At 46.9% G+C, this 144,179-nt stretch overlaps 1 protein-coding gene across 1 annotated transcript; it reads right to left on the minus strand.

Annotated features, from left to right (window-relative positions):
* Nucleotides 1-1,035: 1,035 nt before the first annotated feature.
* On the minus strand, nt 1,036-113,191 carry LOC131271585 (tensin-1). Its single transcript, XM_058273069.1, has 23 exons — nt 113,060-113,191; nt 106,512-107,519; nt 41,147-41,194; nt 38,392-38,805; nt 37,906-38,033; nt 34,501-34,728; nt 34,005-34,408; nt 33,784-33,930; nt 27,716-27,730; nt 25,311-25,817; nt 25,067-25,126; nt 20,450-21,533; nt 8,844-8,933; nt 8,573-8,768; nt 7,870-8,256; nt 6,110-7,159; nt 5,560-5,735; nt 3,663-3,779; nt 2,853-3,345; nt 2,006-2,114; nt 1,800-1,932; nt 1,635-1,733; nt 1,036-1,560 (listed from the first exon to the last, which is right to left on the minus strand). Exons 1-23 carry the CDS (start codon nt 113,123-113,125, stop codon nt 1,386-1,388), a joined length of 7,134 nt encoding a protein of 2,377 aa, XP_058129052.1. The 5' UTR covers nt 113,126-113,191; the 3' UTR covers nt 1,036-1,385.
* Nucleotides 113,192-144,179: the final 30,988 nt, after the last annotated feature.

Here is a 144,179-nt window from a genome sequence, read left to right on the forward strand (position 1 = left end):
TGGAGTGTTTCGGATGTGCGGTTTGGAAATGATCCTGGTCGGAAAATGACTCCTCTTTTCACCCCGCTACCCTTCGAAAATTCGTTCAATGTTTTTTTTTGTTCTGGTGTAATTTTAAAGTCAATGTGTATTAAGGTGAAACTAGTTAAATAATGCACAATGTTTCGACTCCGGGATGCCACCATGCAGCAAGCGCGGGCGGGCAAGCGGACAGTGTATATAAACTATATAAACACAAAGTATAACGCAAGTACGACGCAAACAATACGACTAAGAGAGAAAAAAAAAGATACACTAATTATTTCCATGTTTTGTGCGTGCTTTTCTGTTTCCTCTTTTTTGTTCAAATTTTCGGATCTACTCCCGGGACAAATTTGTCGCAAAACGGACGTGGTCCATCGTCCAATCCTTCGCCCGGATTTAGCCGGCCGGACTCGAAAATGAAGCTGGGATGAAATGGAAATACCAGTTTCTATGTGTATTCGTGTGTGTGTGTGTGATTGTATGTTTTTTTTTTCTTTTCTTGAGTACAACAATCGCCGAAAGTGATCGTTAGCGACAGACTCCCCTTGACACGACGAAGGAAGTTGTCGGTTGACTAATGAATCAATTGCTACAACACATGCACAACAAATCCTACGGATGGGGTTATTACGTTGCTCTAGGTTATGCTAAATAATCGTAATAAAAATAATAATAGTACTCATAATTATAATATTTGTAATAATTACACGATTACACATTAAAATGGTAGTTTGGCGCGATGTGGCAGGCGACAATTCGGTGTGCGCGTATGCTTGTCCTCCCTATATGTGTCCTCCTTTTATGCTCCCTCTTCTACTAGCCGATTCTACGGATTAAGTATTCTGTGTGTTTTAGTATTCTTTTTCACACATGCACAACAATCTTTTTTTTTGTGTGTTAAAACATTTGCTGCCTTGTTTTGTTCGCTTTATATGCTGTGTATTTTATCATTTTTTTTTTGTAATGTTTAGTAAGTGTTATGCTTTAACGTCGTGAGAAGGTGTGCCTGGATTGCATGCCCCACCACTGAAAGGGGAGTGTTTAGTTTACTTTCTTTCATGTCGGTTCCGATTTTTGTTTTTTTTTTACATCCAAACTCGCACTCGACTGACTTTTGACTGGCGTTCGTTGGTCGTCTGGATAATGGCCACAACAGTCGGACGGGGGTTTATCCCGCAACTGTGAGGCCTATTCTGGTTAGTAGTTTTTTTGTGTGTTTTTTTTTCTCTTCTGAGTTCATTCCCAGCCGTCGGGAACCGTCCGAGCCAAGGTCGGGTTAATTGCGGTGACGCAAAACAAACGAAAATCAATATATTTTTTTCCTTCCCAGGGAGCGCAGCATTTGATGCCACGGTCGTCCCTTAGATGGCTCTGGTAACTGCGGGCTGCTGGCCGATACCGCCCGGGCCACCGAGGACCTTGTTCGCGAACTGAATGATCGCTGCGGCCGGCTGCGTCGGTTCGAGCTCGCAGAACACGTGGCACTGGTTGTCCGCCGACGAGGGTGATCGTTTCGCCACGAACGCAAACATCCGCCTGGGAAAGTGAAGGAAATGAGTGAGTTTGATTTCGTTTTGCGCTTGTTGGGGGTGGACACGCGAAAGTCTTACTTGGAAGCGGGTATATCTCCCGCGGTCAACTGGATGCTCCACCGACGATCGTCCGGATCGAGGGCACAGAACGACACGTTGTTCGACGGGTAGTGTCTCCTGTTGGGGTGGAAAAAGAACGTTTAAGACCATACTCATTACTCCACGTTGGGGGCCGTAACTTACCGGAAGAAAAGCTGCCGCGTGTTATCGGTCAGCGTGATTCCCTGCAGCGATGCCTTGAAGTGCACTTGTGTCGGTTTGGGAAGCGGTTTTTTCGCCATCAGTAAGCTAACGGCTTTCCTTATTGCTTGCGGGCCTGGCATAAAGAAAGCAAGGCATCGGTCAGTACGATCGGAGGATAGGGAAAGACGCGGCACCCTGTTGCTTACCCGTGAGTGACTCGGTGTCGCAGGTGAACAAGTACAGCACGTTACAGGCCGCTCCCTGCTGGAGCAGTTGCTGCTGTGCCGGTGTCTGGTGCTCCATTTGTTGCAGGTCCTGAATGGAGGGAGGAAAATTAAATTCACATTAGAAAAGAAGTCGAAAGAGAAACGTTTTGATCCATAAGGCTTGACGCATTTTTTAGGTAACCGATTTAGTAAACTTAGTATACTGACTACCCCGAGGAAATACTAGGATTAACTGCGTCCGACTTCGTAACGGACAAACACCTAAATGTACGATCTTAATAATGAACTCATTCTGTTCTTGCTTTTGATATGTCGCTATTTGGAATTCTTTTGATTAAGCCCTCAAAAGACAGTAAAATATTTTAAAACAAATACATTTCCCTTTTCTTTTGCGCAACATTCGCGAACTTAAACCGTTTTTAAAAATTAGCAAACCAACCAAACTGCTCAAACAAATCTAGAACAAATACTTTTCCCATCTTATGTGAAGGAAAAATGGTTTAACTCCTAGCGAGATATTTTATGCAAGTTATAATTGAAACAGCTTAAAGGATACTAAACTTATGAATTTAATAATCCGACTGCTTCAAAATATATAGAGTTAAGATTATTTATCTAACTTATGGAATTTGTAGGCTAATTTACTAAATTTTGAATTCATAAGGTTTACAAACTAAATGCTAATTGAAAGTGATGGCTTCAATGTTTTCTAGCCTATCTCAGATATTTCCATTACTTCTCGAACATGAATATTTGCGAACATTTTTACCGAGAGGGAAATTTGGGGGCGCAGGTTTTCCTAGTTGCCACCTGGGACGCTACTCACCATATCGGGGATTAGCAACCGGCAGGGTAGCGCCAACGGGGTGATCGAGTGCTGATAGACGAGCGCGGACAGCGACGTGAAGACGGGCTCGTTGACGCAGCCCTTCAGCCGCACGCCCCGGATCGTCGGCTCGACCAGGAAGTGGCGCACCAGCTCCTCGCCGTTCGGGCCGCTGTACTGGACGCCCGGGGGCGGCTGGTTCACCTTCACCACCAGCCCGTACGCGTTGGCGAACGTGGTCGAGTCGCGCACGATGAACGTGCCCGGGGCCGCATTGCGCAGCAGGGCGATCGCGTCCTCGCGGCTGATGTTCGGCTTGTACCAGTACTTGGAGGAGTCACGCGCAAACTTGACGAACTGCGGCGCCACCTCCTGGGGTTCGCTGTTCGCGTTCGAGGTGGTCGAGTTGCGGCGCGACGTGTAGCACGAGAGGGCCTCGTTCTGGTTGATGAGCTCCTGCGTTCGCTGCTGGTTGCCACTGAACAGGTCCTTGCTGTAAGCGGTGGATGTTGCACCGGATGGGAGAAGAACATTCGAATTAGTTCACTTTGGAAGACTAATGACGGTTTGGTGTGACTTTCTTTTCCGTCTTTGACCATGCCAACAACAACAACCTCTCTAAGGACCTTCCATTATGGACAAAACAAACACAAACACGAACACGTCGAGACAGTCAGTTCCAGGTTAGCCGTACGCGTGCGAACCACTCCGTGGGATGTTAGTAGTTCCAACGGTTAGTATTACATCAAACCTTCCGGGATCGGATCGGCAAACTCTGCGATCACAGCGAGACAAACTACGACTACTCACTCATAGGCAAACGTACAACCGTGCGCTCGCTTCTCGAGAACCGGCGCGACGCACTGAAACAGGGTCGCTTTGGCCAGGGCAAGCTTTTCGAGGTGTTTGAACAGGACGTGCTTCCTGCTGGGATATGTTACAAGAGGGTGGACACCCCGTGGCGGTGGACGTCGTCGAGAGGAATTGAAGAGGTTAGGAAAGCGTCGGTTATTATTCGTGCAGCCATCGATCGTTCGGATGCATGGCCAACTACGGGAAGGCGGGGTTTAAGGTAAGCGCGCGTATATCTGTTAGTGTTGAGTGGATGAGTTTTCACAAAGCAATCGTGGTTACATCGTGGCATCCTAGGATCCTCCTCAAATGTGCTTTTCATTGGACGGCTTAAATCCGGTTTCTTGGCAGTTATCCAACCGTGAAATCGATCACATTTGTTGGCAATAAAAACCTCCTGTACCACCCACTAATTTCCGATTGGTGATTAGTACGTGCATTTACTTTCGTCCGAAATAGCCCTGCGCAAGCAAACCTTTGAAAAAACTGTACAAAAGGGTGTGGTTTCGATCGAATCGATCAGCTGGCAGAAGTTCACTTGAAGCGATTCAGAATTAAAACATTAAGAACTCAGTATCCTTTTAAAGGATGTATCCTTGAGGATGAGAATTTATAGCAAATCATAGTAAGAATCATTGCGCGCGTTTTTAAAAGCCTACTTTATAACCATGATTACAACCAACAACATCGACCAAGCATTACAGCACACAATGATCCACAAAAGAATGGATAAGAACCCGTTTAGTAAATTGTACTTGAAAATTATCGTCAATTTATGACGATTTACATTTTTTTATATATATAACGGAATATATCAAGTGATAGAGGGAAAGATTCATCGACACAGGGGATGTTTACAGACGCATCGGGGAACCCTTGCAACCATACAGAGGAATGTTACAAATAGCAAGAGGAATCAAACTCACCGGGGAACTTTGCAATCGAATAGGGGAGCAAGCTATCAACTTCGCTAAGCTCATCGTTTTTGAAAGTCAATCATGTAGTTATCGTGTTATTATACGTTTGAAAAGCGTATTCAGCTTTGTTTCCAACAAAAATACAAAAACGTTCCCCTTTTCCACTTTTTTTTACTTCTATAAACAATATATAGCAATTAATTTACTTTTATTGCGTAAACGTACCGTGGCGGATCAAATTAAAGAAACAAATCACAACAAACGAGGACTTTTGTGAGGTTGATAACTTGCTCCGCTAACCAATTGCAAAGCTCTCCGTTTGGTATGCACATTTCCCTATATGATTGCAATGTTCTTCCTAGCGGTTGAAAATACCCTCTATGCTTTTGAAATGTTCCCTCTACCTATTGAAACATTCCATTTTATAGATTGAAACCCTGTAAGGATCGGTCTCCCAATACAATCTGAAGATCCCCCTTTTTAATGCACGAGGATGTTGGTACGCTTGAAAACCGAGTTGTACCTTCGAGTCTGTCGCGAAAAACTAGCCCTCGATTTCCCGTACCCACCAAACATCTTCTATCCCAAATCTTCGTGTTAAATCATTCCAGGATAGCTTCCCTCCCGGGGATGCACACAGCAACAACAACAACAACAACAACAACAACACTTCATTCAACGTGGGCCGAGTGGCCACTACTTGTTGCAATGTTCCAGAGCGGAGGTGAAAATAGATGGAAAACTAAAAATGCACTCTAACCTCACGTCGTAGGTCGAGACGCTCGATTTGTGACTTCGTAGCGACCAAGCGGAGTTATATTTGCTGGAGGAGAGTATGGAAAAAGATCGTATGTGTAATCGGGTCGGTGTGCGTTGTCTTGACTGTTGGGAAGGGGGTGTGTTTGAAAGGATATTAGACCCATCATCGGGCGACCTACCGTTGTGATGTCGGACTCTTGGGTGGAAGCGCCGGACTGGAGGTACCATTGCTCAGTCCGTACGGCGTGCGTGGCGTCACCGGGAAGGCGGGCGTTTCCGGTCGCGGCGAACCGCCGATCGGTGAGCTGTCCGGTTCCGTCTCCGAGCGGTACGACGAGAATGATTCTTCCCGTGCCTGGATCGTAGAGAGAATGGAAATGGAAAGAAAGGGAAACGAAAAGGAAAAATTAGCTTCACGTGCATGTTTCCTTTGAGATCCTTCGAAACCCTCGCCTTTCGCGAACGTCGGGCGGAAGAAATGTCCGTTTGACGGATCGTGCTCAGTCTGTTAATTCCATCTTGTAGTGCAGTATATAGAGTTAAACGTTACTTTAAGTTAGCGTTTGATGGGCAACATGGATACTCGAAGAAACAAAAATGAATAAATATGGGTGGTAATTGAACATTGAAAGCATGCTACAAGGCAAGCAAAGGGCCATCGGCCCATCGGACGGTGGACAGTGGATTGGTGTACGAGAGCATGGGGCTCGACGGTCGTTCAAACGTTACCTGGTCGCACCAAGAGATCGCATTGCTGCGTTCGGATAAGCTAGGCGAAATGGATGAGATGGTACTGTCGGTTTCGGACGCGATACGTCGCACATGATTGTTCATTAGTAGCGTGTGATGTGGATGTGGATGATGCTGATGAAGGTGGTTGGGCGGCTGCTGTGGCGGTGCCGTTTCGCCACTGTTCCGGCTGACACTGCGGGCCTGTCCGTACCCGTTGGCCAACTCGGCCGAGCAGGGGTTCGGATATGATCGCGAGCTTCCATTCGGTTCGACGGACCTCTGGTGTTGTTGCTGCTGCTGCTGATAGTGATACAGATTGCCGTTGGTCAGAGTTAACCGCTGGTGCTCGCTCAAATCGTACTCGGCCAGGTTGGCCAGCACGTCGGAGAGCTCCCGGGACGGATGGTGCTCCGGTTCCTCAACCGGGTACCCATTCGATCGTCCGGCGTCTATTTTTGCCAGATGTTCCTCGGTTACATCGTTCTCGAGCGCCAACGAAGCCAACAGCTTATCGAGGGCCAGCTGGCCCTGGCTGATGGCCTCCGACGTCGGTGCGAGCCCACCGCGCCCGTCTCCGTTCGAGGCTTTCTCATCGACACTCCCTTCCGGGGAGGAAAGCTCCATCGGCTCTTGCTGGTGGTGGCCATTCCGAGCCCGATGCTGACGTTGGCCATGATGATCGTGGGTGTGGTGGTGGTGTTGGTGGTGGTGGTGGTGGTTGTAGTGATCGGGTTGATGGTACGAATCGATTAGGGGATGAGTGTGATTAATGACGCCTGCGCTACGATGATTGCTAGTGGACATGGAAGAGGAGGACGACGAGGAGGAGGAGGTAGTGGAGGAGGTCGAGCTGGTAGTTACACTGGGGGCCGCGTTGGCACTGTTAGGGTTCATGCATGCCGACGGGGAACCGTTGGCCGGTTCCGGCGACGCCACCGCCGACGCCGCCACACTGGTGGTTATTGCATTTAGCAGGTTATTGAGCTTTTCGCAGTTATCGAGATTATTTAGACTGTTTATGTTACTGAAGATTATCTGTTCGGACTCCTGCAAAAAAAAGGGGGACAAAAAAAGAGAAAGAAGAAAAGAAAGAAAACACAAAAAACACGTGGTGGCGAAACGAACGAAAAATGAAAATCAATGAAACCAAACTGATTTTGGTTGGCGTAAAAGGCATTGGCAGGGGTGATCATGAGTGTGAAACGGGTTTCCGTTTTACTGTTAGTAACAAAATAAATCACGAGAGTTATAGCACTACAACAGTGGGTTAGGCAAAAGTTATACTCTACAATGTTAGATGAGAGAATAAGGATAAATAAAAGAAAGTACATTGGAAACAAGTGTATAAAACAAAACAAAAAAATATGAAATAATAAGAGGTACATATAGAGAAGATAGCCAGGAATACAACATTCAAAAAGTTCAAGCAAAAGCGTAATTTGTACACGAGAAGAATACGTTAAGTGTTAAAAAGAAATACATAAGATGAAAATTAGAATAAACAGATGAAAGACACGTCGGCCAAAGGGACGTAGAGGCAACATCGACGAAGGAAGCTAGCGGAGGTGAACACAACACCGGGAAACACCGAGACCAGCCGGACGACAGAGTAAGGATAAGGGACGTCCATATCGTTGTTAACAGCGGCGGAAGGAAGCAGAGAGAACTACCGGACACTAGCAGGTTGGCGTGTCTTGAGCTCGCACAAAAAAAGGTTTGCGCCGAGTGACCTCAGAGTACGCCAGATTTCCACCTACCAATCGAACCTGTCCGTGTTTCGGAGTCGAATGATCCTGGTCGGCAAGGGACAGCAGTCCGTTGCTGGTGTTGAGGGTGCTGTTGTTAAGATGTTGCTGCTGCTGATAGGGGCTTCCATTGGTGCCGTTGGTGCCATTGGTGTGTCGGTGCGGTTGTGGCGTCGAGGGAGCTGCTTGCCCGTTGACCGGACTGGCGCCTCCATTCACCACCACATGATGGTGATGATTGGTGGTGGTGGTGATGGTGGCAGTGGCCGACGGGGCCGGTGATGGCGACGAGACCGTCGTGTTGGCCGACGATGGCGACGACGGTGGGGGGTGGTTTTGTGCTCGTGCTTGTGCAATGTGACCGTGCGGTGAAGCATTCAAAATGGACAGCGGTGCGTTCTGGGTTGGATTCGATGTGCGTGTGCAAGTTGGTTACAAAATCAAATCGCAATGAGTTAATAGTCATTCAATCGTTCAAAATCATCAACACAATCTCGCTCGAAAGCCGGAATGTCCGAAAGTGGAAAAATGAAGTGTCAAAACATTACGTCGCAAGCTAACTTAGACGAAGGGGATGCAATGTCACGCAAGTGGCACAACAGTTCTACAATTGTTTGCATTCCATCCTAAAGTGTGTGCTCAACGCTTTTTTTTCCCGATTTTCATCAAATTTTGTTCCGGTTTTTCTCTCTTTCCCCCCCTCGTTCGTACTTACCCCGATTGTCTGAAGCTTGGCATTTTCGTGAGCCCGCTGGACGGCGACGAAGGGCCGCTCGGCCGAGTGTGTCCTGGTGGTGGTTATCGTGTGGTAGTTGCGCTCGTTGCGCACCGGCGACAGCGTTTGGCTGCGTCGGTGCGTCGTACTGTACACATTCTCACCGGTGGGGAATGCCGGACTGCCGTAATTGTAACTGCAAGGAAGGCGAAACAACCATTGGTTTCAACCATTTCACCACCGGGAAAGCCTTACACACACCGAGCCTTACCTAAAGCTATTCGAATGTTCTCGTCGTTGCTGTTCGCGGCGTGCACGCAACTTTTGCTGCTGCAGTTGCAACCAGGACTGGCCGGAAATTCTGCGTGTGGGCGAGAAACAACATTTGGACACATTGGTGTTAAAAGCAGTTCGAAACAAGCGGTAAATCGAGACGCTGGTGATGACGTTCTTGCATTTTGAAATAAACAATGGTAGTGGGGGACCATGTTGCAAACACATGGTAGTTGGAAAATGTGGCCACGACTGCGTCATTGCTGCCGAAATAAAACGTTAATCATTCGAACGCTCTCGACACGGAAGATAGGGCATTGTGTCACCTTGTTTTTGTATCAGTTAAAGATAGGATAGATTCTTATTTATAATTCTTTGTTAAACTGCCCAGTAACTATAAGTTTCAAGAATAATTTATTACGTTCAAATCATATATAGTCTAGCTCAAAAAAAAAAATTATTGAACCTAATGTTTCAACTGAGTTATAAAAGTCCGTGGATAAAATCTGAAACTGGATAAACTTTAACATGCTTTTACTGAACGTATGAGTCCACGAGGAACTCAATTTGTCACCATCACAATTACTCCTGTAACTTGTTATCATTGATAAGGCTATTCCTATACCACTTACTCTAAGCGGTTGTTTCATCCTTCAAGAAAAGAAAGAAACTGGGAGAAGTGACATAAAATATTTGGATCACTTCCAACAATAACTGTAAATCGAAACGAAGGATTTTCAGTGTAACAAGGATGCCTCTGAACGAACGCCTGCTGGCAAAGGTTCAAGTCCAACATCGACATTCATTAAACGCTTCCCAAATCCATGCTTGCATGCTGGAATGTAGCATTGCAAGAAGGACACATACATGCATCATAAATCCTCTTCGGTTTTGGCTGTGTTCCATTTCGAGACATCTCGATATTTTCCGGGATGGCTCTCTGGACGAACCAAATCTTCACCCTGTCCGCTTTGCAGACGGCCCCCCCAAGCTTTCCTTCGTCGGAAGTTATTTTTCCCGAATTATTTTATCCAACCGGCCGTGCCGATGTCGCAGCAGCATTCCGGGTCAGTGTCAGTTCGTATTTTTATTGCCTTTCCTTCTTCCGCTTCCATTCATTCTTTTGGTAATGAGAAAGTTGCGCACCGTCCCCGGGAGCAAAACAGTTACACACACACAAAATCTCGGCCCCGATCCGGCTGGATTCGGAACCGGACAATCCGCCCCGCGGCACGGTTCTTGACGTTCGGTGGGGGAGCCTGGAGAAAAATAAAATCGGAACAACCTCCCGCAAACCGTAAACGGCAATTGATGTCAACCGGGTGCCCGGGGTGTGCTTTAGCGGGGCAGGGGAGTGGAGTGGCGCACGGGGGTAATTTAACTTGCACCACCAAACACGGCCAATCGGACGCTATGGGGTATGGTGGACCAAACCGGACCCGGGGGGAGGTGGGGGGCTCGAGAAAATCAGCCGGAATCGGGAGGTCCGGCACTCCGGCAAGCTGACGTGAAGAAGCAAAAGTGAACCGAGCTGAACGATACGGATACGGCAAGTGGAATGTGGAAACTTGTTCACCTTCCCTCCACCCCAACCCTCCCACCTGGCGAGGGGTCGGTTTGGAGCGAGATTTTCTTGACCAAGATGAGGGTTCGAAGCTTCATCTCGATCACGATCACATCGAAGGTGCATGTGCTTCTCGATCGTTTACTTGTGATTAACAATGTTCAATTCAAGGAAAATGGCACAGTTTTCTACAAAACGATTTTCGTATTAAATTTGCCAAAATCTTTGGATTTTCAGCAAACCAAGAAAAATAAGGAAAAAGGCATCAGGTGGGAGTCGTGGGTGGAATAACAGAATCAACGCCCGATCGAACGATCTGTTTTGATGTACACACTGGCACTCCGAAGTGCAATGGGCCATTGGGGCAGATTCCGTGGGTGGCCACAGGGTTAACCGCCGTGGCGGAGTGATTCATTCATGGCACGGATGCGTACTAATTTTAGCGCACACTGCGAACGAGAGCAATCTCCCGCACCGCGACGACGACGACGGTAATTGTGGTCGGATTAGTCATCCTGAGTTTATTTACTTTTCATTTCGTCTGGCTTTGGGAAGGCGGGACCGAGGATCAAGAGATCTAGTCAGAGTCATACGGAAATCCCTCCCCCGTCACCCCCCGAAAGGAAGGCAATAAAGTCGTATAATTGTAATTTAATACATTGTAAATGGTGTCCATTCACGATCATCCTCCTATTCCCGCTTTCGCGAACGGATGCGGCCCACGGTCCACCGCTTACCTTCCGTCGCGTTTGATATTATTTTCGAAAGGAAAAGAAGACCAAACAACGGTTCAGCAAAGCAAGTACGAGACTCTGATTCGAAGTCGGAAGGCCGGCATGAATTTATCATTTTCGATTTGAAAATGGTGGCGAAACATAAGTTCCGCCCGCGCCTACGCCAAACATCGTACGGTAAACAAAGCGCGCGAAAGCCTTTGCCAAACCTACACACGCGCACTCAACAGCAGAAGCAACCTCCGGAGTCGGTGGCGGCGGCCGCACACTGTTTTGCCCCGGTCTAAGAATAACCCGGGAAAACGGCCGGTGGAAAAATCGCGCGTCGCTTGTCTTGGGGTGAGGAGGGTTTGTTTCTTTTTTCTGCTGAGAAGGAGAATTTTGATCGAAGGGAATAAAAACTTAGCCCTCCCAAGACCTTTCCCTCCCGTCGGTGCGTGCGTGGGTGAGTTTTGATGAAGGTAGGAAAATCACGGTGGAAAATTAATCAACCCCTAAAGGTGTGTGTGAGTGTGCGCGCGCGCTCGCTTTGCAGTCGCCGCGTTTTGTTTACATTGCTCGACGTTCGAAGGGTCGGAGGGGGGAACGCCGGAGATGTAGCTAAATATAGGTCCCATCTTCCATGTCAATTACAAGCACATTGCGCTGTGCTTGATCCCACAAAAAGGGAGCTGGGAAGAAACTCGAACGAAAAAGAAAATCCAACTCTGACGTAGGTTTCTTTTTCCTTCCTTCGGTAATCGACGTGCGTCCGGAACGAACGTCATGTGGTCACATCTGACTCCCAGGTCATACACCCCCCGACGAACAGGTATGGCGGACGAGGGGGATGATCCAACATTTCTTCTCGACCCATTTGAAAAGGCAACCGCGCTTTTACGCAAAAGAAGTCCTCCAACGCGTTTCGCAGTAACCGAGGTCGCTTATGGTTTTTGTGTTCGAAAATGTGTTTCAATCCGTCCGTTAAATATGCAACCCCTCGTATGGTGCTGGGTGGGTGGCCATTAAACTGCACGGAGCGGGGGTTGGCTCTAAAGGAGGTCCAATAGAATATCGATTGCAATTTTTTAGCTTGTGTTTTTCCTATGCCCACACCATTTGACCATAGCGGGAACAATGGCATGTCGGAGGCAAGCTTCACCATTTAAATACCACGACGAGCATCAAGCGGCTGATTTGATTAATAAACGATCGCTGGAAAGTAGGACAGTTGGACGTGATGCTACACAGTGGGATTCCGTTCCGGTAAAGGAAATTTAATGTTGACATTTTAAACTGTGCCCTCGAATGTGGACAGCGTTCCCTCTCTCGTGCGAAGATGCGAAACAAAAAGTTTCACCAGTTTATGATCCGAACGGTGAGGCTGGGCCAGATTTGGTTGTAATTTACGTTCCCTAAGAACTGATAAACCAATCATTTTACTCTCTTTCGGCCTCAATTTAAGCCAACCCAAAGCTTCTTTTCCCGGCGACCCGATCAGCAATTTTTCTCTTCCCTATAATTATGACATCGTTGCGTCGGAAAGCCAAACCGAAGCATCAAGAGGCGCGACTGGCGGCTTCTTCAAAAAACACACCAGCTTATCTGCGGAGTGGTACACACCGAAGCGCAGCCAACCGTGCGCATTATCTTGATTCAGTTTGAAGAACTTTTTTACCGCTCCGCCGATGACTCCATCTTTCCCATCTTTATCGCGCCGTTAACCGCCCAAATATCAAGGGCCGACAGGTTCGGAAGATCGGAGAACCAGCCCGATCCTTTTGTTGAAGTTTACGAGCTTAACGAATTTTTCGTTAACCATAGTCTTCTGAAGACGCACGTCTGAATCGATGTGTAAAGTGGACTTACGCATCGGCATCAGGTTGTGCATCACTTCCTGCTTCACTTCGGAAGGTGAACACCGCCGATGACTCTTGTCTTGTGTGTGTGTGTGTCGATCATTGTTTCAAGAGGTTTTTCCTAATTTGGCAACACGCGGTCTGGAGGTTAACCGGAATGATGCTGCGCGCGCGCAAACCAGTCCATCGAGTCACCTCACGTCGTGGCCGTCGTCGTAATCTAATCAAGGCAAGTGGCGCACTGTACGGCTCCAAGGATACGCCCGTCCAATGACCGGAAGCGGCAAGTGCGCAAAAAGGGTTTTTACCGGTGGAAGCTGAGATGAAGTGTCCGTCCTTTCCGTTTCGCACTACGTTTCGAGCGAAGGTCAAGGAAAAACAGAAACACCGAGCACTCAGAGCAAGAGATACACACGCACACACAAATCCACACAGTCCCTGACGTTTCGTGGGGGGCGCCAGCGAAGATGAGGTGATATTTTTCTATAATTAAGTAGACATAAACATTAAGCACCACATATTCACCTCGAATCGGATCGGGCCTGCCTTAAATAGTAGGCCATAATAGTGCCGCCCGGTGGTCCTTTTGACATGACACCGAAGACGGCGGGGCGGGTAAAGGGCCCCCGGGTGATCCTCGGTTCGGTGACCAGATGTTGCTCGACCGGTGTTCGGTAAACGATCGAGATATCTTGAGGAAAACGCAACTTTGCTAACGATGCAGAAAAGCGATTCGATGAAGCATGAGCGATTGCAATGATCTGCTTAATTTCCCACTCCCGATGAACGTTATTACTTTTTGCCATAAATGTATGTCAGCTGCATTTCATTTGCAACGCGAGCGCGCACGGTGGGAATAGGCGCAACAGTCGATCGGTCAGAAGGTTGGGATGTGGATGGATGCAGTTTGCAATTACAATAAAATAGAATTGACTTCTAGGTAATTTTGCAAGCTGGTTCCTTATGGATCCAATTGGATCATTTCCCACAAACCTATCGCAGATGACGTCTGCTCAAGTTACTCGGCAAGTGGTATTCCCGCTTCGATCAATGAATATTCAGAGCATCGTTTATGAGCTAATTTACTTGCGTCTCGATCTCGATACTGGATGTAACTCACTTTGTCCGCATGACCCGGTCGCTTACCCAACCACCTAGGTCCGATCCGTTTCGGTCCAAACTGTACCAATAAAACTATCCCACGCAAAAAACTGGGGGTAAACGATCCCTGCGAATGTCATCCTCGTCATCCCGGATCGCATACCCGTTCCTTCCGCGTGAAGACCTTCGGGCTCGGGCGTAAATACCAGTTTCGTTGGAACAGATTGGCTGCTGCCAGCGACAGCGGGAGGTTGAACAGCAGGTTAAAACCTCACGATTCTCAATGCCAAGCCCCACACCCGTGCGTGTCACCATTCAATCGCCGAATGTGACCAGTAACTCCGCTGTCCGAGATCGAGATCTAGGGGACGGAAATGAGGCTCATTTGGGGCAGTTCTGGATGGCGTTGGCCACCAGCGATGATACCGGGGCAGCATTTATCCCCGAACCCACCGATGGACTCACTCCAGCCGGGTCCAGGCCGTTCCGTTTGGGCCCTGGAGTACCGTTTGTAGACAGATGGTGGCACTCCGGCGATTGCGTGAACGAGTGTCTGTGTTTGTGTGTGCCGTCACCGAGCAACGAAGGTGGTGAGGAGGGTGTGCGACGCAGAAGGTAAACGAATCAAGTATGTCGCCACCGCCTCCGGTTCCTTCGCTCGGATCGACCACGCGAGCGCTCCCTTCCACGATCCGCACGTCGGTGGGGATGGATCGATCGAGTGAGTTGCCAAGAGACTCTCGAAGCGAAGCTCCATAAGGCGTGATATAATGCTACCAAGCTTCGACTCACGTGAGCGGCGGAACCACGTTTGCGGTTGTGCGGAACACAAATGATGCCGCTTCGCCGCAACTCCGCAAACTCCGGGGAAACCGATCCACGATCATCTTTATTCTAGCTGTTTGCCAACGCGAGCGATACGACGATGCCCATAAACAAAGGAGTTGGTACCCCGCCGACAGCCCCGTGTGTTCTTGACACGAGTTGGCGAAGTAAAACCGAACGCCAAACTGATGGCAGCTGCCCCTTTGCGCACCCTTTGGCGTTTGAGCCGAGATCGAATTAATATCCGAAAATCCATTTTTGGGCAAACCCAAGGGTACACGGTTTCTAGATCGTCGCTTCTAGGCCAATCGGCGCACGAACCGGCGACACCCGTGGCCTCCGGAAGCGCTCCATTTCTGGGAGACCGCCGTACAGACACACGCCAATTGGCGTCCGATGGCGACGAACACGATTCTAAGGTTCTTTCCTCGAGCGATCAAGGTGTCACGACGTGACAAAGTCCGTGATCCGTGAAATAGAAAACAATTCCATCCGAGCCGAGGGGATCAGTGGCGGTCCAGCGGGAGGGCCGTGAACTGATAATGAACTCACGGGCTCCCGTTTGCTCCCGTACATATTTGACGTTCTGCTTAGCATTGGAACTCCACGCCTCACGAGACCCTCTGGTTGAAAGATAAACAATTTCCTTCCCCAAGCCAAACGTCGATCGTGAAATTGTTGTTTATGCTGTGGAATCCTCTCGAGGCTGGGGGGTCAAGCTGAAGGGGACGCAGTGTTGCAGTTGGTCGTAAATATTTCGTCGGTTCACGGTTATTTTGCTGGTGCGCATGATGCAATCGATGGCTTCCAAGATTCGCGAACAAAAGCACTCGCTGTCTACAAAGTGCACCAAGTGTTGCATTTCATATCCTGCGTTTGGTTCCGTCGGTTTATTATTGTTGCCGATTGAACGAGGAGTGCGTGTTACGGAAATTATTGTAGCTATAAATTACCCTTGTGCAAGATGAGTATTGCCAGCAAACCCCTTCATGTAAATATCTTTACAAATTACCGTTCGCAACATTTACACGAGCGAAACAGCTTCAAAAGAGGCAAACAAAATTGTTTGGTTTCTAATTTTTCTGGGAAAAAAACTGGTCGTAACTAGAGTTGTGTAATTTCGATTCAGATTCATGAATCTGAATAATTCTTTGCATCGTTTTAGAGACTCATGAATCTTTTAGTAAAATATTCAGCAATGTTAAAAGAACAGAAAACTAAACACCAAAAATGGATGAAGCGACCCCTTTGTTTTTTAGTCGCTTGATCCATGCCAATAAAAGAATCATGAAGATTCGCGCAAGATTCATGAAACAGTTATTACGATTCTTTAAGTTTTCGTAAGATTCATCTACGTTTGAAACCCACAAGATTCATGAATCAAATTGAATGAATCTTAGGTGAATGATTCATATGAATGCATCTCGCCGAAAGATTCATGACGCACAACACTAGTCGTAACACATCAAACAAAAAGTGTAAATAAATGCACATGTGGATGACGTGCTAAGCCCAAGATTAAGATGCACAGGAAGACGGAAACCTTATGTATCTTCGCTAGATAAGGTTTGACCTTCACGCGGTATGGGTAAAAGAGTTAATGCAGAGCTTAGGGCTTTATTGATAACGCCAAAAATATTTCATACACAACGAAAATATTGATGTAATGGACCGAAATATATTTTTGGCAAAAAGGCAAAAGTAAATAAAAAGATGCTACCAAAGCCGAGAAAATAATAATAATAAAATAACCAACACCTAACACCGTGCGTTACTCGAGGGAAGTGTAATAAATATTCAAATTTCGACCCATAATTCTTTTCGGCTGGTGTTAATGATGATGGCGCCTTAAAAGCCGTAAACCAACCGTAACCGAGCCAAAAAGCCAACGTGTCTTCGTTCCCGAAACCCGACGGTGAACTGTTGGTTCTTCGTAAACCTTCTTCAAGACATCATGTTTTTCGCCAAAGTCCGAAAACCCCTCACGGTCGGTTCCTGCAAACTGTGTCCAGTGTCCATCTCCAGTGGGACGAACGGGCGCGTGGGGGCGTCTTGTGTGTCAACGCGAGAAGCGGCCCACTCATTGCGCGGCTCCGCACGACCTGTTAAACAACTTCCGATCCGATCGGACGGCGCGTTCCGGCCGACTAATGGTACGCCTTCCATTAAACGATGCCGGTTGGACGACGGAGATCGTTTTTCAATTTAGCTGATGATGTTTTATAGTTGTGTGCCCCCTAGCGATCGCTGGCGAGAGTGTACAGGATGCTCGGGAGCTGCTTGTCTCGTCTTGCAGCTGTTCTAACATACATATGTGTGTGCCTTCTAGCCGGCCCGCAAACGTCGCAGCTTCCGAAATCGCCAACAGCGCGTGGCGAGGCGTCGATGGTGCATATAAATTCGCCTTTTGGCTCGGGGGCGTTCGCTACGAACGAAGAATTATCGATGGACTTATTTAGAATTTTTATGAATGAATTCCACGGCCCAGAGTTTGCGCAGCGTGTCGTCGACGTGGCAATGCCAAGGTGAGGCTATGCGGACGGTTTGACGGAGTTGCGCGTTCCGCGTGGGATTTGCGGCGCAAGCTTTAGGGATCACGAAAGCTTATTCCGTTGACTCCATTTCCGGCAGCACTGAAGCGAGGACCAAAATCGACATTGTATTTGTATATTTATAGCGTTTTTTTTTCTTCGTTTGCACACCACTTGCCCATCTAATTAGGCTGAACAAGAAAAACCTGTTTCCCCCTGGGCACTGGGAGCGGGTGGAATGTACACAAAACTCGAACTTGCCTCCACCCCCCGGTGTCATAAATGCACTCAAAATGCATTGCTTTTTTTGGAGGATGCCGCCTTTGTTCGGCTCCCGGGGCTCCGAAAGGCAGAAGTTGGCGAAAATGCAAATACCCGTTGGCCGCGGGTTCCTCTTGCGGCGGAATCACGAAAGCAATCTCTTTCTTAGCTGCCGGGCGTGCAGTAAAAAAAGTAAGGAGGTACAAAATGAAATATAAAAACGCAGGACAAAACGAACTGCGCTTCAGGACGCGGCAAAGTGAGACAAGTTCGTTCAACTTCGGTGCCGCAGAATTGGTGGCTCAACGGTGGGCTCAATCCCAGCGTCCGGTCTTTTCTTGCGCTGATGAACCGATTTCGACAAAACCGTCCGTGGTTCTCTCGCGTGTCGCCTGCCTTCGCCGCCTGTTCGCAAGGCGACAAATATCTTTGCCGTCGTTGTTGTTGTTGTTGGCTGAATGCGCGAGTGGGCGCGCACCGAGAGGGGGTTGGCGAAAATGGCAAAAATCTGCTCAAACCGTATGATGTCATGGAGGGCGTCGCGGGTCCCTGGAGGGTCGTCAACAGCGCAGCGGTGTCTTAAATGCCGCCGGCGAGTGTTGGTTACTGCACGGAACGTACACCGGCCAGGGCGACTACTTAGCGCGATAACGCATGGTTACATTCACCTTTGACGACAGCACGCTGCCCACACACTCGGCAGCGTACCATTATCTCACGTAAGATAACGAAGTTAAGAAACCAAAGCCCGTAGTTTACCCAAATTTAGCCTTCTCTTTGTCACCCTTCATTCGTCATTCGGGAGGAAATTTGGTGATATTTTTGTTTCTTTAAATTACAGAACTGAATCAGTGGATAAACACATAAAATATAGTCAAGATCAAGCGCTACCATGGGAGGACCCGAAATTAATAAAAACCCCTTCAAAGGCAACGTAGTGAAAGCACCACGCCAGGGCACGTGTTTTGATAAATGGCCAATAACAAGAAGAGCAGAAAGAGTGAAACCACCCTTCCGTACCTTGGGGGTTGCAGCCGTTGGCCAACGTCCACCCACTTGCGCCGCTTCGGTTTGCCCTTTACTTAACTTAAGCGCGCAGCTCCCACACACAAGGTCCACCAACAACCAGAACGCTCCGTGGCCACATCCACCTCCACCTACCTACCAGAACCTTGTTTGTTCTTCACCAAGACACGCGAGGTGGAGGGCGGACCGTTTGGGGATGCTGCCAACGAGTGGGAGGGGTTTCTTACGTTAACCTTGAATTTTGTAGTGGAAAGTGGAAGATTGAAAGGGGTGAAACAAAAACACAAGGGTAATCACACACGATCAACAAACTGAAACTAAAAGGGAAAAGCGAAACTAGCGCAACTCATGCCGTTTCGGTTATTTATAAATTCAGTTTTCCACCCCACGATGCCGCAGGACCTGAGGGAGGAAGGTGGTGATTGGGGGAGTGCACGATAGGATCGTAAATAGTTCACCCAACCAGTAAGCGCTTGCGGGGCGGACGGATGCGAAATTACAAAAAAGAAAAGTTTTACATATTCCAAAGTATATTCTTGCTTATCCTCCCGACGGTCCGTTTTTGACGTAACTTTACGGTAACCTAGACCCCCGACGGGCATGCTCCTCTCCATTTGGTAGGGGGAATTGGACCGAGTGTGTGTTTATGTGTGTGAGGAGGAAGAGGAAGCTCGAAAGTGCGCCCTCCTGCTGATCTACCGACGCAAGTTGAAAGTGAAACTCTGGTCAATCTCTGGGTGGACAGCTAGCCAGGATCGTTCAGACATGGTCACTAACTTAAAAACAGAAACACACACACACACACACGCACACTTATCGGTCGTAAATATCTCAATGCCGGGCCCGGGTCCGGGGGGGTCACGGTCCACTAGTGTGGCGTCCGTTTGGAAGGAGGAAAGAAGATATTTTTGGACCGTACCAGAAGGCGATAGTTTTTCCGAAGGACTTCACTCCAACAGCGGGTTTGAGAAGCGGCACCGTCGTAGATCACCGTAGCCGAAGGGAAAGAGAAAAGAAACATGGGGAGTTCACCGTTCGGCCAAGGACGCCAAAAAGCGTGTCTTCACCCTCGGAACCCGATCCGGCACATTGGCATTTCCGCTCCACGCAAGTCGCACCTGTTCCAATGGAAACACACTCTCCATTACTCATCCATTTACCATCGTCGGACACTTCCAATTCCTTCTTTTTCGGAGGACGCAAAGGTGCGAATCATGTCCAAAGCCGTCCCGCGACGGATATTTACATTCCGGGGGATATTGACGGGGCGTTGTTTGCGAAACGGAACCGAACGGAAACGGCTCTGGCTGAGACGACATCATCACACACTCATTCGGCCCAGGCGTAATGACGACGGCACTGCCGTGCGTTGTTGGGAGGCCATGCACCAGTCCCGGTCCGCGTCCCGCTTGAGGTGAAGGTTGCCAACTTTTTGGGGCGTTCGTTTCACATAAATTAATGTACACACCACACACACCACGGGTGAAACAAATCCCACCAAAGTCACTGTTTACTGTCACACACTGCATCCTCACCCAGCACCCCCGATGGGGGAGGTGTAATGTAAACGGACACGCTCCCATGATAAGGGACGGCTGAGGAGTTCTTATCCGTCGTGAAGGTCTCGACCGATCACCTGATTTAATTTTAGGAGCCACCGGCTTCACTCGGTTCACTTTGGCGCCAGGATAATCCGCGGTCGGTTTTGGGATGGTGAGACTTACCCTTCACTGGAAAACTGGCGTCCGAAGCTGCCGTCCATGGTGTTGGAGCGCTTGAGCGGCTCGTGGTAGGCGGCGGATGCCCCGTTCGGTTGCCCCCCGTGGGACCCCGTCTGCACCGTGCGCTGATAGGTCGTCCAGTGGCCGCCGTCACCGTGCGCGTTGTTGTTGATGGTGTCGCTGGCCACGGTCGGGCCGGGCGACTGGTCGCCGATGGTGTACTTCTCGCTCAGCACCTTCTCGCGCCGCTCGCGCAACATCTCCTCGAAGTCGTTGCGCGGCAGGGTCTTGCGGGTGGCGGTCGGCGTACCGAGCGCCTTCCGCACCATCGACGGGCTCGACAGGCCCGACTGCATCTTGATCATCGTCCCGGCCGGCGGCTGCTGGGGCGTGCCGGTGGGCGGGATGTTGCCGTACGTGAAGGGGCGCGAGTCCTCGCGGGCGTGGTACGGTATCTGGCTGCTGCCGCCTCCGTTGCCTCCGCCTCCTCCTCCACCGCTTCCGAGCAGCAGTAGGTGGTCGTCGTCGTCGTCCGAGGTGAAGCGCTCCGATGCTCCGGTGGTGGACCGCGCTGGCCGAGGGTACGCTAGCGACTGCTGCTGATGGTGGCGCTGCATGTTCAGCAGCAGCTCGCGCTCGGCCGGCGTCAGGTTATTGTTATTTATATTTTGAAGCTCGCGGTCGCGCATCGTCCCGTAGGCGCTCAGCAGGGGCGTCTCGCGGCCGCTCTCGCTCGGCGGCGGCGTGAGCGTCGTCGTCGTGCTGGACGTCTCGTACAGCAGCAGCTCGCGCTCCTTGGCGGCCGCCGCCAGGTCGCTCACCGTTAGCGGGGTCCGCGAGCGGCCGTCGTCGAGCCGCGGCCCCAGCGGATGCTGCGCCGAGTGCGAGCGCTTGATCGTGTCGGTGTTCGTGTTGACGAAGTGGTCGTTCGGGTTCTGGTGGAGCTGCTGCGGCGGCTGCTGCGGCTGCGACGGTGGCGGCTGGCGCTGGTTTGTTTGGTCTGCCTTGTGGCCGCCGACGTCCGGTATGCCCTGCACGGTGAGCATCATATCGGACAGCAGATCATCCAGCTCTCGATGACGATCATCTGGAAAATTGACGTAACGAAAATAAACAGCATGAGTTGGTTTGCGAGACACGCCGGAACATGGTGGTTGGGGGGGGGGGGGGGGGGGGGGGACGTAAAATTCGCTTTCGCAACCCTCTCTTGGCTCCGGGGCCGGTGCGTGAGTGTTTTGCCTCAAACTTAAGGATCATCTTTTGGCACACGATAAATATCCCAATGTTATTGCAACCTCGACAGATGAAAGAAATAACATCAATCGAGTATTTTCCACTGAGTTCCCCTGCAGACTCTGCTACATAAATCGATGGGGACGTTTTCACGTTCGAAGAGCAAAAAACTCTACTATCAAATTCCAAGGCTTCTTCGCTTAGTTCCGTTGTTTTGAAGATCAAATGATAACTTCATCCATTTATGTAACAAACAGTATGTTTAGTGTTTGGAAAATTATTTAAATTATTTAAAAAAAGAGCTAATCTTAAAAAGCTGCCACGGTGGGAATGAAAGTCAATTGAAGGATCAAACTAATGAGTTACCACAAACTGTCGCGCAATTTTTGTATGCCATTCGAGATCAACTTTTTCAACGGGATCTGGACGCTCGGTATAAAGATTCGTTCACGAGCTATTTAAATTGAAGTTGACAGATTAATTGGAAGCAAGGGTACACTAGAGCGAAGCGGGTGAAAAACGGTTGCATTGCTCCGGGTCGTGTTGTTTTTTTTTCCGCGCCTGCCTCAACACATCGTGGGACACACCGTGGTGAGACATTTCTTACACCCCTCTTTTCCGAGCAGCGTGCGATCGAAATCATCGATACCTTTTTCCGCCACAAGTGTGACCACCGTGGTCCGCAAATCCTGCACGCGGTGACCGCACATGAATGTTACGAAACAAGTCCTCACCAAAATGCCCTTTGCAGCGAGGGCTTAAACCCATGGAATGAAAATGGCAAAATCATCGCCTCCCGCTTGTCAGCAACCATATTACGGTTGGGGGAGCGCCTTTCGCGCCACCGACCGGGAAAGTACGAAAAAGTGCGGTCACATTAGGACGCTGCCACGGGGGACTCTCCACAGGGAGACGGGCCCGTCGCCCCAAAACAGTCGAAACCCGTTGCGAACTCGGGGCTCGGTTCGAATCATCGGAGCCGTCGTCGACGGGCCAGCCGAAAATGGGCAAAAAATGGAAAAGTCTGGCCGGCGGCGCTGGTGGCTCCCATTTACACCTAAGTGGACACCCACCCTCTTCGGGATCGTCACTTGCGCCGATCGAGCCTTTGGCCACAACAACGCTGCACCGATACATGTAATTAAAAATCGTGAAATTATTCCAAATATGTGCAACTACGGTTGGCAGAAACGGGACGAAAAACATCGTCGACAACAGTTCACATAATCGATGAGCCCCGAAACGGTCGAGCCGGGGAAGCGCGCGGAGCACAGGAAAAGCCACCGTTTGGCAATAGAAAATCATGTTTTCCCATCCGTCCACCCGGATCTCGAACGGGTAACAGCAAAAAGGTGAGAAACTATGCGCGAGAAAACTCTATCGCGTGCGTCCGTCGATTCGCTCGTCAAAACTTCATTCCGGCAGCGTGCGCTACGGGATAAATTAATTCATGCTGCTCAACTTATGGGCATGGGCTCAGCGGACTTAAGGACGGCAAGGATGGGCGTTTAAATCGCAGCAAGTGAGGCGGTTTTGGGCAGTGAAGAAATGCACTCCCTTTCTAGCTATTTGGTTTTTCTTTTAAAATACATAAAATTAGCTCATTTCAAAACATAACTTACTCCAGGAATAATACAATCACTTGACCTAAACTGTATGTTTCGTGAATGTATTGCATCAACTTATGTGCATTTAATATTTCACTCAAACGTGCTTTCATGCTAACATGCCGTCTAAAAAAAAAACAAAAAACAACCAATCGTAGCAAAAACCTAACAAGAATCATACAAAAAGCGGATAAAATCGTACTCCAGCTACGAAAAGGGCCGCACGTTGGGAGAAAGGGCATATTTTTTCCCACCGCGGGCTAATCGTGCCTAAGCCGTGCAAAATGAGGAGAGAAAAAACCGTCAATGCCTTTCGAGAAAACGATTGTAAACAGGCGACGGTGGAAGGAAAAACAAACAAACCGCTACCGGCTCGGAAAACGTGTCATTTAATAATTCATGATCGATACATTGATTGACGTTTAAGCTGTATCTCGGTACACTTTATCTTAACTCCCCGGTGCTATTTTCGGTGTTGTGGCACATGAATAAATATATTTGACGAATATTTTGCCGATTTAGATTTACAAAAAAAAAAAAAAAATGGAAACCCAAAAGCGAGCAAAACGAGCTTGCTATCAATCAACACGAAGGTGGTGCAACTTCCAGGAGCACTGGAAGGAAAATGGCGCAGAAAAAATGAAAGCTCCGCAACCGCGGTACCCGCACTGAGCTCTTGCGACTGCACATTGCATTCCATTCCATCCCGGCGAAAATACCAGCTCGACACGTCGCTTCCAAGAATCGATGAAAATCAATGCGGAAATAGGTGACATCTTTTTCCAAACCGATACCTTCACCGAGCGTTAGGCTAAGTTAGGGGGAGGGAGTGAGGGCCGATAGTGAAATGGTCCACGGAGAGAAAGTGACAAAAGACGGTACACAAAATAAGGACAAGCGCGAGCTGCTTACGGGTCTGTCCCCGTGAAGGACAGGCAGCATCGGCCGAAGCGGCGCAATGCACAACCTAACTGTGCTCGTATGTGTCGAAACTGTATCGGCACAGTTAATCTCGAAAAGGGTCTAACTTCTTTCCCCGACGTCTCGATGCATCGGGTGCCAGTATTGAGATTGATTTCTCTTATCGATCGTTTGCCTTCACGCCTAGGAAAGGGCGAGGAGGAGAAGGCAGTCGAGAGGGGAATGGTTGCATAAATGGCAACGTGCAAGATCATCGATCGCGGGATGGAAGGGGGGGTGAATGATCATCATCACACTGCACCGGTGAGAATACGAGTGTCCCCGCCTGAGGACAACCTGCCAACAACGTCAGTAGTTGGGGTGCCCTAAACGGGACTTCTGTTCAGCTGAAAACTGCTATATCCAGAGTACAGGTGAACATTTACACACACAGCCACACACACACATAGACACATAGGTACATCCTGGTCAGGTTGGAGCTGGTGCCTGAAAGTCTTTCACCGCGAACTCATAGTGTTCCCTTTGTGCCGTGGACCACTCTCTTTCGTCCGGGGAAGTGGCCGAATGCCGGAAAATGGAAGCTTGGACCGGACGGCCACACTCTCTGAAGGCAACCGGGGAGGGGGCCGGGCCTCGGGCATGATGATAACCACATTCAGACGCCCTTTTATGGCGACTCGTCGGCAAAACGCGAAACCCTCTTCGGGAAGGCACACTCCAACTGAAAGCCCTCCAAACGGGTAAACAACGTGTGTACAGGTATGCTGTGTGTGTATGTGTGCTTGTCTGTGGTGTGGCGGGAAAGTGGGAAAGTTTTGGCAAGCAGCCGGGAAGGAATGTGTTTTGTTCATCGACCTACCTTGCGGACTAGCTTGACTCGGAAAACTTGACGGTGAAACGCTGGATCCCTGCGCGCGACCTGAGTGTCCGCGAATAAGTGTCCGAAAACAGAACGAGAGCACAGTGGGAGAAAGAGAGAAGGAAAGAAGAAGAAGAAGAAAACTGTATCAGTATCCCGTGGGGCCGGATTTCGATGCTTGCGGTGATTGAGAGGCGGACGATGTTCGCGATCGTCCAGACAGTTCCGTCGAGGGACAACTTACGGTTAACTGGGCCACTGCTCGAGATACCCGAGTCCATGGACACGGTCAGCGGACTGCGGACGGATTCGCGCCCATCGGCCGATTTTCTGCCCGCACCGGCTGCCGGAGTCCCAGAACCTCCTCCTCCTACAGGCTCCCCAGTAGAACCGCTCTGGTTTGCGCTCTGGTATGCGGTGCTGTAGCTACTGGTGCTACTGACACTGGTCACCTTGACGCAATCGCTCAGAACCGACCCGTTCCCGGGGCTCGGCGATGGCTGGCCGGGGTGGACGCTGAACGGCACGGGCGTCGTGCGCGGCGTACCGTTGTGGCTCAGGTAGATCGAGTTCGGCGTCTTCGACCGCTCCGGAACTGGCGGCGGTGGTGCTCCGTTCGGGATCGGCTTCCCGTTACTGAACTCGGCCGGCGGCGAGATGAGGTGCGGCGGGGCCGTCGGCGACTTGGGACTCTTCAGAATCGTCGCGTAAAGCGATCCATCCAGCGGCCCCTGCGTGTGGTTGGACTCATCTGAGGAACGGGGTGAAACGAATGGCAAACAGAGGGTTCACTAGGCGCACTAAGGGCTGGTACATTGGCAGCAACAGGCAAAAGCGAAGCACACACCACTAAGCTACTACATATGCAAATCGAACTACACGGACTCGCGGAATCGATGGAACCTGCGCGGCGAACCAATCAGCGGACACTAACTCACGCTTCGCTGGCTACAGGCGACAACATCCTCCCGACGAAGGCCTTCGCGGACCTCACGAAAAATTGTCTATAAGCGAAGATCCAAAGTGGGAAAGAGAGCGGGCCAAGAGAGAGAGAGCTCGCGAACTTGCCGAGAGCCTCGGAGCCTCAAGCAACATAACAAGGCATCATTATTGTTACACCCGGCGACCTTCTGGCTCAGTTTGGGTTTCTTTCCACAGCCCCCCCATTTGTCTGACCTCCCCCGTGGATTCGGAATGAACTTACTTCCAAATTTGGACTACATCGGTCTTGATTGCCTTCCTCGCAAAACGGTACCAGCGCGTGGCTGGCGTTGTAGTTGTTGCACCTTCGGCGAGCTCACCTTAGTCCCAGCGTAAGGCATTTCCCGTGGAACTACAAATTCGGGGAAGAGCTTAACCGTCTCGATCAGGTTGATGGTATCGCTAAGCGCGACGGATTATGATCGGCGCCAGCTCGTATTATATTCAAATTAGGGTTCCGCATCATGGAAGATGCGATCGATTCTCATCCGAGCCAATGATTGAAGTTAAAAGTGCAGATCATGCATTTCGATGGATGCAGTCCTTGGGGCAGGGGGCGGCAAATACAAAGCGGGCTGTTATCTTCCCGTAAACACCACTCTGGAGTTTAAGGTCGCAAGGGAAAGAGAAAACCTGGACTCCCTTATTCAATGGTATTGTATGGGTCAGTAAAGAAAATGTAACTGTGTCAGATCGGTTTCATCGTCGAGACGATATGTGTTCGATTAAAGTGGTCATAATTGAAATGGTTTACTTGATCATCGATTACTATTTGAAGTGATCAAAGCAGACACACACTTTCAATCTAATGTACGATCATGATTGTCCTCACAAAGCAGTGCTCTCGTGACAAATGGAAGGGTCAATGTTTGTCTTTTGACATGATCCTCATGTATTGATTTAAGTGAAGTGTTCTTCAAGGAGATTAATAAATATGAAAATCCGTTTCAAGATAGCATACGATGCCACATTTAATTCGGACGTGCACATTCAGGGTGGTATTTTTGAAGAGATAGGAAACACTGTGTTGGTTAGTAAAAAAATGAAACACCACACACAAAACAAAAATCTACAATTATCCACACACAAAACACACAAGAAAGAAGTATTGAATCAGTTGATGATTCCGTGTTCATTTCATTCCCTCCAAGGAATCCATTTTTGTTAATAACGAAAAACGCAACTCTACAATTGAATGATTGCCGTGAACATAATAATAATTACACCTTTTTGGCGGAAAATGATTGATTTATTGCCTTGGTTTAACGAAGCAAACATGAGACAGATAAATGAAAATTGATAAGCGAAACAGACAGAAAAAGCAAAACTCTTCGTTCAAGATAACAACTCGCTCGCAAAACCGCACGCCCTCCAATCAGAAGGAAAGTCAATCTCAAACCCAACGAAGCATAATTAAATATGCACAAGAAACACCGATCGGTCTGCCTTAATGAACCACAAAAGTGTATCGCTATCGTCCGGCTAACGAACACACACCAGGCATTGACAGACAAATCGCAACGGCAAACACACCAGTCCAGTCAAAACACTCCGATGCATTTTAGGGTGCACTGTAAAAGACGAACATCGGCGGCCTGCGGGCTCTGCAGTCGAGCGCAGTGTAATTAAGCATCGAAGCGGCCAATATAAATATATTAATCAGTTTACCTTTTTTGGGCCAACCTTTGACGTGATGGTGATGAAATGCGAAGTGGTAGGTGAGCACGGAGGGGGGGTTTGTTGGAGTGGTGAAGTCCGGCCCCAAAGGAGACACGTTTAATTCGAAGCCCACCAACGATGTTTTGGGGCGCATCCGTGATTATGGCCGCAGGGCGAGATGGTGTTCGCGTCGACGCACACACACACAGGAACCACGGTCACGGTTCGAGTTCGAGGCGAGCCCGGAAAGCGAGAGGCGGGAAATTTAATTTAGGAAATGTTGATCGAAAATTTGTGCATTCTTGTGGAACAGTCTCGCAGGGACGTTTGGGGCGAATGTGTATTAATTTTTTCTTCAAGAAACCAGAGAGCGAAGATGCGGCAACAAGGGAAAAGGACTTCACTGATATTTTGAAATTGCTGTGACATTTCTAAAACATTTCAACACCGAAGTAACGCCACAACGCAGCAGCACTTGCCCACGGGCTAACGTGAACTGTTGTCGCTAATCTCTTCGGTGGTACATTTTAGCACCCCGTTTTAGGAATTCTTTCTCGCTCCAAAAACGAAGGTGTCAGCCTACCATCGCCTGCACCGAAATGGCGAAGGCTTGTCGAGCTGCTCGTTGAAGCAAAACCTGTACGCCAATCGCAGTCTCCCGAAGCGGACATTCCACGTGGGCTAGCCGTGTGGAAAATCGCAGCCCGCGATGTCGAGGGACTGAAGGCGGCAGGTCAATTCTGCGCCACTGCCAGACGTTCGCAGGCGAAACTGATACCAGAAAACGGAGCAAACCGGGTCGAACCCGCCACTCGAGTGCAAACTGCACCTTGGATCATATCTTGAACAAATATCGGCGACACAGCGACACCCCTCATGAACAACGCGCGAGCGACAGCGCGTTTGCGCGTGAACCGCCATTTTGGCGTGGGTGTAACTGGACTTGCAATGGTTGCTGTCGCAGCTAGTCCGCTCTTTGGTCCTAGACACCCTTTCCAGTGCTCTGTTCGGACATTTACACAGCCACCAGTGGGACCATGCCCCTCAGAGGCCGCTTTGCTAGACGATTCCCGAAATAGAATCCCTTACCCAGCATCCATGGAGGCAACGGTCCCTTTCTTGCGTGTATAGCAATCATAGGGAGCAACAAACCAAATCTGATCTTGTGTAAAAAATGCACACTGGTCTATAAAGAGAAACCGCGAGTAAAGTGGTCAATAAACTAAACACCAAGGTCTCGTAGACAACCTTTTTTCTAAAATCAACAATATGATCCCTTAACACGGTTAAAAAATTTGAATCTCTTTTGATACAACTTGATCAAGTCGTAGGAAACATGATTTGACAAGAAAAATATGTCTTTCAAATATGTTATTTAAAACAGTGCAATGTTATAAAACATCTGAAGGATGTCGACTTTCTCCATTCGGACTTCCATTGAAAACTTCATTCGGAATAATAGTTTCGTGTACAGTCAAGTTGGTGGTGAACAACACCGATCTCCCATTTCTTGCCACTCTGATTTATGATCAGCAAACATTTCCCCCCGAGCGAGCTGAAATTGTATACTCTCGATCGCGATCATGGTGCGAAAGCATGTGCACAGGAAAGGGTATGGAATTTTGTCGGCAATAATTAAAAACCACCGCGCCACCGACCAACAATAACAAATCGCAGCTCGGGCAATAACAACGAACGTTTGTTCATAATTTTATTAATAGAATATCGATCGTACATCGAACTCAACCGGCTCCGGATGGACGAGTGTGCCGCAGATGGAATAATTCACCGGATTTCCTATGAAGTCATCGACAGTAATGGTTAGATTTAGGTGTTGCCAAATTACATTTCAACTTTGTGTGAAAATGAGTACAAAATTACATTTCATTTTACTGCAAACGCTAATCGGAATAACAATTTACGTGACAACAAAATAGGTGTTATCAGCATCCCGAACCGAAAGATGGAGGGGTTTCAGCATAATTACGATCTCGAACTCAAACAAGTGGTTTGACGTCACGTCGGCAGTAAAAGTGAGACGGATACTAGTTGTCCCATCATAAGCAACATAACTATTTCTCTCAACCCGACTCAAAATAGCACACGCATAGACATAGGTCCCCCACCGTGTCCTATATAGTCGTAAAATGTTGAATGTGGCAAGTCGTGTTTCTTCACTTCCTTCCATTTTTCTTCCCAGACAAGCCAGTGACTGACCTTTGAGGTGGTCGCGTCAAAAAGTGAGTTGACAATTTCTGGCCCACCGATCGATAAGGCATTCGGGTTCAGTTATCAGGCGTGTACAAGGGGGTGGGTTGAACAACGTAGAAATCATATCTTTCAGAGTGGAATGAGAAAAACGAACAGAATAGTCGAAGAATACCACACTTACAGCGGAGCATTTTTATCTTTCCCGGCCGGGCACAGCCACAACAAACAAACACAATCCGTCACTTGTTCTGGGGCGAGTCAAAACGAAGGTGCGCTGATAAACCACGGCTTATCGCCCGGAATGATTCACTCGTCCAACCCCGTGTGTGCCGAGTATCGATTTACGCTGTCGGAATCGGCGTTTCTCTAACGCACATTTTACTGAATGCCGCTGAAACCGGTTCGAAGGTGTGCAGTTTTGCATCGGAAATGGCACTCGCGGTACGGCAACTTAGCAAGCGCGACACGCAGACTGGGCACGTCGCTTTTTATCACGATCGGTAACGATTCCGTCCACTCGCTATCATCGTTGTCGTCACCACAAGCCACATTGTGCCTCCCTCAGATGGGACACTTTAGAACGACACGCACTCGAACACGATCGAAAACCGCACCGCACCAGAACACGACCCGGGAACGACTCCCGAAACATGCCGGCAGACGAGTAGACCGCATCCGCGAAGTCTTCGAGCAAGTTGCGGTACACGCCAGCGCAGAATCGGGCAGACGTACCCACACCAGACAGGGGTGGATTTTTCACGCGCACGATTCGTCTGGATTGCGTACAACAAACGCATCGCGTCGTGGTTAGTCGCCAGACTGGGAGAGTTCGGGTACCAGTTTTCCCGACATTTCCACACGCTTGAGTGTGGTATCCTACGCGATGCTGCGAGCGGGTTTGGCTGTGTTGGCGTGTAGTAACTATAGGGGAAAACTGGCCAACGAAATGGCCAACATTTATTAAGAAAAGGTGTAGAAGATAATCATAAGACAAACACAATCGTTTGTCACAGGTTTCAAACATTTTGAGATTGAAGATGAAAATCCACTAACGAAGACGATGGCACTTTTGAATTATTGGATATAAATATAACCAATAAAGTCACAATTTTACCACAGTGAAAGGCAGTCGAACCGCCGCTGTGAACCGCAATAAACGGGAGGAAATATGATCCAATTGGCTAGGGTTACGACAACAACGTCAACGAACACGACGCACCTTAAGAGAACACATGTTGCCGCCGCCGATTTACCCGTAAATCCCCGCTATGGTTCTACTAGTCAGATGAAATGTATAATGTTTTGAGAAGAACAATATATTTTAACCGTACCGACCGGTATCATTGTGTTAATTACAGTTACAAATGGATAACAATTCAACTACGGAAGCTTAAACAACACAAGGAAAGGAAAAACATAACCCATGTAAACAGAGGCGAAGGATGAAAAGAACCTAGCGGCATTCAAACAAATATAAATAACCTTATTCTCTAAAAATACCATTTATCTCATAGAACAAACAATTTTCTAACTTTAATCAAAAACTTCCGGTCTGGTTTGCTAAATTTCGGAAATGTTTTTCGAGAGGGAAATAAAAATTTATTTTAAAAGAAAAAATGGTAATTTCATAACCAAAGACCATCAATAGGATTTAAAAAGTTACGTTAAGATAATGGCCGTCACTAAATTATACAAATCAATGGACGACTACCAACATCATTACGCATGCAAGAATATTAATTGCGTCTTAGAATCAGTTACAACTGATTTGTACTGTATCTACTACCTGAATCAGCGGAGTAAGATGACCATGAGGTCGATCGATTGGTTACGGAAATAACTAGAGCATAACGATTGTTTTTTTCCGCTTCAATTCCACTGTTCAAATTCAATAGATTACCATAAATTTCTTGATGGAGGCTATATGCCTTTTTTCCAATGAACCCAATCATTTTAATGAAAAACATAATCGTAATACTTAGAAAAAATTCAATTAATCATTTACCATACACATTTGCTTTATTTTTTAGTTATTTGCGCTGGTAAGAACGTTAAGGTTTCAAGTACGGTAAACATTTATCAGGGATAATTTGATACCTCCCATAGCAATCAATACGACAATTGTTTCTATCGATCCGCTCTTCGCTTAGCTGATGACATAGATAAACGTCAACAAGAAGCATAAGCTCGTCGCATAAACTCGTGCCGCTGAAGGTTACACCACGACCAAGGCCACACGGTGAATACTGGCACTGTGCATCCGTGGAAAGCACACAATCATTTTCGCCATCGCCGTCAACGCGGCCACCGCCACACCTACTCCGGGCGATCATAAAACAATCAATCAATAAATTAACCTTTCCCACACGAGCATTACCGGTAACCTTTGCCTGTTTAACGCTCCAATAAATCGATCGTAATCTATGGCACGCTCTTTACGGTTGTTCTAAATGGGGCGAACGGATGCGAGAGGGATGCGGAAAGCGTGTCAAACGTGTGCGGTAACCATTGGGAAGGATGGTGAGAGATGATACCGCTTGTTAAGGGCTTCTGACACAGGTCTTTATCCGTTTAAAATCCCTCCCCCTCTGACGTAATGCGACACGCAGAAACTGATGGCGCCAAAGGGGAAACGAAATGATGTCAAGTTGAGCGAAATAATGCCGAAGTCTATCAAGAAGCTACTTTCCTGTTCTGCTAGACACAACAGTTTTCCTTAACCAACCGTACGATGAGGAAATCTGTGAAAATTTATGACGTCCTTTTGTAGGAAAAGGATCGGAAATTATTCTGTTGACTCTGTGATACGACTTTATGAGTCCTGTTTATTAGACTTGTGGAACCATTTACGCAAATCAATAGTTTAAAATTGATTTACTACTCAAACTTTAAAGAAACGAAAAACAGTTTTCATTGTTTGCCGTATCAGGCGGCTGTTCTGCTACAAATGAATTGATGAATCAGCTTCCGCACTACGCCCAACTGTAGCAACAAGTAGAAGGTTCGGAAGAGGAAGGAAGCACCGAAATAGCTCCCTACGTTGGCCCTAAGCGGAGAAACATTGCGGGTGCGGGTTTAAAAATAACCCATTAACTTAAAACGTTAATAAATCAAACGTTGGTAAAAAGCGATCCTATGTGGGCAGTTTTCTTCTTTTCGAACAACGTACTTTCTATTTTACTTGGTAAAAACTTATCGGACTTGAACTTACCACAACGTATAAACTACGTTTGATGAATCATTAGGTTCTCTAAAGACAAACACTATGTGCTTTGTGATAGCTATAAATGTACTCTTTGTTTATAACTTCCCGACATTGTTCAATCTTGATGTCAGCTGATGTGGTCAGTTAGTCAATAGCAATGGCAAGAAAAAACAAGTTACCTGTTTACTTTACAAAGAAAGATAACAAGATGGAACAAATCCATGGCATGTTTCCAACGTGTCGATATTTCTTACTATACACCTCTAAAGGTAGTTATACCTTTGAGTGCAAAAGGCTTTAATGAAATATGTAAAATTCGTATTCGGTTTTCCATTTTCATAAATAGAACATGGAAAAGTAAATCAAATTCACGCGGATTCTACATAATTTTTTTTTAAGTAATAAGTGTCAAAAAGGTGTTAAATTAAATGCATGCACATGTTAACTGTCTACCAACTGACTTTAAAGCATATTCCAAGACTCAATTCAAATTCTACATCTTAAAGCTATGTGTGTTGCCTATCTGTAGGCGCATTGCATGGAAGATCAGAGAGAGCAGGTCGATTGATCGTCAATATTTAAAATATCCTTCGTTAGCGGTCTCTAAAATATTGACGATGTGCAGTGGCCAAAAAAGCAAATATATCAAACATAAACTTACCTTCATTAATCGTTTCCAGATGATCGCCGTTTTCCGCCAGTGACTCTATCCTTACGAGTGGGTCTTGAAAAACCAGGATCATTGGTCGCTCGGTCGGCACGGTATCGAAACAGAACGTCATTTTATGTTCCGCCGCAAAGCGCTCATCTGTGGGGAAGGACAGAGTAACCCGGACGGATTAAGCCTCAGTTCCTAGGATTATCTGAAAAAGTCATCCTTACCATCGCACGCCAAGTCTAGATCTCCCTTTTTGAATTGTACTTCCTTTTCCGTTATGGCACATGTGTGAAATTGCACGGAGGCGATCAGTTCCTTCTCGTAGTTCGCTTTGTTGTTATTTGGTATGATCTGGTAGCAGCGCACCAGTATGTCGCCGCGCAACCGTAGCGGGTATTTAATCTCATATATAAAGTGCCGCGTGGTCAGCGGAATGACATAAATATCGGACGTGAAGAGGCACCGGACGCCCTCGAAGATTTTGATGAAACTGCGCCACTCACTGTTGACGGTTATGGCACGGTAGTGCAAGCATGGCGGAGATTCGACCCGTATCGCCTTCAGGAACAGTGAGGCTGAATTCATCTTGATCATCCCCGACAGCAACCCGGAAAAGTACTGAATGTACCTGGGAAAGAGAGACGATAAGACGGGGAGGAAAAACGCATGATTAGCACATTGTTTAATCGGATAACGATCTACCAACCAGCTGCCTCTTACCTCTTATGCGAAGGAATGCGCAGTGGACCGGCAACGGTTTCCAGAAATTTTTGCGTCGAGTAGATGTCCAGATCCAGCCAGGTGGGTGTTTTCCGGCCATTATCCGAGCCACCGGGCGAGAGGGAATTCTTCTGCTGGCCGCCACCACCCTGCGGAATGTTTGAGCCGCAGATTTTTTGATACTGCAGGTAGGCTGCAATCGCTGCACCGAGCCGATGTTTGTCCTCTCTGGAATGGAAGACATCAAGCAAGAGGGAACCGTAAGTGGAAGTCTTAAGAATACCGTACAATGAGTAAGGAATTTTTGTTCTGTGGTTTTCTATTAAAAACTGCAACTCATTATGACGCGCGCCAAGTACTCTTTACAGTTGATTGGAGTTTTTGCCATCATTTGGACACGTCGATTTGAGGAGGTTGTTTTTTAGCATAGCCTGCATTTTGTACAACATAATGCTTGCTCAACGATGAAATATTACCTGACAGAGAGCTCGTCATTAGGATAATTATTATTTATTGAAAATACATCAGCAAACTGGCTCACAAAATTTCACAAAGTGCACCGTTCAAGACGTCGATTAAGTGTGAACGGAAATCTGCAAAGCCGTCGGGAAGATAACGACCATCGGTTCCAGATGAGGCAACCGTCTCGATGGGCAATAAGTGCCGATTTCAGTTGCCTTGCCGCATACAAGCCCATGCCGCTGACAAGTACAGCCAAACTTGGTAATCGTTTGCCAATGTGTTATTAAGCGCGGCCGTGTCATGTGATGCGGTATTGCCGGGGAGGTACTGGTTTTCCAACGAGTGCAAATTAAAGTGTTGGGTGAAAATGGCGCAAAAATTACAGATCACTTTCATCTGGCCAGTTAGGCGTAATGTGCTATTTCCTGTGTCCCCATTTCGATCGTTACGACTGTATGATTTTTTTCCTTTTATCGTGGTTTTTTATATTTTGGTTTTGTTTCTGCATGTTTCTTCATAAGTAATTTAATTAATATTTGCCCGATGTTTTTTTTTCCTCGCTTAAAAGATATTTCGGACACAACAACTTATGAAGGAAAGGTGGAACTTGATTGTCTGCCAAGATGTTTTTTTAACAACACTACTGCTTCCATCAAACGCATCAGAATAAAAGGTATAATTAACCATTTTGAAATTACAGCCTTATGCAACGTCTACCAGCTTCTAATAATCATAATTCACGCGTTTGTTGTGTGTTTGCTTTTATTTAGCATCTCTTCGTCTTTTCGCTCATATTCATCGCTCGATCGTTGCTATGCTACGAAAGCTATGCTCTTCGGTAAAGGATTTCAACCACACCCGGAGCCGTGCGTGAAAATATTCAGCATGTCCATCGGCCAGAAGGATGGGCAAGCGAATGTTTTGGTCGGGCTGATCTTCCCCAAATAATCGCTGATAAAAAAAATCCCCATCAACGTTTGCCAAGATGTATGTTTTACGCTTTCGCTCTGCGGCCGACACTCGTTACACTCTCCACAACATTTACCACCATTGCATTGTGCTGGGGGTTTTGCAAACGAAAACTTTCTTATCTCCCTTTCAATAGCGCTTTTGGCAAAGCGCAAAATTGATTGGTACCGTAAAAATTGCCGCCGGATTGCTCAAAATCTCTGCTTATGAATTATTTATTAAGTCGGCGCCGAGACGAAGGAAGGCACTGGACAAGCCGGAGTGCGAGAAGGCGGTGTCATGCCCTCGGGAAAGTTTTTTTTTTTTTCTTCTCGACAACAGTTGTTTTGTGAGCGTTTGTTTTTGTACTGCCATGTCCCGCGTCGACGGACAGCAAGTACCGGGTGCCGCGCATCGTTTGCATGTTGCATATGTTAAGCCATCTTCGGCGGGACGTCAGAAAGGTAGCAACAAATTGCTGCCGATTCTGTCCACCGGCACCGGACGTGTGCTTGTCGACGATCAGCAACCGACGAGGAATGGGAGGAGAGGAAAATTCGCAACGGACATCCACCGGACTGCCGCTTCGGTGTAATTCCGCGCGCCGGTTGATTGACCAATGTCGAACGATCCCGGTGACGAAGACGACGACCACGGTGACGGCGATGGGCCAGGGAACTCATGCGACCACTCGGTCCTCCCGACTGCAGGCACGTTTTCCCGATTCGGACGTTTGATTATTACACCGCAGCAAAACCGGAACACGGGTACGGTACGTATGAGGCGCCAGCAGTTCGTGAGCCGGAATATGCCGCAGCACTTTTCTGGTCGGCATGTTTGACGGAGGGTTTTGTTAAACGTTTACCTCGTTTTCTTTTTTCTGGCTGGCCCGGGGCGCAGTGCACCGGTATTGAACGCGCCGACCGGGATCGGGTGCATCTGCATACAAACACGCATAAAAATACACGGCAGTACATGACCATGCCTTCATGGTGCGGCGCGATGAATCGGTTGTAAATATTCAAACATGACACTCCGGGACATTTCATGCAAATGGCGGGTTCTTACTAGGTGCCCGACCGGACTTCATCAGATACTGATGGAAAGTGGGCCGTTTGCAAGTTCAACTGTTGAACACTGAAGAGTTTGCAAACGAAACGGGGAAGAGTTTGATTTTCTTTTAAAGTCAACCTAATTTTGTCCAATTTTGGATCTTTGGAGATTAATAAAAATAAAACTTGTTTTTAAAGCACTATCGAATTCTCTTTAAGACGAATCTATAATTATCTAAATAAGAAGATTTTCTTTGTAAATGTACATGCGAATTACTTTCACACATCTCCTCATATTTTACCGTAACTCGAAAGACATCCACAATCGATATTTAAAGCTACCTGGAATTGGAATTAAATACTTCCAGTGGACTTTACACCGGCTACTGCGTTTAAGGGCGTGTTTTAAGCGGTTTGCTGAGGGATGAATTCCAGTGGCTGGACCTACGGAGTCGATCGTTTGTTCAACATTGGAAATATTATTAAGCGTTGTTATGCTTAACCTTTTTCGGACCGGAGATTAACCGTACAAAACAGATGACAGGAAGAGAGAGATAGACAAAGGGGACAACATTCCCAGCAGGTCCACCGCAGAGGGTCAGAATATTTGTGAAGAAAACATTGTATGCGATGCGCCGTTCTGAGCGTACCCCTCCTGCTACCGCATCCACACAGGTGTACCTTTCCCTATCGCAAGATCTTTCTCACCGCGGTCTCGGTGGTGGTCTTTCTCAAGTGGACCACCGCTGCCGAAAGTGGAAAGAAAAAACCCTTTCACATCACGTCACGCAACCGCTTTTCCCATCCCCATACACACACACACACGCAACCTCCGGGTGTGTTGGAGGCTCGTGAAGGTAGGATTACTTGCGCCGACGAATCAGTCATCTCTGGCTGCCCAGTGCTTTTCGAAAGGTACGATCCTCCCCGGCGTTCCACCCACCTGTCCTGTAGAACGACGATCTTTTCCTTTCCACTGCCCAGCCAGGAGTCGATGTATTTGCACAGCTCGCACAGCTTCTCCAGGGTGATGTTGGCGAGGCACGACTCCAGATCAAATATCCGGTAGTTCTGGGGAAGAGAACAAACAGCATCGAAATCGGATTAGGTGTGTGTGTCTTAGTGCACAACGACGATTGATTGAGTGATTATTAAGCTCGCGCGGTCCGGCGGGGTGGTATAATTATGGAAATTAACGTTTCTCGCTTCCGACTCAGGACTCTCGGGAGCCTCGGTAGCACGGTGGCCCGCGGTGAGCCCTGTCTAAACGTTGCGCAACTCGCTAAGAAGCTTACGTTCCAGCTTGTCAAGTGTCTTTCAAACAGAACCACATCCGCTCATCCGCAAGTTCACATCTAATTGAATTATGCTTCAAACGGGCCGGTTAGAAGATCGAGCCCGCGGCCCGGAGCGGAGCAAGCGATCCTACCTGCTTATGTTTCTGCTCCAGCATATTGATGAGTTCGCGCTCGTGCTCGTCGGCCGGGCCCGCTCCGCTGCCGGTAGCGGCGAACGGCGACGAGGAACCATTCTGAAGCCGCCGGGCCGGTAATGTTGACGCCAGAATACGCTCCGTCACGTAGTTTAGCCGCAGGGATGGCGGCTCGACCGATCGGGGCGCGGGATAGGAGTGATGATGCTGAAGCTGCTGCTGTTGATGCTGACCTTGTTGTAGCTGTTGCTGCTGCTGCTGCTGTTGCTGTTGAGGCCGGTAGTGCGTTTGGAGCGAATAATTATGATAATGGTTGTTATTTACATGGTTCAAGTTGGTGGTCGGCCGGGACTGTTGCAAATGTGGCTGCTGCTGGTGCGGCTGCTGGGCGCTGATCGCGTGCAGCGGAAGCTGGAGGTACCGAGAAGAAAAGAAAGAGAACCATAAATGCCAAAAATTCATCGACCGGCTCCGGCAATCTCTACATCTACAGGAAAAGTTCGTTGTTCGTAGGCGAGTGCCCGAGTTTTACGACCGACGACGAGTGTGGCGCCCAAAAATGCGGAATTCGATACTGTTTAGATACGTATCTTCCCTTTATCGAGGCGGCCACTTTTCAAACATTTTTAACCTCTCACGTTCCGTCCTTTGTGCCGGCCCTTTCGGGTTTACTGTCCAGCTATTCTTCGTCAGTGCGGGTCGTAAACCATGACGGGATGGTTTCTTGCTTATAAATTTATGGTTCGGGTTATCATCTCACGAGTCTGGCCAATCGGGAGATCTCATATATTCCATCATAAACTGTCACGTAACCATGCGACCGGAAAGAGGAGCTCCGATGGTGCTGCGTATCGAAGTCTTGCCCATAGATCGATACCACCCGATCGCTAATAGAAGACAGTTGATGGAAAGCAAAGCGATATGTTTTCGCTTGAGCCCTTCGAAAAAGAAACAAGCAAACACAAGAACACTTAAAGAGAATATGTGTTGCCTTTAAAGTCAACCGACCGTAATATGCCGCAGTGAATGTCGGCCATTCGTCTCATCACTTAAACCGATCACCAAGATTTGCTGGACGTCGAAGTACGGGACCATGGTTGGGGTCACAGACGTACCTCCAAAACCTACGAAACACGATTTCCACTGGAGATTGAGTCAATTATAGATTCGTAGCGAGCAGAGACGTGCCCGGGAAGTTCGGGTTTCAAAAGGGCTTCACCGGATGGTGGTTGGCGGTAATGATCGATTGCGCGAGCCTTTCGGGAGTACCAGAATGTAGACGATCTGAACCGATCGATGGTGCGTCGGGTGGGTCAAAACAATCGAAAGGTTGGTCGTTGCAGGGTAAAAGGAAGAAAAAAAAACAGTCCACCCTAAGGCGATTAAGATAACCGAGCTCAGCAAATGGAAGTCGGAACGGAATTGGAACGTAATTTCGAAAACAAAACGAAATTGAAGCGAATTTATTTGATCAAACAAAATTGCCCACATCCTGGCAGTGTATTACCACTTCTAGCATTGAAGGCTCGGGGCAAAAGCATATCTGCAGAACGGGGTATAATAGAGTAATGGTGGAACGGTATAGCGAACTGGAGAAGGGTTTGTCGGTTGTAAGTGGACTTTAGTAATGATGGGATATGCTCTAATTTGACGCTTATGCAATTCATGATTCTTGATATTTTTCTTTTCGTGCGTCCCTAAGAACAAATATAAAAAGGGCTTTCTTGCTGTTAACCACAGTTCATACAACATTGTTTCAGTTAATGCTAAAAGAAAAAAGCACATACAGCATTTTTTTTTTAAATTTTCACAATATATTCGCTATTAGTGAAATTTATCACTTGATATGTGCATATTTCTGCTCGATTTCGAACTTTACTTTTGTCGTAGGACATAAACTAGCTCATGGTCAAATGCACTTTCTACGGCTTTGGTGCCGGCTAAAAAAAACCTGAAAGTGAAATCTGACACTGGACGTGATTCGCATCTCCGTAATACTGCTTTCGAATGCATCTCCAATGGCTCGAGTGCATTCGTTGTGTCATGCAGTGGTAAATGTAAATGACATGATGGAGCTACGTGATCACAGGCGTATCCGCTTCACATCTTTGCGCATTCGGAGAGTCCGATGAACGTTGTCTCTTTTCCCATGCACATGTGACAAAGTTACTGGGAAGTAGGAAAAGTATTCAAATTGTATGGTCAAACCCAGCGAAATAAGTTCAAACATTAATCTTCATTCTTAAAAAAAATAGCAAAGCTTCCATTCCACAAGAATAGATCAAATTAAAGAATCACCGCTTTTTTGCTGTTCAAAATATAACGGTTTACAGCGCCAGCTCTTCTAAGGGAATAAGAAGACAGAGAACCATAAAAGAACTTCTAATGATCACATCTCACCATGTACATATTATTGTCTGTTCAGAAACGATTTCTTCCACCTTACGGTTTGAATTCATGTAATTTGACAAGGTAGATTATAGAGCTAATGGTTGACCAGAAAGGAATTTCAGCTCTTTAGACAGATCGCACCTCGATTAAGCTGAACTGCTGCACATTAGCACCGGCTAATGATGATGTTGTCTGGTACAGGCTCATAACACTAACAATTTTTTGTTCACTTGGAAATTGAAATCGAACATCTTGGAAATTATGATGAGCATTTAATTATTACTTATGTTTGTTTTAGTTTTGTTTTAGAAGATCCTTCACACTTTTAAAGATTTGCCTACCGATGAAAAGCACAACTTACCGAATTGTACTTGTTGATTGCTTGCTGTTCATCTTCCCCACTGGTTTTCTGTAATGAGACAATAGGAAAGATGCAAGATTTATTATCGAGGCTTCGGATCATACCTGGATATTAATATGTATTTAATACGGCACTCGATCGTACGGTACTAATTGATTAGAGGTTATGTCAGTCCACTCATTCCCTATCTTATGCGCTTTATTTACATAGCTTCTGCAACACCTAGGCTACGCTCCTACTGCCGGGTGGATCATAATGCCTCCATTACGTCCCACACCGCCATCGCAATCGCAAAAGAGAGATCACACTAATGAAGCTAAAGCGGTACGATCAGCAGCAGCCGGAGAGGCCCGCAATTACATTAGGAACGAATCGTAATACTGGTTGAACTGCGTCACATTCCATCCCCCAATGGGGGAGGGGGGCGGGGTTCGATGCTTTGGGAAAAGGAAAATCCAATTGCGCAAAGCTTACAGTGTAAGCAAAAATATACTACGCGGAAAAAGGGGAATAAGTAAACTTAATTGAAAGCAGTGAAACGGAAACGAACGACAGCGACCAGGCACATATTAAAAGCTTGTTGGAACATATTTGCGTGACAAATTGTAATTTTAAATCGTCCATTACAAATTCCCCAAGGGGAAAAGAAACAAGGAACTTCACTAAAATGAGCAAGTTCAAGCTGTACTCCCCTAGGGGGATGTACCCAACAAATCATTCAAATGATATAATATTACAAATGCTCGAAATATCTATTATCGTTCAGACGCGTCATAATCAAAATTATATTTAAAAAATATCTCCGATCATGAATGAGGAAAAAGGATGTAAAAAAGAAAACATAAAAAGGAGAAAATCATCACAGTACCTAGCATTTACTGTCCTTATGCCGTAGCCACACAAATCAATGGCAAAACGTTGCGGACGATAATTTTAATAATTTTTCAGCGCCTCAAACTGGACCGGTGTAGAAAAGAAAAAGTCGTACGCGCAAAATTATCACTCTGCCTTCGACTCGGATCCAGCCGAAGGGCAATTCTCATCGAATCAAATCCAATAAAACCGTACTCCCGAAACCGGTTTTTAACATTTCCTCTCAATCCATCGACTCCATTAAAAACTCGTCGTTCTAGGGATTTCGTACAGCGAGGTGCGCTCGTAGCATCTTTGCGAATTGGAAACTTTCCTTCCATTTTGTGTGTGTCCATTTTTCATCCACCGGAACGTCTGCCCGTGCGGAGCTTTCGTTTCACGCCGTGCTCGTGATTCACGCATGTGATTAACGGTAATGAATGTCTTACTTAGTTGTTCTGGTTTTTCATCCCGATTCTCGTTGCGTCCTATCTTTCTTCACTGCATTCCGTGCGATGTATCGCATTCGCAGAAAAAAGCATTCCAAAGGTTTCATCCACCGTCAGCATCATTTCATGCCGATCTTCTTTTTTTTAAGTGAAAAAGTATTTATTTCTTTTGTATGCATTCTGCCCCAGCATGAGGCATGTTTTGTTTTATTTTATAACTTTTCGGGCACTACGAACATCTTAAATACAGACTTTTGATTGCGTTAAAACAAACGCGAGGTTTTCGAATCCAGTGAGTGAAACCTTTGCTTCGAGAATGAACTGAACTGAACCGAAGAAGTCTGTTATTTGCGACTATAAGATATTGGCCCAATCAATTAGTTCTGCACGAAAGTTCTGTCCTTGAATATGCAATACTAAATTGAAACATTCAAATTAAGTTGCAAAAATTGTCTTTCCTACATTACTCTTCAGAATTGTTCTTAAGCGAGCCAAAGATAGCAGCCCGAGCAAAACTCGTCCCGGAAGATCGTCCGCCTACGCGCGTGTGGACGATTGCGTGGAATGCAGCATCTTCGAGAAATCTTCCATGTGTTTTCACTCAAAAAAAAGCCTCCGGGGTATTCGGGGTTCGTGAGGCTCAATAAAAAGCAATCTCGGACACGGTCTTCGGGTTTCCATCCTCCCCGCCAGCTGGCCCAGGAGCAGCCGCATCGGTTCGCAACACGATGTCACACCGTCGCTTGTAAAACATCGCGCAAGCATAAATCTTTACCGCCATTGCGGTGGTAAAGTTATAAATTTTCTTCGCCACAGGCAATTTCTACACCACCATTTTCGGGGGGAATGCAGATTTCATTGCGCACGAGAATTGGATACCATGTTTCCAATGCGGTGGAGAAACGCAGTTAAAGGACCGGAAGGTTGATTTTCGGTGAGAAAGGAACGTGGATTCGCACTCTTCCTTATTTCAACCAAAAAACTTGCAATTCTCGTAAATATTGAGTTATTCCAAAATTGACTCAACGGAAGTGATGTCTGGTGAGGCTCCAACATTGTTTGTCCATGGTTTTGAAATAGTTTGTATACAGCAACGATAGGAGCTAACATTTGCAACCGCTTAGATCATCTTTCTCGTTCGAGCACCAAGAAATAGAACCTGGCGTGTCCGATTTCCCGATTCTAGGGAGAGGCAGAGTCAATTAGCTGGAAACGATCTACAACGGTCACAATATTTCTCCCTCCCGAGCTCGTTGTTGATCGTTTCATTGGCACCACCGATGGCGGTACCGTTGAAGACTCGAGGTGTTTCTTAGGAAGATCATCGTACATTTTCCAGGAAAAAAGATGCATGCAACACCGTGAACGCAATCCGATGGAGGAACGTCGCGACGGAACAGCGGGGAACCGTTGGGTCTTTCGCCTCGTCGTAGTGATCATCGTACATTCCCCTCGCCCGGATCGTGCCAATGTTGTCGTTTCTTCCACCGAACAGCGGAACGGCGCCACACGGATTGGTGTAGAATGGCAGGGATTTGCTCGAAAATCTCCCGAACGATGATGTCCGCTCCCCTGGACAAACGTCGAAGATTCGTGGATGGTCAATGTTGTTCTTTGGTGTCTGGTCGCGCGGCTACCCTTCCGTCCCTTCGGCCGATCGACATTCGACGCTAGAGCTGTTGCTGGCGGTTTTCGCTTGCCCAAGCTGAAGTTGATATGTTTCCAAAGTCGCGCGGCAGTGTTTGAGGTAAAGGCGTAAAATGGTGTCCGAAGGAGGAGGGGGGATGTGGAGGAAAGCGAGGGCGATTGCTTTCGTTGCACTTTTCCTGCATTCAACCCGTTCCAGCAGCTTGGCCTATGCTTGTGGGGTGTGTTGTGTCGAAGAAGTGTTATTGCTTGCCTAACTGCTACCCATAAATTATCAGTCTTTTCACTCGGTGTCACTGGACGGTACGTGCCGGATCATCAATCCGTTTGCGCCTTTGCGAAAGGGGAGAACGTTGGCAACTTTGACCGGGGTTTTATCGCGCACTGGCTTGTAAAAATGCACGTCACATTTCAATCACGCCGGACATAAGGCCATACTGCTCAGCGGCAACACTAAGCACACAGAACACGACACGACATACAACATAACATAAAAATGCACACACCCAAAACGAACGACAATATGAATTTACAGCTTATTACACACATCAATAACTTGTCCGTTGCGCAATACTTGAACAGGTCAGGGGGGAGGATCGGGTGTTAGTTTTCTCAATTTGGCTCCATGGAAGTGCCAATATTCGCACCTTTCGAGAAAGGTTATGCAAATTATGCGCCCGATTTGATTGGTCGGTTAACGGTTTTTCCACATTTTATTTTCAATGTTTTCTAAGAGACAGCGACTCCCACGAGCTTCAGCACAGAGCATCATGTTTTATTTTTAAACTGCAATTATTGGTAGGCAGAAATTTTACGTATGCATTGATCGTTTTATCAGTTCGTACATATTCAATCGAAATAAAAATTTTACGGCCAAAAGAAACCATTTTGAAAAACATCCGCTTTTTTCGCACGCCATCGATAAATCTATTCGCGTATTTTTGCGGCATTTCGCTGGTTCACGGTCAAAAAATATTCCCACAGTTTTTAAACGTTGGTATTCTTCCGATGCGCCTCTAACAACACGGTCGTAAAGTTTAGAAACATAAAAAACACCAACCACTTCATGCGACGGGAGGTACGTGTACGCGTAATGTGTGTATGATTTTGTTTTTTTGCGTATTGACATCGGCTTGCCAAATCAGTTTCCCGAAGCAAGCCGTTTTGTGTCATTTTTTGTCCGTTTGCCGTTTTGCAAAATGTCACCAGCGCACGTCGCCGACAAGACAAGTGTTCTTGGTTTTTGGTTTTTGTTTTTGTTTTCTGGCGTCATCTTAGGGACGCATGAGATCATCGGCGCGCCAAATTTAGGAAAAAAATGTACGAAGAAAAAATGCAACACGGAGGAAACCACCAATCAGCTGACCATGTGGCCCGGATCATTTAAAATCTCTCATCTTGAAACCGGGACACCCTATCTGAGGGGGAGCAGGGAGTATCAGACGTGATGAACCCACATGCTATTTACAATTCACTGCGCGATCGAGGCCGAGGCGAGGGAACGCGTCCGATTTGCTTAGCCCTGACGCCTCTCCAACGAGGCACCAGGTTTGAAAAAACCGGTCTAAATGGTCTGGTGTTGGGATTTTACGGGAACCGGGGCTTTTATTCCGATTAACCATCAAAAGGGCCGCCTTAGAGAGGGTTGGCGCAAAAAACGCAGTTGCACATCGGCGTTATCGATCGTAATCGTATCGGGCCATTAATCACTTGTTAGGTTTGACCCACTATCGGGTCGGCGGGTTGGATGTTATTTTGAGTTTATTTTTCCTCCCTCCCTCCCCGCGCCATTCATTAGAGGGTTTAATTACTTTTTATTAACACTTCCACTATTTACACCACCGGAGGGGCGCACTTGGCACCGTTGCCCAGTGTTGTGCTTATTTGGTTTCAAAACAGACGCGGGTGCGGGTGCGTGCGATTGGAACGGCGATTAGTGCGCAAACATCTCGATCTTGAAACATGCCATTTGCCAGCAGTTAGCGGAGCTAGATGGTGTCCGGTGTTTGAACGCCACTTAGTTGGAACACACCCAACTCCGACCCACAAAACGGAAACAAGTCTCCGCCAATGGGCGAGACACAACGATGAAGCATCTGCACACATTGCCGCAACAATGGCGGTTATGGTTGGTGAAGCGCCGATCGCACAATTAACACAGACACACACACACATACACACGTACAGGTAGAAGCATATGAACTACAATTAGCACTTCGTTGAAGTGCGTTGCGCTATTTATCTAAGAGCCCGCGTCCGGAGTACCGTGTGGTCATAGGGAACGTTGCGACAGATGCAACAGCAATGCAGTTCTCTGCAGCAGTGCGTTAGGTACGCTCCCATGCTGGGGGGAGGGCGTCCAAAGGGGAAAACTCGCTTGGGGGACGTGGGGGACGCAAGGACGAAACGCTAACTGTTGGCGTCCTTCCAAACGACGCGACCGGACTCACTGCGCACTTCCTTGCACGCGAGGAAGAACTGTCTGGCGATTCCGTCAGGACTTGCGAGGGGGTAACGGACGCGGTTTCTCACGCCGTCGGAAATCGAAAGTCAATCGGTTTACAAAACGCAGGAAATTGGAAGTGGTGAAAAACACTTTGCCTGCTCGCCATCAGCAAAATGCGGCGAACTTTCCGAAACGGAACGGACGCGAAATAACAGCAACGGCTTTGAAATAAAACACACACACACGCACCGAGCGGGTCGGGAAACCTCCCGCGTCCTGTGTACGCTAGGACATCTACAACTGCACTGCGCTAGGTCAAAAGGAGATTCGTTGGCTTTCCCGACCGCCGCGGAGTGCGTTACGCTTCCGTCGAGCGAACGTTGGGTGTGTGAGCGGGACAACTCTGTTGGCCGCATTGGCCCGCACAGTGGATGATGGGAGTTCATTGGCTTCCCTATCCCTATTTGTTCGACTGCATCCAATTTTCCGAGCGTGCACCAAACACTTGCATCTAAGGGTGATTTACGACGCGTTCAAAAATCGCACCCAATTTTGATGCTTTTCCGCCAGCTATGAATTTAATAATTAATACCGTACGAGGCCAGGCAAAATGGCATCTTGCTAGACGATTTTTCACTCATTCGTCGAGGTTCGATTTGTCAACGTCTTTAGCATCCCGTACCGACCGAACACAAACACCCTGTGCCGTGCTGTCAAAACACGCAGTCTGCATCTGGCATGTCGAAACGCCGGCGTCCGGTTTGTTTTGGTGCCATGTCGAAGCATGCGCTCATCGTAGATGTTTTTCGCAATCGTGTCATCTCTTTTAGGGAAACCGTTCTTCCCCAACGTCGGGAGGAAAACCCACCGCACGAGCGCGGGGAAAACATGAAAACAGCTGCCTGGTAGTGCACCGTGTGCTGTGACATTTCAAACGACCTCGGGAAAAAGTGCGCTCTACGGTCGAGAAGCCACCGAACGGAAGGGAAAGGTCGATCAAGGGATGAACGAAGGTTTCATGCGATTGAAAGTCAAGGATTTTCGCGATAGAAACACGACCGCCGATTTACACGGACACAACGGAACATAACGAAGAGCAAGTGTGAGCGAAATGAGAAATGCTTTCTTGCGTCGCTCAAAACTTTCTCTTGTGCCGTGAAAGGGATGTTTATTTACAAGCTTTGCGACATAAAAGCGCGCCAAAACATATTCGCCTGATAAGGGACGATGAACAACTTGTTGCTTTGAACGATACGAAATGTGTGGGGGGAAAGACGCGCACAACATTTTTGTTTGATTATTTCCAATCGTTTTCGTCTTGCGATTAGATCAGTAAAGTTAAAATTTAATTTCATTCAATATTATGATCCGCCTTTTGTACATTTAAAAAAACCAGTGAAGAGTTCCGAGACGTAGAACTGAAGGTAAAAAATTTTCAATTTTAGGAATAAAAATACGAACCATTTGCTGCGATAATTACAAACGAGTCTAATTTAAACGTAATTTATTATAGTGGTTAAAGTTTGCATGATTTTTAATGTAATGCGAATTAAAATCTCTATTTTAAAACTGTGGTTAAAAGATCGTAAAAAAGAAGTATAAGCTTTCAGAACAAAATATATAAATAAAAGTATTATGGTAGAGAAGCTATTCAACGAACTGCCAGAAGTAATTAAATACAATCTTGTCAATAATGAAATCCTCCATTTAAGGTCAGCCAGAACATTGTTTCATCAACTAAATATGTGTTCCTCGATAATAAACTCTCTTCCAACTCCATCGAGCCCTCATTTGCGTGAGTGTAATTAAAATGCAATCAACAAATTTGTTTTACTTGCCCACTTGGCGGTAGATATCAAAGGAAAGGTACCCGATTGCGTATCGCAGCCCGGCGCTCTGAACTGGCTTACACTACCGCCCCGTCATCTGCTCCCCTATTCAGCCACATCTAACACCGCGTGGGTCATGTTGTTTGCAATCCGGCAAACCCTTACGTGTTATTAGCATAGCTGCACGCAACGGCTTCGAGAACCGGCGTCGCAGCAAAACACACTCGCCTTGTCTAATGTACAGATTGGTGAGCTGTTTTCTCAGAAAAACCCCTGATGTGGCGGTGTGCAGGGATCTCGTATCAAAGCGATCTCACTCGATCATACCGCCACCGATCGACGTAATGCGCGAAATATGTTCGTCCACGGTTGCGCGCGGATTTTGGAATGTTTTGCTGGTCGGCTGCGAATGCGCCGGGAATTTGACAGAATCGCACCTATAAAATCGCTAATTCATTATTGATGTTTACTCTCCCGGTTGTCGGCACGTAACGTACGCCACTTTGCGAGTCATCGGCTCGGTTGAGTCAGTGGACAGGTCGATCGCACCGACTTGTCGATGGTCGAAAAAAGGGGAAAGAAAGAAACACACACACACAATAAGCACACCAAACTGAGAACTGTTTGCACCAATTAGTCGGCTAATTGATCACTCAACCGCGCGACTCGATAAGCCTTGCCGAGGAACTGGCGCTTCTACTTCATCGACGCTTAGAGGCTCGACCCGTGGAGCTCGAGTTTGGGCTAAGATTTAAATCCAACGCAACCTTTACCATATCGGGACCACCTTTCAGCGTGGTCAGCTGTGGCGCAGTAGAGCTGCCCCCTACCTCGGTAGTCCTCTCTCCGCTCGCTGTAGGCGACTGCTGTCGGGTTATCTTAATTGATCTGATTGGGAAGTTGAACACCGTACCACGGAGAGGACGGCTTACATGGAGCTGGAAGGTGGCGGAGGTGCGCTTATCACCCTCGTTTACGAGGAGAAAGGTATCCCATGTGCCTCGGGCTGGTGGATTAACATATTTCAAGCGGCCAAATATGCATATGTTATGGAAATTGATAAATGAGCTAGTTATGATTGGAAGAGGTAGAGATGGAATTTATGACCGGCCGTATAAGTAGTCAAACAACTTGCTTTAAAGGTTATGGTTGCTAAAAAAAAGGTAGCTTTGTTTTCTCAGAAAGGTGGAGAGGTTTTTTTTGTGTTGGCTAAAACAGAACAAATTAAGATGAATTAATCAACTTCTTGTTGAAAGAACGATTTGAGAAATGTATAAATTATTTAAATTTTCCAGTCTCCTCGAAATCGTTGGGCTTTTTCGTAATCCAAATGCACCTTCCTCCACAACACAGAGGGAGGTACAACACTCAAGCAAATTGGCACCGGATGACGGACATACGTTCTGGCCCGGTGCGAATGTGACAAATATAGCCAAAATGGCGCAGCATATTTAGCTTGCGTCGTTTCTTCCACCATTTGCCCCCACTCTGCCGACCAACGAAACCCTTTGCCACGTCTTGCGCCCCGGCAAGGGCAAACCGTTTGCAAGCCCCGTCAGAACCGGTTCGCGAGACACCATTTTTGCACCGGCCAGAATTCCGAGAAGCGCGGAGAGCAAACCTTCCATCGGAATGCTACCGACGGTTAGTTTGGCGTGCATTCATGCGCCGGAAAGTAAATTTATTAGCGAAACAAACATGCACAGACACAAACACGCAGGCACGGCGATGGAAAGTGAGATGACGATCTCGTGACATTCTTGAGACGGTGTCGACGTTTCGGTGGCGCGATCTTGCAAGATGCTGCACTTTAGCGACCTTCAAAAGGGAGGAGAGACACGATGGTTTGTTTTTGCCACCCGGCGCATCACCTGGCACGTTTCAAAGTCAAGGCCATCACCGACGTAGGTAGGTTTTGTGATCAAGGCGCAGCGAGGGAAACACCACGTTCTCGAACGGATCAAAAACACATTTTCGTCGTGGTGGATTTCTTAAGACGAGAAGACGAAAGACGTTTGCAGTTTGCGCCGGAAGACTTTGATTAATACGCCATTTTCCTCATTACATGTCAACCTGACCCAGACTCTGGTTGTGTTTGGGGTGCAGCGAGGACGCGGCAAACCGAGAGATTTGCATTTCTTAGTACCAGAGGGCGCAAGGACCGATAACCTTTTCCGTCGTAGCAACCATGTTACGAGGCGACGAAATAACTCGGGCGTGTTTCGTTCACAAAGAGACAGGGTATTTAATAAAAAAACACACACAAAAAAATACCCGCGAACACGCAAACACACACACACGGCGTGAGATAATGCGAATCTCATCTTCGCCGCTAAGTACCTTCCAAGTCTGATTGCAAAAACAGTTCGACCGATAAAACGAGGGGGGCAAGGCCGGGGACCAGAAAGGGGAGAAACGAGAAACGTTTCGTATGTTTGATCAACATCTCAAGTGCACATGTGCCACTGGACGAGTACGCGGGAGCTGAAAAATTGACTTAGATAGTCGAGTGTGCAGCTGATTAGCGAGAGTCCGCGAGTCGGGACCAGTCGGGGGTCTGAAGATTCCTACTCCAAACTCGCCAGTCAGCCGATGCGGTTCCACCACCCATTGACTCACCACTAAAAATAGATTCCTGATCGCGAACCAATCGCGCACTAAGCGCGCACACACACACACCGGACACATAAAACGCACGCGAAGCGAACCACCTTCTTCTTTGGTTTGCTTCAGGCTTCAGCTTCAACTCCGGACGGCGGTGATCCTTTTGCTGAATTTATTTATTTAATTTTTACTACCCGGGCCACCCCTGGACCGTATCGGATCGTGCCGGAGGTGCCTCTGCAAGGAAGGATTAGGCACGGTTAGGTAATCGATTTGGTTTATACGCTTTTTTTAAATGGCGGAAGAACCTTCCACGTCCATTGTGTCCGCCAGAACACGCACCGAAGGACGCACGTCCCAAAGGGAACCGGTTCCTCCCGGGGGTGGGCAGTTTCTGCTATGTTGTCATAATTTTTCCCCCCGGCCGGAGATCGTTAAAACAGATTTCGCATAAATGAGCGAGCCCGAGCGCTTCGTTGCGGCGCGAAATCGAGCCGCGGGACTGTTTCCGCGAATCGAGCCGAAGAATGGAAGCCTTCGCCGGGACGTTGTCCGGAGTTGGGCCGGCTGCAGGTGACACCATCGCCATCATTATCGTCGTCAGCACACCGCCACAATCGTCACCAACACCCGTCGCCCCGCGCCGGCGGGACCGAAACTTGCCAAACCGCTTGGACCTTGGAAGGTGGAAACGCTTCCAATGTCCTGGGGACCCTGAGTGGCTTGATGTTTAATGCAAATTTATTTCTTACTCCCTGACGCATGCACCTCCGCAGGAAAGGGACCCTCTCTGCATCGAGCAGCACTCTCCATCACCGCAGCACCTCGCGTTGGCTTGCGCCGAAGTCCCAAAGATATGCGGCGAGGAAGAAGAAGAAGAATCTTAAGACTTTTATATGGGATGGATTTTTTTCCTCCAAAAGCCCACCAAAGCACCGACATCGACCATCATGAATGGGGTCTTAAATGAGGCGATTTTTCAGCGCGCCTTTTCTTGTGATTCTCGCGTTCGCCGTTCTCAGGAAGATCATGCACTGCAGCCGGAACTGGTCGCTGCATCAGGTCTGGCTGTGCATCGCTTCGTTATCCGGTTACACACCGCAGTTCGTACAAGTCAATCGGGACGATCATGACGTGACAAATGGAACGGCCCGCGGACGACGACAGCGCAGACAACCATTCGATTCTACCAAGCTCTGTGCCTGTTGTTGTTGTTGTGAATCCGATGCGATCTGGTTTTTAATCTGAAGTACGAACAATATTTATGTCCATTCGCTCGGCTAATCGGGACTTTTAAAAGACCTGTACCTGTTCGCGACAGTTTATACCACTCGCTAAGAGCTTATGACATCACCGGTCTTTGCTCACTGGCTTTTTCGAGATAGTGTCCGCCGAGGGTGAGCTTTTGCTTCCCCTGCCCTTGAGGATGGCCAGTCGAGTGGTTTTCATTCATTGCGATACTCAATCAATCTCATCAGCTCGGTATCGTCTCCACGGGCACTATTTTCCTTGTCCACTATCGGCCAAAGGACCGGATGATGGATGGGATTGTAATCGTTTCCAACCAGAGCTCATTCGGTGTAGTGTAATATGATGTACAGCATGTTTAGCTGTTATCGGGATCTTTAAAATCCGATTACACTTGAAGCCCTTCAGAACCTAGGTGAGCATGTTTTCCAAGAATTCGTTTCATTAAAATGTAAATAAACATGCAGTAATGGGCAACAAGTACCGGTTCTGAAAGCAGTCGTACAGCACCCTGCAGCGACGTAATTAGCGAGGACATTTATCAACCGCTCACGATTTGACACACCACCAACCCCCCGCGTGGCTCGAGGTATCACCAACAGAAGGTGTGTCGGATTCATTAATCGTTTTCAATTTATAAGTAAGGCGATAATACACTGATATCTCACCGGAGGGTCGCCGCAAGCCAATTGGATTACAGACATCAGGCGGACGGTTCAATAACGAGTCCTATCTACCACTTCACCACCAATAGCGTTGACCAATGACATTGCGAAAGGAGAGGGAGTTCGCAATCGATTCCATCGTCACAAGTTCGCCAGTCTATCGATCGGATCCAACAGAGGGTGCTCGAGATACCGGACTTTATACGAGAGAAGCACCACTCTTCGCCGGTGGTAGCCATGATTATGAGCCCGTCTGGCGGCACAGAACCTACCAAGGTGTGCCGGCTTAATCGCGAGCAAATAAACATCCCCCGTCGTCATCCCTACCCTTCGTCCAGCCGTCGAACGAGGTGGAGACAACCATTTCCATTCCGTTTCGTCACGGTGCGCAATCGACAATTAAAAGCAATTATAATCGTAAATTAAGTCTTTTTTTTTGTGCCACTCGGTTCCACTGCCGGCACTACAAACGGCAGCTTCTGGCGGCGGCCATTGAGACGCTGAGCGTATCCTGAGGTATCGGTGTGGTTTATTTTTTAATTTATGCCGCCACAGAAGGCCACGTGCTGGTCAGCCGTCGAAGGGGTGGTCTCCTGTAGCTCGGAAAGTGAACCGATCGTTCATACTTCCGACCACGCAGCTCACGTGGTGGTATCGCAGGGTGATGAAGGAGTACCAGTTGGCGTTGCCTGGCGCAACCAACTCCTCGGAAGTGCATTACATTCAGCGCGCCGGCGAACAATGTTCTCCGTACGGTTGATAAATGCATGTCGCGCTAGAAGACTCCCTTCAACCCCCACCCCCCGAGAGATGCTAATGAATGGTCATCAAGATAATGGATGGCATCACAGCGGGCACGTGAATTTATTGATGTCACTGCCTTGAACGCACCCCACGGAGCACATCCCTTCACTCTCATGCGTGCAAAATCCTCCACGGTGACAACCCTCTATCAAACAACGCGGCCACCGATGAAGCTTCTTTACATAGAGCTAGTGATTTCTGTCCGTCCGCTCGACACCCACACTCGTCGTCTAGGGGAGCTTTATTTCACGATGAAAATAAAACCCAAACCGATCCCTACGCTGCATCTCTCCCTCACCACTAACAGCAACGTTTTATCGTGGAATTTGCAACGCACATAGATCATCAGCATCTCGAGAGGCACTCGTGGTCTCGGCGCCCTGGCGCACTTAATTACAGCACGTCGAAAAGGCCACCATGTTTGATGAAGGCTGCACACTAGCCGGGTGCTTAGTAGAGAATGCAACCCGCGCCAAGCTGGAGAACTACAAATTAACGGCTACAATCATAACGAGCGCGATCGTGCGCGATAACCAAACAAAAACCGGGCGTTGATTCGCTACGAGATCCGCCCGGGTTGGCCATCCTGGGCGGCCGCATGCAAATACAACCTGCTATTGGAACATCCGTCGAGGATGAAGTCATTTTTCACAAATAACTTCCAGCATCAATCAATGACGCTGCTGCGCACAGTAGCCGGGATCGATAGCTAAATGGTGTTTTCTAACCTCCTGCTTCATTTGCCCTTCTTAGTCTTACTCTTCTGCTAAAAAAAAACAAAAAAAAATACATGTCTCACCAGCAAACATTACCAAATGACAGCAGCTGTCATGAACTTTTGACACCCGTGGCACGCTATCAAGCATGGCGTCGGCATGTGTGGCAGAGTTCATTTTTCATTTGTCGATCACAAACCGAGCAGCATGTGGACGTCGTGGCACTACTTCTAAGACAAATGATGCCGCACCATGGGACTCAGAAGGTTGCTAATTGGCACGTCCAGCATTTTCCCCCTGAGCAGCCGGTTGTAACCGGATCGTGCACTAGATGCAAGGGCAAAGCAACAAAAACAAAGCAGTTTTCAAACACGTACACGAACACCCTGGCTGACGGTCGATCGTGGACCGTGTCCCGCATAAATTATTGGCGAATCTTAAATCTCCCCGGAACGGATCCAGGACGAGGTATCGTTCGATCGATAAATTTATATATTTTCGCCAGCGGCATCGCTCCGGCCAGAGTATCGTGTTTAACTTTTACGAAACTGTCAATCTGCGCACCATTGTGCTTCAGAATAATGTTCTTTCGCTTGCCGCCTCCCAGGAGGACGCGCCACACAACAACAAGTTGGACCGTTTGTTCTCTTCTCGACACACGGCAAGCAAATGGCTTGGCACAGGGCAGTTAGTCAGTGTCATTAACCTGCGAAAGAAAATCCAATTTCAACTTCATCATCCCGGATCAATAATTCAAAGGGAACCGGTTCGCCGATGAGAAGGGTTCCCGCTATCAATCATTGATGACCGCCATCACCCTCACGACCCCGTTTTTTGGGGGGGGGGAACAGGAGAACCACACCCCGGTGCGGTAGGTTCGAAGCGACCTCGCACACCAGTTTGCGCCACCGTGACGCGATTTTTACCACCGATCCTCCGATGCCCTCGGTCAGCCCATTCAATCAGCTCGGATGACCTTGTGGAATGCACCATTTTTCACCAACCGCACCCAAATCACCCATCCCCAAGGGTGCTTTTCGGCCGGCAGAAGAGAGGAGTCGAGCTCGCTGTCATCGGATCTGACGGCGATAGAAATTGGATGGGCTGAAGGAGTGATTGCGGCCTCCGATTGCGATGCGATTTGAAGACCATCACGGCGGGATGGTGACGTTTAGCGTGACGACGGTAATCAAGCGGGAGCGGGAAGAACCCGGGAAGCCTTTTTAAAATCAAAACAACCATCAAACGTTCAGAGAGCTCCGTTCTTTGGTTCCACGCCACCTTCCCGCCGTCCCCAGAAGGTAGCGGTAATAAAAGCGCTAAGGTGTGGCCATTAAAACTCATCAGGGCTAATGATTGGGTCGCGTGTCCCGATCCAGAATGGGCTGCCCTCTCAAACCAGTCGTACCTTTTATCGCCCGAATAAGCGAATAACCGAACTCGTCCCTAAAGTAATTGTGGCACTCAGAGCCACATCGCCAAGGAGGGCAGAATGAGGAGCAGAAGTTTCCGAAACGGTATCCACGCGGGAAACGGTAATTTGACACCTTTCTGGCGGTAAAATCCGTAAAAGGAGCGCTTTTGGGTCGTGCGGTGGTGACGGCTTGTTCCGCGCTCGAGTTCCGCGCCTGGGAATGGATGCAAATTTGCACCAAATGTACGACGTCTTATGATGCTGAATCCAGCCATCCAGCAGACTGCTGGGGGGAATGGGGGAACCATTGCCTGGCCGTAATTATTTACCGACGATTCTCGGTGACACGACCTCGAGAACGAACCGATGTCGCCCGCCAAGCTGACTCATCGTGTGGTTTTCGGCGTGGCGTACCGCCGCCTCACCAAATAAGTCTCTTTTGACTTAATTTATGCTCAAGAAGGCAATAATGTCTCGTCGAGCCATTATTGGGTTTAACACCGCACTCCGATTCGCATTACTTGAAACCGTGCCGACGAGTGCCTTGAGATTATTCTTTGCTCCATCACTTTGGGTTATTGGTTTTCCTCAAGGCACGATTATTAGGTGGTGAACTATGAACCTTTTTTAAACCATCATATTGGTGTGACAATTCCCGAGCTTTGAGCTGGTTCAGTGACTAACCTTCCTATGTTTTTCACCAAAAAACATATAAGTGACTCAACCACTGAAGGCTCGGGCTACAAGTAAATATGATTCACCAATAATTACCTACTTATCGAAAACCAAATACGATGCTTATCATAAACATCACGAAAAAGATAGTTCCTAATTACACTAACACGTTACTCACTCGCTCCTGAGTATTGCAAACGCCGTCGATCATCGTCCTAAATTTTCTGCCTGCTAGCGAATATGGATAGCAAAAATTGAACCACGAAAAACCAAGCTAATAAATCACCCGAACCTAACCCTCCACAAAAGTCCCACGACGAACTTCAGTATCGAGCCTCCGAAGTGTGTGTGTGTGTGTGGGTCAAATCAAATCAAATGACTATCATTAGCCTGCAAGGTGAGGCCTGCAAACGCCGGCAAGTCGTGGATGCCCCAAGGTACTTTCGTGGTGGGAAAGTCCACCAAAGATATTATAACATGAGCCGCAATTTCGTTCTACTAACGTTACCGACGTTAGCCGGAGGCATAAGTTGAATATCATTGGTGTCATTAGGATTCGCAACACTTCAACTAAACGGTTTGGTATTTTTGTGCAAGCAAGCTGTTGTGTCTTACGTGCAACGTGACAACGGTTGCTTATACTTCGCCAAAGAAAACATTCGAAACCATTCAAAAACTACTTCCCGGCTTCGGTTGGCTCAGCTGTTCTTCCATCGCGATGGCGCAAATTTCGAATAGATCGTCCACATCCGGTCGCGGCTGGGTGGGTGTCAGAGATTATTTTTGTAACAATGCTCATCCGATCCGATGATCGGGCCGCAGTGATGATGCGAGCAGTTATTTCCAAACGCTTTCCAATTCGTTTAATATCATCCTCCACCAGCAAACGATAAACAACAAAAACATCGAAACCTACCTCAAAACAAGTTCCATGACTTAAGACGCTCTTGAGTTACGAAACGATGCTTTAGTGCGTGTAGCTTCGTGTAATCCACCCAGAACACAGAGCGAAATCCATGTGCACAGTCTCGCAACTTACAGCGTCTTACATCATTGCTCGAGGTAGCGGCGATGACCGCAAAATGTTTGGCTGTTATGTTCTGGCTCCGGCTCCGGCTCAGATTCTTCACCTAATGAAATTTGCATTCTCGATCGTCTTGAGCTAACATTAACCATATCACCTTTGAGAAGCGAATACCCTTCCTTTTAACGCTGGGGAGAGGTTGGCTGAAGCTGCCGACAACCGAACCACGAACTAAGTAAGCCCGCTTTGTCGGCATATTTTCCGACCCGTTGAGATGTAGCCAAACGAAATATTAAAACTATTATTTGCCCGTCGAGAGGCAGAACACTTTGGCCGAATCCGGGTCTGCAGTCCATCCCGGTGCTCTAAATACGCCATCGCCATAGAAACAGGTACACGGGCACGGACTGTGCGATTTGTAACGGCTAAAAATAAGTCCAAGTCATGTTAACGCTATGTGCGCAAACCTACAAGCGCTGGCCTGCAAGATTCTTCGACTCTGGATGGACTTTTTTTTCTAATTAACTGGCCACTTTCCAGATGCTCCAGTTCGTCGGAGGGGTTCTTTTACAAAGCGATCGTTTTATTTCGCTTACCCTCCAGGTAGTATGATCAGGTAAACAGAGAACTCATATATAGGTTTGTAGAAAATCATTATTCTTGATTGTTCAGAAAAGTGCCGTTATTCGCAGGGATACAATTTATTAGCTTTAAAAAATCTTATAAAAGAAAGATCTGATTCGAATGTTCTGTCAAACATTTTAAAGACAAATTTTTCAAGGAAACAGATTCGTCGCGCACCGTTTAAAACCACGAGACATTGAAAGAAGCATTAATTAAAACATACATCATTCATTCGCCCTCCCATAACATTTATAACTCAACTCTCCCCTCGTGAATGACGTAAGTGCGTATCCTCGCCTATGTTACGGTTTTCGCGAAGCGGATACCACACACCCTTCAGGAATTTTCAACCGGAAACAGATTCTCATCCAACGCACTTCCCTCTTCTGGCACAGTAAGCATGCATCACTCCAAAGCGAACGCAAACGTACCGTGTTTCTCAAATAACAGGGGCTCTTCTTTGCTTTGAAAAGCGGAAATTGAATTGGCATCATTAGCAAATGGAGGTTCGTTGTTGTCGCCGTTGTGTTGTCCCCTGCTCGCTGGGTAAACGCGCCCAGCAAAGCGTCCGGAAACATTATCATAATCATCATGTGCACACCTGGACCTGCCTGGCTGGAGCTGAAAGAAACCGTTTGTGCTGCCCGTGGCGTGGCTTCTTGTCACCTGGAGTGTTACGGTAATGCGGTGGGCTCTTCCGCTCGCCCGATCGATCCATCAAAACCATCGACGAGGGTGATGTACGCTGTCGACGAGTACACAGGACACGTGGCTCCTTATCCCGCGAACATGCCACCACAAACGTGCTTCCTAGATTCACGCGACGGTGAACAAGCACAACTGCCAAACCGCGACCATTCGCGCATTGATTGATGTGCTGGTGGTTACAAGATTCAGCCAGTTGCCGTCTGGCACGCGCCTTCCATGGTGAAGTACGACAGTTTTTGGTCTTTTTCCTACAAGGCTAAATTCCTAAACATTCTCCGACAAGCGTCGGATAACGGTGGCGCCTCCCGAGGATGTCGGAGAGGAAAATGAAAGGGCGTTCTCAAATTCTCGGGAGTCGGTGACAAATAAATGCTGTTTCGCTTATCTCCATCATTGTGTCTCGCATTTTCAAGGTCAGGTGTGCCAGCAAAACACAATTTCTTCCAGAACCTCACACAACCTTCCTAGGTTCTTGCGCAAAGAGAACATGTAACCTAGGATCTATACGGCCTATATGGATTTCTTCTTCACATGCCTTCGTGTAGTCTAAAATACCCAAGATCTCTGGCAGGTAGCTGGAATCAGTTTCGGAAGATTCGGTTTTCTCGGAACTATCCAAGTCGTAAGCACATGAGGAGAAGTGCTAGGCACAGAAATAAATATCAAAAAAATGGTCAAAATTTACGATCACCCCATCCCTAGCTTCGTTAGCGTGACTCCGAAAGCCGTACCATAAAATCATAAATCCATTTCCGTTCGGTAAGGCTTCCGTAGTGGCCGTTTTGCTGGGACTGGACTTGGCAACAGGACCTAAAACCTAAGCGGCCACTCTAGCGGACGGGCGGTGGATTATTATTTTTTTTGCATAAAACAGCAAAGAAAAACCCCGATCAAAGCAAAACACGAGTGCTTTTTGATGTCGGGGCTCACAGCGGGCGCGATCATCGGTCGGCCTAAAAACGTGTTTGCCAACCAAAAGGGCACAAAACGCTACACGGACGCCTTCCGGCCTGGTCTGGAAATTTTTGTAAGTCGTAGCATGGTAACAGTTTGTAAGGTAAACTGTAGGAAGTATTTGATATTTAACGGTTGTTGCCATGAATTTTGGTTTTCACAGTGCGAGCAACGATCGAATTTTTTCTTTGCATTCCGAAAAGAACAATAAACAATGGAAACTTTTTTTCACTTTAATTGTTTATCACACGAACCGGAATGTTCGCAAACATATCCTTAAAACTGAACAAACAAAGTCTTGCGCGGATTTCAAGCTCAGTGTAAAAATAATACTCAACACCCAGTAAGACAATGTAGTATCGGTTTCCTTCACCTAACTGTTCTGATGCAAACAAAGAATATCACAAACCAACGAAAAAAAAACCCAGAAAACACGGCCCAGCGGCAAACGTCGAATATTAAAGTGGCCCCTTAGAAAAACATAAATGTGGTCAACCGAGCAAACTTCTTGCGAGATGGTCCCCGTAAGACAACGGTGAGGTAACGTCACCCAAAAACTCCACCTAACAGAAGAAACACACAACCGAGGTAAAAGGAACGAGAGGAAGAGAATAAAAAAAACATATCCAAATTTCCGTTCACAACGACACAACAAACCGGTCGGTCGGTTGCGTAGAACGTGATTTGCATGGTTTATTTGTATTTAACCTTTTTTTTGTCGCTGTTGTTCTTTCCGAGGGACATGCGCTGGACTTTGGGACATTTTAGAGTTCTTAAGGCGGGATCCGTTGAGGAATGTTTCGGTACGTCCGAATATCGCATTCGGTTCGATTGCGCAAAGCAAACGCTTTGGTGTTGAGGGATTTCCATAAATCCGTCCCGCACGATCGCAAGTGACGACAGGCGTTAGGGAGGAACGCGGCGCGGTGTCGGCCGGTCGGGATCATATTATGCTGCTTCCACCCTCCCCGTTCAAGATGTGAGCATAATTTGGTGCTTCTTGGAAATTCATCGTTTTCCGCTTTCTGTTTCGTACCAAATTTGACAGGTGTGATTAATTGCCTGGCCGCCCCGTACCTACACCTCGGCCTACCTACTCCCCGAGGGTGTGTGTGTTTACGAAAATAAGGAATTCTTGACAAGCTACTCGTCCTGCTACTCTCACGGAAATCGACGGAAACGGTAGCTCCCGTAATTCTCGGAGACTGCAGATGGACCATTTAAAAGGAATTTTAAAAAAATCAACTATCTCACGCACACACACTCTGATTGAGAAGGAATGTTCCGATGAAAACAAACTGTTACACTGGAAGGGCAAAACAGAAAAGAGATTAAAACAATTTAAAAGCCAACCAACTTATCCGCGAAACTCGCTCATCTGTGGCGTCTCGCGGTTAGCTGACGTTAATTAATTAAATCACTTCCCATGGGGCGTCCCCCGAAAGGACCCCGAAACACTTGCCTCGGGGCGACACAACGGATCGCGCCATCATCCGTCAGTGGCCACAATTGACAGAGTGTGCATCTCGAAGTGAAAATAAAATGAACAAAAAAAAGCCTGCATGTTCACAATGTGGCAGCGATAAGCAACGGAGAGAAAACAGTAAATTCCATTTTATTAAGCCAACACTGAAAACATGGAAATAAAAAAAAGGGTCAAGAAGAATTTTCATGTTTTTGCGCCACTCATCTGGAGTTTCCTGCCTTTCCTGAAAGGCTCAACGTGAGTGTAATCGGTGTCATCTTCACCAGCCAATTCGCATGTGCGATGCATCTGTACAACACATGCCAGTGGCGCACAGAGCTTGGGCGTTGTTTTATGCACAAAATATCCGTCAGATCGACACCGTGCCAGAATAAAACGGCTTCACGGTCGTCGAGCGTGTGTGCAGTGTGCCTTGTGGTTTACGACCGTTACGAAGACGACGACGACGACGACGATGATGATGACTTTTGACCGTGTGTGGCGTTCCAGAGACGATCGCCGGGTCGGTCGTTCGCTACGATCGGTCGGTGTGATTAGTAGGTCAGTTGTCTTGTCTCCGGGTTCGATCCGGGGTATGGTGGACGTTTAACACTGCCCGGCTGTGTTGCGAAAGTGCAGCACGTTCGGTGAGTCGCAACAGCGAGGTGTTGAGATGTGGTAGGTTTCTACAAGCTAGGTTCGAAAGAAAACTGCACGATCGTGTCCGCGCGGCGTCTCTGCGTGTGAGAACAAACCATTTGATCGCTTTCTTTCACTGTAGGAACATTTGAGAAATGTAGTGTTCTGCTAGGGATTAAATTCGTTGGCCTCTTTCTGAGGATTTTCCACTCAGTTAACGACTGGAAAAAGACCTTCGATCGGCCTTCAATGGTAATGTTTATATAGCAACTATTTAATTGATTTTTCATAACAAAAATAACACAATCCTCCACATTCGTTCGACACCAAGAAACTGGCACGCATTCGGGTCTGCTTCTAGAAAACATTCCATAATGAAATTCCCTCTGCATTGTAAATAAACATTGCATTTAGGTTTAGAAACACCACCGACTCTGGGGTGGCCATTGCGATGCATTTTAGACCTGCCTCGATAAAAGCTGCCCCCGAGTAAACACCCAATCGTCGCCGACTTCTGACGTGACGTGCGTTTTTCGACGAAGGGTTTCTGCTTTGGATTGCAGCTGAGGAACTCTACTCGGCTCCGGTTTGCTCAATTTTCAACCAGCAGCGCATTTGGTTGGTGGAAAAGTTGGCCGGTCGTTGGTCGAAAAATTAACACCCCACGAGGAGTTCATGTCGCAGATGCGGGCGATCGTGATCAGTTGCTCCGACTATCTGTTAACGGGACGTAATCAAGAAACACAAGGATACCCTCGCTCAATCGTACCTTTTTCAGCGTGCTGGACAGACTGAACGACTGCGAATTGACTCTTATCATGATGACGGCTCTGTGTTTCGACCTTCGCCCGTATGTTTTGTTTTTGGAAGGAGGTTGGTCGATTTACCCGGCACAGCTTCCGCACAGGAAGTTCCGATCTCGAAGCCGGCGTCGGTTTTTTTTCTCTCTCGGGTCGATGACGAACGCCGCACGGAATGTCTGCAGCGGTCTCCGGGGATGGTTGGAACTGATTGGTTGGTTGGTTTAACTGATTCACCACCGGTCCACTCCGTATCTCGGGCCCGGGGTCACGGTGCGGGCTGATAAGGTGCTCGGGTTTTGGGGCCGCTGGGACGCTGAAAACTCTCTCCGAGGCCTGTTTTCCGCGATGTGGGACGCGTCGGGAATCAATCAATGAAGCCCCAACAGCCAGCAAGAGTAACGTTGGGAATTGATTATTTGTTTCAACATCCGCTGCAAAAACCGTACACTCCACACAAACACAAACACACACTGATAAGAACGCGCTCGATATTCCTTGCGACAAGGGCAAGGGTGTCGATTGTGTTCGATAAAGGGTCGCTTATCGCGTGACTTTTTCAACCGCGCATCGATTGCCACATAACCGCGTGCAATTTCGTTTTCCCCGCGGGAAAAAGCGGAGGGGAGGGTACTATTGATACTCTATTTGTTAGTGAACAACAAATTAGCACCCGGATGGATGGGGCGAGAGGACAAACACAAATACCGCACAAAACGCGCACTTTAGGTACACTTTTTTACGCAAACATCGAACATTTGACTGGAGAGAGGCTGAAGCTCGTAGCTCGTGGACGAACTTTAGTGGACGCAGGAATTTTCACGTTAACTTTCCACTTTACCACGTAAAGGATCCGGGGAAAGCCCACACAAAACACAAATACACACACCCACACGGAAAATAGATAGAGTAAAAGATCGGGGAACGGTTGTCTGACCACCTCGCAGGTTACATGTTTGCAAGACGTAAGCAAACGATGCCTGACACTTTCGGCGTGTGATGTGGCAGCTCGGGACGAAACCGAACCCCGGCAAGGGGAGGGGGGTGCACACACACTAGCGATAACGATGCATCAGCCTAAGCCTTCCACGACAGGTTGGGACACGGACACTGCTGACTCAACAACGCGAAACGCGATCCTCTGCCTTTTATTTCGACCTGCAAGCGGCGCTGCGGCGGAAAGCGTGCGCTTACTCCGAAAGTTACACCGCGACTGAGGCGAACGGCCCGGCCCGTGATGAGCACCGGCTTCCCGAGTGAGTGAGCTCGTGAGAAAAATGGGTAAGGGATGTGCGGCAAGAAGCAAGAGCGCGAGAGCCTCGCGGATCGGATGGTGAGACAAATGTCTCAAGCGTCCCGTCCCGTTCCAGCGCGTGCTACCCTTCATCCCCTTCGACAGCCCTGTTTAACCCTCCGCGAAACTTCCCATCGGCAACCCCCATTAGAACGATGGATCGATGTGTAAAATTCACATGTGTTTCTCAGCCCGGCGGAAGACGCGCAGTTTGCAGCAAACGGAGGAGATGAGCCTTCTTCGCAATTTGCGTGTTCCATCTTTGGCCTTTTCCTTTTGGTGCCTCTGCGGCCTTTTCTTCTGCCAACGTCGTGTGTGTTGGATCGTATACCTCCACTGCATCGGTCGTTATCTCACTCGATCGTCTTGGGGCTTCTTTTTTCCTTCTCCCCGCGTTTCCAACCTTCCCATGCGGGGTGTGTTTTTGAATGGGTTAAGGATCGGATCATTTCATTTAATGGACGAAAGTTGGACAACGGGATGACGGGCGGGTGGGCGCACGGACATCGTGAAGGCAACACCGCGAACCGGGACTCGGGCGAAAATACAACCCCTTCTCAATGCCGCGCCATCGGAGATGCAGGGCGAGAAGGATAAAAAGAGCCCATCCGAGGAAGGGGTGAGTGTCTACCGGCGGGGGGGAAAGCGAACGACCACAACAATAACACATACAACGAGGAGAAAAAAAACAGCGAACTTAGAGTTACGGTTCTTGCTTGCGTTAGCCGTTCCGCGGGGATCATGTTCGCGAATTCGTGCGCCACCGACGGTTCAGGTCGAGTCCCTCACCGTCAAACGTAGGCGTAGCTGGTGCTAGTGGATCGCGTTATTCGCGAGGGAGAGACCAGCTCAATCTCGCGCTCAAAACTCGCGGTTCTTAATGCTCCCGCCAAGCTCACGCGCGGCTCGCGGTTTTATGTGTTGCGTGGGACATGATCGTGCGGAGATGAAACATGGATCAGCTGAGCTCACACAAAAAGCTCTCCCGGCGGGGGGAAGAGAAAAAGCAGCGAACGAAACGTCTCACCTTGGCGTGAGGGCGAATGTAAATAGTTCACCGAGGTTCCGAAACTCCTGAGGATGGTTAATGTTTCGTGTCCGCTTCGTTGTTTTCTTTTTCTACCACGCATTAGAATGTAGATGGTTGAAATCGTTCCGTTTTTGTTGCTTTACATCTATTTCCCTCCACGATCGATAGCCCACCGTAGCCTCGTCAAGTGGTCTCCCCCCGGTGGGGTATCGTCGAAGCTGTCGAAGAGATCGAGTGGCAACTAGACGCTCAAGGATGCTGGGGAATTCCGGGACTTTGGCATGCCAGCAAGCATAAACATTAACACACCACGAGCATATTTTTGCATTAGCTTACGCAAACATGTCGAAGGTGGATTCTTCGTGCTATTTTTCTTATTTGAATACGTAAAAAATATATAAATATGTTGAATATACAGTGTGATATACACCCCAAGATGATTCATGGTGGAAATAATGTAAATAACCATTTAAACGGGATTTTCATCCTTCAAAAGAGTGAATTAACAAAGTCCAAAGATTTTGTATCAACCTTGATTATTCTATTTTATCTTTCTTGTAACAGCTGATAAATGTTTTACTTTTTGCTAATTGCGCTGTAAATTACGCCGTTTTGAAGGGATTGCCAACTATTGCCACGAATTTGTTGCAACTCGGATGCTTCCGGACGCGCGCAAACAAAGGATACAAGTTTATGGTTGGCACGCAAATGCAAAATAAATCTACCGACCCATAAATAGAACGGTAAACAGAGTATCCTTTATTTTTAAACGGATCTCGTCACTCTCGGTTTCGCCATGCCGACAACCTCGCGGGAACGAGTACGAGTGTGCAAGCTGAAAACAGCTGTTCGCATATTAATAACAGCGATCGTCACAACCTAGGATCCTGTGAGGCCCTTCACATACCTTTGGCAGCCGGTGAATCATGCCTTCGTTGCCAAGTAGCGAAAAGAAGATGACAACCATTTTTCCACGGCTCGTTGGTTATCGATTTTCCGAGCCGATGATTGGAACGAGATCGGCGGGTAACACTCACGCGCGCAAGGACCACGTTTGGGAGGCAAGCGAATCGTTCATGGGAGTGTGAACAACTTCAGCAAACCGGGCCCTCTTTAGCGAAGGTGTTTCCAACCCGCCGGGCAACTCCTGGAGACCAGGTATTGGGCACACGGCGTGATTTATGCCAAGGACGCAACAAATGCTGGGAAGGTGGTGAAATTCTGCAACGTTCCCAATGCATGACCACAGACTGGCCCTCTGGGCGACACGTTAATGCATTGTGACGGATGCCGGCTCCACCGTTGCGGCCGAACGTTCTGTCCGTTGCCAAGGGGAACGAACGACTGGATGGAATTCCAGTTCAAGTTGGCCCCATCTGGAACGCATTCGGATTTAGGTGCCACCGATTCGTTCGGAGGATTTAACGCTACCCCCAATGCCGACGGGGGCTGCTTCATGAGGTCATGTTTGCGCGCGCGGCCAATTTTATAGTTTGCAGTAGAAGTTGATCATACAAGCAAACAAATGGCAGCCAACGGAGTTCGATCGCTCGAGCCCTACAATGTTGCACTTTCTAGCGATTTGCTGTGACGCCCACACGGACCGATTAGACGAGGAGAGGGAGATAGAGAATGAGAGTAAGGAAAACAAATTTTCCCAGTTACGGGCGTCCCACTTTTCCGTGGTGAGTACTTCACCCGAAAGCAAATTACAGATTCACGATTCCCACACCTAATCAATCACACGCCGGCCGAGCGGTATGAAGACAAATTTTCCTTCGCCAGTGAGGAAGGATTACCAATGGCGGACACACAAATACGGTGGTTGTGGGGGTAAAAGGAGTGTAGACAAAATGAAATTTAATTATTTCATTATATTCCTCTTACGCTGTTGAGGGTAGGGCATGCGGAGGAGTACGGATAGCTTCGCCATTAGCCGGAAGGTTTCCCACGCAGATTTCTAGGTCTTCGGAAAGGGTAGTATCATCATTCAATGCCCATTTCGCGGGCCAAATTCGATTAGAAAATGTCGAACAAATTGCGCACCTTACGAGCCAGGCACGGTTGTGTTTAGGTCGGTTGAAGAGCATCCATCATAAAAAGGTCTTCCTTAAGAGGCCCCGGCGCACGTATGGAGACACTCGGAGATGCCATTAGGATTGACTTTAAACGAAAACATGCTGTGGACGGCGATGGAGACAAGGTTTGAAAGCCAAAAACTAATATCACTATCACGAATGTTAGTTTAAAATATGCGAAGAAATGCTATTTCCAGCTGATCGAGCATGGATCTATCGATCGATCAAACGGCGCTGTTGAATCGACACTAATTATAAAACATCTCCCGACATACCGAACATGGATTTGTTATCGGTTTCCCTTAAAATCGTCATGCCGATTCCGTCTTCCGGCGTAAAAAAAGTGTAAGCTAATTTTGTTGAAAATTCGAAACGCCTTTCACCGTCAGCGAGCACGCGCCAACGTAGTACTCGTAACAAATCGTAGCTTAATACACAAACATAAGCATTTTGCAGGAGTAGCAAGAAGAAAAGTAACCGACCGTTGCAAATCATGTCGTCACCGCGCATTCTTTACCGACCATTAATTTAGCGGAAAATGTACGCTGTCGAAAATAGCACGCCACGTCAAACAGCGGGTCGGATTGCCGCCGGACTGGACTCCCGGATGAAGCTGTCCCGACCGTGCACCGTGTTTTGCCATCCATTAAAACTTCGACCTCGACGCCATCCTGCGGGACAACCCGGCCAACGCAGCCGTGAACCCGCACAAAGAGCCAACGGGAGTTTTCCGCAAGCAAACGGGATTTACCGGGGTAGGGCAAAATAGAATAAAAACTTGTCAGCCGGCATGATGATTCAAAATGATTCAATCAAAATAGATTACAAGGGTTGGGTGTACGTGCTTTCCGCGAAGCCAGGGATAAGATGGGGGGGGGGGGGGGAATGCTAGCTTCGAGCGGTGGTGGCCCAACCGGTAGATGATCGACGGTTTGCCACCAGTTCGTTAAATAAGTGCCGCCGCAGTTCAGGAAAGTTCACGGGGCAATAAAAAAGGAGAATTAATACCGTCCGAAGGTGCAAAACAGGGCCCGTTCGGGAGGCTAAGGCTTGCCAGTACCCTTGCCCCGCCTGTTACCCCATTTTTCCATCCCAAACGGCGAGCGTGAAGTGCTGCAAGAGATAAATAATTACCGGAGTCGACCAGGACTGGAGGGTTTTTCGCGTGGCGTGATGATCCAAGCCAGCTTCCAGCCTACCTTTACCATCCATTTTGGTGGGAAGTGGAAGCTTCTAGTAGAGGTTCAAGGATGATAGTGTTTATATGTTGCCCCCGTCGGTGTGGTACTTGAGATGAGATTGTGAAGAAACACACCTCGAATCGCAGAGACCTTCTTCCACCGAACGGCCAGAGGTTGTGTTAGATTGGTTGCCAAAAGGGAAGGTTGATCGGTTAATAGTTCTCAGCATCAGTCTGGCCTTGAATTAGAAACAGATCTTTGAGCTAATGGTAGACTACACTTTTCCTAGGATTGCCTCATATGGCTTCATCGAGTGGAAAACCGTTATAAGAAAACCTTCTCCTTGCCAACATTTCTATAGTTTCCTTGAGAAATTTTCCACACTGGCATTCTATAGTTTCCTTGATAAATTTGCTTCTTATTAAAATAACGCAAATGTTTTCTCGGAAGCGCGCAAATGTAACGGCACTGAAAACACCATCGGAATGCAAAGGTTAATGAATGGAGGCCTCAGATTTATGACCATCATAAGTATTTTAAATCATTCCTAACTCGCTAGCCAAGTGAAGTGAATGCGAAACTGGTGCCTCCCAGACGTAGACCTAGCGCCACAGCCTGGTAGCTTCTGCCCGGCCGTCCGACGTTCTGCTAGACGACCGTTCGTACCGCATGTTTCCGCCACTTGCCACTGCACAGGCAGGCAGGCAGATTAATGTTTGCTTAGGAAGAATTTTATAGATCCGCCAGTAACGAGCTACAGATCTGACCCGCAATACATCGAAAATCCCTCCCCCCTTAGAGTGAGGAAAACGAATGTAGGAAAATAGAGAAACATGGATGGATGGACGTGTGCGCGTGAACTTAAAAGTCTGCCTTCCGAAGACTAATCATGGCAGACACGCGAAAAAGGAAACACAACCATCGATCGTGATCGGGATCGGTTTGGCTGATGGTGAAAGGTAGTATCAAGACGCGTGCAGACGCCACGCGGGCAGAGGTGGCGGGCGGAATTGCACGGTGCGAAGACATTTCGTTTCTTGCCACCACCGTCCATTCCGAGCAATTGTTCAATAAATTATCTTCCGTCAGTTTATTAGTTTTCGCACATTTACAGCTGTACGTGCTTCGCGCCAAGTGGTCAGATTTCGCCAAGAGGTTCCCCAACGGCCACGTCAGGAGACGTCGGACGGTGGGTGAGGGTCGGTGTGGGATTCCGTGAAAATTAACTAAAGTGTCAGATTCACCGTGGCAGGGGTGAGCGGGTGCAAGATCAACGATTTGTTTATCACCTCGGTGGGGCCCATCGTGTGCCACGCACAATTTTGAGCCAGGGCGAGCGAACGCCATCGTGGGTCACGACGTTGAGTGCAAAATGTGGTCCTGTGGAAAGTGCGTTCGTGTTTTTGTTTTTTTGGATCGTGCACATTGGATCAAGTTAAGCATTGCGAAAGGTCGGAAGTTAAATGTGATCCGAGACACGATCCACGAGGGAGGAATTTGGCTGTTTAAAATCGTTGCGTCGTTGGGAAGATGATGACAGATTTGTGTATTCTGGAAAATTGGTACTGAAAGGTTCCTATAAGATTTACAACATGAATCCATTATACATTATGAAATATGGAGTAAAACTTATAAAATGTAAACACTATCTTTTTGTGTTTACTGATACATACATACTGATTTGATTTGTTTAATTAATCGTCTTTCAATAGATTACATGAATAATAAATAATTATAACTCATGAATAATCAACCTGGTGGAGTGAATTGGTGTATTTTTATACCGTTTGATAGAATAACCAATACTAAATTCAATATAACTACTACTCCGCAATTAAAACAATATTTTAATCTTCAGACAATGCGGCTAAACGGAGTAAATTGTTTTGCTAGAATAACCAAAACTAAATTCGGTTTTAGAACATCAAATTTCAATTTGTTTCCATTTTTTCCCGATGAAGTAAATTTTGCAATAAAGCTACTACTCAGCAATTAAAACGATATTTTAATCTTCAGACAATGCGGCCAAACGATTAACAGCAAAATTGTCAGCTTCCTTGATTGGATCTGGCGCATGAAGGTGAAAATGTATCACGCTAGCGAGCGAATCATGCTGTTGAACACTTCACCACCAGTCAATGGAAGCCTCTACATAGAGCTGCGAGAGCAGTTTTCCCGATGGCAATCGGTGGCACCGTGGAGCTGCTGGACGAAGGGATATGTGGCGCCCATTCCCGTTGCCTTTGGCCGCTAAGCGAGAAGGAGCCTTTGATTAATAGGCCACTATCGGAGCTGACGGTGCAGTTATTCGATCGAGTGCGAACTTGTTAATGTGACAGACGTGCAATAATAGCGCCCGCGATGGCTTTTACGAGACGTATGCTAATCTGTTACGGCGTACTGGAGCGGGTACTTGTTAGGTTTTTTTTTTCGCCTAACGCCAGCCACTTTGTGCCGAGCGTTACATGTTATTACATATCCATCCGGTTGCGATGAGGTTCGCGGATCAAGGGACCGCTGGTAATTGTTGCACAAATAATGATCCACATATTTCATGTAGGTGGCCGCGTTTACAAGCCCAACCCGAGCGTTATTTGTTTAAGAAAATGTAAAATTATTCTAATTCGAAGGACTTACATTCTGGTTTGATCGTAAATGCAAGTGAACGCGCCTTACCTGAAAGGAGAGGGAAAAGAAGTTAATAATAAATGTCTTCACGCTTTTCTTAGACCTACTAAATACAACACCAAAAAAAAAAATGGGTAAGCCGAGAAACATCTTGATTGCACATTGTCATGCTAATACCAAAACACTGCTGCAAACCGTTTAAGAGAATTGATTTCTCGAGCAAATTCCTGGTTGTGCAACTAAAAAGGGCCAACTATCTTCGCTTCTCACGCCACCTGATTAGGGTCCATTTATTATATCGCAAGGTTGCCCCCGAACCAACCATTTTCTCCACGGGCACGAGCGGGGAGGATCAGCGCTAAAACGGTTCGAAGAGGAAGGGCGCAAAAACCCGGAGTGAAAACTTTTAATCACCAATACACTTATCATGTCCCACTAAAAACGTTTGCCATTGTTTACACAATCATCAACGGAAATCGTAGAAGGGCGGAGGAAAACTACGCCAGCTATATCTGCGTGGGTCTACACACACACACACAGTGTCCACAGGGCAGCGGTTGTCCAAGATCTTCGGGTGGACGTGGACCAGTTCAACCAGACGGAGTACAAAAAACCGAACCCTTTGCCCCAATGCGGGTGGTTTTCGGTGCGCAGGAATGTGCACGCGATCGCGTTGGATGTTAAATGTCGGTCGCCCGGCATATAACGCCCGGTAGGTACGCTACCCGGAGCCGTGATCAGCACCGCACATGGTTCGCGCGCGAGAGAGAGATTTCCCTTCAACCTTCTGCATATTTGTTTGTTTAAGCCGCACTAATGTCCAAGCAAGCATGCCAGCCATGGCGATCCGAGACGGAAGGGATCCAAGTGCACTTTTTCTTTCGCCAGTCGAACTGGGAATGCGAGGGGGTAGGGGAGCGATAAGGTGCAATGGTATGTGGGGAAGTGAAAATGAGAGATACGTTTGCGCACGAGTTTTGCAGCCCGAACCCGAACGTTCAAATACGGATTGCACGTTTCAACCGTGGATCTGGTGAAAACTAAATAGGAGCCGAGTTTTCTCCAACCCCACCCAACCCCTTCTATTGCGCTCGGAGATGGGGCGGGGATCGGGTTGGGCAATCTTGGCAAACCGTGGCCCCGGGGTGTGAATCTTGTCGTTTTTCACCATTACAGCGAACGGCGCAACGGCGAGGTAAACAGTTAACGCACTTTAATCAACCAGTCAATCAACGTTGTGACCGCGCGCCAAGTTTATTGCTTCATGCGAGCCGCTTCCCCCCTCCAATGGGCATTCCAAACTCAAAGGAAGTTTTTCTTTGCTCGCCTCACCTCCGAAAGGAGCGAAAAGTACGGGCAGACGGGTTTTCCCGTGCGATGTTTCATTTCCTTTCTGACCTCGAGCGACGCACGTAAACATAGGCCGTCGTTTCGGCCCGCAAGCTATCTATACCTCCCCGAGGTCATTGCTTACTGTTCGGAGGGGTGGGTCGGTTGTTGCTGGTGGGGGCCCCGACCGAGAGAGAACGAGATTGTGCAACTGTACGAGAGGCAGATGGAAGAAAGCCCTGATTTCCCATTTTTACCGGACATTCAGTCCGAGGGGAAATGTGTTTCCTATCGTCGGAGGGAATCCATCCGGCGAAGGGGGGAGTGGCGAATGGGGAGCTCGTTACGCCACTAAACGTTTGGTTGATCTTGAAACATTTGCCCACAGCAGCACGCGTTGACCGCAGACGGAAAAATCCCGCCCGCTGGACGATCGATTACCATTGAGACGACGGTAAGACAACCGGTAGCCAGGCTGTTTTTTTTTCCCGGACCAAACCAGGTAAACAGAATAGGAACCGGTGCACTCCATTCGTCTTGGAGCACCTCCCGACTGAGGTCAATCGGCAATGACACCCATTACTCAGGGCGTCTTAAATCTCCCAACACGAGAGAGGCTCGCACGCGCACGTCTTAAAAAAGCATTGCCACCGTTTTCGCCCGAAGGGACAGATCGGTTAATCGTCTATTATAAATCACCATCGCTTAATTTTATTTCGTTTCGAACCATAAACGGACGATCGCCCGCCGGGGGCTACGCGTTCGGTAGAGAAATTGACCTTCGGATTAATTGTGACTTACTGTGCGTTTGGGGGGGGCGCTCATATATGCGCCACCCAACGTGCCCGCCAATGGGCCGAACATAGGGAACGAGAGTGGGGAGAAAAAGTGTTTGTGTCTCTGGAACAGATTGAGGATTTCGCCCTGGAGTGGCTCGACAAAGCCACCGGGTCTGAATTGCCGACGCGGGAAGGCGATCGACTCGGCCTTTTGCATACGTGCCAAACGATTTATGTAGGAAAATGCGGGGAATGTGAACCTTGCGAACAAGTATCGAACGCCAGCTTCAAACGGGTCTGGAGAGAGCCGATTTGAGTTGGGCTGATTTAGTTTCGTACTACCGACGGACCGCCAGCAAAGCAGCGTTCCTGACCGAAAGCTATAACCGTGAAGGAAATAAACCGGACCACGGTAAATCTTTGCAAACTTTTTTTTCCCCACCAACATAACGCTTTATTTTTATGATGTAGTAGTCCTAGTCTAGTTGCAAGTCGTTTCGGATGAAGTTATCATTTTTCTTGCCTAACGGTCTCAATAAAAAAAATACTACAGTACCAATCAAAGGACCTACGGGTAAAAGTTAAACCAGAAGAAACCAATGCGTGACACGATCGTAACCCTCGCGTAGGAAAACATTCTTTTAGCCACTATTAAACGGTGATCAATTTAACGATCGACCAGCAAGATTTGATAGCAGCATGAAGTGACATTAATGGGGTAGTTTCCCGGTTGAGCATTTTAAATATAGCGACTTGTAAAGGGGGCGCCTGCAACGCCCATGAAACGCATATGTGTGCCCGACCACCACTTGGCGTATCCCTGCCTCTGAAGAACTCATTCCACCGCGGTATGCTGAGTTGCGATGAGCTTGGGCTTAAAACAATTTTAAGAAACCTGTTCCATCTTCTATGCGCCATGAGCGGGCCGAAGAATCGTGAGCTAACGAACGGCTCCAGGTTCGGGAAACTATCGATCATTTCTTGCGGTCATAAAGTGGAGCCGGTGGAAACTTCTAACGCTCCCATCCACCGGGGGAGGTTTGACTGATTTAGAGTGCTCCTTCGAACAGGGTTTAACAGGCCAAAATAAAAGGGGGCAGGTCCGCTCCAAATACAGTCGTCAAACGGTTTTACGGTCTATCATTAATCTGCGTCATTTCGCACGGCGACTCTACGAAAGAGGCTGTGGATCGCTAAGGAGCAAAATGGGAAAAAGAAGAAAGCATTTAATTCTTGAGCTAGAAAATTGGCTTCTTTCAAAGCGAAACCATCAAGAGCCCACCCGAACATCGGATCCGCTCGGATGTATTAGAAACTCTCCAGCAGCATACGACCTACCGGTCCGCGCAGAAGCATTGAAAAGCTCGGTCGACCATCGGTCCGGGGAAGGAGAGGCCACGGGAGCAGTGAAAACTTTTCACTTCCTTATTTGACTCAATTATTCCTCCCGGCCATCGGGTAAGCTGGGCTGCATTTATGCTGCCCATATTTGGAAGAATATGGTCCGCGCGCCACCGCGTCGCTCTTCAGGCGTCTGGGAGTCGTGTCTGCGATGTGATTCCGAGACGCCGAAACGGGCCGCGCCGGGTCCGGATCGGGTCGAGTGGTTTTGGGGTGAACGAAACGGACAGGATTAGCTGAAATGTGTGTGCGGCCCCATCGGAAAAGGGGGCCCACCGACCGCGACGATTTCGCAGGGCGGCATGCGGCAAGGTCTCTCGGACTCGGAGGTCGTCAAAGGTCTTCGATCGACGAACGATGCCATACCTCCTACCATCGGTGAAATTGTTCGAGATTCCAGTGAGTTTTCTCCGAGCCGTTGAGGAAAGTCGGTGAGCCAGAGTGAAGAAGAGAAGGTAAACACCAAATCAATCCACCTATTAAACTTCCACACAAACCATAACTTTTTGCATAGTGAGAAGAAGGATAGGCTTAATTTAGGAATAAACAAACGTACACATAAAAGAGAACCATTATGCTTTAAAAGCATAAGTTTAGTGAATCACCTAAAACAAAATTCAAAACGAAGGAACAAAACGGACAATTCAAATGTGATTTGAAAAGTCAACAACGTTAATGAACATGCTAATCAAGTCGAAGGTCGCTTCTCTTGGACACCACCGTAGACAAACACGTGTGAAAAGTATGATGATCTCATGATGATGCAATAACTGTTTCTAAAATAAAAAAGGTGTAAGAAAAAACAGCACATAAATCGTAGGTGGTAGTGAACATGTTTAGAATTTACTCAGTGCCAACAAACAACGAATGTGTTTAAAATCTCGATCGTAGAAAATCGTATCAGTAGCAAGATCATTATTAGACTTGTGTAATTCCGATTCAGATTGACTAATCTGAATGATTCTATGCTGTATTTTAGAGATTCTTGAATTTTTTAATGAAAAATTCATGCATTCCAAAGATTCATTAATGTTAGAAGAACTGAAAACTGAAGACCAAAAATTGGGTAAATACTTCTTTTTTTTTCTTTTTGTCGCATGATCCACGCCACGCCAAAGAACCATGAAGATTAGTGGAAGATCCAGGAATGATTCATTAAAATTCATTCAGGTTTCGAAAGATTCATCAAAGTTTAGAGATTCCAATCCCCAAAAGATTCCTGAATAAATCTGAATGAATTTTGGTGGTGAAAGAGATTCATAAGGCACAACACTAATCATTGTAAATTAATCGCAAGATCTTAAGCCCCTTCTTAACCACCGGTAACGACCGTAAAAGAGGGCGCTTTTCATTTTCCCTACTACTATTTAGACACTCGTCCCGTATTTTATCTGTGGCTTTTCATGTGTTCGATCACCGCGTCCGAGTATCAATGCCGCCGTTGTAAATGCCGACGTAACGGGTTTTCCCTCTTGAGTCCCCCCCCCCCCCCCCTCCGATCTTACCTCCGGGAGCACGGAAAGGACGCTTGCGTACGGTCGGCTGCCAACATTCCAGCCACAAACACGACCGAAGTTCGACGTTTCAAGTCCAAATGTGTCAATCAGTTGCGTCGGAGGAGAAAATCGTTGCGTCCGTCGAGCCTAACGCTGTACCAGAACCTACCGCTCACGAGGCGCACGCAAAGATCGCAAATCGTGCAGCTCCGAACGCTCCGAGTGCCGGTACGCTCCAAAGGGTACGCTATGGACCACGGGTGGGTTCCGGCGGTCGGGATCATCCGTCATGTCAAGCAGGGGGAGGGATTGACGGTATACCATTTCCACCTTTCTTTGCGCTCCGCTTGCGGTCAAGTTTATCATGTAGCACACTTTTGTTCGCGTCATGTTTGCATTGTCCAGCGCGGTCCGCGATCGACGGGTTCGAGATGATCCACTCCCAGATAGCTCAACAGCTCTCGGGACGGATCAACGCCGTGATGGGAAAGTGTCCGGTTTTGATTTATATGATCATAATTTTACGCTTAACGATCGCTATGTGCGCCTGCGATGGGCATTTGACGTTGTGAAAAGGGGTAATTTTCCGTGTTGCAAAAGAACTTTGCAGCAGAAGATCGCCTCAGGGGATCGACAAATCCGAACCATATCGGGAGTAGTGCAGTATGTTCCGGTTCTTTTGCTGCATGTACCAGATTTGTTCCTTTTTTCTTCCGAAAGGTCACGATACAAATCGGCAACATGCGACACACATTCCACCCGCCCAACCGATGGTCGTCCATGTTCAACAATCACTTCGGACCGCTTTTGCGCACGATGAATCGTTCAAAAACATCATAAATCTGTTGCGATTGTTTGCGGACGTACCGTATCGTTAGGGACAGCCATTTCTTTTACCTTTGCCGTCGGAGAGGACGATGCACTAAATGATTCAGATGCAGTGAAGAGTACCGTATGAGAAACCCTCTAGCGCTGGGCAGAGTTTGACGGACTTGCCTCGTCATTGCTCGTAGCAGGGCGTACGTAGAGGATGTGTACTGAGACTGATGGCAGGGTGTTAAGCCTCGAAACAACAACAGGACCTAGTTTGATGTCACGCAAGAGTGGGAGGCTGAAGAGAATTATCTTGTGACACACTTTTGTGGATCAACAATGTTTATTTCAGCTACACAGTTTCCTTATGTTCCTTAACGGTCTTCTGATCTTCCTTTAGATGTAGCTTTCTCTAGAATGATCTACCTTTTATTTTCCACTAACGTATGTGTTGAAATGGTTGCTATATACTCCCTAAAGAAGATACTGGCAGGTTGGCGAAACAATATTCCGGTGCATGTTTGTTGCCGTTTCTCCAATCTTATCTCGCCAACGAAACGCCTCCGCAGGACGTGATGAACCGAGGAGCAAAAAGTAACCCCAAGGCAATGGCATACCGAACGGTTGCGGTTCCCCCCGGGAGGAATATCATTTTGCCTACTCGGAATCGGTCAACCCCCGATGGGTCGGGCTACTGCTGGAAACCTTATCCCGCTGGGAGTTGCTCGGCTTCTGCTTCTCCAACTACAGCGTGCTGTGCCCGTGGCGGAATTCACCAAGAGACTGTGCCCGGGAGCTCGATGATCCGCGGATGTGTCATGAAGATATTATTTACGAGTCTATTAACGAAATAATCGTCTTAATCGACAATACACCACAAATGCCACGGTGGCGGTACGTTTCTTTTGCGTTTTCATTCGGCAGCCGCCGGGGAGTGTAGGACTTTCAGATTCACTCACAGGTCGGCAGCACACCAGGAGCCTTCGATGCTCTGGCGCAATCTAGTCATCGGAGCATCGACCACATTGGTCGAAATGGAGAAATCGCGGTGTAGATGCACGGCAAGATTAAGCGACTTCTTCACCGTACGATTTCTCGTAGCCGATATCTTCAAGCAGAATAGGGAAGCGAAATATGCTGGAGAAGGAATTATCCTCGAATGTTCTTCATCGTTTTGTTATAGGATTAAAGGTTATATTTGATAAATGAGGATCAATTGGCTGAGGACAGCTAAAGCTATTTTATCTTAAATTGAAAAGGTGTCTTTTTGCCTTTAAAATCAAATAAGTGTGGAATAAACTCTCCGATAATGAACTCAAATTAAAATTGTTGCCAAACTGGTCTGACAGAATAAATCTCGATCGACACTAAATATGCAGTGAACTTTTGGCCTCAGATATCGCACGTTTATGCCGAAAATCCCAATATATAGCCACACACGAGGCATCAGCATACCCAAAACGTAATCAATTCATTTGAATAATAGATTCAAATTGTGTCCGGGTGGCAGTTTGACGAGTTTCTCCGTTCAAACGCCATCGAAAACTCGTTTCTTTTGGCAAGCTAGTGTTGCAGTCGGTTCCTGTTGAAAGGCGTATGATAGGTGTGAATTTTAAATGAACTTGTGGTTTTTTATCAGGGTTGTTTGTTCTGTGAAAAAATGTTGGTGAATGACACCTGACTACGATTACGAATAATCTTGCCATTGTTCAAGTTCAATATCTCCGTATCTTATTACGACATTAAATCGTTGGGTCCATTTAAAAGAATGATGTAATCGATAAAGTTCACCACATGAAGGAGGAAATTCGGCCGAGAAGAGCTGTTCTCTGCTGTTCACTTCCCTTGCGTCACACCATACGCAGATCGCTCCATCATTGGCACATGCCCATACCTTCAGTAATGGAAATCAGCATCAACAAATCCATCCTGCCAGAAAACTGACCATCGAACATCGCCGACCTCGATTGATTCCTCATATTTAAGAATCCGAAATAAAAATACATATCTCCCTCTAAACGCACTCCGCTCTGCCGAAACAGCTCGGCCAGAGCTGGCGTTGTTGGGGTTGTTTACTTAGCTTTCCTGCTTCATCGCGATCTAACTCTTCCATTGATGCTGGATGGATAAAGACGCAAAGATTAAAACATAAAAACACACAACTTCCCCAAAACGCTGTTGTCGGCTGATCGATTTGTTCCGGCCGGTACCGAGCAAACATAAGCTCGGACTAATGCCTTTTCCCTGCCGGCACACCATCCATAGACGTTCTTTCTGGCATGGAAAAACAAACACGACGCGTCGGACGCATCGCGATTCCCACATCTGTTCCGCCGGGCCAGGGTTGGTATGTTGGTTTTATTTTTGTGTGCGTTACATTTGCTCTTTAACACTTTGACGGCCGCACAATTCACGGTGTCACAACGCTTTCCGACCGGCGCGTTTGCACTAGTTCATCCGTATCTGGCCGCCTTGTTTGATAATTATTTTTCAATCTTTATTGAAATTTACGAATGAACAGCAACGCGCCCTGTGGAATTTGTTTACTTTCCATTTGATATTTGTTTACATTCAGTAGTCTGTGGTGCGTGTCTGGTGCCAGCGTTGACAGCACACCAAAATGATGTGATCGGATGCAAACTGAAACGGATCCATTACATCTATAGATGTAGCCGGCCGTCAGAGTGTTAATGTTGCGGACGGGTGTTGGCGGGCCGCGAGTAGGCTTTTCTCCCTTTGAGCCGCCCTTTTTCCGTTCGACGTCAGAAGATTCCTATCACATTTCCATCAACGGTGCATTCGATTTCCGCGCGCAATATCGCTGCATCCAAGGCGCGGGAGAAAAGGCATCGCTGTTCAAGCTGCTTTGAAACTCCTTCCCTACGGACAGGGATCGCTATCGGTTCCCACAGTGCGCGCCTTGCCCAACGCCACAGTGGGGCAGTCGGTCAGCGAATGGTCCAGCCCAAGGCCAGAAGGGAATTTCCGTAACGCTGGCGAAAATCGTGCTGTGTGAACGCAGTAATGCCGCCACAAACGGTACCGCATGGTTGCAGTGATTAATTTACGATAAGCCACCAGCCATAAGAGAGAGGAACAAATTCCAATATACAGTACCGGAGGCTATCACTTAACACACGAGACGTTCCATTGAAGACAATTTAATTTTCGCAAAAGCGCAAAACGAACGCGGAAATCTTCGAAGGCCAGACAAAAAACCGAAGATTATTCCGCTAATGTGCGCACAGTGTATGGCCGCTATCGTGGGCCGGCATCGTGGGCCGACATGATGCACATGAAATCAATCGATCCTAGAGGCACTGGTTGAGGGTATGCGAAAATAAGAAAGCTACTTTACGTGCGGCAAGGAAATTAAATGATGGAATAAACGAAGGAAAGATGGTAGTTTCGCTAGAGGCAGCAATCACGAAGAAAATATACTCCTTTCAATACATTTCATGTAAAACTATGCAGTATAACGCACGTTCAAAGTTGGTTTTGAATTTTATAACATGGTAACGCACATAACGTCTAGCACAGACACGTGCAAGGCGTTACGGTTCAAAGTGTGCGATGTCTGCGCTCACCAGATGACGCTAGTGAGGCCACCAGATGGCGCCAGGACTATTTACGGCATAACCGGTTCGCTGGACCAGACCCCGGTGATTTACGATTTATGACCTTATTTTGACCTTCAAGAACCGTTTCGGAGAACCGGTTATGAACCGGTTATTTCGACCGGTTCGGGCCGACGAATCACAGGCCTCCGTTTAATGTGGTCGTTGGACAGTTCTAAAATGCTTGCGGAATTAAAATTTGTAAATGTTTAATCAAATCAAGACGAATTTCGAGCATAGCCTTTACCACAGGATATTGGTAGATACAAGTTTACGACATCGGCATGCATTACATGTTTTCTGACCGGCAATAGAAGAGAAAATAAAAGTGTATTTCGTTGATTTACAAGTTGGATATACTTTGAGAAGATAATTTCAGTGTCGAAATGTACAATATCAATTTCATAAATTATATGTATTTAGAGTAGACGATAAAAACGTGTGTTCCAAAACATTTTATTCCTAACGCAACGTGTTGTTAATGAAAGGACTTATTGCTACTAAAAATTAAAACATTTTACCAGCTTTCAGTGAAAAAGAGCTTTCATCATCATGAAAAAAGCGTAAGGGTTAATTCATAAAATACATTTGATATTTTTTTCCAATAAGTAAGCATATCAATCTTACACCATACACCAACATACATGACGAATAATAACGTTTGTTGGGTGTCGGGTTACACAATTTGTTTTTCCATTTTATGATGCCAATTGACGAGTTTCTTATCGGATCCCGCTACAAACGGCGACAAGCCTTCTTAAATAAACATCTTAATGCACACGGGAACAGTGCCCGTTTTTATTCAATCATTTATTGCTTTATGGCGTGAAGAGGGAAGCAAGCCCTTCGGTGAAACACTTTAGCACTTCGTTTTAGACCACACAATGAATGTCCCACCGAAAAGGGCCGGAATGGATCAATCTTCCATTAATCGAGCTCTGGACCGACGCAGCTAATAAATTGTCCGAAAGCTGTCCATCAAAGAGTTCTATTCAAATGGACGGACAGAGCACGTGTCACTCGATATGCCGCCCAATTCCCGGCCCATCGAAGGTCGCCGTTGTCCAAACGAACCAAAGACGCTCCATTAGAATCGATTCGGTTCGGACCGTTACGCCCCAATCAACGGCAGTAAATGGCTTATCAATCGCGTGACCGTTGACCGCACCCTGCTGTTGGGGCTCAGCAATGTCGGGAAAGAAGTTCTGTCCCAAGCTCTGGCGTACGTGATACGGGGCAGATTGAAAGGTAAACTTTCGATATCTGTCCGCCTCCGGTTCGTCGACATTCCCCAGTTTTACGACCCTCTCTCCGCGAGGTAAACAATCTCCGTAACATGATACCACCAACCGGACGCTCCTGCTACGGTCCGAACCTACCTTTCGTAGTTCAACCCGAGCGTATTCGGCCTCCTCTAGGTCGCTGGCGACACTGCTGGCGGTGTCGGTGAAGTCACTTGTGTCACTAAACTCCGAGCCCACCAGGTAACACGGCTCGTATGGATACTGCTTCCGCCGGATCTGAACACCAGGTACCGCCATTCGTGGTACACTGGGCGGTGTTAGGTCCTGCCGCCCGACGGACACATCTTCTCGCAGCTCACTGCCAGGACCAACACTGGGCGTCAAGGTACTGACGGACTCCACATCGGAATCGACGGCCCGGGTGGGTTCGTTCTGGGTTTTGCACTTCAGATCGTTGTTATTCGCCTCCGGCAGACTCACACGGCACGGTTCGACCTCGGAGTTCGGCCGATGGTGGAAGTCAACCGCCACCTGGATGTTCTTCTGCACACTGTCCGGCTCGTCGCTGCTGATCACACTGAGGGTGCGTCGTTCCGAGGCGGTGACGTCCACGGTAGGCGCATCCCTTCGCCCCGATATATCACAGACTTGCACCTTCGTCTCATCCTGTACCGCGTCCGCTTCTTTGGTTTCCTCGGACTCCTCCCTCGGCAGCTCCTCGACCGCCTTCAGCTCGAGGCTGCGCCGGTTACGCCGCTTCTCCGCGATCTTACTCTGCCGCCGCGGGATCCCACTGCCCGCCGACTTGCGCGTGTCCTTCGCCTTGTAGCCATTCGGTTTCTTGTGCTTGCCCAGCACCACATCCTCGGGACTTTCGATTACGAGGGCTTCGTTCGCCTCTCCCGGCTTCGGCGACGATGGCGCACTGGTGGTGGCCGCTAGCCGCTTCGGTGACTGCAGCAGGCCCACGACCTGCGGAAATGCGTACAGCACGCCACCCTTGTGCAGCTGCTGGAAGATCAGGTACGAGGTGTCCGTGTACCGCGCCTTGCGCTGTGAAGAAAACCAAAAAAAGATGACACAAACGTGACAGACGTTTCACACGTGCTATCCATTGGCCCAGAGGGGATTTGATGATGTTGAAAACTCATAAATGCTCCGTACTTCCACGCCCCTACCACTCGAGACAGACAAATCTCTTGGGTCGCCTCAACTGACTCTCATATGACAAATCGGCTTGAGATAAGCCTCCATCCGAGGAGGATTACGACACACAAATCCCAACATCCCGGCTCTCGCCTACTGATAAGCGCACTGATACCAGTGCGCCAGGGCTCGCGCATCGTTGTCCAGCGAGCACTTTATCAAACCCTCCGGAGGCTCATCTTGTCCCAAGTGGTCATAAATTCTGCAGATGTCGGCCGTGGTGAGATTTGCGAGTGAATGTCCACAAACACACAAAGCCGCTGGAAATGTATGCCATGCGAAGCAAGGGGCGGATGGCACAAACTATCAAGTGTTTTGCGGTATCACACTACGATTGCACACGCACTCTGGAGGAGCTGGAAAGGACAATTCTGCGGCGGTCAGTCGTGCAACCTATCCGAACGTGGCGTGTGACCTCAATTAATGAATAAAGATGGCGATTCTTTCACCCGATGGTCGGGTAGAAGAGACTGCGTTGGAAGCCGACGAGCTTCAAGTCCGATGCATTGTAATTAATTGCATATTTGATGAAAGATTGTGCCAGCCCATGACGATGGTCATGACAAACTAATTCCACACGGGACGCCCACAAGCAAGTCGTGAAGCGGCCTGATGTTTGCGAACAAAACAAACAGCAAATGACAAACGGCAGACGCTTGTGTCGAGTGCCGTTCGCACGAGCACCCCCGGTTGGATTGACCGAGGCAATCGAAAGCTTGTCGGATGTAAGTAATGTTTTTATCTTGTAATTTGAATCGTGAAGTGCATCCGTGCATTCCTTCCGCGTCGAATGGAAAGGCTCCGGGGCGGTCCAGTGACCACACGCACTCGGGAAACCTCTTTGCCAGGCAGGAGGTTAAAGTGGCCAGCGACATGTTTCATTTTGTGACCCCACGCAAACGGAGGGTCGTGGTGTGCCTTTAAGATGCGCGCGGCAAAGGGTTCAAAGAATTCGGGAAAAGTCCACCACAGACACCCCGCGCGAAACCAGAGGAGGGAGAGAAACACTTTAAGTGCACGCTCGCCCGTTTCTGGCTGTGGGGGAAAAACCGAAGATGATGCTTTCTTTAATGGTTTAAGAGTTTACTTTCGAAACAAGACAACACTTTTCTCTCCCTTTTCGTGGTGCATGCTTGCATGCTCATGGGCCCGACGACGGCGGCGGTGGCGAAGGGGTATGCCTTCGTTTTTATCGTGTTTCCATCCGGTGCGTTTGGAAACCCTCTCGCACCTTTCACCGGAACACACGACGGTATCGGTCCCCATGAAGGTTGATAGTGCGGCACCGTAAAGAACGTCCAATGCCGGGAATGCTGCACTCGACAGCGTTGTTTCCCACGGGACACTCGTCTTGGGAGGCTTTCCAGTGTCTTGAAGCGCCACGAGCCACCCGTTGAAACATCTATTATCGATTTTCGGAACTGAAAAAAAGGGCGCCCAACGATCCCCAAACGCGGGAAGCCTTTGAAGGGGGGCCGTTAGGAAGGCTATAATTTTCTATCCCGACGTGCATCTGCAAGCATTGCAGCATCGTATGACGTTACGAGTTTGCCTGCAAATCGCCTGAAATGGCCTTTTGGAACGTTTTGTAACCTGCGTTTAATGATTGCTAATTGGTCGTTCATATTCCGAAGCACGTTGAACAATTTGTTTCTAGATTTGGAAAGCCACAAGGGCATATTCTATAACTATTGTTATCGTTTTTGAAAAGCTCATGATTGGTTGCTACAACCTCAAATATTTTTTTAAAAATTTGGTGAACATACAAGAAGTGTTTAGAATTATTGCCTAAATGATTTATTTAACTTTGAAAATGTTTTTTAACCATTTTCTCACAACATCATTTAAAAAATAACATGTTGCTGATTGTAAAACACCGAACCACTCTGTGGCAAATGACTACAAGAATAGACGATTTTCCCGCTGACTGCAATCAAATCAAGAGCCGGAAGAAAAATCAACGGAAGCAAATAAACGTAAGCACCACTAGGGAAAGAAAAGAACATACCTCCTTTCCGGGCGTTCGTATTTTTCGTCAGACGCTCCCGCTCGGAATCGGAATTATTTTTAGAACCTACCTAAAACGATTTTCTACGATTAGTGTGCGGCCCCGGGGGGGGGAGGAAGAAGGTGATTCCGGCTGCCGTGGACTCCAAGCCAACCTCACGAGAATCCGAAAGGGAGATCGTAAAGAACCCAACATCATCGTTACCATCATCGCCATCGATGATGATCGTCTCCTCTCTCGACTCGGCCCGGAAGAGGATGCTGCCGGATGGCGGGTGGTGAAGCCATACTAAATTCCTCACCCCTCATAGCCCCCCCCAACCCTCGCCCAAGTGAGCGAGGAGAGTGAATGAAAAATATTTATCTTCCCAAAAACCGAATGTAAACATATTACCGACATTATTATTATCTGTGTTTTCCCTGTGTGCATCTTCCCTTTGCCACCTTTGGATGCACTTTATCCACCAAACTTCGCTCCACACTAAGATGCCGAATTCTACAGAACTACAAACGTACATACGGGTTCGGGATTTATGCACTTTGCCGATGTACACGCGCCGGTAATGTACGCCCGGTCGGTGTTGGCCCCCTGCCTCCTTCGTGCTCGCTTTTGTGTGGAAAAACATCAAAAAGCCCAAAAACATCACTCACCACGCATTACGATGCTGCTTTTAGCTTTCTTTCTTGTGCCGGGCCTTACTGCAGTTCCCGTTGCACATGGGAAAAAAACGAAGAAGCGTGGCCGAAGAAGACACCGACTTGTTGAAACAAAGTGTGAAGTTAATAAATTTGTAGGTTTCCTATTACACGAAGCGGGTTTGGCCGGAGGCACGCACCGGGGATCCTCTCATTTTTTCTTTTCACTAACTGAGACATGATTTTTGCTCGAAAGAACAAAACATTTTCGTGTCAACAAAAAAAGGGATATCGTGGTTGAGAGCTTGAAAAATAGCTCGCTGCAGGGTTTGGTTTGTTGGACCAATTTTCTTCAGTTCAACATAGGGGCGTTGAATGAGACGTTGGTGGTTAAAATGAAGATAAAAAAAATCATAATGCTTGTGCCACCCGATAACGGGTGGACAAATTTATCACGTTAACTCCCGCGCCGGCAAACGATTGGTTATGAGTGGATCCATATTTTTATTGTATTTCATGCACACACACACACGCACCCAGTGAAAGCGTATGGTTTTCCCCCTATCAAAAAATGTATCCATCTTCCAAGACGCGTAAAGGGGCGCCGTAAAAAAGCGTCATATTTTTGAGCGAAGTTATAAAAAAAATCCCAGTCACAAACCGTATGCCGAAGGACGTGTGATAAGCCATGTATCAAACATGATTGATGAGTCGGCACGGAACCAAAGGGGAACTTTAATGTTTGGCCACCAGATGCGGTTTCGATGGAAGATATCAATCCCGTTGTGACACAAACCAATCGGTTCAATCGAAGGCCAACGTCGCTCTAACGATTAAGTTTTGAAAGTACGTTTCATGTTTCGAGATTTGAGAGCGCTTGTGTCCAGTACGGAGCATTTATGATTTCCATTTTCAACATTTTACAGCCCATACTTACCGAAACATCCATGCTTTTTTAGTATGTAAAAACACAACGGCAACTGCACTGGTTGTCTTTAAGAGGCCACATTTTCTTTCGCGACACTTTGACGGCCACTGCTGCTGCTTGCGCCGGGGAAAACTTTCGTACGTGTCACGAGCCGCGCACATACACCCACATAAACACACCACGAAGTATTTTACCACGTTGTTCAAGTACACTCTTGGCGGGTTTTTTAATTGGAATCACAGCTGCAAAATGCTGGGGAAGAAATTGCACTCACATGTTACAAAGCATAAAAACCCACATCCAGCTGAACCTGCAAGCACAAACACATACACACACACAAACAACGTTTGGCTTTGACACATCTTGGGCTCGAAGGAACACTGCTACTTTGTTTCCGAACAATAAACGCGATCCACTTTGTTCCCCCAAGACGATCGATCGACGCAATGTAACGCTGTTCGCTAACGAGCGTGAATCACCGAAATCACGTCCCGATAGCTTCTCACCGCACACCACACCACCAAGAGGGCTCCCCCCGCCCCTGGACCGGAAACTGGAACCGAGCGGTGCTTCCGTGTTCTGCGGTTTGTAGGAGGATTTTGGCGAGAAAGTTTCCGCCAACACACGGTGGCGACGATGGCTGCCTTCGTCTAACCCTGATAGAAACGTCGCTGACCCCCGCCTCGCCGGAGGAAAATTAAATCCTACGCGCGTTCGTTCGATTTGTGCCACCGACGACGACGACGACGACGCGGTGATTTCGTTTAAATTCGCCATTTTCGCCCCGCTTGATTTTCCTCATTTCAAAGCCCTGTCCTCTTCCTCCAAAGGCGGCGGGATTGATTAGCATCGGTAATGGCATCTTGTCTACTTGTAAATTCATCAAACGGTTGTTCAAATTCAACCAGAGACGAAATGACCAAAAACAGTGGCGAGAGAAAAAAAAGCAACGGGGTGTATGCAAACATCAGCGCGGTTTGAGGGAAATTGCTTTGCATTAGTGAAGCCTGTCTGGGCCCCGAACGTCACTAGCGACATTGGTTGGATTTGTTTTTTCTTGTGTTGTTTCGTTGACCACGGAACAAGCTCCCTCTTCCCTTCATTACCCACTCCGGAAGACATCGCCCCGCGCACCATCGTGTGGACGCCTCCACACGGAAAAGGGCCATTTCGGCGGTTGGTTCGTTTTTGGGCATCTTCGAGTCGGGTCGTTGTTGGGTGTTGCTCCATCAAAACTTCTTCACCATCGAGTGGGTGTTTACTGTGCGGTTGATATTTTTATGACGTGGTGCCACTTTTACCACGGCTCGCGGTATGTTTCTATTTTGTTTCGATGTTTTTGGGGATGTGAAATCTAACCACAGCACCCGACGGCGGCCGAGCAAAGGTGGTTCAAATTGGTTAGCATATCACATGCGATTATTAGCTTTAGCGTTCCATTACCATTTTTTAAACACACGCACACACCTCTTCAATGCCCATATCGGTCAAAGGTTTGGGGGTGACGTTTGTTTTCCCCAGTTGGTAACTCGCTTATCCTATGCTACCTGTGGCCCAACCTGGCGACCCGGCTGATGGTGCATCGTAAAGTTTATCCCTTTGGGGCGTCGAAACGCGTACGCCAAATGTGTCGATGGGGATCTAAATTTAGGAACGCCATGTAGCAGAAACGCGTGCTGCTCCAAAACCATTCCCCCTCTTATGAACTATATTTAGAGACAAACCACCGTGCGCCAGATTTCCAAAGCTTGTGTTTTTTTTTCAATTTTAGAGCGATTTCCTGCTCCTCCTCCTTCTCCTCCTTCGCCGAGGGTAAATTTATTTGGTGTGATTAAATAAAGAAGAGTGGAATGGATCGCACAGACGCCTCTTATAACGAGTGTAGGAAGTTTAAAACAGCATAAACACGAAAAGATAGATACATGTAGCATCTTCTGGTAAGTGGAATGTCATGATCTATGATAATCGAATCAAAGGTTATACCATATGCCAAGAGATTCACACAAATGGTTTGAAAAATAAAATTCTGAGATCGGGGATCTCCGTTGGATTATCTGAATTCCATTTTATCACCATCATCATCAATCATTTTCTAATTTGTGCTAAGATGAACAAACTGCGTAGTTGTTTATGCTATTCAAATCCATACCAACAATCTTTACCATTGTCTTATGGCTAAATCAAGACTTATTACAATTTACCGCTCTCTTTCGATTCGTTCTCAGACACTCAAGCAGGTTGTTCTGAGCCGATCAGGCTGCCACGATCACGTCACCAACCTGTTACGCCTTGGCCCCAAAGTCTATAACTCATACCGCAACGGAACGAGAAGTGTCGTAAAAGCAGCATCATGCATACGGACGGAGAATTAATCAAACGAAACCCCACGACGATGATCGCGACCGAGGCATATGGTTTTTGCAGGGTAGTGTAATGAATACCGGTGCCTGTTACATCACCGATGGCAGCAACTGGTTGCCAGAGGCGTACCGAGGCCGCGCGCCGGATGAACGGTTACCGGCGCACCAAATACACTTGCCTACTCCGAGCCGAGCGACTCTGCTTCGGTGAAGTGGTCCCACTCTACTCATAAAACTTGATGAATTACCAATAAAATCCCAAAAAAAGAGAGAGAGAGGGAAAAAACTAACCAACAGTTTGCAATTAGCCACACTAATCTACTATAACATCCTCTTAAATGTGCGATCACCGAAAGCACACGGACATACGCCGAGTGGGCCCCAAAAACATTCCGAAAGTCTCCCAATTACTGAACAGCTTTATACTCCACTCGAAGCCGACCAGCCTCTAACCTTATGGAAAATCGCTACTGTAGCCGCGCAATAGAGTGAGTGGATGATGTCACTTCAAACGAAACTATCTGCGGCTGCAAGTGCGCATCGTCATCTTAACCATCGGGAGGGAACCGAATTATCATCGAGCAAGCATCAATCTTCGATGGAAAAATTGATGTGAAAAGGCAGAAACTGGCAGCCGAATCCAATTAGCTTAATCGTAAAGTCGCGGGTCGGGTGGAATGGGCAAGCCGCGGGAGCGCAAACGCATTTTGACTCGTTCTGCATATCGATGTAATAAATAACGCTCAACTCGAAGACGGGGGTTGAGAGCATTAATTGATACTTCAACTTCAGTGACCCGATTGGAGAGCGAAACCCGATCGGAAAAGGTCACCTCGTAGGTCAGATGAATTACTATGATGACGCGTAGTGCTGGGTTTAAATTCCACCGGGTCCGGGTGGATTATATCATTCCGCTGCGGACTGGACGCAACACTCGATAGTACGATCGACGGACGGATCGTATCATATCGGAGATCAGCAAGATACGCTCGCGCATCCGATCCGGAAAAGTGAGTATCACCACATATGTGGCAGGCTGCGGTTCTCTTTTTGCTTCTTTTCGATGCGAAACTGAAGATCCCGAGAATGGAGATCATGATGGTCGTTGTAATCAACGAAGGCCATTCAATGAGGTACTTTTGCAATTAAACGAATGTTATCCACGAAGCGTCTGCGGCCCGGAACAGCTCCCTCCGAACGTGTGGATGATGCGAATGAAAGCGAACCGTCTGTTTACTATAGCGATTATCGTTACGATCAACGGTGCCAATCTGCAAATTGCTGCGGCTGTCACGGGAGCTCACAAAGCAGGCGCACCCAACAGCTTCCCAAGCCAAGAGTTCACGCACGTCGATGTGTGCGGACTTTTATTATATCCCGTCAACACCTCTCCCTGCGTACGGGATTTACCATTCGAGGTCAGTTTGATAGGCATGTCGTATTCAATTAATCATTCGCAGACACACACTTTAGCGGGCCCTTGGTGCCGAGTCGCGAACTGGAGGGATTATTTTATTTGCCTTTCTGAATGGGACGATGCGTGCCAAACACACAGCAAGCTGCGAACGAAAGGAGAGAAAGTAATAAACGGCTCGAGAACAGCCGCATATCTAAATATTGTGCCTACTTTAAAGTGTTTGATTGACAGCTGAATGGTTGCGGATCAAAGCGGTTCACAGGAAGACCACGGTGTGGATCGCCCGGCGGCCGTTCGGCAGCATGCCGAAGATCTTAATTCGCTGACAACGTTTTTCTCTCCCTCCCCACTGCTCAGACATCATCACGAGTGATAATTGAGCCAACCCACTGCTATGTAGGACGTAGCTTGCGCGAGATTTAGCAAGCTAATTCGAAAATCGTGCCTGTGTTCTTCGTTAAACGCCAAGTGTTAGCCCCAGAGCGAGTAACATTTACTCGGACGCCGTTGTATCACAATGTCCATAAAGAGATCAGCACGGTTAGATTTGGCGTGAGGTCTGTTTTTGCGGACGTACCACGCTTACCCTCCCTCAGAGTGTCTTGGTTAGTTAGCCACGCCATATCCCTTGAAGCCCTTGGCTGAGGGTGAATGACACCGGGTGTAGGAAGGTGCACCTATCCACCGGAGGATGTATGGGCTCATTCCTCCCCCCAAAAGTGGTAGAATGCTGAGAAATGCTTTGGCTAATTACCGGCGCGATTAATCCCACCACTATCTCACGTTCCCATTTCATCGGGCGCGCCTGTTTCTGTGAGCTTGCGAGAAGCCACTCCGAAGCCCCTGCAGTGAAACATTTCACACCGTGCCCAGGGCGGCTCCTTAACGGGAACCCGGGCGGCCACGATGTCTGGACCGCAGCTGGTGAGCTACGATTACAAACCGCAACCCGGTGGCATGACAGCTCGTAAACCCCCGCAGTGCGAAGGCTCCACAGTCAAGAGAGATGATCAGGAATCTGACTATTCTAGATCTGATTGCGGAAAGCGCCGCAGAAGTTGTGGTTCATCTTCTGCAAAGTTTTAGAAGACGGAATCCTTGGAATGGAGACACATGAGTACGTGCCTTTGACGTCGTTCGACGTGCGTTCTGTGTTGATGGGACCACAATTAGACGATCACGAGAGTTTCGCCTGCGAGTCACCCCGAGGCATAACCTGGGGCGCTTCGAGTCGGTGTGACGATCAAATTGCTCGCGACGTGGACGCTGTTCGAATTCGCCGATCTTGGCGATCATCGTCCACGTCCACCAATCTCGCCGCTGGCGATCGCCCCCCGATCGTCGATTTGTTTGTAAACAAAGCGCAACAGCAGACCGCCCGATAAGAGCACGCGTCCCACCGGTGCCGACGCGGGTCTGGGAAACTCCTCACATCCGATGCTCGGTTAGGTGTGATTCGGCGGCATCATCCCCTTTGGCCGGGCATCGCCGCCGCTGCTGATGCCGCGATCACCGACCGTTTGATGTGTGAATGTTTTAATTTGATTTGTTTCCATTCCCACCTCGAGCCGACCAAGCAGACCTACCGGTGGATCTTTGTAGCGGCGTCTTGTACATCGCCCGGGAAGCAACAAACAGTGCGAGTTTAGTCTTCCATCCGATTTTTCGCCCCGTGGAGACAAGGGGTTGGGGAAAGTTTTCCCTTCGCGCTGGAAGCTCAAACCTTCGACGACGGAACGGGCAACTCGTTTGCTGGTTCAGCACAACCCCAAGTAACAGCAGGCCAACGACTCACGGTACCTCGCCGAGTTTGCGGAGAAATTTATGGGCCAAGATTCTAATTGAGATACGGAGGGCCATTCAGCGCCTGGGAGGGCGCAGGGAGCGCACTGTTTGCATTAACAAAATGATACTTCAGACCGGGACGGGAAACTAAAACTTCATCCAAACCACCCCCCAGCGATGGGAGGCCTCAACGCGCCGTCAAATTACGATCGCTTCGCTCGATCGCAAGATCACGAGAGGGCAAATGGCACATGGACGCTACAGGAGGAGAAGGTAAAAAAAACAAAAGGGAAACAAAAGGGAGCATGCAAACCACGGAGCCCGCGCAAGAAAAACAAACGGATCTCTTTATTTATTTTGAAATTGATGATCATTAATAATTCGGTGTTATTAAAGTTCATTTGTTTTGCTTCGGCCGCTCGGGGAAGCTTCGGTGCTCGGTTTCGCCTTCCGTTCCCGTCGGACAGGATGGACCAATCGGGGGAGACTTTCGAGCGGCGGGGCCGGATTTGGATATGGAACTCGCCTTAGGGTGCGGGGAGCGGCGTGTTTTCTGTTTTTGGTCCGAGAACGGGTTTCCGGAAGCGTTTGGGTTCGAAAAGAAAGAGAAAATCGAAACAGAAGACTCGGCAGCCAGGAACACCGGGTCCATGCCGGGTTTGGAAGGGAGGAGAGGAGACATGAAGGAGCTGAATAATGCCACAGTAGACTTGATAAAGCATCAATTATTAATCACAATCTGGCACGCAAATAACTGTGAAGCTCAAGCTGGGCAAGGTTTTGCGCCGTTTGTCGTAGTTGTCGGACCATTTAGGGAAAAACGATGGCTTCCGGCGGCTACACTCTTTGCGGGGAAGGTAAAGTGCATTGTTGAAAGAAGGCAACCTCGGTTGGGAGCGTTACATGCCATCCGGCACCAGTGCACCGACCGCGTTAAAAAAGAAAACGAGCCAATCGCAACACCATTTTTCTCGAATGCAGCATAGTTTCCCGTACGTTTCTTGGGCTTCATTTGTTTTTCCCCAACTTTTGGGTCAATCACGGTACGAAGCTAAATGATGGGTACAATTAGCGCACAGGTAACAACGTGTTTCCGACAAACCCTCCCTCAAAATAGTTCACCCACGATTTAGTGCCGTTTCCCAACGAGCAAATCCTATTAGGTAAAGATCAACCCCGTCCGCTGATAACATCTTAGATAACGGACCCCTTTCGATCACTCGTACTTAGCGAAGGCAACCACATCGCGGCACCAGTGGTGGAGTAGTTTTAGTGCGCAATAAGTTTGCAACGTTCAGGATACTTCTAAATGTCCAGCGAACGAAGCTCACTGGTTGACATTAGTACGCCCCATAGGATAGCCGACAACATTGGAGTGTCTCTATTTATTCCCTATCCCCGCAGTTACCTTATCTCCTCAACTCAACCGCACAAACATCTGCGAACTCTATTCCGAGGCACGTAAAAGCCGTAAAGTAACCAACTTCAAAAACTCTCGCGCACCGGCTATCAAGAAGCAAATAATTAAATCATCCACCCGGTACGATTGGCCTCCGACCAACAAATATTTACCACCGCGGTCCGCTGACGTGGTTCCTAAAAAACACTCTCCTCCCCGGCGAAGGGTGGATCGCGTGCGAAGGAGCTAAGCTGCTAATTAAATTAAAACTACCCTCCCACCGGCAACCGGTGACTAAACCCCCCCGAAACGGAGGTGGGGCGGAGGTCTTATCTTGCGCTTTGATACTCGTCTTATGTTGGTCTTTTTGTGGGCTCGAATGGGTTCACATTCCATCACGCTTTGCCAATTTCTGCTGCCGCTAGGATGCGCGACATTTTTGTGGAACTGGTCCGATCGAGGAAACCGGTCTGCGGATGATGGAAATTCGCTTAAGAACAGGTAAGCGAATCCAGTGACAACCAGAACAAGGAAATAGTGTATGACATTAAATTGGTCAAAGGAAAACTTGAATGTACTAAAATATTAAAATACGTCCTCTGGTTAGTTTGGATGGATTTTGAGGCAAAGATATCACGTGGCCTTCAACATCTCGTTTCCATTCCTATAACTAAAGTCATAAGAGCACATCTAAAGAATAGCAATTTAAAAGTCTATTCCATTTAAAAATGAGTGGCCATACATTATGAAGCCCCGGTTCAAGCGGACTAATTGTTCTTTTTCGATGCACCCACTGCACGGCCCTAAAGTTTTAGTACAGACAGAGCGCAAATTGCTGCAAAACGCTTTAACTAATTGACATCCATCAACAGCGCCGCGTCAAGCCAACCGAAACCGGAATCGAACCGTGGTCTGCGATGAGCTCCCTCGCCCCAAACCTGCCACCAAGCTCAAGGACATTGATGAGGGGTAAGCCCAAAACAGAAGCGGTCAGAAATGGTAGTGTACGATTCGACTGCCTCGTTAACCTGCTCCGACCAGTCGTTTGGAAAGTAGTTCATTTGTAAGTCGTTTGGGTGAGAAAATCCGCTCCGGATGATAGGCTTTCTTCATGGGCGCACACACCCGGAACGGTTAGGGGCTACCGTCGTTCCACCTGAAGACCTTAACACATCGCTTTTCCATAAGTGGTGAGCACACAATTTTTTTTCGTTAGCACCCTGCATGCTTGTCAAATAACTGTCAATCAGAGGCCAACACTGGTTGGCATTTTCCGACCGTTGACCACTGCGATCACGATTTTCACCACCAAAAACGATGACAGGAATCCGGCCTGCCTAATGAGTCCGCGTTTGGGGTGGGTGGGCGGGAATTTCGAGTCCACCCACCACCATCCCAAGGTTTTGTTTCGTACGGCGCCGATGGCACACTTGGCTTGTGAAGATGTTTGAGAGTGCATATTCCATGGCGGCTCGCGTGGCGTCAGGGCAGCACCTGAGAAAACAACCGCGCAGGTCCACCCGCTACTGAATGAGCAAAGGCACATGGAAACACATGTCGCGCGTTGCCTCCAACCACTCGGGCAGGGAACAACCCGGCGTCCTTGAGGCTAATTAAAATGAGAGCTTTTCTTATCCAACGCCAACCCACTGCAGGTTGGTTTTCCTTTCTTTTCTTCGTCGCAGAGTCTCGTCTGAGTGGTGTGCACTAGTCACTGGGAGCCCGTTCCTAACAACATCCACGCCAAACCTGAACAAGTTGCGTAGAGAAAACAAGACGAGACGCAAGATTCGTTCCCGAGATACGAGATACACAGACGAAAACGATAGAAAAACGGCTCAACCCCTTCAACTCGCTGCTCAACACCACCCCGGAATCCGGGGGTTGACGTGCTGATGACGGCGACATTAACTACCAACAATTTCGTCAACATCATCATCATCATCATCATCAGCAGCAGCAGCAACAAAACTACCATCAGCGTAACAATCGTCGTCACCATCGCGGTGTGGAGTTTTATCGTGCTTTTTTTTTGTCTTCAACTCCTTTTTTTTTTGGGAAGGCCCGGACCCTCTGATGAGTGTATAACAAATACGAGTGACCTAGCAGAGTGTTTACAAGCGTTGTGAAAAGTCAACAGCACACGCCAACTTCGGCACCTGGGTGCAGGCACCTCGCATAACCACCATTCTCTTTCCCAGAAAACGAAGACGGGGTGATGACAAAGTAACCATCCCTGGTGGATGGAGTGGGCGGGATGTCAAGGGTTTTCAGACGGTATGCCGTTTAAGCTGCTGGTTGAGTCCTACAGAAGCATCCGTGCCGTACCTGCCACCGTAAAGCGTCAGTAAAATTATTGCAACGTAAACAAATCGCCGAGCAGCATAATCCGAAGGAAATTTGTTTTCCATTCTGGTAAGCCAAATGAACCGTTTCCCGCGGAATGCACGAAGGGCCGGAAAACTAGGTCAGAGGGCACTGCACTTTCACGCAAGGAGTCGGCCTTTTCTCGACCGAATCGGACTCCATGGATTGCAATTAGGTGAAAATCCGTCAATTTCTGCAGCGAACGGCTGCTATCTTGCACTCTGCCGGCCACCCTCCCAATTAATGAAGGGGAAACTCTGCAATCATGCCGTTAATGCCGACCATTTGGCCAAAAGCGACACCACCCGATGACTACTTTTCATCCGCCACCCCTTCCCTTAACCACCGGACCGAGAATCAGAACAGTGTCCGACGACCTGGGCCTTGGACGAAGGCGGTTAAAAATGAATTGTGCCCTCCGGCTGACCGCGGTGTGCAATACTCGTGTGCTTGGCACGAATGCAAATTGCCACCGCCCCGGGAAAAAGGGTGCGAAAGCGCGAGCGCGCGCCCGCGCACGCTGGTGGATTTCCATGAAAATCGCCGCCGTACCGTACCGTGTTGCATGTTTTGTTGAAAGTCTTACTGGTGGTTTTATTTTTTGTTCGTCTCCCCGGTTTGTTATGATCGTTTTTCCGCCTCGGTGCGACCGAACGCGCCCCCCGCAGCGACATGTGCCCGTGGAAATTGAAGCCAAACTGTGTTCGGTATCCTCGCGGAATACCTTCGCACGTTTCGGTAATATTTTCTATCGCGCGAGCTCGTTTGGTTAATGGTTGAGAATATTGCCTATCTCTACACACTCACACACACGCACAACCGTGTGTGCAGCATCCATCGATCATCTTCCCGACCGATGGTACAGCGGAAGGGGGCATACGAGGTAATCCGAAACCAATTTTCCGACCATCGCATCCGGCCCAAACACAAACCACCGTGACGCCATCTCGCCGACGGCCCTCGACGATAGAACTCTTCGTTGCCCATTTTCCCCCTTGGGAGGAAAACTGGCCCCGCAAAACGTGCACTTTCGGGGAACGTTGTTGCCCTCTGAAGTAAAACACCCCCGCGTGCAATGTCTGAGGCAACAGATTGCCCCTTCCGGGTGACGCGCCGTTCCGGGATGGCGACGGTCGAGCCGCGGAACTTTGACTCGTGCTCGCCGCTCTAAACATAACCTACATTCTCGGTGAGCACTAAATTTTATGCTGCACGCCAACCTCACCGCTGGGCAGGGTCTCCGTAGCACGAAACGTTGCAGCCGGTATCGTCTACTTCACATCCAGACACTTCCCGAAAACCCTTGGCGGGACCTCAGTTGAGAGACTCCACAGATTGTTTGTTTTGGTGTGTCCTCCAGAAGTCCAGAGATTCTTTTACCGTCCACGATCATCGGTGCTGGTGTGGAATTTCTCCTTGTTCTCCAGAGTGCTTCAACAGTCCAGCACACGACCGCCGCCAGTGCAGCAGCAGCAAAATTAAGCATACATAATTTATGGAGTTCAGCAAACAAATTCGCTTCAGCATTACAGCGTACCGTAATGAACGGCCCCAAATGAATGGCTTGCTGACTTAGTTCTCTGTAAACCCACGCAGCAGCAACCTATGCAGCGGCACAAAAGCGGCCGACATACTTTCTACGAGCAGTAGTGGGAGGGGGGTCGAGTACTTCACAGTACTTCGTAGGGATAAGGTTTTGGAACCCGGGGAAAAAGGAGCTAGCCTCCTTTTCCGCTCCCTTTTCGTGTTCGGATCCAAAATCTTACAGTAAACATAATGATTAAAAGTTCTTTGACTTTAGCCTTCGGAGACGAGACCGGAGGAGTTCGTTCACTTCTGGTTTTGTTCGGTTTTGCTTCTCAATTGTTGCTCGAGCCCGCTCTGTTCCCGCGGCCGCTAACAACTCTTGGCCGTGTCAGAAGTGATGCTTCTGATGAGTGGTTTTCATGTTTGACGAGTAGCAGAACAGGGTTTACGGGCCCCACCATGCATTCCAACTGTTAAGTGGTTGCACCGTTAACCAGATGCTGCCACAGAGGGTCTCTGCCTGGGGAATCAAGAAATGCGTAATTCTTTTTCTTTTTTGTCCTTTGCTCGATCAGGTCACTGTTTGGCTACATTTTTAAGAATAAGAATTTTACAATTTCCTTTAAAAAGCACATGAGCCACTATTGAATTTAAACCACAGCCCAAATACCGTGGGGATAACATAGTGTGACTAAATAAAATGAACATAAACAGTAAAAAAATGGTAGAATCTCAATAGTTCCTCTACGCACTGGAACTAGAACGCTTTCACGGAAGCTGCTACTGAAGGCGAGTGAATCAACGTTGTTAATCATTATTTAATGAACCTTGAACCGCCAAACCTTGAAACAAAAATGGGAAAAACCCATTACCAATGATCCAATTATGAGAACCAAACTTTTAACGCGTTCGAAGCAATTCGATAAGGATTTCCTATGTGCCACCACCACTACTTCTCAGGAGTGGGCCCTCACCAAGTCTCGAACCTAGCGGAGGTTGTTAATTGATTCTTAGACTTGTTATTTCATCGTTTTTTCTTTCTTTTCGTTATGCCCTTTACTTCCCTAACAACCTACCTCCGTCTAGGTCGGAAAAGAAACATAGAAGATCACGCGGATCAGAGGTTGAGAGCGGGAAAAATAAAGAAATAAATTGCTCACTCAACGCCACACACAGACGGCTGGGCTACATCCTTTAACCCACGTCCGGCAGCCATCGGAGGGGTGGGCATAATGTTTTGAAATGTTTTTGCCCGCCTTCAAGGTATATCGCCGACAGTGCGATGTGGTTGTAATTGTAACCGCGGCGCTCTAGACCCCTCACCTCCCTCACTTAACAGAACATGGAAACCGGGGTGAGCTGGCCGATGTTTCAAAATCAGCCTTATCTCGCTATTCGGTGTTTTCGGTTTCCTTATCGGACTCGGACGGGTACTGCGGACCTTCATCGAAGTCACCAGGCATCTGCGTCAACTACACCGTAGGCATGTTCGGAATTCGAAGTATACTGTTATCTTCTGGACGCAATGTACCGATGAGTTGAGGTTGCAGATGATGTAATTCTGTCCATTTTACGAACCGTAAGCATGGAGAAAAATAAATTTTTCAAACAACATTCAACGGAATGTGCAGAAGGCGAGCAGCTGTGATTTTGAAATTAATTGATCGTCCTGTTCGCAATTACGATTGTGGCAAACCTTGCTGTTGCTTCCGAGCGAAAGGTATTTAAATGGTCAGAGCGATAGTAATGCTTTTCATCGAATACAGGTGAAATGAATTACGAAAAAAAACCTATGCGTATTTTTACCCCTCCCACTGCAGCCCTCAGTGCATTGCGCACCCCGGTATCTCCCCCATGCGCACCAGGAAACTGGCCCAAAACCAGAACGCATCGATTTGTCAACGGTTGTCTGAAACTGTGCGGCTTTTCTCACTTCGCCTGTGCTTTACATCCATCCACAAACTGTCGCGGAATAACGTCGTTAGTGCCGTCGCACGGACGCTGGGCGCTTGGGGGAGGGTTGGGATGGGAGTTTTTTTCTCGTTGCTGCCCGCACAACACCTACCCGAGACATGAAAGCGAGCCGCCCGGTGTTCGTCCGTCGGCGATAGAAGGAAGTCGTTTGAGTCGCTGCGCCATTACGGCCATTTCTGCTGGTGCACCGCCGTCGCCGCCGACGACACGACTTTGTCACTTGCGTGTTTGACAGCAGCGGCGGCGGCGGCGGCGACGCCGACGACTTAAAAAACCGTCCCGCGCATACCTACCAACCCCTTTGGAAGGGTATAGTGATCCCCTATTCGAGTGCGGGGGGTTGCTTTTTGCCCTGTCTCGCATGAGCTTTGATCGTTTGGCACCTTCTTCTCACGTGTTGCAGGTTCTCAGGTGAGCTGTATGCAGTTTCGTGGTGGTTTTTCTCTTTCGTTTCGTTCGGCAAAAACGGCATTTAACAAACCGAAGACGAGACCACCGAAGGCCCAGTGCAAATATCATTCTAGGAAGGAGTCTTCTACCCGGTCGGCGTTGTTGCCCCGAGAGGAGTTCTACGAAGGAACCGCCAGGATGATTGATGTTGCTTTATTTTTTTGTCGAAGCATTTCTTACTTGATTAGCGGAGGAAAAAAGGTCAAAACGCACATTTTACGGACGGTTCTCGAACGCGACCGAGTGCAACCGGTGGCCCGGCGACGTTAAATATAGGCCACTCGGTAATACACGCCCGTGGATGTCGTACGGAAAAACGCAAAGAAAAACCGGGGGAAAAAGACAAAATTGTCGCTAAATTTTTCGCTTCCCTGCTCCTCGAGGTTTTCCTTTGGAAGCGTGGAAAGCAGCACTGTAAGACACACATCCCATGGTAAACCGAACCCCCCGAACACGTGCGTGGATGTCTGCGGCCATACACCAACAAGCACCAGAAAACCAAAGCGAAGTGGCCCCGCGCGACCTGGTAAAAATAGAATTGGTACTGGGTCGACTTCAAATAAATCCATCGGCCCTCGCGAGCCGATGCCAAGATGCCAATAGCAATGGGGGCCCCCGCGAACTGCATTCGCGTACACGAATGAATGAAAAAAGTTTTGAAAACGAAAACCACACCAATACACATTTAAAGAAACGGGGCAATAATGTAGGAAAGTTAAACAAAACCTGAAGCGTTTGAAAACAAACCCGAGGCCTGGTAAGTGGGCTGGCGGCGAACCCGGGAAAACCCCCGGCAAAGCGCGCCGTGTAATCTATCCGATCGAGTGGAGGAGATCGCCTACGATTTTCAGTTCAGGCCCTTCGTGGCGGAACGGTTTGTCGAGATTTAAAGTTTGCCGGATTTAAATTTGATTTGGAAATCGTCAAAAAAAAGCGAAGATAAAAGCAAACAACGTCCCCACTCTCGCATCCCACGCGACACACTCAAAAATGCCACCACTTTGGAGGGGGTGGGGGGGCGTGATCAATGCGGTTATGTGTTGGACCAACATAAACATCACCCGCTGCTACATTCTTTCCTCCTACAATCTCGAGCCCCAGTCTCCCGGCGATCGATCGCTTTCGATCACTTTCGATGATCGTGGATTTTGCCTTTCTTCTCGCGCGCTTTGTTTTACTTCTTTTCTTTTTCCTCAACCTCATTTGCTTCCTTTCTTCCGACACACGCACAAACGTTTCGGGGGTCGCCCGAAGAGAGTTGCCCGATCGGTTGATAACGACGCACTGCGGTACGATTTTGACGGGCTGCTGGGCGGACGGAAAATAAACGACCTTAAGACCGAGATATCAGAGCCGCACGCTGATGATGGTAGCTTTCTCGGGGTATTTTTCGTTGTTTTGTTTTTGCGAAAGCCGTAGGCACTTTCACCGGAACGCGCACGGCGTCCTGGTGGCCAGCACGTTGACTTTTGAGGAAAAAATACGATAAATTTTAGTCACAGGAAGCAGAGCCTTGATGCCGGTACGACACGCACCGGTACGATCTGATCTTCCCGGCTGGAGCAATTAATCACACCAACTGTCAAAACACTGTCGACGCCTTGTCAGATTGGTTCGCACCTGGCAACGCACCACCACCTCGATCGCGAACCGCGATGACGAGGATCGACCACAACAAAACACACCCGCGAGACACTCGGAATGGCTGCACTTGTCTTCTGACGCAAACCGCGGTTGTGTGAAACCGAAATGGAAGGAAAACAACAAACAAACGCACAAACGGGCGGGCGGCAACACTTGCACGTGCACTTGATGCACCTTTGGCGCATCCGATGGCGCTTGATCGGGAGGGCTTGTGGAAAGGGGAGGTGTGCCTCGCAAGGCGTTGCGGTTGGCGTTCACTTCAATATCGAACGCTATCGATAGCGATGTTTGAACTATCACCTAACCATACAAACACACACACACACACTCGTCTAGGGGGCTTTACCTGGCGCCTTATCACCCCAAAACCAGCCTCCTATCTAGCCCACGTGTTGGTGAAGGGGAGCCAACCAAACTCCTGCACGACAACGATAAACAAAACACACCTCGAGCGCACTTAAAAATGTGTGAAAAAACGAATGGCAGTGAAGCACAAATCGTTGCAAAATGCAACTAGAAAACACTGGTTTAAACATTTAAAACTCACATTAACAAGTGTGTAACATATTTACTGTATTCTAATAACCACAATTTCTTCCCGCGCATCAAATCGATGGAGCATCGACGAAAACGTACGTCCTTCCGCGACGAAGGTTCAAACACGACTGCTGCTCACGAAGTTCCAATTGGTTTTGCGCGGCTTTTTCGTGCCGTGCAGCGTTGTACGCAATATTGTTCACAACTTTACTCGCGGGAAGAGAACCGGTTGTTAGAGTATAAGGGAAAGTGAGGCAAATTGAACTTCTTTAACGATGGAAACATATCCCTATTGATTCATTTATTAAAAGCACCTAAAAATCATAATTCTCTCTGCGTTCCTAATAGAACAAAATCTGATTCACATTAAATATAAACGTTTGTATAAGACGGTATATTTTCAATAACATTCTTTTACATAATGCCACACTTTCCCGTACACAAACTTACATGCGATTCCGACCCGGGAAACGCATCTTTCTTGGGGTTCGCGGACGAAAGTCCCCAAAAATTTCGTTTGTCCACCAAATTGTCCCACTTGCAGGGACCGAGGAGATCTTGCGTAATTTGAAGGGACTTTACGGAGATGATTCCACCATCCCGCACCCCGCTCGCTAGGCCGCCAGCTCTCAAGGGCGATGTGTGTGGTATTCGGTGGACACTTAAGGAAAAGGCTTTAAAAAGCCGTTCCGTGGAAAGCGTCGCGCGTGGATGATAAACTTGTGCCACACGTTTGGCGGCTACCTTTGCTTTCGGTTTCGGATCGATCAACGGGCGCTCGACGATCGATAGAGGGTTTTGGAAGGTTAACTAATCGGTTTAACGCAAGGGCCAATCAAGCGCCCTTGAGTTGGGCGGAGCTTTGAAACATGAAACCTTCCAACGACACGGATTAGCCTTCAGGATGGTCAAAAATTAGCATCCTCAAGGCTGGCATTTTACAATAAATATTCTTTTCCACTAAACAGTAGATGATATGGAGAAACCGATTGTATAAACGCGTTAACGCGCACACTCAAGCTACATTGAAACGAAATTCAGTTTATTATTCAACCTTCCCTATGGTGTGATCTGCCATGCATGTATTGATCAGAAAGTAAAATCGATCATTTCCGGCGGTTGTTGTACCCTTTTGCTTATGCAGGCGCATGCCAAAGTCAAACTACGAACACATGTTGGGTCAGCAGTTCCTTCGCCTACCTCCTCGTCCTCCGTGAGCAGGATTAATGGTTCTTCCGCTGCAGGATCGATCTTCCGAAGCAGTTACACGAAACGCGTCGAAAATTGCGACCGGGAATGTTTGTTTGTTGTTTAGCATGAGTAAATGTTTACGGCTGAGTTAACTTCTCCACGCCAACCGTCGAAAGAATGTTTAACGCGGGGGTGCTCAACTATTACCGAAGAAGCAAACGTTGTTTGTAGAAAAATATAAAATTTCATTTAAAGAAAAACATTGAAAAAAGTTTATTACAAAAGTTTAAATTTTGTTTCTCTTTTATATGAGTGAAAAAAGTAAATTTCCTTTAAAACTCCCCCTGGAAACTGTGGATGACAAGATTAAAACGAACAAATCCGCATTCGGTTTAAGGCTAAAATAACTCCAACAAATACCAGGCAAGTAAAGCAATCTAGGCGATTGATCCGCTCGACAGGAAATTAATTTTTGGATTAGCTGCGAGGACGTTTCAACGTCTCACGGCAACGCACGCCCAGATGTTGCCCGAATACCGCTTCCCATCGCGCGCGCGACAGATTCGGCACCGTCTGAGTATTGACTTCCTCCGAGGGAAAATCGGCGATGCTCGATGCAAACGTGTGTGCGCGATTGGCCACCAAGGCGATCGACGTGTGCGCGCACGGACCAAACGCGAACCGCGTGACAAATCGATTCCGGTGGAATGCTGCACTGCCGGAGGGGCCGCCGGGATTTGGTGGTGGGCCAGATCCGGTTTGAAGGATGGCCGACTCAGCGAAGTCCCGGCCCGGGGCCGGCGAGGGGCGGCGAGGGGCGAAGCGGTTAAGTGCATTTATTTTCGTTCTTTCTCCACAGAAAAAAACACACATATACACAAGAGGGACGCTTTTGAAGAGGCACCTCTTAACAACTCTTTTCGGGAACACTGTGGGCGCTCCTCGGTGCCTCTTGAGATGTCGATCCCTCTCTTTGCCTCGTTTTCCCCCGCCCCTCTTTCAAGTCATCGTCGATTGAGTACAAGTACTTTAATTGTAGGGACAGAAGAAAACAGTCGCAGAAGGTCGCAGGAGGGAAGCCAACATAACAATCATGAGTGGCTGGCATACCACGAGTTAGGCAGTTATTCTCTGTGTGTAGGATAGTTTGTCAATCTGGATTACCTTTTTTCCGTCCCGCTTCCACCTCGATGTGGTTTATTTTCCTTTCCTCCACAAACCGGCATCGTTTGGTTTTGTGTGTACTTCCTTCTTACTTCACGCGGGGAGATTGAGTCGCGTGCTCGCTCCAAGCGACACGGTCGGAGTGCTAAAATAAAATGACTTTCTGAAACAGTTCTGCCGATTCCGGCCGTCACTCGGAAGGCGAGCTTGTTTGCGATCGCACGTGGGTGTTTGCTCGAGGTTCGATTTGCTAACGGAAAACCTATGATCGAGCGTGCTGGAGACTTCATTGCTGAAACATTCCTCTTGAGACAGATATTCCCAACCGTGGAGGTTGACAAGAATTTGAAACACATGTCTACAAATTTAAAAACAACGACAAGTAAGTGTAACAAATATCAGCAAATAAAATAAAAGAACATGAAACGCTAGCTGGGGAAAAGTTTCTACTGAACTAAACCTTCAAAACAGCGGGGGGCCGAACCGGATGAAACCAATATCGCACAACTCCCGGTCCACAATAGAAAGTGAAACATAAGCCACAAACGAGATGCGTTCGAGATGCACCAGAAGAAACCATAAACATTTGCAGCTCACTTCCTTTGCGGAACCAACCACTCGGCATACCACTTGGCGTGGTGGTGCGATTTAACATCTCTTTGCCCTCGTTTCTGTGCGGTCAACCGCGCAATGGTTTTCCTTTAAAAACCAGCCCTCCACCCTGCGATGGAAACCAGCCCCATCGCTTGCTAGCTGGTGAAACATAAAACTACGCTCCTCAAGTGCCCATGTGCGGTGTGCCGTTTTGCGGAAGGATGCCGCACCGGAGAGCAACATGAAACCAGCGCTGGGACTCGGAGCTATTGAAGGGAACAAACGGAGCGCTCTAACCGGGTCGAACCACATCTCAAGATTGATAACATTGCATTTTTATGAATGGCAGCAGAAGGTAAACCAAAGGGAAATTGCGCGAGAATGGTTTGTTTACCTAGAAGGAAACTCGTCGGAGCCGCCCCAGGAAATCGTGTGGTGGGGGGGGGAGGAAGGAGGATGTTCACCCATTCATTCATACGTTTCTTCCTTCGTCCGCGTTAATTCATTCTCCCACAGCCGTAGCATACCCGAGCGGCACCTTTCCAGAGATACGGGGGGCCTGGGTCTGGTAGACTGGATTTCCTTGAATGGAGCCCACCGACGAATTTGTAATTTGTTGCTCGCGACCGGCGGAGGAGGAAGGAGGAAGTAAAACGGCGGTTGGTGGAGTTGTCGCGTCGAGTGTAGGCGAACCAGCTCCGCTATATGGCAAGGGCAAGCTCCAATTCAACGCTTTGATAGCTGCCAAAGAGTCAAGAATAACTTTGATCTCCATGCCGTTTTAGAGCGCTTCAGAACAACTTGTTGTGCGAGTAGTATATTTAATTGCATCATACATGTAATATTTAAAATATTTGCAAAAGTTGATTGTAAAAATATGATACATTTGATAAGTTAATCAATTCAAATAAAAAAAATAGAAAACGTAACATTTACCATACATGCTTACAAAACTTGACAGAAAAATCACCGAAAGTATAATTCTTACTAAAGTACACAGAGAAACTGTAAAGTAGAACCAATGGAACAAATATATCATCATACTTGTAAAAGAGCATTTCCAAAGCTACAACAAGCAAATCACGATCGCCTTGCTTCGTTCTTAGCTTCTCCCGCCATGTTTGCACTGCAATCGATAGATCGTTGATCCGGAGCAAACAGGGACCCGTAGGTGATGCTGTTTGCAGCGGAAAATGAAGTGACAAAAAATGTGTTTGTTTTAGCATGAAAATCACGTGAGAGCAAGAGGAACAATATTGACAAATTCTAAATAAATAATGAAATATGCTCGCCGCTGCTCGGTTCGAGGACGCTGGTTTGGCAACGCTTTTCTCGCCGTGGTAGAGTGATTTTTTGATGAATTCTTTTACTTTTGTTTTCTAGGCTTCAAGGTCTATTTGAAAAAAAATATGCTAAGTAAAGAAAAGTAGTTTAATTGCTTTAGCAACCGATTTTTCCATTTAAAATTTTAATTATCACGAGACATGATACAATATCGTAACGCGTAACGCTTTGACATCTGCGCCATCTGTTGGATTTTCAGAGCACTATTCGGTAACGGATTAGCGTTACAGTACGTTACCATCACCTTTGAAATGACAGTTTGAAAAACTATTTAAATTTAAATTGAACACATTTTGTATCAGTTTTGAAATTTTGTCGAAATATATGGTCAGAAGACTTTAATCAATAAAATATAAATGGAAAAACAGATATTTTCACTTACCTTTTCCAGCCGCACGCACTGCTGGTGGCATGTGAAGTCACAAACTACACACCGCAACCCAATGTCCAGATGGAGCGCCTGGTGGCACTGCTGGCAGATCCGGTCGTACGACGGCGGCAGAATCTGGAAGATGTGTGTAAACTTGGCCACCTCAACCTGCGGCTCGACGAGGAACCGTGTGAACTTCTTCGTATCCGCCAGTAACCGTATCCGGTCCCGGTTGGCCTGCTCGCTGGCCACCCGCGTCGCCTCCGACCCCACATTCTTTGGTGTTAGCGTGATGACGCGCGCATCGTGAAAGTTCTGACCGCGCTGCGGGTTCGCGTTCAGCTGCTTCAGTATCTGCGACGGATCCTCGTCGATGAACGGGATGCCGCTGTCGCTGCCCACCGCCCCGACGATGATTTCGTTCTTGTTCTCATCGACCGACGGTTGCAGCTCGTCCTTGCCGGAATCGTCACTGATTTTAATCGACGGCACCACATCATAGTTCCCGTTGCCGTTGCAATCAACATCGTCCCTACCGATGTTGGGTTGGTTTCCGTTGTCACCGATGCCGGTTGCTTCCGGTGCTTTTACTACGACCTTTGGTATCGCCGTCGTAGTCGTCGTCGTCTTACGGTCTGGCTTGGGAGGAGGTTCGTTACGATCCGGTGGTTTGGCAGATTCATTGTGCTGCTGCTGCTGGTCGATCGGGATTCGGTGCGGTTCATCGAAGCTGAACTTGACGGTGTTCAGATGGCGCGTTAGCTTGTCGTTCTCGGTGTTGCGGGTGTAGGTTGTGCTCTTGAGGTTGGAGGACTTGAGCTTCGATTTCTGCAGCAGCTGCTGCTGCAGTCGGTCGCGGCCAGCATCGCTCGGTGGTTGCGTCTCTTCACTGCTCTCGTTGTCGAACTCACCGCCGGCACCGGAATTCGGTGGAAGAAGGCGCTCCTCTAGTTTCTCCGCGGCCGATAGCAATGGACGTCTAGCGGCGGGAAGCAACTGGAGCTTCTGACAATCCTCCGGCTGCAATGGAAACGGTAATGAAGAAATTGGGTCAGTCTATTTTGGTTGCAAAACCATCGCGCTAATAAATGTAATTCCATGGACTTCTGTGTCAAAATGTCAACACCATGACTAAAAGTTGCAAACTGGAACCAAAGGGAATTGCGAAATACAGTCCGTAGATGTGGATTAATCTCTGTCCGATTGTCATAAATCTATCCCTATCTCTCTCCCTATTTCTCTCCTTTACCCCACCAATCGTGGTTTCCAGCATCATCTTCATCATTGTCATAATCCGCCGCTGCATCAGGGAATCGGTTTCTTGCCGTTTATTCCTCCCCACAAATCCTGTGGAAGCGTTCTGCCGATTGTGTGTGGTATGAATTCACGTTTGCACATTCCCTCGAAGTCGGCCAAGAGAAAGAGAGCAGACAGGAAAGGAGGAAGGCAATCGTTGGCCAGAAAAATTGCTGCTGGTCGTAAATTTCCAACAGAAACAGATTGCAGCCAGTGGGGGTAGGAGGCACGATAGCACGGTCCGATGTCCTCGATGTTTGACCGGTCAACGAGCGCTTTGGTTTTGGGGTTCGGAGCCTCTCCAGCATAAAGTATGCGTATGCCAACGTCGTACGAGTCCGTCCCCGTGGACGATAATCAGACATCGAACGATTGGAAATGGAGATTTATGGGCACTTGAATGTGTATGGCAACTAGTAGACCGTTCGGTACACAGTGATTAAAAAGTTTTCCGACCCGGGTATGGAGGTTCACATGACAAAAAAACAAATATCGAAAACAAATAAAACACACTAACATACGAGTCTACACTAAATTGTGTTTTCTGACACGTTTTGGAAACTTTCACTCCCCGAAACCGGAATGATTTTCCTTTTAAAAGGACAATTTTTGTTTTTTAGTGATAAAAGTATACATATACAATTCTTTAGACTCCAACACAACTAATTTTGTAGAAATATGTTTGTGGAAAAATTAAACAATCAAACAAGAACCTTAAAAACCACGATGAGAGGTTCAATATACGAACTGTATATGAAGCCAATGTTCGTGTTGGATAAATCGACGCGGAAGCACAGATTTCCCGACACGATTTGATTTAAAAAAAAAAAGGTTTAAATATATTTATGGAAATCTGTTTTTTAATTAGTAGAAACATTTAAAAACATTGAACCCAAAAACCAAACGTTCATGTCTGTCGCACAGCCAGTTAAAATAAAAACCATAAGCAAAGGAATAATAGACTGCAAAAATTCTTAAGGGAGTGGGAAACCGTTAGAAATGCAACAACAAAAAAGAAACCCCATTTTCGTAAACTTTTCCCCATAATTCTAATGAAACACCATCAGCATTCGTAGATTGATCGTCTAACTTGAACCGATTGCGTTTTACGACCGGCCGGATGAGTCCTAAGCCTGCCACAGATGCGGGATTGCGCAAACGCTTCGCTCTCCATATTGAATATCCATCATACTTAATGGGCTCGGCAATGTTTTTATTGATTTGTGGTGTGCTAGCATAAATTGAGTTTAAGTGATTTGACAGCGTTTTTGTGACAGTGACAATAATCTTACTGCCGGATTCATTGTGTTCGCCCTATCAAACCACGCTCGGGGTGCCAGCTCCCACACGGACAGGGTTGTTTTGTTTTTTCGGTCTGTTTTCTTTTCGCTCGCCCAGCCCTAGACTCGCTTTCGCTTTCGCCGGCTCGATGGCTGCGCGTTGGTTCTTATTTCATCGGCCGTCGTAAGAGGTAGTGTAAATCTTTCGTCACCGTTCGTTTCCGTTTCGCGCCCTGCCCCGCTCACTCAGCTGATACAATAAAATCACACGTGACCCGGAAAAGAACGTTCACCGAAAGTCAAGAGAACACACAAACCCAGTTGCTACCGTTTTCACTTTTCCCCAACGAGGGGGACGTGTACACCTACGCACCTCGAAGTAGCGTTTAACTGATGGATTTAATAGAAGCCGTGGGGCTGATAATTGATACTTTTTTCCCTTTTCGCGGTAAACTACACCGGGTGGGTAAATATTTACTTTTCCCTTTTCGAGCACGAGAGCCGTTTCCTTCTTCCTAGTTTCCATGGGCGAGGGCTGTGGACCATTTTCTTTCCCCCTCCCGCACGCACCGATGCACTGCGATTTGATGCATCAGTGCTTATGCAATTACACATTTTCGGCTGGAAACTTAAAACCCGCACCCATTTCGAGGTACGCGTACGCAACATTTCGACGGAACCGGACAGCTAATCCCGGCCATCCCCGGCAGGATTCTTTTGACAGCTCGGAGAACGAAAGTGTACCGTTTTTTTTCTCGATATAGCGAGGCGAGCGCGAGGTGCACGGGCGGAACCGACCTCCAGCCGGGGTGAGAAAATACTTTGGACAGCTTTGTTTTGCCAAACGCCGCTCGCCGTTGCGCCAAGTTAATGACTTTTGGGGCCCACGGTTTCCGGGTGCGGCAGTTTCGACGTAACATCTGCTCCGCGAAAGGAAGCGACTCGGGTCGGTCAATTAAAGGGCGATGTGTGTGTGCTGGTGTGTGAGGGAAGGGCTGGGGGGACGGGTATTGGATGGATGGCACGATGAAAGATCGGAGAGGAGATAAAACGCTAAGACTAATTGAGTTTTCCATAATCGCTCATGGTTACCCGGTCGGTTCGTGCGTTCGGTTTCGTGATCACTTTGCAAGGTTATACGGTGCTCGTGAAATGGGATTTGTTAAGTCTGGCCAAACTTTCCGGCATCTTTAATGTCAAAAAAAGAACCCCTCCATAAACCCGTCGTAAAGAGGACACAGCACCAGCGTTGCAAGATGTTGAAAATGGTCGTCGAATCGTAACTGATTTCAATTTGTTTGATGTGGAGTGAAGAAATTTACCAGTCAAATTAACTGTAAATCGAAAGCGCCAGGAAATTGTGTCAGTTTGAAGTTTTCAAAGCCATCTAATGGTAATAAACTATCGACGGAAGAATTGCGAGCAAACAAGTAATCACTAGTCTAAATCTGTTTCATAAACTATGCATGGCACTAATAACTTAGCGTCTCGTTTTTTTCTAATCCACAGCGTAATAAAAATCCTTTCATTTGATGTTTTTATGCTTGTCTGACCAACTATTTTTTACTTTCATCTTTGAATATCAAACATGCGCACGGACAAGTCCTAATGAAAATAAACAAGCAAACGCGAAGCATGCACATGTTTGAATATTATTAAAGTTCAATGAGATAAGGAACCAACCATCGATTTGATGGAGTAATAAGATGAGTTCATTTCGTTAGTTCGTAGCGATGTACAATCGGCTGCAATAAATTGTATTCTGATTTCCCTTTTTTTAGGTTGGGAAAAAAAAACGTACGTTTTTAAACGTACGTTAAAGAAAACGTAATACAAAAAATGTTTTGTAATTCAAATATAGATTATACTTTGCATAAGATTTCAACAAATTGCAACTTCAAAAAAGAAAAGCGACCTTCCGACATTTCACTTGGATGATTTGTAATTTTCGCCAGCCAACCTATATTACACCGCCCGTGGCGTTTAGACAAAACATTCGCCACTTGAACGGCAATAAACGGAATTCAGATCTCGTAAATTTTTCGACCACCAGTGGGTTCCATGCTCACGCGAACCTTTCAGCAAAACCGGCCATTCGTTCCCTTCGTGTGCAAGCGAAAGACGAAAGAATTGGCGTTGAAATTTGCGGCATTTGTGGTCGGATTTTAGGTCGGGTTTGCGTACCCCCGATAGCTCCGATTGGCTTCACGCTGGGTGTTATTGAATACCGGGGCTGGCAAAAACACCGTGCGGTGATATGCAACGCAAGCAAACCGTATCTTGAGCACCAGCGAGACTCGTCCGTGGCGTTCCGTGTCTATCGGTTGGTGAAAAATGGGATAACGATCCGATGCAGCCGTCGGCGTGTACCGATGATGTATTGATTTGCGATCGAAGCGAACGATAGAAAAACCACACCGTGTGCCGCTGGACATCGGATAATCTCGGGACACTCTATCCCCGTGAAACATGCGTACTCTCTTCGGTCTACGAAAGAACCCGGTCAGATAATCGCAGCTTAAGTGTGCAATTCCTTTCGGCCAATGATAGAGAAGCTAACCGCACAATTATATACTCGTGTGAGATTAGCTCCGGTGAAGAACTTATGGCCGCATGGATTACGAACGTCATCTTTATGGCGGCGTCAGAGCGGAAACCACATGAAAATGGTCCATATCCCACAAGACTGCTAAAGATGCATGAAGTGCGTTTGTACGAGGACTTAAACTAGTTCCATGGTTCGGAATGAGCGAAAAGCAATAATTCACTGGTGGCAGTTACGAATCCAGGGAAACGGTGATCCGAAAGCGGGTACGTTTGAAGTGCAAGTCTGTTGCATTTTACTATGTACTTACTTATGAAATCTTGCTAACTCTAAGTGAAATATTGTACCCAAATATGTTGATAAACATACCACAAAACATTACTTTTCAGTATTAGCTCTCTGAGAATACAAAACGGAAATTTATGATGCATAAATTTCAATAATTGCTGCTTCAAAATACTGCCAAATAAATATCCCAATTTTTTATCTTGCTAATTATATAAACTTGTCCCAGATGAAATTAAATTTTTATGGATGTTTAGCCCACTTACAGACTTACTCCTCGATGGTAATTCCTTTACCAAATTAAATTTTCAATTGATTTAATTAACGTCCTCCATCGTGCTGGGCGTTTCGCTTTCCATCCAGCTGCCTTCTTGATGCCCCAAAGAACTTCCTCCTTGGAGTGGCCGTGCGTTCGAAAGACTGTTAATTATCCGCCAAGGATCCAAAACAAAGAAAAACCGTGATTTACATCCTTTCCGGCCCGCTGCTTCATCCAACTTTGAGCGGATCCACAGCGATTTTTTGTCGACGAAAAACCGCCAGACACTAAATCTAGGTCAGCCATTACACCACCGGCAAAAATGTAAGGCTGTGCCAGCGATTGCATGACAACTCCGTGAATGGATGACTGTTGTGAATGAAAATTGCAGTGCCTGTCATTTTCATTTCAGCGTCATTCCGGCGTATACGCCCCGCGCGCGTTGGGGGAGGGGTTGGAATTGCATCGATATTCCCTTCGCAGATTCCCGTGGAAAAGAAGTACGTTTAAGGGCTGAGGGATTCGACTTTATTGGTACAGACCTTTGCTGCAGAGTTTCTCATGAGAAGAAACACAAAATGCAGGCGCAAGTATCGCATGAATTCTGTTTGCAGAATGGATTAATTAATTATTGTGGGCTATATAATTAAATAACATAAAAATGGCCTTGTGTAAAATAGTTTCAAATTATAAACACTCCATAACTATGTAGAAGTTTTCCTGTATAAAATAAGACAATTTATAATTGTGCCAATTATCTTTCCATTCCTTCGAAGATATCACGTTATAGCACATCATAAGAAATTATAAACATGTTCACTGTACAGCCACTCTATACAACTATAAACATCCGTCCGCGCATCTCCGTCCGGAAGCAGTCAAGAAGAGTACTTACGCTCAGTATGGGACTACTTATTTGGGGCCGTTTTTTCTCCTTTGAACAGAGGCAACCCCACGGCATCTTACGGTGGTGTTAGGGGTTGCCACCACTGCACTTAGATTACTACAGACACTAGCAAGCACTCAGTCTATCGCGCGCGAATAAAGCACCTACACTACACACGACACTGCGAGTCTTCTTGGAATGCACATGATGCACGGCTGCTTTGTGGCGTTTCATTGTTCGGAGCTTGTGCTCATCCGTTCACGCGCCCACAATGTAACTGCTTCAATTTCCCATTTCAATGTCACTTTCATCTGGAACGTAACGTTGCGCCGGGGAGACTCTGCTCCGGTGCCGGTAATACTGTGTGTTTGAAGTCCATCAACGCCCTGAAGGGATCTGAAATGAGATAAAAGGAAAAAGATGGATTAATGGAAAAGAGATCCTGAAGCAATGCGAGAACTGAGACAAAACGAAATGAACGGATTATTCAAGTTGAGATTCGATTTCCTTTGCCTGACACCAACCCCTAAAGCTAGTTTCGTATCGCTCCACATGTGTCTGCTTTCATCGTAGTTTTTCCAACGAAATATTTATTATAAACAACAACAACATAAACCTTTTTTAATTAGTTTTATAAATCAACTAATTTTCAATGCATGTTCGGATAAGTAAGTTGACACAATGTCATCAGTATTTTGTTGTCAATATACAAATATTATTGGATATGTTTCAGACGGTAAAAATAATAGCAACAATATTGCATGTGGGTGCTGTACTGATCCAAACGATGGCATTACCACTATTCATGGTTTGAATAATACCTGGCTTATTGCAAGATGCATGAGTGCTTTCGACGTTCGCTCTTAAACTGGCTTATTTTGCATCCAAAGTCAACACCTATCTGCGCCTAAAACGACCACCGGCAACACCGCTGATCGAGTGTGGCCAAAGACGTTGTCAAGCGTCCCATCACTAATGCGCGAAATGTGGATAAATATGTGCCTCAAACGTGCAAATACCGTTTGTGGGCAGCTTTATCCCGGGACTCGAGAGTCAGGAAAACTTTCGAGCTTTCTTTCACTGTGTCTCCCACCTTTTCTCCACTCTATGGCAGATGCATGCTGTCAATAAATCCAATTCTATACCGTCGACCATCATCACGTTTCAACATGCATGCCCAGCTTAACGGATACTGATTGCGATTGCCGACTGTGGAGGGCAGCTGATATGGCGTTGGACTTGAGTTTCCCCACGACAAAGAATTTGTTTAGCTTTACCACCTAACAAAAGAAGGCACGTACATACTAGGGAAGACGGTCTAGCTATGTTCTGTACTGTTAGATTTTGTAAAATGTTTATATAGAGATAGGAAAAATAACTTTCCTACATACACTGCGTCCCAAAATGATAGCCTCACCTAGTTTTTTCTGTGCAGGGCGAATACCGAGCATATATTTTTTTTCAAAAAATACACAAATATTTGTAAGTATACACTGACTACTTTGCATAAATATTGTTGAAAAAAACGAATGAACAATCCCTTTCGGTACAAAAAACTAAAATCTGTGGTGTCCCAAAATGATAGCCTCACTTAGGATTTTGATCGAATTATCAACAAAAATAGCATAAATAGATTAAAAAGTCATGATTTAGTTATCAGTTGGTTCTCCATTACGATTTATTGCTTGGAAAATGCTTGATGGTATGCTCTCCGATAATTTTTCTAACGTATTTACTGATAAGGAACGCCAAGCAGTTCGGATAGCAAGTTTAAGCTCCTATATGGTCTCGTAATGTCTCCCATCTTCATAAATCTCTTGAACTAGCCTTCCACAAATATTTTCCATTGGATTAAGGTCTGGGGAAACGGCTGGCTAAGACATTGTTTTGATATCCGACCGTACAAGGTGAGTTCTTGTTGTCTTGCGGGCGTGCCCGGCAGCATTTTATTGCTTAAAAATGAGCTGTTGGGTGTTGTGATTTTTCAGATAAGGCTTCAAATGATTCGCCAGGATGTCGATAAACATATCGCTGTTCATACGTGTTGGTACAAGAGCCAATTCACTTCTACTATGACCGCTGAACGCAGCCCAAATCATGACCGAAACACCTTCAAAATTGATACGATAGAAAAATCGTGCTATCGTCTCAAATCTCGCCAGTAATGGATGTAACTATCCGATCCATCAATATTTAACTTTTTTTAATCAATATAATCCACCTAACATAAATTAATAATTTAAAATCTGAACAAGACTGCAAACGGACAACTTACGTTTCTCCACTCATTCTTCCATGTCATATGTTCTGTAGCAAACTCCAATCTAGCGACTTTTTGGTGAAGTTTGAGGGCAGAAACTTTCTTCATGGACTCTCTTACAATATCAGAACATGAATTCAAAGCTCGCAACACAGCATTTTTGTACACATTCAACCAGAATTCGTTTGTTGTTCTACGGCAACCTTTGGTTGCATTGAAAGCAACTTAAAAAATCTTCCGATTATCACGCGAGGAAAGATTTTGAAGACGACCAGGAGACTTCTGAAGCCCATATCAACTGCCCATATAACTAGCCCCCCTTAAATCTATTTATTAGCACACCAATCTCATGATTTGACTTGCCATTAAAGCGATAAGCATCAATTTGACTTTTTTCTCGTTCCTGGAGTTGTTTTTTGCTTCCAATGTTCAAATTAAATTACAAATTAAAGTAAGAGAACTTAAAAATTACTTTTGGCAACTGATAACGTGGCTAGGAACTGGGTTGCTTTGTTAATTTGAATGATTTTTGAAGTGAGGCTATCATTATGGGACACTCCATTTTTTAATTTTTTGACCAAAATGTTATAATTAAATTCTTTTTTCTGATAAATTAGAAGTGAAACACATTTCTTTTAGATTGAGAAATATGTTTCTGTCGTTTATTTTACCTTGCGATCATTTAAAATAGCATATGAGTGAAAAAACTGGGTGAGGCTATCATTTTGGGACGCAGTGTACTCTACTTGTTATGTCATCTCGTGCCACCTTCTTGGCTTATGTTTTTCCAATAGTACTCGAAGCAAGCATGCGAAAAGTACGTATTCATGGATTCTGTTTTCTTGACAACGCCTCAAAAGATCTATTGGCAAAACAAATCGGGCTACACCTCGCGAGGGCATGCACATTGTTGCATTCAGCAATGGAAAGCAAACAAAAACTGATACACCATCCATCGGCCCGACAAAACCGATACTCGCTCCGTACCGAACTTGTCACTGGCATCACTCGACATCTAGCATCCATTTCTTCCGTAGCCTTCCGCCATCTCGTTCGAACATTTGCATTTCCACTGCCATTTGTTTTTCCTTATGTCTAATGTCCATTCCAATTCCCGCGGGCCGTCGTGTCCGCGCTGGAGTTGGCCCGAGGGCTCCGAGCTCCCACCGAACGCATCGTCGTTTCCCGCATCGTGAAGATACAACGTACGTGCATGTACATTACAAGCACATTTGGCATCGGGTGGCTGCTGGGCTGATCCACCACAGGCTAGGCTAGGCTTTGGAAGAGTTATTTGTAGTCATTTGTCACTGGCGGCGCGGCTCCAAAGGGGATTTCAAGCAGCAACAAGCACGTCGCCGTTGAGAATTTAGACTATTGCAGTGGATTTCAGAGATATTGCTTCATGTGAAATGCATCGTTTAGTATTGTGTATTTTCAAGAATAGTTTCTACATGTCTTTTTGGACGTTTCCCTGGACGGTTCTCATTAAACTTTGCTTGCTAAAAGGTATCTATAACCCATAGGAGTATAATGTTCACAGGTCCGCGAATTCATCCCTATCTTAGCTGTACCTTTGTTATCCACTCTGTTGATCCATTGGAAAAGCTAGATCCAAGCCATATAAAAAACCATCCCTCAGCTAAGATAGATGCAGCTTGATCGAGTCGTCGTTCGACATTCGATTGCAATTTTCGAAAACGTTCCTTCCAGAGCCCTGACAAAAACAACTTCAAATCAATAGCCCGACACGGTGCGGATTGACTTTTACTGTCAATACCTTTCATTGTACTAGGCCCACTAGGCACGATGGGGCGTGAAGGGCGGTACGACATCGCACGTGGGTTGGAGAAAGTTCCGTTCCGGAGACGCTTTGTCGATTCGATGCTTTTATGCATGGATCGTTTGAATGGAAACTTCAACCGAACGGTTGCATCTGAAGAGCGTTGCAACAGCGCTTTGAATGCTGAAGAGGTTCAGAGTAGTGTTGCTATTCGGTTGTGCCCCCGAACAAAAGCTCTGGTATTTGCGTAGGATGCTGTTCCCGGCGGCCCGATGTGCAGCTTTCCATTAAGGGAGTTGAAATTGAAACCATCCATGTGTGAATACATTTGAGATTGATGGTACACACATTTAATACTTCGTTGTTTTAATATTAATTGGGGAAATATGTAGTACTGCAACAAAATCCTTTTAACCAATTTTTAATTCCAATATTCGTTTGAAATTATTTATTTTACTTTTATGTCGCCTATTTTAACAATTTCGTTCAACAACTCCAATATTTTCAACCAAGCAAACATTGCAGGATGTAATTCTTCTGCGTTCTACCAGCTACATCATCAAGATTAACCTTCAAAACCACCGGCATCCTTCATCGTACGAGGACCACAACAAAACCCCCCTAAAGGTCTCATCTTGGTTGAAATAAATATTCACACGTCCGCCTGACAGTGATCGGTGGCGAAAAGCGTGAAAAATGGAGCAAGAAATAAAACAGATCTGCGGCCGCGCAGCAACAAGAAACTTTGGCCAACACAAAAACAAAGCGAAACAACCATGGCCCATCGCATGCAAACGGATAAACCATAAATGTGCTACAAAGGAACGGAGAACAAATTACTTGCACATTAAATGCGCATCTATCAAAGCCAATTTCGAACATTCGGTCGCTGCTCCGGGAACCGGAGGGTGTTAAGTGGTTTTCACTTTTAAGCGGTATGTTTCTGGTTTGGATCGTGTTTTTTCCCCGTTTCTTTCACTTCTGGCAGCTCTCGATTTCAGTTTTCGGCGGTGGCAGTTGCAGATGTGCCGGCGGCCAGCTACTGGAACAGGAAATGCAATATCTCTCACCCGTGGGTGCATGTGTCGGAATCGAATGCACAATTTATTGCGTTTATAATTGATTCCAGTCACATGGCAAACCAACGACTTCAACGCTTGGTTGGTTACGATGTCAGTGAGATATTGGGGAGCAATAAATAACAAAAAAAAAAAAAAACAAGAGAAAACTACATCTTAACAAATTCCACGCATTTTGCATCTTAAACAAGAAGTCTCCCAGGGCAATATTAATTTTACTGAAATCAACATTGTTCCAGTTGATTAACATTCTCATTTTCATCCGTACAACGATCAAAACAAATCAAAGAAGTTGTTTATTTCTTTTGGACTCGGTTAAATTAAAAAACAAATTGTAATAAAAATTCTCCACTATGGCAGTTTCAGAAAACCGTTCAAATAAGCAAAGGGTGCTGAGATCAACGGAAGACATTAACCTCCTCTCGGTCATCGTGGGTTTTCTCTATCGCGATCTGCAGAGCAAACAAAGCATCATGCGTGGGCTGCCTTTTCGATGCACGATAACTTAACTGGCTCCATTATATTTACCATGCACCGATAATGTTGCAGTGCATTTTATACCGAGCGAAGGTGGGTGCAGTCTGAGTCCGAAAACCCAAACGCACCCGCTCGCGAATGAGGGAATTCATTCATTTTTACATACAGAAATCATGATGCCAAATTTAGAGCATCGATTACTGCAGGATGAATTAATGTCGCCGGGATGGTTTGGGGCAAAGTATAAAGATTCCTATCTGTCTTTGCCGTGCGCTAAAAGGTTATGAATAAAAGAAAATTGAGGATAATAAATTGCATGCACCGATGATAGCCATCGATGGAAAGTAAAATTTAGTTCGCTACACAGGTTTTCCTGCTTCGTTGTGGAATTACGAGGAGGCGTGTTGAATTGTGGCACAGATTTTATATCGAAAGAGATTGAATTTGGCTCTTCATTTTCGCTGTAATCATCAACTTCGCCCTTCGGCCAGATTGAAGTATTTAAACGTACTAATTTGGCCCAATCTAGGGCCGCAAGTTGCAATTATTTTTGCTAATGATTCATAATGGAGGCAAACGCACGTTTCATCACAGCTCTCCGGTGGCCAGCAAATTCGAATGGGGGGTGGCCCCAACGTGGTATTTTTCTATCAACATCAATTAACTAATGAGTAATTGAGGCCCCCTGGAGGGTAACCCATAATTGGAACGCTAGACTGGGTCGACTGGGTGGCCGAGCGGGCCCGATGTTACTGCGACTAGGTGGTAGGCGTTACCGGTGGTGACCTTCCAGCTCAATTTAGAACCTTACAGAATCGGTGACAAAATGTGTCTATCAACCGGTGCAGCTCGGTCTGTCTGTTCCGGTGGTCATTCCCTTCCAGCGCTAGGGCTTCACGTGTTCGCCGTGTTGTGCATGCGAAACAACCATAAACAAGCGAGACGAACGAAGGGTTTGATGGTCCCGCGTGTTGCGACTGATGGACTCTGCCATGAGCTCCACGGTGGTCCACCCTCGATGGGTTAATGATCCGACCGCAAATCTAACCAACATTGAAACGCGATCGAGCGTCACTAATGATGGGGAAGCGATTGGCGTTCAATTGAAAATGCAGTGACAGGCCGAGATCGCTAGCCCTCATCCAGATACCTTCTGAAGGGCCGCTCGTAGTGCGAGAGATGAACAATTTTAGACTTAGCTTTCTTAGGTTAGCTGGGTATTTGTCCAATATTAAATCATATATCGATTTCAAAACAAGAATTAAATTGTTTGCCTTTCTGCTACCAACCCAGAAGAAAGGTTCTAAGGCATTTTTATTTCCATCGGTATATCTGCAATATCTTGATGACGAAACCAACAGCTGCACGCCGGTTGCGGTAGCACAACGTCGAACTGTGCAATGCAACCGATTATGCAATTCCCGGAATCGTTGCCATACGATCCAAAACATCACAACACGGCAGCGCGGGTGCCCGAAGTGGGAGCTCATTTTTCTGTGTTTTTAGGGCAAACTGTTCCAATTAAACAGCTTCTCCGCCCAAGAGTCAGCGTTTTCATCTAATACGCTCCCATCCCGGAACGTACCATCCCGTCCTCCAACAAGTCCATAAAACAAATTCTTTGTTTACTCAACCACAGACAAGATGCGTCGTTGTACGCCACCGACGCATAATTAACTCGGCGCGCAGGGCAGTTGCGCATTTGATCGAGGGTGGTTTTACCGATCGGACGCCCGGGCGGCCGCGAGATAAGTCGCAAGTGCTGGACACTTTTCCGGTGAGATTGCAATCGGCCAGCCCAGTCCCACAGCGAGGACTACATTGCCGCCCGGCTTGGATACCCATCGATGGCCGACCGCCCGGGCAGTTGCGCATTTGATCGAGGGTGGTTTTACCGATCGGACGCCCGGGCGGCCGCGAGATAAGTCGCAAGTGCTGGACACTTTTCCGGTGAGATTGCAATCGGCCAGCCCAGTCCCACAGCGAGGACTACATTGCCGCCCGGCTTGGATACCCATCGATGGCCGACCGCCCGGGCACCAGTGCGGGGGAGAGGCGGAAGAAGACGTAAATTTCCAGCAAAAACATGTGTTTCAGTTCGGATGCTGCTCCGGTTTTCTTCGCTGCCTCCCATCACCGTGCGTGGTGTGTGTTATTTAACCGATTCGACGGGTTAAAGCATAAAAACATTAACGCTCCAGACGACTGGCGGTACGTTCGTGTGTGGTGTTCGTGGAATGCAAACATTCGTCCGCTGCCATGCTCCTTCCCATGTTTCTGAAGGGGAGCGCCGATGCTACCGCCCTTATGCTTGTGGCCCGGTTTGCTACCGCTGCAACTCGCAATGGCTGCAAACAGATATAACAAATTATCGAGTCGGGGCCGCCACGGAGCACGTTCCCGGGACTGCGGTTCGGCTGGAAGTTCTCGTCTGGAATCGTAATTTTTCATGGACCATATGCAAAGCCTCGCACTGCGGAAGTACTGGCACACCGAAGCGGCGTAGTGGCAGAATCGATGCTGCTGAGAACTGGGTCAGCAGGAAGAAAGGGCTACCGGTGAGAAATTGCTGGCACTGGTTGAGAAATTTGTGCAATGGCATTTTACTCACTTCCGTTCCCGCTGTGGTTGTAAGTGATCCACTCTTTTCCACAGAGAAAAAATAAATAAAAAGAATCTTACTTCCTGCAAAGAATTTTAGTAGTTAAAGTAACCCCAAAACTTCCTAACACAATTGCTGGAATTATTGAATTTGTGCCATTATAGATCCCTCTTTTACAAACCCACCTGATTGAATGTTAACAAAACATAACAAGGATCATAAAAACATATAAGTTGCAGCAAATAGCAATGATTTATCTTTATCAGCAATTTATTCAAATTAACCTTTGCTTCCAACAATAAAATATGGTAGAAGGTTCGACGTGTTTCCCAGAACTATGCATACACAAAGAGTACCATTTGTTTTATGATTGAATTTATTGCCTTCCCTTACCTGCTGGTCCAAGGGATTGAATACGTTTATTCGAAAGGGCTCCAGGTGTGCCAAAATTCACATCAAGTGTGTGATGGTCATAATCAGGACGGAAAGCATACAGCACCTTTACTTCCACCCTCCCGTGAAGGATGTGTGAAGAATCAAACGGGTGTGAAAAGTATCCACGAAATAGGATTGGTAGTCCCCGACCGAGGTCTCGTCTTTGGGGAAAACATAAATTCTCAAAACCCCCCAATCGAGGCTTCTGAAACCGAACGCGGTGGGAATCTTGCACAAGCTCCCAAAATTGGCCTTTAGAAATCCAACCCCAAAGCCGATTATCGTGGACACCTTAAGCTTCCGCTGCCCGCTCTCAGGGGTTTCGGTCGGTCTAAACTCCTTCAATTAGCGTACCCAGCGATGTCAATAGGTGCAACAATGTACAGAATTTACTCCCCAAACGCTCCGTTCAAAACTTTGAGACGCGGTTGGAGCTATAATTTATACGATTTCCCCTTCGAGCAAACGTTACAACCGTGCCGCGAACCGTGCTTCAGATTTCGATGTCCCAGGTCACCGGCCGGAAAGGCGGATTATGATTTATGTTCGGTTCGGACCTAAATCGAGGCTCCGTCCGCAAAGGAAATTGATATTTGATAGGCTATTATTACACGAAACACCTTAGCCCCGGGGGAGCAGCATGTGAGCGCTGGGTGGTTTCTGTTTGTGTCCTACCCACCATCGGGAGCTTTTAGCCACATGTGATTCCGCTTCCTTGGCGCATTTTCAAATAAAGTCAACCGAACCGGCGACCTGATCGAGCTACCAAAATAACCTCCCATGCGGGAAATTGTTCTTTGCACACTCATCGAGTCGACCGGTTCTTCCGTTTAGTAATCGATTTAACAGAAAGAACTTAACGACACACTCAGTGGCAGGAGTTGGCCTACTTTTCGTGGGAAATGAAGCACTGCCGATGGAAGGACGAGCATTGTATTGGTGGAAATCGAAACTCGGAAGAAATAAACCACCCAACCCGTCGAGACGCTCGAGGATATCCGTGTCGTTGACATTTATCGGACGGTTTAATGTGGAGACAGTCATCGCGAAAAACATTCGCCAGCCTTCGGGTGAAGCACTCCGTGCTACAAGAGGATTTAAAAGCGAGTAACAACATGACCAGAAACCGCTTGGGCGTACGACGTTCAAAACCTCTAATCCTTCATTCGCAACAACAAATGGGTCGCAAAGAAGCAAAACGACCATTATAATTTACTAGCTCAGAAATAAAAAATCACATAAATGGACAACGGCTCGTCGGTAGGACGTTTCATTTCAGCTACACGGAACAGTTGCCATTACAATTATGAGTCGCCTCGCGTGCATAGGTGTTTATTATGAGTGGCTTAAGTGGCAGAGCTTTACAGGGTAACCTTTCTCATCCAACCGAAAGGGTGCCCTTTCGAGATTCGTGGGGACTGTGTACTGTAGATTATGTGATGGTCCAAAATGAAGTACCGTACCGAAGAAGAGTATATCCAGCCCACACAGCAAGGCGACTGTGGTCGGGTCTCGTGAGAAGGTGCTAATAAACGAATAAACCTTCCCGGCAGGAAACGTCGCCGGGTACATTTATTTTCCATTAGGAATTCCATGTAGACTTTTGGGAAGAATTTGGGTTGGCATTCTCAACTGGCTCCAGCAAGCGGAAGGAATGGGATTTTCGGAAGACCAGTATCCACATCAAGCTTTTGTGAATGATTATGTTTTTTTTTTGTGGTAGACGACTACTGAAGTAAGCGGAATAAGCCACCTAGATCTCTTGATACTCTTTTAAACGATTTCTTTTTGTTATAAAACTGTTGAGCATGAACATTTTGTGAAAGAAAAGAGAAGGGCACAGCATATGAAATATGATCACGTGAGGAGGGAATTTGAATTAAGTTGTAAACGATTTTTCTTGTCTAAACGAAAGGATCTTTGTAAAGAAACGGGGCGCCCCAAACACACATCGTAGGTGATTTATCGTCCATCATGGCGTGCAAAACAGGTGCCAACTTTGTGCTGCGGTCCAGCAACATACACTTTAGCAACCGACAAACAACGACGTCGGGGGTTCATGCACTTTTTTAGTCTATCCTATATCTGGGAGATAAAAACGCTACCAGTGTACCCCGCAGAGAACATGCAAATGATCCGCGCTCGGTCAGTTTACGGTGTTGTACCTTGTATGTACTATCGCGATCACTGCTCTCTCCATCCTCCCCGTTTCTGGAAGGCGCTGTTAGCCCCGTGTGTCATCGTGGTCTAGTTGAAGCGATCGTACAATTAATTACCAAGGTATCACTAATACGACTTTGCATTGGTTAGAGCCCTGCGAGATCGTGATTAGCGTGCTGTCCGGTGTCGGAAGGTTTTTCTTCACACCCAACATGTTTCGCACTAAATTCCGGGCTCTACCTTGTCCCCCCTGCGGGGGTTGATTCTGTTGGACACTTAAAGTCAATCGTTGCCGGGTCAGCCACGGATTGCGACATGTTAATTTGGAGCGATTGTCACACGTTTGCCCAACCGTGCTACCGTTCGCCAGCTCGCCTGCCGGCTCGATTCCGGTTCAGGATAATTAATGACCGATGAAGCCAGGAGCTAGCCACGATATGAGCGCACACGAGACACCAGATATCTGGTTAGAACGTTGTCGTATCGGCTTATCTGCGATTTTAGTCTACATTGCAGAGTAAGGTGGTTTGAAATATGACGCTTTTTATCTGAAGACTTTTTTTTTGCTTGAAGCGCCACACATACTACTTAAATCAACGTCGTAAAATTCAGTTTTGCTGGTGTAGTTAATATCTAAAGCTTTTAAAAGAGATTTCTGGGTTGTTTTACTATTTTTTGCGACTTTTTTGAAATATTCGGCTTGCTTACTACGATATTTTGTGTCAAACACAATGTTTTCTTGACAATCTAAATTTACATTTATACGTGTCGCATAAATGAAATGAACCCAAATGAACAACTTGGATCGGTAGGAAAGAATAATTATTTTAAGAAACGCAACTTTAAATCAAAATACCTTACCAGGCCCCCCCAAGAAGCCTGCCGAAGGGCTGTCAAAACAAAAGCACCATTAACACGATTGAACAATCAACAATCAGGTTGACTCCCGAGGCAAGCAGATGTTTGTCGGGCGATGTTTATTTATTTTTACTTCATGTTTTGAGGAATGAAAAAGGAAAAAGAACTGGTTCCTGTTACGTAAGAAATATTGCCAAAGAAATAGATGGTGGAAGTTCAAAAAAGAGTACAAAAAACATTTTTGGGTATATATTAAGTTGTACATTACATTCATCAATATTTGACTTGTTGGAAACATGTAACAACAAATTTATTCTTCAAATGAAAAAATCCTACTGATAAAGAACGCATGGGAAAATGTCATTAGTAGTGGTCCTAGGCCATTGTCCATGCTGTCATCGTAGAGTTGTTTTACAACCTCAATTTCTCAACAACTGCCAGTTAGCACACTGATGTGTAGCTTGTTTGAGTACATTCTGTTAACAAAAAACACGCCAGCCAAGAGCTGCAGGCGAACGGCTTGATGACCGGCCAGCGCAACCTCCCGCTGGAGACTTCGTTTATCATTTTCACACATTACTGTCAGCTGGACTAAAAAAAAAGCGCCAATTTGACTCCAGCACAAACCTTTCGCGCCCCGAGGGTCACCTGAAGTGTGGAATTTGACGAGTTTGATGGAAAACAAAGCTTTACTGCTGTAATTTTTCACCGTCAAACGTTCCATTTGATTGCGGTATTAACTCTTCAATTGGACATTGAGTGGCATGTAGACGTTAAACAAACTATGATTAGTCGGCTTTAGACTGTTGTATAAATAATAAAAATATGTAAATAACAGTTCAGGTAATCGGATTAAATATAGATAGGTTTCTACAAGAAGGAAAAATGAACTTAAGTTTCAGAGCATTTAAAATTGATTGGAATACTGTATTACTTTATTTTTAAATCTAAATTTCCAAAACCGATGACATGTAAAACCGACATTACACAGTTAGTCATCAAGGTTAAATTCTCCCATATGGTCAATGCGCAATTTGTCCCGTATGCCAAACCCTTCAAAGGACCCTTTTCATGACAGCTCACTTTCGCCACCTTTTTATGTTTGGAGCAATAAATTAAACAGCCGTATCGTTCCTTCCTCGGATCGGCCGGACGCCGAGGACAATCACTTCAACAATGCCTGCGCACAAGTCAAACACAACTCAATCATCGACCATCGGCCCAAGACCCTTCTCGGCAGCTGCATCGAGGCCGGCGTATCGAGCGCATCTTCGTTGCCGAAAATGGATCACCGAAAGGCCAGGCCTCGAATGTTTCGATTCGCAACATCAAACCACCATTAGATTTTGCACAAATGCCAAATGTGGCTCGCGGTGGATCGGAGCAACGACGACGACGCCGACGATCCCCGTAAACCCCGCGGGGTGGCGCCGTCGATGACGAAGCGCTCAGCGTGAAACGACAATAAAATTTTAAATCAAATAAATTACCCGAAGCGATCCGTAACAATGGCGGTTTCCGCTACGCTTTCCCGACCACCCCCTGCGGAGAGTGCTTCTGCAAATTGAGGCCCTGAGGGTCGTCGTTCGCGAGGTCGATCGGAACGGGTCGGAGATCAGATCGAACCGCTTAGGGGCACGGCTAATTGTGCGGGTGTGCATTGCGCCGATCGAAGGCAAACAGACTACAAGACACACACACACACACAATGCAATACGCACCCGGGGCACCAACGAACGGTTCGGTAGGCAGTTAAATTGAATAATCACCTCAATGTTGACATTTCTGTGGCCTCACCTTTACCCGGTACGCGTCATGCGGTCCGACGGTGGCCCCAGAGGGATTCCAGCTGTGATTCGGATCCGTGTTTCCCAATGGTCATCCCTGACGTGAAGGGAAAGACATGAAAAAGAGACCCTTCTGTGCGAATTCAAACGAGTTTTCGACGAAAGAAAGGACACAGATGGACAGGACACCAGTGGCCCTTGTTGATGATACGAGTTAATCTGGTGCTGTCAGAGAAACTGTTTGGTTTCTCATCTAATTTTCGGCCAATTTTCTAACTATCCACAAGATGAAACAAACTTTAAAACAGAAAACTATGCCAACCATGGGACGAGAAACCTTCGGCAAACTGTGTCCGGCCTGAAGTGGGTCGCATCGTTGATATCTCGGTCAGAAAATTTTTTCCTAACATTATAATCACTCGGGCGCTATGGTTCGATGGTTTTAAGTGAGAAAACGACTCCTGGGGTTCCGGGAGGGAACAATGCGGGCAAAAAAAGTTTATACGAAAGCCAGCTCGCCGGCAAACTTTAATTTATGTAGCAAACTTAGCAAAACCCTCCCCTAATCCTTTTGGTTTGCTTTCGAATCACAATTCATCGGTGAGCTTATGCTATAGACCACAAATTAGCATTCCCATTTTATTTCTGCTCTGGTCTGGTCGGTGTTGCCGCTTCCCCAAGGGTACATGGGGGGGGGGGACTTAGTCGAAGGCTTAATAGGAATGAATTATGGCACGGGTTCATTATTCGTATCTATATGCCTTTTAAATGTTTCAACTCGCTTGGTGAACTTTGTCCGTGGAAGGAATGTGCGTTCTGTTGAGGAAAAAATGTTTCCAACAACACTTTCTCGTACTTATGGGTTTCTTTTCCCAGTTTTGGAATTTTGAAATGTTAGGAAACATGTTTAGGACACGATGGATGGAACGTGGTCTTCGGAAGCTGCTGAAGACTCTCTTTAGCCAGCTCCAGCCCTCATCATCGAGTTGAGCTTCGAGTGTCCTTCGCTGAAAACAAAACGAAAACGATGCCCATCGTCGATGGGATCTCGACGGTATCATTTGCATTTTCCATCTTTCATATGCAAGAGTGTATGAAATCACCGTTAGAACAGCAAATACGAAGATTACATGGTTTCGAAAGTGGTTGAAACATTCGAAACGACTACCACGAACCTTTGCTCGTTTGAGAACTGAATCCCGGGAACGGCGGTGGGCGGAAGGGTTGCCAACAACAAGCCACAAACCTTCGCCGCTTGTACGTACACCCGAAAGGGCTTACCCTCCTTGTACGACACCAAGCCAAGGTCCGTTAAATTGTGGTTGTTTTCGAAGAGTGGCTTGAAAAATGTAGGTGATGCTCTTAACTAATTTCTTCCGCACGAGCGTAGGAGCGACCGATTGGCTGGGAAAGTGCCATTCGTTGGGCCATTGAGAGTGCAACTGCAGTGTCGTGTTGCATTCTACCCGGCAGCCCGTGTACAATATTTCAAAGCGAACCGAGTTCGAGCGTGTTAGGATCATTACGCGGTACACGATAGTATTGCCCATTGTTGTGCCCATTTTCCTGCGCGAAGAGTCTCTGTAGGGCGCCATTGGGAGAGAGGTTGTGTTTCTTTTATCGAACAGGGCGTGAAGGAAAAATTTGTGTCACCGAAAGTGTGCCACGAAAATGTGTTGCCCGACTGAAACCAAGTGGCTGACGTTGGTTCAGCAAAGCACGCGCAAAGTATAAACATTATTTTTATCGAATTTGAATATTTAGATTACGCCATGATTAAAAACACAATAATAAAAATAAATAAATTACGTGCTTTAGTTTCGATTTATGGAAAACCGGACCTGCTGTAATGCAGGGAGTACCTAAAGTAAAATCCCATCGAGTATAAATCCTAACTCCAATATTGCTCTCCCCCTCCCGAAGGAAAACCATTTGTCCTAAAATCCATTTTTCACCCATCCCCATTCTATCGTGCCGAAAAAACATTATGCTTACGCTTATCGGAGCCACTTGATCGGTGCAAATCGTAACCTTTACCGAAAAAACCTTTCCCTGCGGCGCTTTCCCTCCGGGTGCGCACGTTCGCCCGCCGTTTAAGCGCAAGCATAATTCAATTTAGTGGCAAGTAAAAACAGCAAAAACGGCACGTATTAAAACGGTGTCGATATCATTTAATCATCTCGCAACCCTGCAAACCGAACCAAACCCCAAACAACCGCCGGCACGCAAACACGCTTCACACGGCAGTCCATTTCTTTCGCCGCTTTTTATTGCCTCTAACGAGCTTCGAACGCGGTGGTGGTAGCTGCCTTGCTTTATGATTTTCTTTTTTTATGTTTAGCTACGTTAGCACCGTTGTCCGTGGAGGTAACAGTTCACGCGATCCGTGGATTCGAATCTGGAAACTCCTGTTTTGGTTAATTAATTCTTCAACATTGCCGAAAGCAAAAAGCCGGCCGAATGACAGCCAATAAATTTGATCATTCCGCTCCGCACGAGCCCGGCCACGATTTATCCACCGTGTCGCTGATCCTGCCATGGTTAAGGTTGACCATCACGGTGAGTTATGCAAGCGGGGCGCATGCAATGTATCCCGATACAGCACCACGGGACAGGATTCCGACCGTACGGTGCTTGTCCGCGTGCTAGCAGCTGGTGGCAGAATAATTTATTAATCAAATGAAACTGCCAAAAGGAAGTGCGAACATGCGAATTGGAGAAGTGGACGAAACATGGAAGAAAAATGTGCAGTTAAAAGTGAACGTCATTGGGAGAAACATGCAAAGCTTAAAAGGAAGATTTGATTTGTTGCACTTTTACATATTGATATGTTTTGGCAAAAATTTAAACTCAATAGATTTCCCGGTTTCCCGATTTTTTTCCATATTCATAACGGTCGAGTGAAAAGTCAATAAATGCATCATAAGCCCAGACGTGCTTGATTGAACAACAGTATCCTGTGAATCAACGCAGGAAAGGAAGTTAATGAAAACAGACAACCATTGCTTTCACACAACAAAAGATTATTGCAAAACCAGTCGCTAGCGAATGTTCCATTCAATCATCTCTTCGCAATGAATAAAAAAAAACTCACCCTGGTGAATGTGAAGAACTAATTGAAAAGCTATCCTACCTCCTGCACGGAAGGCTTGCAACAATCGCGAAAGAAAATCTACAACCTACTCACTTAAAAACGGCAAGCATCTTACTCCCGCGGGCGAGGTTTTGATCTATGGCAACCGGAGGATAATAAATTAACCTCCACCGCCAGCTCAGCGCTCTGTTGTTTAACGAGTTATTTATTGGATGCAATAGCATCATGAAGCTTAATTGATTACGACGTAGCTTCCCGCAAGTGGCTGTCGCCCCTGACCGTGGCCTTCCGCGCCAGCTGCAAACGGAATCGCGGAATTCAAGTTCACCAACGGTATCGCTTTCCCATTTCCCCCGTTGCTGGTGTGCTCTTGCTACAGCCCTTTCGCGAGCAATGTATTACGATAATTATTTCAAGATAATATTTCTCCACCGACCATCCCCGAAAGCCGACAACAAGCGTTGCAACACCCGCCGATACAGCGCCGTCGGTCCCGTGGGCTCCCGGTGGTTTCGTTCCCGACGGGACGGGATGCAATCGAAACCAGAAAATCGTGCAGCCGAGGCACTAAAAGGCACGACCTATAAATTACATTGCAAAAAAGGCTCGGGCAGCAGGGCAGCGGGGCAACGCGGAAGGGGGATTGGGCAAGAAGTGATAGCATTTCAATTAATGTTAAGCCGTTCGCAATGGTTTTCCCACTTGGAGCTCGTGGCCGATCGGGCGAAAGCAACAAACCAATGCGATGATAAACATAACCGGTAGGTAACTTCGTTCGCTGCTGGACTCGTTTTGCACACAGGCGGGATCTTTAAGTGGCCGTGATGAGATTGAAGACGGCTTCAGGCTCGGTACCGTTTTGGTTTTCCTTTCTGTTGTTGCGTACTGGAGGGAAATGTTTCATAAATGGGCTCAACGGCAGGGGATCGTGGTAATGGAGTGAACGGAAAAACGTTGTAATTATGGCATTTAACTTGTTTCCGACCAGTGGCGACGATTATTGGCAAAGGTTGGAATGTGCGACTAGCGATCAGGTGAATCATAATTAAGTATCGAAGCCATAAAACTATGGGCTTATGCGTTTGAAGTGAAATTGCGATCAATATAACATCAATTCATTTTAGATTGAGAGTAGAACAAACACAGATTTTACACAATAAAATAAAACATTGGACAATGAATTTAATAATGGACATCATTTTTTAAATCAAACAACTTTCACAGCGGAAACTAATGCTAATCTCAGCGTCCTTGAACCCTTAAGGTCTATTCTGAAAAGACATGAATTTGAAGCCAACATACCAACCGTAGACGCTTTATTGGATCGCCGTCGGAGCAGGCGTCTGTGCGGCATATGTTTCGGGCCACGGAACCGAGTCATGCTACACAACATATTCAAGCAATCAAATCCGATCTCGGGCACAATAAAATGTGTATTAGAATCAGCGACACCCTCCTGGTAGGGTTCAGTGAAGCAAATAAAACACTCTACTCTGTATTTGGCTCCGGTATTAGCATTCAACCCAAGCAAGATTGGACTAGATTGAGCAGCAAAGCATTGTGGTTCGTAGGAGGGCGGAAAAAAAGAAGGAAATCCGCACAACAAACCACTCCGGCAGCCTGGACGGACGCCCTTTCGAGGCCATAAATCTTGCGTCCCGCTGAGCCGAAGCGAAATGATCCATGCATAAAGTGCTTAGGAGATTTATATTAATAATCATAATATGCGAAGCTTACTAAGCGCGATCTCTGCGGCAGACTTTTGCACAAATTCTGCCCTCACTTAGTCGGTTTAACCGGCAGCCTTGCTTCCCGGTCTCCTGAAGGCAGACAAACGGGATCAAGTAGGATCTTTCATTTGACCAACACGTACCGCAGACGTTCGTGGTCAAAAATAATTTTCTTAATTATTATACATGTTATTCTACCGAATTCGGCGTGAAGGATGTTCAATAGTGGGATTTTACATTTTTTATTATTTCTTATTACAGTGACTACCATCAAAGGCCAGAAACACAATTAAGCTGCAAGATAAAAATGAATTACTATTTAAAGAAACTCCACAATAGTTGAACTCCACACATCAAAAGCCCGAAAGAATCAATAATAATTTTAATCTGTAGTTTCAGGCATTCAAATAGGATTTAGGAAAAGAGTAATTTTCTTACATGAAGTTGAGTTGTTGTCTGGAGTTCTATGTGATGCGTCCAAATAGCAACGGAAATGTTAGCTCATCATAGATATGCGTGTCGTTTTGTATGCGGCACCAATGCAAGCGGAAACACCAACGTGACAATTATGTTAAACCATCCCGACTTTTCTTTTTTTTCGCGCTTTTATAAAGAAGAGATAGAAAAAGAGATGCAGAAAATGAAACCAACTTCTAGGTGGTGCTGCTAAATATATTTTCAATCTGAATCGCATTGCACATAGATTGCACGTGATAATGAAGTGGAAGCAAATATCTGTTCGTTGAAACTCAGTATGAATTAGTACGAGTCCCCAAGGGAAACCCTCTTCGATCGAGTGAGTAACGCTTGACAGTTTAAATATTTTCATGCTGGCCGCATAGGAAAGGAACGATATTGTCACAACCAAGCCCCTTTTCATACCGGAGAATCTGTGGATACGGTGTTGGACAGGGACCGGCACAGGAACACCTCATCAACGACAACAAATCACAAATGTCCAGGCAAGCGTGCGTGCACCACCTTCACCACCTTTCGTCTACAAGCCGGTATGGGGAGATTTATCGTAATTCGTAACTGAAGAAGGCGAATAAAGTGTTGCATTCCAGCAGGCGATGCGAGGGCTTTAAGAGGACGAACTTTCATCCACGTGCATTCCGGATGACCTTCAGGGGGAAATAGGAATGAAATAATGTGCTTGTAACACATCAACAATAATACATCGAGGCCAAGTCGTGTAACGTCGCCGGAACATACGACGAACCCAACTCCTGCGCCATGACGGACCAGACGGAAAGGTGAAAATTGAGTTGTGGGCTGATATTATGATTTCACCCATATTTTACCATTTTTCTACGTCGTCTTTAAGGTGACTGTTCGCGTGCTTTTCTGTCGGAGCCGCGGGTAAATTTATGAGAAAGTGATGGACAGAAATTATGGGTTTGCGCATAGCGTGCTCCTTCAGCGATCGCGCACAACGAGGTAGTAATTTAGCGACATTTTTCTAGTCGACCATTTAAAGCCACACAGTTTGACAATCTTGACTGAAAAGTTAAGAGTGGTTTCGTTTTTGTTTTTTTTGTAAAATAGATTCAATGAAAATACACTGAAATGGCGTAGTAACAAAAATCTTTATCTTAATTTATGATTTTGTGTGAGCATATGTTGCTTCAGTACTGCATATACTTACTTTAAGGTAACTTTTAGTTTTGGTTGGATGATATAATATCGATAATTCAATTCATGGTTTTTGCGATTTCATAAAACTCTTTTTGCCACACTATTCATTTGAACATCACTTTCGATTTCACCAAACTTGATTCACATAAATAATGCATTGAGCAACCAAAAAGGACATCCAGCAACCTGTTGGGTTTCTTAAGGCTCGCCCCGGACCACGGCCAGTTTTTATTTTACCTTACTCCATTCTGGCAAAGCCACTTTTTCCCTCACGTGCTCCCAGTCGAGTTCCAGCCAACAAACCGTTTCGTGACAGACAAACCGGTTACTGCACCGCTTCCGATGGGATCGGACGGAATAATTTTAAACTCCGTCACGTTTTATGTTTTAACGCTTGGCATGCATTCGACGGCGAGCCCCCGTGGCCCCGCGGACTGCATCTTCCCCACGCGGACAGCCATTTCACAGTTCGGAGATACAAACAAGAAGACACAAAACGAACAAGTTTCTTGCATTCATTCATAAAACTTGGAGCACCACTATGCTGCACCGCCGGCGAAGGGAGCGACAGGAAAATTTTCCGATAATTTTCACCCAAGCCACGAACAGATTCCTTTCTCTCTTTTCCTGCTGCCTCCTAGACATTCTCGGAGGCTTTGCTTTTATCGTACTCCTTCGCCAAGAAGCACATTCTCTCACATTCTAGCGGTTGCAGTTCGCAACTGTGGAATTTAGCAAAACCCCCGGTCGAAGATTATTCGTGGCTCGTTCGCCCTAAACTGAAACGTTCAACTTTTCTTAAACTATTCCAGGTTTCTCAACCTTTCTTCTCCTATGTTGAAGGAACATTTGTATGTAGTGCAACCTTGGTGTCATTAGCACACTAGATATAAACACATCCCAATGTTTTTGATAAGATAAATAAATTTTCTTGGCACAAACTTGCTCTACTTACTTCCTTTGAAGAAAAATTAGTTTTATGGTTACTATTGGCAACCGAAAAATAATCGATAGAAAAAAACCCAGGTATACTTAACGCATCGTATACGCACCTCTTGGGATGAATTGTTTGACTTGTGTCATCCTGGAGCCGTTCTTTTGTGCCGTCGTAAATAATCAATTGATGAGCCAAAATGGTCCGATCACACGACCACCAGTGTTTCCCGCCCTGCCACTTATAGGCTGTTACCTGAATGATTGTTATTCGTTCTGGAATGTCTGAAGGAAAACCTGTTTTTCGCCGTCGGCCCCGTCCTCGATCCGATTTCGGTCTGTCGGCGACCGAAAGCGTCGCAAAACAGATGTGCTCAACATAACTAAACGTGTCTTCCAGGGTTTGGCATGATTTCCTCCTGCCCACCGTGCAGCCCTTGTGCATAGCTACCCGGTTGGTTCAGGTTTTTTGAATCAATTTATTTTAACTTCACCTTATCACGATAACATCGAGCGACATCGCAAACGGTGGAGCGAAGAAAAAAGGGCAAGCATAAGCATAGCGATAAAAAAAATAAACAAGTGCGACGCGTACTCCAGTTCCACGCCAGAACCGACCGAAACCCATAAAAGGACATTGCCGGTTGGGACGGTTTCACGTGCGTAACACCGGGAGCAGTTGTTATGTTTCGCACCGCTTCAAGCAGGACCACCGTCCACGGGAAGCCAACAGCGGTGACAACCTTCGATGGTTCGAGGATTTTGTGGCATTTTCACCAAAGCATCGTCAATAAAATGGTTGCTTGAAGAGTGCAACCGCTTGCTTGAGCGCACGCATTCTTACTTTCACTTTGCTCTGTCACGCAGTTCGGATCGAGATTCGAGGCCATTCCGCACTCCTTTTTGTTCGATCTAACCGAAACCACAGGTTTATTCGTTTATCGAACAATCAGTGTGCTTGGCAAAAATCATATTGTTCCATTATACTCTTATTAGATGTGGTCTTTTACTGTAAATTAACATTCATTGGAAGTTTTTGGCTTAGTAAAATCTCATACCAAACTTTCGATTGCTGTAGATGAAACATGGGTAAAATATAAATGGACTATGCACTCAAACTCTACAAAACATTCTTGATGACATCATCAAAAACAAACACTTTTTCTCAGAAACACTCAAGTGTAGACTGTGATAGATTTTAAAAACAAGTTTGACTAGAAAACACAAAACACTACAAAATGTCAATCTCATTTTGTACTCACAATAGAGACTTCTTTTAAAAACCTAATGTCACCGGAAGCGTCGTAATTCTCGTCCAATCACCGAATTCCAAACAAGTTTATGTCTGCCATGTATGAATAATTTATTTAAAGCTTATCGATGGAACTCTTTTGGTCGATTCCGACATTTTACAGTTCCTCATAGCAGCTTACCGGCCGGTAAATGCCTTATTGATTATGCAAATCTGAGAACACCGGGCGCAAACAGAAGGTGTCATAATTTGCCCTTACAGGTAAGCCCAGGGCCTTGTGAATTAAAATGAATTTCCATAGCATGCGTAGGAAAATGTTCCGCTTAATGAAGGTACTAATGGTGTGTCTTTAGATCGCAGTATCCTTTGAGATTTATTTCAACGTATCCATCAGCCGTTTCGAACTGCGTGGAACTAATAATTCGTTAAAATGGGAGCCAAGCGCCAGACCGTACCAAATTCCAAGTCAGAAAAATCTACGATAAATCGTGTAAAACGTCCAGAGAAGCAAGCGTCTCAAAAGAAATCGAACAAAACAATAAAAGCAGTAGCGAAAACTCCTGGCGCTCTGCAGGCAGGCAGATCATCAAATCGAATCGTTCTTCTCGACGCATGCAATGTGGCCCATAAGAACCGACATCTGCCGAGATTTTCGACGGAACGGTTGTCCAAAGCAATCGATTTTTTCGTAGCACAAAATTGTCGAAACATTTACGCAATATGTCCTAAATTTCACCTGTACACTAACCAGTGGGATCGGCCAGAATATTTAAGAACATTACATCAAAATGGACTCCTTATAACAAGTCCGTGCAAAGAATATCCCAATCCGAAGTCCCAAGTTTATGAGGATCGCATCACGATGGCGATTGCGCACACCTTCCAATGTGCAGTCGTCTCAAACGACCAGTTTCGTGATGTAGCGAGTGAGAATGAAGATTGGCGCATCGTCGCCAATAACCAACGTGTCCCGTTCGACTGGCAAGGGAATGATGTGTTCACGATCCCCGAATACGCCTATTCCAAACTTGTATGATGTGTTCAAATTGTATGTGAATTTCATTCAGCAGAATGCCAAATTGATACAATAAAGCATATTTTAGTTGTTCTCTACATCACTCATCGTACCGTTTTCTTACCTTGTGTTTGTTAAAGCAAAACGGGCAAACGGGTATTAACGGGCCACTGTACTCATTCAATCTGATTTTCAATGTATTTAACGAAACCTTACCCTCACAGGCTTGGATTCCTAGGCTCGTTGTCTCCGCTTGTCCATTTTGAAAACAGATACTTTTCTAGACTTGCTGTTTACGCTTGTGGTTATTTGCCGTGAAGGTTTTACTTGAAGAAACAAAAGTAAGCGGATCTTCGTCTTCTAGGACTTAAGGACTATCATGTTTCTTCATTAAAATATATCTCATTTAGGTAGGATAATTTCGAGTGGAAAATGCACGATTATTCGCGTGCTTCTTTGGTTTTCAAAAAAGAAATAAATAACTGGATGACGAAATGCATTGGATGAGAAAAGAAAGTACATTTACAACATTGTACCGAGTGCTCAGTACATTGGGAATTAGAATTCATGCTGTACTTCCTGTGCAACATCAAAATTAGGGTCAAAATCAAAACAACGCATTCGAAGGGAGTACCTTGAAAGCGTGATCTATTAATGCAGGAAACCAAAAATGCAACCATAAAAGTTGATCAATACCAAACCCAATACCGAAACCGTGAGCAATGAAAATGGCCCACAAATGTTGTCCTTTGTTAGGCCCACATTTCCCCAAGCCCCTTCCTCCTCGGACGCGCGTAATTGTGCCGTTGCTGGTCATGTTCCGATTGCAGCGTAATGAATAGTTCCACCCCAAACACTGGCTTTCAATTTCGTTCCAAACACAACACAACGGGGAAAGGGTGTACTTTAATCGAATTTTAGAAATTGCATTGTTGCACCGTCATGTCCCATTCGGACCCACCCCTCCGGGGACGAGGAAAAAAAAAGGTAATCCATTCGGCCATCTGAGAGTTCACATCACGCGGCTGAACGTCGATCTAACAATTCAACCAAACTAAACGAAAAGAAAAAAAACACACATTCAGGTCGAATCGTGATTGTTGCCGGAGAGAAAAACTGCTCGAAGAAAATCACTTCCGATATCGCGAAATAATAATAAAGAGAAAAGTGGTTGAAAATAAACCCCGTTGGTCATTCGAGCGGTCAATTGAGCCGCATCAAGTTCGTTCATGGATTTGCCGATAGAACCGTCTAATGAGGACAAGTGAGTAAGGGGCACCCCGACCGAAATCGGTACGAAGCCAATCCCGTTAGTTGATTATAGTTTCATAGCGGATCATAAAATATTGCGTCGCCTCCAATAACGCACACCGGAAGTAACGGTGGTAAGCGCTACCAAAAACCCAGGTGTCCAACCCGTAGGAAGTTATCTATTAATTCGATGATCCCAAATGCTTTGTCAATCAAACGGTAGTTGGGTTCGTTCGTGAGCTGTCTGCGGCGCAGAACTTTCGACAATATGGCACACTAGAGGACTTTTTCCGATTGGCTGCACAAGTATGGTCCGCTTCCGGGCATGCTGGTGGTCTTCTGGTATTTGATAGATACGACACAGCATTAGTACTATTTAAGGTCCATATTTCTAGTCTGTACGGAACATGGAGTAAAATGTAACGGGAAGCCAAATTAAACCTGTACTAATACGCCATCTTACATACTTGCCAACTACTAAGTTTTTCGAAACACTCAAACCATCGCAGCACGAGCGGCATTGAGGAGTATCACGATAACACGCTTGACATTCAAGGTGATGATATAAAGTGATAAATGAGGGTGATGAGAATGCGTAAACGTACGTCTGCATGCGTTCCATGGGCCGCTCGCATAAGTCAACATCATGTTTTTGCGCAATGTTTGATAGCGACCCGATAGCGGCACCAAGTATGTGGGTGTACAAGACATAATTCATTCTTCCAGCACTCGTTTGATGTTGCGACGATCCCCCGAAGCAAGAGTTGTTCCCGGGACAAGCCGATGTCGAAGCATCAGGTTCGTGACTAAAGAAAGGCCTTACACCTTCTAGGAAAAACAGCTCAATGTTGCCACACTGCTGCTAGTCTCCCTGTTGAGATACCGGCAAGTTTTGCTCGACAGTCTAAACACTCAAACGTCGCTCGATCCACACATCTCCACACGGTGGGTGGATACAAGCCGATGCCAGATGAAATTACAACGCGATTTGGGCGCTACCGGCACAAATGCGAACCGATTTTTCCAGTAATAAATATGCAAACAATTACCGCAGGCCTGCACGCTGGCCGGTCTCACTTGCTCACTTCACGCCTGTCACGGTCCAAGGGCCAACCGCCACCTCGGGAGACAAATTTGAATAAACCGCCCATAAATTTCGTCGCCGCTCCGAAACGCCGATGCCAATCGATGCGGCTTCAACATACCTGCGTCGCTGTCGAGAGTAAACGAGAATGTGAAAATAAAATATTAATGAAAGCGAATAAATCATCGTTTGGGGCGGGTAGGGAAAAAAGGAAAAGCACAATTAAGTAGGTAAGAGGTGCCCCTCAAACGAAAGATACGTACGTCCTGCCCATTGTCATCCGGTGGCGTTTTCTTGCACCGCTGCATTTTGTGTGGTCATCCCAAGACACATAGCCGTTCGGTGCATGTGCAGTTTGTGATTTGTTTTTGCTTTGTAATTTTATCATCACATGCACGTACTACTTGAAAGTATCGCCTACAGTGCATTCCTCTCCACGATGCATTCCACAACGGCCGCCCTAGGAGGCGGCTCGGAAGCGGAGGCTATGGAACAGCACGTCCTGTTTCGGTACCTTTCTTATCATTGCGAGCGCCCTTCCACCGTTGTTTGGTTAATGTTCCGTAATTTACACCGTGATAGCCATAAATTCGTACCCGAAATGGTCAAACAAGTGGCCGCCGACATTTTTTGGAGGCCGCAGGCTTTGAAGTGGTCGCTCCCGCGTGGACCGTGTAGGCTGTCCACAATCGATCGGACGCGTCCGGTTTTTTTTCCCAAGGCTGAAGGAAAGGGATGGAGCCAAAAATTGTGTTCGTCCTTTTTGGAATCCGCACCGTTACGGAAGGAATGGAGATGATGACGCCGAGGGGCCCGTGGCAGTACAACGGGTGAGCCATTAATTCGCGGAACAATAAATCGTTTCAACAATGTTTACGCCGATGGCGCACGCACATGCACGTACGTGGTTCGGCTTAACGAGGGTGCCACCGGGGATCCTGTTTTTTCCCCATTCTTTTCCTTGCATCTCGGAGTCTTTAAACGGTCGGAGCGAAGGTTGGGCAGGTTCGCTTTAAAAGGATCTACATAATTGATCTTCGGGAAAATGAAGTCATCTCTTGATATGTGGGTCATTTTGGTACAAACGATCGAACATAAAATCGTTCGTAGGAGCAAAACAATGGATCGCAAAAGGTGGCTGTAAAGATATATTGAGTCCTTTATTTAACGCAATAAACTGCGGGACAATTAAGAAGCCAGGAGGAAGGAAAGAATCTAGCGAGAACTCACAAGAGTTGGTCAGATGACACAATCCTCTTTTTAACTCATCAATTGCCCAAGCGAGTAATAGAATCGCAATCACCAAACCAAGAAATAGCCTCTTTGGACGTTGGTGACAATTGAAATTTTCCGTTTGTGTGTTTTTTTATTCCTCTTCCTTTACCGAACCTACGGCGAACGCTTAGTGTCAGTCACGTCACCGCACCTGCCCCTTGAGTACTTAATGTTGAACGCGGTTCCGTGGCGGACGTCAAGTGCGTCGCGAGGTGGAAGTGCGTGCCGTGGACGACGTGAAGATGAGTGCGAAACCGATGGGCAAACGATAAATCTGACGTTTGACACCTTTTCGCTTGCGTGCACTTGACGGACGGACGTTTGTGCGATGGAACGCACGCCAACTGCCATCCACGGTGGGAGGGTGTGTTAGTTAGGGTGCGTCAAGAGGCAGCGGGAGTTGGTCAAAAAAGAACATCCACATAGGATGGATGGAGTTGTAAATAAAAGAATTTGTTTACTACTTGTGTTAAAGGGACATCAACGAAAAGTTTACCATAAAAGCGAACCAAATAGAGGATCTCTAATGTTTACAGTAACAAATCGAAAACTTTAACGTGCGGTTTAAAAGTGATCGGTATTTAAAGTAAGCAATAAAACACACCGTCGAGGATTTTCTGTCAAAATGATTCACCGCCATAAAGATAATTAACAAGTCATACGATTCGTTTTCATTCCGAAGCCCCTCATAAGCGTGCCAATTATGTTGGCTACGTGAAGTAATTAACGAAGCATCTGAAAAGGCTTTTATCACCGAGCGTCGGAGACGTAAATTCGTGCGTCGAATCGTGCCGAAGAAATAAACATGTTTAGCATTCACGAGCGTTTGCTCCCGTCCTAGGAAGGGAAACGCATAAAGCACGCTAGCCACTCACAATCCCCTTACGTTACCATTGCCGGTCTAAACAGCAACCCATCTGTACGCGTTTCGTACCGGGCGAAGGAAAAATGGAGGCAGGAATTTTCCAATCTTCTGCCCCCCACCTCTCATTAACGTGATCAATAATGCTCTGCAGCGGACGATCGCGATCCTCTTAGCGAGGCAAAACACCCGATCGGTGGGGAGATGAAGCTAAAAGGAGCGCTTAGTGTGCTCAACCTTCTACTTACCCCGTGCCGTAATAACGTATCATCGTAAATAATAATTCAATTTACCTTATCGCCACAGTTCTTTTTCAACCCATTTATCTGAGCTAAAAGCTGATTAAAACCGTATTTCACTAGGATATGGTTAAGAAAACGGAACATGTTTAAATCTATTGCCTTATTGTCAAGACTGCCTTAAGTGAGCGTGTAGGATTGGCTTCTTTCACACAACTTTTTTACATTGTTGACGAAAACGCTCCATCAAAGCGTGAAATTTCCTCACACAATGGAATCAGTGCCAATTTTTCCACCCAAGGCGGCTGACATTTTCCGCTTTCGAATTACGGAAATTGCCTTTCCACGCTGCGTTTAGAAACTCGATCGGTGATGGACGCGTGTCGTGTTGCTTTATGGACCATAATTTTACACCAGTTTTATTTACCTTTCGCTGCTTCACATTTCAACTTACACAAGGGTAAGGCAAAGGGCATTCCTTCCCTTCCGGGGGCCGGCCATTTTCTTTCACAGCACCACCGAAAGAAGCTTATGAGTGACTAGGTGGAAAAAGTATCACTGGACTCCGGTCGGGTTGGCCGGCTGTCGTCCGAGATGCCAAGATGGCCCGGATGGATACGGAACGCTGCCTTTGATACCATAAACGGACTGTCACCCGCGGAATGGTTCCCGGAAAAGAAAGTAAACCATACCGGGGCGGTCGGTACCGCCATACTTTCAGGTGGTGGACATGGGAAGGAAGCGGACAGAGGGGGACGAAGATGGACATAAATCATCGTATCATACGTACGTGGGCTAGAAATATTAATTACACATCAGGCAGCCCGACAGTCGCGCCCCCACGAGGTACGATCATAGGTTTGAAAGTGTTGCATGAAGGGAATTATGTTATTTGAAGAACATGAAGCGTACGATCGCCACCATCGGTGCTCTGGAGGGCCATGAAAATGCCGCTTGGGATTATGCGGCGCGAAATCATTCCGGACGAAGAAGCTTTGAACTATTTTCTCCAGGAACTATCAACGGCACGAAGTGCCTCCCCAATAATGATGTATTGTTACATACGATCCTCAATGATCGGTTACATGTTCTGATGAGCCGTTTCGCTACGTGATTGATGATGCAGTGTTCCAGTATCTTTCCCTGGATATGCATTCTTAGGCGGAAAATGGAAAACTATTTTCGACACATTCCCTATTCATAAAGGGGTTACAACTATTTACTATAAGCATAAGTACATCACACCGTTTATTCAAACGTCAAAAATGTCAGAAAACGCCATTGCATACAAAGCGCACTAAATATCACAACTTGTTTCCCCCTCAACATTATCTATTCAAGAATTAACCTTTCAATGTGAAAGCCATTTAACGGAGTTGTGCGATACTTTGTTCCTTTTCATTACTAAATTTTCCACATTTCAACACGTGCTGTTATCTTTTTCGTTTTCCTTTATTTTAAACAAAATCCTTCGATCATTCGATCACCCTTTGATAATGAATAGTCATATTACAATAATTAATTGTATACAATTATACTAACTTGTTTTCCAACAAGCTACATCTTCCATTTGCATGGCTACATTTCTAACATTACCTTCCTTTATATGGGTAAAACTGACGCAAGTAGCTTCTTTTTCCTTACTCAATGAAACAACACTGTTGCATTTTGACTGCAACACCACAACCGAGAAGTATCGCGGCGTTTGAAGCGATGGCCGATTCCCAGGCATATGGGCGGCTTCCAAACGCCGACAGAACCCTATAATTAACATATCACATATTTTTATGAGACCCACGCTGTTCCGTTCTATCCATCAACTGTAACCCTGCGCCGGCGGCGGCGGCGGCGGATCGGCTTGCGCTAGACAAGGTGCAGGGCATCCATCATGCCATCTATACGCTTGTTTTCCTTCCTCATTGGGAGAACCGAAGGGTTTGGCCGCGTCTGCCGGCGATGGTCCTAGTGGCGCTAGAGTGCTATCGTTGAATGGGTGCCTCTTCAATTACGATACGAAAGGCAGAGTGCGTCTCAAAAAGATTCCAACCGCAGAATGACTTTCTTTCATTCCAACGTCGGTCTCTCAAACATACCGCGGAACGCTAACCAATATCTAATTTTCATCCGCTCGACTTGTTTGCCCAGTTCTTTCGCGGCTCACTGTACGGGTGCACCTAAAAAGCAGACTACGCCGTGACTGACTGCCGATGGGTACACATCAACTGTCTTCTGATTGACAGCGTCCAAGATTCCAACGCCGAAAATGAAAAACCAGATGACGCGACGACTTGCTTCCGACAGATTTCGTTCCGTTGCGACTCTTCGGGTGCTTCCCAAGGCAAGAAGTCAATCGCCGCTCAAGAACGCTCGCGAAGAGCACTCAGGACAACCGTACCCACAACGCCACCGCTTAAACGGGCAACGATTTATGAGATTTCATTTTCGGGAGGAACTGGGATCACTTTAAACATTCCAACGGCTATCGGTAAAGCCATTCTCAAGAATCTAGCGTTCAAGATATTGTTTCCTCAAAGTCTATCATATTTTATGGAACTAGCTTGTTGGTTGTTTCGATTTACGACCGCACAGTGCAAACCTGACGGGACGCACATAAAAAGACAGTTTACGACGAATCGCTTTGGGATTAACAGATCAAGAGTTTCGTGCAATTCAGATAGCATCCTCCGTCAGACAGATTTAATCACCTTTCGGGTGCCCATATTTGGTCGAGCCACAATTTTTGGCCTTTATAGAGCCGAACCATAATTGCTTATGCCGAATGACTTGCAAATGGGTGGTTCCCATAACAGCGGGACACTTTTGTTCAGTGCGAAGTTTGATAAGCTCATTTCCTTCAATCCGCACGTTTCCCTACATAGAGAGAGAATGGACTGTAAAAAGAACCCGGGATCTTCCAGATTGGCTAACCTAAGGTTGGCTTAAAAAGAGATTGAGTGCAAAAACTATCCTCCGTTGGCGGGGAAAATCGCCGTCGCGAAACCCGCACTCCAGGAACAGCTGAAACCAAAAATAGTTTACGAAGTAAAGCGAACCACCGTCAATTTGCCAAACCCCATCGGGCCATCCTCATGACACCTAGACCCAGTTTTGGGACCGAGGATGGGTCGCAGGCGGGCGGGCAGGCCGGGAAAAAAATAAACTAACGCCCGCAAAAAAGGCCAAATTGAAACGGCACACATTACTTCACAGACGTACGATGCGGGCGCGACACGCCGAACTCGGTTCCGTTTCGTTGCGCATTCCGTGAGCCGAACGCCTCTTGAATCTGGAGATGACGGCATTCGGGCGACCTCC

This window comes from Anopheles coustani, chromosome 3, assembly GCF_943734705.1.
Source record: "Anopheles coustani chromosome 3, idAnoCousDA_361_x.2, whole genome shotgun sequence".
NCBI lineage: Eukaryota > Metazoa > Arthropoda > Insecta > Diptera > Culicidae > Anopheles > Anopheles coustani.

What these genes read in the sequence shown, in the direction of transcription:
- LOC131271585 (XM_058273069.1), bottom strand. Translation starts at nt 113,125, where the DNA reads ATGCCGTGGGGTTGCCTCTGTTCAAAGGAGAAAAAACGGCCCCAAATA. An exon ending in GGTTGTACGTTTGCCTATGA is followed by an intron (nt 3,346 to 3,662) that starts GTGAGTAGTCGT and finishes CACCGCTTACAG; the next exon opens with CAAGGACCTGTTCAGTGGCA. An exon ending in GGTTGCTAATCCCCGATATG is followed by an intron (nt 2,115 to 2,852) that starts GTGAGTAGCGTC and finishes CCCTCCATTCAG; the next exon opens with GACCTGCAACAAATGGAGCA.